Source organism: Varanus komodoensis, unplaced genomic scaffold (assembly GCF_004798865.1).
Source record: "Varanus komodoensis strain SLA01 unplaced genomic scaffold, ASM479886v1 scaffold4, whole genome shotgun sequence".
Lineage (NCBI taxonomy): Eukaryota > Metazoa > Chordata > Lepidosauria > Squamata > Varanidae > Varanus > Varanus komodoensis.
This window is the reverse complement of record NW_025335941.1, coordinates 31301766-31445944: the sequence shown is the minus strand read 5'-3', so window position 1 is coordinate 31445944 and position 144179 is coordinate 31301766. Positions and strand designations below refer to the sequence as shown.

The 144179-nt window shown below is 40.7% G+C and overlaps 5 protein-coding genes and 1 long non-coding RNA gene across 11 annotated transcripts in view; 3 read left to right on the top strand and 3 right to left on the bottom strand.

Annotated features, from left to right (window-relative positions):
- Positions 1-32122, top strand: part of CD200 (CD200 molecule) — a 45036-nt gene extending 12914 nt beyond the window's left edge. For 2 of the 3 annotated variants that reach the window (XM_044441997.1, XM_044441996.1), the window contains exons 2-7: positions 277-339; positions 7060-7141; positions 10670-10996; positions 12992-13258; positions 16147-16254; positions 28973-32122. In XM_044441997.1, coding sequence (XP_044297932.1) covers positions 301-339; positions 7060-7141; positions 10670-10996; positions 12992-13258; positions 16147-16254; positions 28973-28977 — 828 coding nt within the window. In that variant the 5' untranslated portion in view covers positions 277-300 and the 3' untranslated portion in view covers positions 28978-32122. The remainder of the gene's footprint in view (positions 1-276; positions 340-7059; positions 7142-10669; positions 10997-12991; positions 13259-16146; positions 16255-28972) is intronic. The other variant, XM_044441998.1, reaches the window with a different exon arrangement.
- A 17348-nt stretch (positions 32123-49470) lies between these two features.
- BTLA (B and T lymphocyte associated) lies at positions 49471-64508 on the bottom strand. Its single transcript, XM_044442492.1, has 5 exons — positions 64444-64508; positions 56857-57183; positions 54701-54868; positions 54313-54359; positions 49471-50054 (listed from the first exon to the last, which is right to left on the bottom strand). The coding sequence occupies exons 1-5, from the start codon at positions 64493-64495 to the stop codon at positions 49833-49835; spliced, it is 816 nt and encodes a 271-aa protein (XP_044298427.1). The 5' UTR covers positions 64496-64508; the 3' UTR covers positions 49471-49832.
- Positions 64509-79845: 15337 nt separating this feature from the next.
- On the bottom strand, positions 79846-92355 carry CGGBP1 (CGG triplet repeat binding protein 1). 3 transcript variants are annotated; one of them, XM_044442242.1, is made up of 2 exons: positions 92089-92355; positions 79846-84404 (listed from the first exon to the last, which is right to left on the bottom strand). In XM_044442242.1, exon 2 carries the CDS (start codon positions 84396-84398, stop codon positions 83901-83903), a length of 498 nt encoding a protein of 165 aa, XP_044298177.1. In that variant the 5' UTR covers positions 84399-84404; positions 92089-92355; the 3' UTR covers positions 79846-83900. The 3 variants fall into 3 exon arrangements, with proteins under 3 accessions (XP_044298177.1, XP_044298176.1, XP_044298175.1); XM_044442241.1 differs by having other exon boundaries at positions 79846-84407; positions 91966-92354; XM_044442240.1 differs by having other exon boundaries at positions 79846-84407; positions 92089-92353.
- A 446-nt stretch (positions 92356-92801) lies between these two features.
- Positions 92802-126860, top strand: ZNF654 (zinc finger protein 654). Of its 2 annotated transcripts, XR_006415827.1 has the most exons (10): positions 92802-92967; positions 105651-105796; positions 108539-108620; positions 111168-111303; positions 112080-112282; positions 113131-113270; positions 115251-115392; positions 117918-120207; positions 121875-122156; positions 126236-126860. XR_006415827.1 is itself a non-coding variant. In XM_044441494.1 (9 exons), the coding sequence occupies exons 1-9, from the start codon at positions 92836-92838 to the stop codon at positions 121880-121882; spliced, it is 3279 nt and encodes a 1092-aa protein (XP_044297429.1). In that variant the 5' UTR covers positions 92802-92835; the 3' UTR covers positions 121883-126860. The 2 variants fall into 2 exon arrangements, 1 of the variants encoding a protein (XP_044297429.1); XM_044441494.1 differs by having other exon boundaries at positions 121875-126860.
- LOC123029036 lies at positions 126708-130462 on the bottom strand. Its single transcript, XR_006415828.1, has 2 exons — positions 129911-130462; positions 126708-129202 (listed from the first exon to the last, which is right to left on the bottom strand). It is a non-coding gene; the product is annotated as an uncharacterized LOC123029036 (long non-coding RNA).
- A 42-nt stretch (positions 130463-130504) lies between these two features.
- On the top strand, positions 130505-141937 carry CUNH3orf38 (chromosome unknown C3orf38 homolog). Its single transcript, XM_044441496.1, has 3 exons — positions 130505-130767; positions 134096-134316; positions 138811-141937. Exons 1-3 carry the CDS (start codon positions 130629-130631, stop codon positions 139402-139404), a joined length of 954 nt encoding a protein of 317 aa, XP_044297431.1. The 5' UTR covers positions 130505-130628; the 3' UTR covers positions 139405-141937.
- Positions 141938-144179: the final 2242 nt, after the last annotated feature.

Genomic DNA, 144179 nt, shown 5'->3' with positions numbered 1-144179 from the left:
CACAGACGCTGCAAACATGATCATGAGCCTCAATGGATCCCAAATTCCACATACACTTTTGTTAGAGCTCTGTAATCTTTATTTAACCCCAACAGCATGCATATAAAACCCCTAAAGCTCGGCATGCAAAATGTTTTATAGCAGACTTCCCAGAGTTTACAAAAGGGTAGGCTTCCTGCTTCTGTATGGAGCCAAGCACTAATTCCCCTCCAGTGGGAGGGGCTTTCAGAAAGTCAGCTTGTCCAACCTGTGGCTTTTCCCTCTTTCACTGTTTAGCTCAGCCAGCAGCTGAACGCTGATATGTTCTGCTTCCTGCCCCACAGTAGCATGCATCGTAAGGTAAGATCTATGCACTATGTAATGCTATAAAGGCACGGGGTAGCCATCTGGCCTGAAGATATAGAGCAGGAAGAAGGCTTGGAGGGCTCTTGTATTAAAATAGCTTCTGACTCAGAAATAAATCCCACTGTATTCAGTGGCATTCAATCATAATTAAAGATTCACTGGATTACAGCCTGAGAGCATTTCTAAGCCCTTTTGATGCTGATTGGATATGGTCGAACATACTTACTGCAGGACAGAAATAGGAAGAGAGAAAAAACTTTTAATAGAATGTACAAGGTAAAAGACAGTGAACTGGTAATTTATATTGGTGGATCTGCATGACAAGGGTTTATTCCCATACAGCTTCCTGTGCTGAGTAATGTCAATGTGGTTTTAACTTCAAAGAGCTGCAACATGGTTGCTTATGCTTTTAAAAGCTATTGACCCATTGCTCAGGCTACTATAACCAGTAGCCAGAGTCACCAGCAGGAGATGGCAGAAATTCCTCGCCCAGATATGCACTGTATTAATAACTGTGGTCTAGAAATCACTTTCCATTATTTAATAGGTACTGAAAAGGTGGACAATATGAATGAAAGCATAACGTCATCTGAAATAATAACACAGTTATACTGCTTTCAACTGTGGAGCTGTTTAACATATTTGTTTAAGTATTGCTTTGATCAAATTTTTGTGTATTGGAGATTGTTTGCTGCCTTGACTGTCATTTTCATGAAGGAAGACTGGGTAAAAATGAAATGAAATCATTTAATAAAAATAACAAACAACTTCCTGAAAAAATGATTTAATTCTACTTATTATATCTAAAATGACAAAGCTGAGGCTGTCATACTTGGGCACATCATGAGAAGGCAAAACTTCCCGGAGAAGACAGCCACACTGCGGAAAATCAAAGGCAGAATAAGAAATACAGTGGTACCTTAGCTCATGAACTTAATCCGTTCCAGGACTCTGGTCATGACCCAAGTTAAATTTCCCCATAAGGTTCATTGTAAATAAGGTTAATCTGTTCTGTAACTGATTTTTTAAGCAGAAAAATGTGAAGCAAAGTGACAAAGAACAACAAAGATCTCAGCCGTCTCCCCCCCCCCCCAGCACAAGCCCGATTGCGCCCGTCATCCCTGCATGCGCCCGTCATCCTGCTGGGGGGGAGACAGCATGATTGCGGGCGGGCTGGGAGAAGGAGAGACGGGCGTGAATGGGGCGCGCTGCGGGAGGGAGAGACAGGTGTGAACGGGGCACTCTGGGGGGGAGAGAGATGGGCGCGAACATGGGTGCTCTGGGGGGGAGAGACAAGCGTGAATGCGGGCGCACTGGGGGGGAGACAGGTGTGATCATGCTGGGGGGAGAGATGGCCAAGATCATGGTTGCGTTCCTGCAGGAAAGACGGGCGCCATCTTGGCCATCTCCCCCCTGCCCCCAGCATGATCGTGGCCATCTCCCACTCAGGGGGGTGGGGAGACAGCCGCGATCATGGTCACCACCCAATGCGGAGTTCGCGTCCTGAATTAAATTTTTCATAAAGTTTTTGTTCACGACCCAATTTGGTCATGAACTGAAGCATTCATGAGCCAAGATACCACTGTATATCCAATTATGAGATGGACTGACTCCATAAGGGAGGCCACCATCTGGAATTGACAAGAGCTGTTGAAATCAAGGTTTGGAAGCATACAGGCAGCTAGAGCAAGGGACCCAGAAGTAGGGGTATCTGTTTGGACCTTCTTGTCCCAGTTATCAGTTTGGCTGCTGCAGCTTTTGAGCCCCATGGAGAGTGCATCACAGTTATCCTTTTTTGGTCAGCCTCATCAGTACTAAAATGGGTGGTCTAATGGTCTGACTAGGCTGCTACCCAAGTACTTAAGGTCACTGCTATAGGGAGGAAGTTTTAAACTGTCATAGCACTATTGAGTACTATTGTTGGGTGGAGAGAGACAGGGTCCCAGCCCCATGGCTCTGCTGGCAAGTGGCACAGTGAGAAGATTCATCCTCATGTGTCCCACTTCCAGCAGAACCAGGAAGCAGAATGTGCAAGCAAGAGTGCCCTGCTTGTCCAGTGTAGTGGCGGCGCTGGTGAGGGAGCTTGGAGGGCCAGGGCCGCTGCACTCCAGATACGTACCACCTCTACCTTTTCGGAATGAGCAGAAAGAAGCCTGAGCAGAGCTGTTGTGTGCTTCCCACAAATGTGTCCTCCTTCCCTGTGGACAGGGGGGGAATAAAGCACTGTTTGGTTACAGTTTGCTTGATTCCAGGCTTGTCATTAAGCAGAAACCAGGAATCAATGTTTAAAATAAACTCTAGCTTGACTAATAGAGTAGAGTTGATTTTAGCCTATAGTTTAGCCAGGAATTGGATATAAACCTTTAAAAACAGTTCCTGGCCTATTTCTCCTCCTGACTGTGCACAAGGCACAACGGGAGTGTTCCAGTCTGGTGCTTAATAGAAACTCCTTTCTGCTAACTTTTGCTGATCATGTTGGCTGCTCTTAGTATCCTGAGGATACTTCCATTTTTGGCAGATCAAGGAACCTATGAAATTTGCCCAAAATGGGAATCAGTTTGATTAACAGCTGGATCTTACAGTCTCAATAGTAGGTGATCAACTATTGTCTATGTTTTTCTTGAACCTGGCAATCCTAGGAGCAGATACAAGTGAAACCTCAAACATCTAGCATCTGCTAGAGCCCAGTCTGAAGGTCTACAAAGCCTTCTTCCCAGAGGGAACCTTATGATTCTGACCATGGTGCAGATATCATGACTTCACATCAAATCCCCAGCCATTGCCACCCATTCTGCTTTTACTAACATCTTCCCTGGTAAAGAGAGCTGGATATCTCAAAAATGTGCATGTTTTTGTGAACTTCGAGTTATCTTGATAAAGTGATTGCACCAGTATGAATTCTGAAGTTCTCTTTATGTCATTACAAGTTGCCATTGACCTTCAAGGCAGAGTCTGCTCATTTGTCATTTTATTTTTCTTTTGAGTTCTCCCATTGTTCCTTGCCGTTCTCATCACAGATGTTTCCCCTGTTAATGCTTCACCTAAAACCTCTGCCTTCATCTAATTTTCTTCCCAGAAAAAAAAACCCTGTTTCTCAACAATTGTCTCATTTCCCTCTCATAATACACAGTTTGTTCCTTAAACATTCTCAACTGTACAGTTGTCAAGATTATTGCAGTGGGAATGTACTACAAATTAGTAGTACTCTGAACCTGCCAAGCGATTTCAAGTGCTGTGAACCTGCCAAGTGGCCTTAGGAAAGGAACTATTGCCCAGTCTCAGTCCCCCAGCCCCAGAGAGCCACAATGCTTTTCTCTGTGCAGAGAAAGGGGCTTGCCTAGCAGCTCCTCCAATTGCACTGGTCTACCAGGAGAAAGCCTCAGAAATGAAAGTAGCTAAATTTTACCAGAGTCGGGTCACTAATAAAGGAAAATTAAGTCCTGAGTATTAATTGGCTCCAGTTTCCAAGATACAACTTCAGGTCAAAGTTGCATCAAAAATATTCAAAATTAAGAGGGGGACGTGTGATTATTCTCTGTAACTTTTCTGCAAAATGTGATATAGCAATGAGAATGGTGCCACACCAATCATTATAAATTTAACTTTTTATTGGTACCAACAACATAACTTTCCATTCATTCATTGGTTTTTCATGTAACATTTTCATGCTTTCTGCACAAAAAACTGACAAGCTCTAACATCAGATTAAACGACAAGGATCCATCTTTATTTGGTATCTAAACTGTGCTTTTTGGCTTTTCTCTTGTGAACTGCACTAGGATCATCCCTAGAGAGGTTCTAGCAGTAATCAGCAAGCATGGACAGACTCCCATTTCCCTTGGTATCTTTTCTCCATGCCAATCTCTCCCCATGCTCATCACTCACTGCCCCACAGTTCAAAGGGAATGGACTTTTTCTTCTTGTTTAGCCAATGACACAGATAAGTTGTATACGTAATACAACAATAATGAGCGGCCCAACTCTTGTCCTGATGTCCTATTTTGCATCCAAAATATAGGTGGTATGCCTTTTTTAGCACTGCCTTCATACTGCACTTTTGAGATGCAAATATAACTTTGCCATAAATGTAGCAGAAGTTATCTGGGTTGTTTACATAGTTTCAAGGCAGCTTCTAAGGGAAAATATCACACAACTATTCCTTGGAAATGTCAGGCAATGACACTTCCACAAACCACCAGGTGTAACTGTATGATGCGTAAATTGGACCAAGACAAATGTACCTTGCAATAAAAGCCCTTAACAGCTTGGGACCTGGATACTTGAAGGAATGCCTGCTTCCATATTTGCCCTCCCGCCTCTTGAGATCAGCAGCAGAGGCCCTCCTCCGGGAGCCCTCCATGAAAAACATCAGGAGGCAAAGTACCCGGAGGAGGGCTTTCTCTGCGGTGGCGCCCCATCTATGGAATGCGCTCCCCAGAGAGGTCCGCCTGGCGCCGTCGTTATTTATTTTTTGGCGCCAGGCTAAGACCTTTTTATTTAAACAATTTTTTAACAATGTTTAATATTATCTATATATTTTAATTTCCATCCAGAATGAATCGGGGTTTTTAATTGGTGCAATTTATATTTTTTGTATTTGTATTGGGCACTATGTTGTCTATTTATGTTTATTTATGTAAGCCATCCCGAGGCGTTAAGCGATGGGACAGCATATAAAAACTCCAAATAAATAAATCAAACAATAAATTACAGTTAGGTAATAATCTTTAGTCTCAAAGTGAAGATATATTTATACACTTCCATGTGGTACCGTTTTCATTGTTCTACCGTACTTTGTTGAGAGGTTACGAGGCATCATGATCATCAGATACTTCCCTCCCTTGTAGGCAAATATACTCGCTTGTGTATAAATCTTTATTGTGAAATATTTTGAAAATTTTAGCCAACCAGCACCTTTATTACCTGTTTTATAATTCATCTAATCAAATATGTAAGAATTAGCACATTTTATCTCTGAGGTCGATACTTTTCCAAAATGTGTAGACCAGTGTTGGTGGCTGTTACGAATCACCCATACTCTGATGGGCACAGCACATTTGGCTAGCATTTGGAGGAGTAGCTCCTTTAAGCACAGGCCAAGTTATGCATGTTCTATTGCAGTAGTTTTCAACCTTTCCACAGCTGGAGACTAGTGAAAACAGGAAAACCACCTTGGAGACTACTGAGGCAGAAACGAAAAGCACCATACACGTAATAAAATATTCCATGTATTAGTTTATTAGTTTCCAAACACAATACCAAAAAAAAAAAAAAAAAATCCCCAAAACAACTAGAAACTGAGCAGCAAAAAAAATCCAAAAAAAGAACAAAATACTGAAATCAGTGCAGCATTGCTCCCAGCCAGCTCCCACTGAGCTGTCTCTCCCCTCCCTGCAGTTGAAAACGGCTGTTCTATTGGAGTGAGAAGGGGCCATTAAAGCCATAGGGTCCAACTTTCTGCTACTTGGATGGTGGTGTGTATATGAGAAATTTATACAGGCTGAATCTGAGCCAGGGGCTTACCAGGGTTTGTCACTGGAATAGCTTTTGTCATCATTCAGGTTCAGAGTATAACATGAGAAAAAACATAACATGTGCGATGATAAATAAGCAGGCTGCTGTGATGCAGCAGTTAGCTGCAATGGAGGAGGAAATACCAGCAGACGCATAGCTCAAATTATGGGGGACAGGTGGGAGCAACCATCACCAAATCTACAAGCTCCATCCCTTGACTTCCCCCAAAGTTTGCCAAATGATGTTCCTTAAAAATACTCTGGGTGGGGGGATGGCTTTATAAAGCATTATGAGGTATGGACCTCACTAGTCCTGCAATTCATGAATGCGGGACCTGCTGTTTTCTGTACATGCTACATTAAGGGATTGAGCCTGATGCCCATGAGCCAAATGTGGCCATCCTGGGGTCCCAGTCCAGCACTCTGAGGTTTCCTAGATAGTTATGGCCCTTTCCCTGGCCTCAGCTCCTTTCCTCAAACCAGTAATTGTTTAGCAATTTCCTGAATTTTTTGCAGTCTCCTCCTTACTAACCCCTGCAAAAACCCTTCTAAAACTTAATTACTGGAACTAATGTTTTTGCTTTGACTGAAACTGAATTTGACCCTCAGACTGAAAGAGGTTCAGTAGTTCTGTATGACATGTGAAGTTGTACCTACAAATTGTAATAACCATTAATGGCCATTGACTTCTGAAACATAATCCAATTGGCTAATGCCAGGGAGGTTTCCTTTGAATCTGTTTGCTGGATGTTCTCTGGATTATTTCAACCCATTATGCATTTTGTACTCAAGGAATCCTACAAAACCAATGAGAATCACCCATTTAATCATTACATCTGCATGTATATCACTGCACAAAAGTGGGGCGTGGGGCATTGGGAGGCTAAACCAATTGTTACTTTCCAAGTTATAATATGTTAAGTGATATACAAAATAATTCAGATTTCATTTGACAACCCATAGGTATCTTTCAGCTTTCACATCTTGCTGCAGAAAGGTTTCTCCATGTGAAATGCACACAAGATGTGAAAGTGGTAAGTTGGGAAGGTTGAAATGGTTATTTTCTTGCTTTGAAGAACTCCTATGCTGTCATCTTCTTTTCATTATGTACTTGGGCTATATCTAAAACCAAAAGAATGTGTCAGTGTAATAACAAACATCTATTGTAGTTCCATAACACACCTCTTCTTTCTGTTTTTAGGCAAATGGAGGTATCTGTTCACTGTGGACTTCCCACAGCTTGACTCTGTGTATCATATCTATAATGCTGTGTAGGATACAAGGTAAGTCTTTTCAGTGGTGGCATCCAATTCCTTCCCTGGGAAAGCGGACCCTTTTTTGCTGTGTTTTAGGCAACAACTAAAAGCATCTTTGTTCACCCAGGCTTTGTGTGAGTTGTGCTATGTGTATTTTTTTCAGCTTTATGATGGACTATTTAATTATCCATGAATGATTTTTTATTGTTAGGACACCTTGAGAGAAATAATGATCCAAATATAAATATTAATAATTGGTTGTGGAACAACAACTACAGTGTAATTGTACTTTAGGACTATTGAAATCCTTAAGGAAAATCAGCTACTGTGACAGACAAATTGTGGCACTGAACAGTCTCTTTTCTTGCTTGCAAATTCGGTAAAACATGCGTACAGACACATTCACACTTACTGAAAATGCTTCAGTCATAGGCCTCTCTTAAATTTTCCAGTTTTGGCCAGAATTCCATAATGAGAGGGAAGATATAATAAGTAATCTGAGAAAGACGTATCTGGATATTTGGAGATGTGCATGTCCTCTGCCTGAAAGAAACCAAAGTAATGGGTATATGGTATTCCTGCACTAAGCAGGAATCCTGCACTGGGCGGGAGGTTGGACCCCAGGGTTAAATGTTCCCTTCCAACTCTATGTATTTGCACAGTATGGAGTAAGGATCACTCAGGACTTGACAGGCGAGATGAGCAACAGTAAGGATGGCAGTCAAGGGGAGCCAGATGAAGGAACTATCTGTTGATAAAGAATCCAAGCAACATCCAAGGCTAGGCACAGGTTAGCCTCACAAAGCATGGGTAGCTTACGTAGTAGTACTTGATGTGAGTCAGGCAGAAGATGACCATCTACCAGGACCATCTATAAGAACCAATAGCTGTGAGGTCTCACCAGCCCAGTATGTAAACAATCCACACATTCACCAGCAATAAAACTAAAGTCCTTTAATGCTAATTGTCTACAAGATTTACAACTCTATAGATAAGCTCTCTAATAGCGGCCCGTGCTATACAGATGTTAACCCCCTAATGGCTTCTCTTCCCAAGCCCATGTGGGATCATTCTCCCAAGTCACGCCTTTCCTCCCTCCTACATAATAAATCTTGCCATTGTTGATATCTACGTAAAATCCTCCCGTTCTCAGTTTTTGAAAAATCCACAAGGCCTACTGTGTCTTCTGTTTCTGACTTGGGGAGATCAGCATCAGGGGGGGAAGAGGCAGTTTGCTCAGCCTCTTTCTGAATAGAACTTGCAGCTTCCTCTTTCTCATGACTCCCTGGCTCTAATAAAGGACCAGGCGTTTGCTCAACATGCTGGGAGTCAGAGGAAGACGCAGCAGCTGGCTCTGCTGTCCCTACGCTGAGTTGTGGGGTCAATTCTTGGACACTGGTCGTCAAGTGCAAGTCCTCCTCATGAATCACTGCTTCTGTTGGAGCTTCATGCACAACAATAGCAGAGGAAATAACTGGGAAGCCAAACAAATGAGGAGGTCCTGGCAGATGGTCTCAGACCAGAATGGGACCAGACAGAAGGAAGAGGAGGTGAGTGCTTTCAAATTGCATTTTCCCCTGTGCTAAGGTCACAGAGACTGTTGGGACCATATTAGCCATGGACCTGGCTGCAGGGTGTCATGCCCTCACTGGAGGAATCCTCCTCATAGCAGGAGCTAAGGCTCCCAGCGATAACGAGCACTCCAGAACAGCCTATGTCAGAAGACTAGGAGGAACCTGGGGCCCCAGGAGACATGACCACATATCCATCCACACAAAATGGCAGAGGACCCTGCTTCTGAGGTAGGGCAATTGTTTATGGAAATGGTTTTGGTTTGGGCTAGAGCTGATGCTTGCATATAATGCTTAATCAAGATCTAGCATTATGAGGGTAAGCTGTAGCCAATGCCAATATGTTTCCCTATCCTTTCTTCTGCTTTGGTTTATCCATAAGGATGAGACCAGAAGATTCTGCTTAGCTTAACCACAGTTTAGCATTATGTCCAAACTCTAAACTGTGGTTAATCTTAACTATGGGTTGGTACCCTTCTAAGTTGACTGTCTGAGTTAGGAATTAGGGATATTGCACTTCAGTGGTTCTGCTTCTACTTGGAAGGCCATTTCCAGAAGGTGGTGCTTGGGGAATAATGTTCAGCCCCATGGATTCTCCAGCATTGAGTGCCTCAGGGGTCTGTTCTTTTGCCCATGCTGTTTAGTGTTTCTATGAAACCACTCAGTGGGGTCATCTGGAGTTTTGGAGTGTGTTGCCATCAGTATGCTGATGACATGCAACCCTTTTCTTTTCATCTTCAGCAGGTGAGACTGTGGAGGTGCTAAACTGGCACCTAGCTACAACAGTGGAACAGATGAGGGCCAACAAACTGAAGCTAATCCAGACAAGACTGAGATACTGCGTGTGGGTGGTTCCCTTTCCTGTTCTAGATGGGGTTCCACTCCTCCCAAAGGAGCAGGTTCATAGGTTGGGAGTCCTCCTTAAGCTATCTTTGTCACTTGAAGCTCAGATGGCCTCAGTGGCTCAGAGAGCCTTCTAACAGCTTTGGCTGATGGTCTAGCTCTGCCCCTACCTGGACAAAAAAAGCCAGGCTTCTGAAATATATGCTCTGGTAATCTCTAGATTACTGCAATGCACTCTACATGGAACTGCCTTTGAAGATGGTTCAGAAGTTGTAGCTTACAGAATGAAGCAGAAAGCATACAGAGTGCAACAGTCAGATTAATAACTGGGACCTGCAGATCCAGTTCTAGCCAGCTTGCATTCACTGCCTGTATGCTTCCTGGCCAAATTCAATGTTCAAGTTTTAACCTACAAAGCCCTACATTGCTTAGGACTGGAATACCTGTCAGAATGCCTCTCTCAGCCACAATCTGCCAACACCCAGGAGGCTCAGAGGGTGACAACAAGGAGGAGGATCTTTTCTGTAGTGCCCCCTCCATCTTTGAAACAACCTCCCTGTTGTGGCTTGCCTGGTGCCATATTTGCCACTTTTTCAGTAGCAGGTCAGAACTGCACTCTATGTGGAGACCTTTAAAGATCTCCTTGGATATCCAGGGCCCTGAGGGTATTTTCCAGGTGATCTTTGTTTTTTACTGGGTCTTTTTACTGTATTTTTAAATTATTTTTAAATTCATTTCAGCATTGCTGTTTTTATGGTATGTATATTGTATTTTTGTTTTGTTTTATATATTGATGTAACTTTCCAGACAGCTTTGGCAATGGCTGCATAGAAATGAAATAAATCATAAAATAATAACTCTTCCTGTACTGCCATGAGCTCCTGGCTGCACTAGAGGAAGAGGTAGGAATGCGGGAGCACACAGGTTACCTTGACTAGTTCTTATAATCCTGATTATAATTTAGTAGCATTACATACAATGCAGTCCAGAAGCAAAGCAATGCAGTCCCTTATTGTCCTAAGCTTTTCCAGTTCACCAGGTGTTTATCTGTTTCATATTGCCTTGACTCAGGGTCAAGAGTGTTGTGAGCTTTGGAAAGGACTGATGATTCTCAGTTAAGAATGATGTTGTGTTGCTACAGGCTCTGTTAGAACACAAAATGACGAAGTGGAACTTGGTGGCACTGGTACCTTGAGATGTAACCGAACAGAGTATGCAAAAAGCACTTTTCAAGTTACATGGAGGAAAGAAATTAATGGAAACGCTGAAAATATGGCGACTTTCCGCGAAGATGCAGGTCCAAATATTCTTCCCACATACAAAGACAAAATCAAGTTCACAACTTTAGGAAACAAAGAAAATGCCATCACTTTTTTGAACGTTAGCATCAATGATAATGGCTGCTATCAATGCATATTTGCAACAATGACTGGAGAAGTGAGGGGACGACCCTGTCTTCTGGTTTATGGTGAGTCTGTCCATTAAAATAATCCCAGCAGAGTTTCCCTGTATTATAGACATGCGCTGTATGGTGTCTTGTAATGACCTGCTAGACTAGAGTTTAAAAAAAAGAGGTTAAAAGTTAAAAAGAAGAGGTTGCAGCTATAGACCTTCTTTTAAATATTGTGCTAGATATTTGTGTTTCATTTAAAAAAAAAGCTTTGTTGATAGCCTCAGGATGGATGAGGGCATTCAAATTTATACTTCTTATTTGACTCAGTGTAAACTTGGGCTATGGAATTCTGTGTTGGGGAAGCCTAGGTTGATTTCCTCTGCGCTCTCCTTCCACCAGCAGAAAAAAATTATTCAAGCAGGCATGTGACCTAGCTATTGGTTTGAGTGCTGTTTTATTTTGTTCTTGTTCTGTTTTTAATTTTGTTTTAATGCATGCCTTTTATTCTTATTTTAATTTCTGTTTGAATATGATTGTAAGCTACATTGAGCATCATTTTCTTGCAAGAAAAGCAGGGTATGATTTGAATAATCCGTAAGCAAGCTTGAACTGCAGTTCTGAAAATAGATAAGAACAAACAGTTCTAGATAAGAACTGAGGGCTAACTAATTTGTTTAAAAGTAACAACTCTCAACTCATTAGCTACTGGTATTACAGTTGAGAAATATGTTAAGAAGTCTCAGTATCTCCTTTGCCAGTACAGCACACAGCATAAGTCTTCGGTATGGTACACTAGAAAACAAATCACCATGCCAGTTTTGATATTAAAATGTACGTATCCCTTCTTTTAGCCAGATAAAGTCAACATTGCTGTGTTGCACACTGAGTTCTCCTACATCTATGAAGTACTGAATAACATAACAGTATTATATTAGAGATGTCAGAGAATGGGAAACTCAGAGCCAGAAGAATAAATTCAAGCATTCTGGTATCCCTGTGTTCCTCCAAACAGCCCACTCACTTTTTCCAAGCCAAGTATTGTTTGGTGGTTACTGGATTTTGTGCAGTCTATTTCCCATTTGGAAAGACTGAGATGCCTCGCCTAAGGTTTAATTGCTGGCAAGAAGAGTCGATAGTTACAGTTTGCCTGTGTGCGCACGTGCACACGTACATGCATGTGCACATGTGTGCATGCCCATATGGTGTGGGGGGCATCCCTTTTGCCTTTGGTTTTGTACTTTTGCCTTCTGCTCTGCCCAAATCAGCTTCTTTGATTTGAATTTGGTCCTGGGGCTGAAAGAGGTTGTGCATCCTTAGCATAGTCTGTGCTAAAGGGGACTTACCTTTCTCTCCCTGCTCTTCCCAAGTGTTAATCAGGTCCCTGATGAAAACAATAGAAATCCTGTGTCTTAAATCCCATGGTTCTGTCAATCCCACTTGTTATCCAGTGGGTAGCAGGCATCTATTGGTGCAGTAATGCTGTCAGCCCTTATCCTTTGCTTCACTTGTTTTTGTGTGAGTGTAGCTTATATCACAGGAATTACTTAAGTGTCCTGTGATGTCCCTCTAATGAACCTGAACTATGGAACCCCTGAAACTTTTCATTGTGTGGAACTTGGGTGCACACAATGTAAACTGGAAGCTACTCAAATCTTTGCTGATTGCCTAGCTCAGGGCTGTCCAACCTGTAGCCCATGGGCTGTGGATGCAGCCCAACATAAAGTATAAACTTCAAATATTGAGATCTTTTTGCGATTTTTGGGTAACTCAACCATGCAGTTCTTGAGTGTGAACTTTGCTGACAGCAAAGACGCACCATAACGTCTTATAAAATAAATGTACTTATGCACTTGGTACTTGTATACACAGTGGTGGCAGATACCATGAAAATTCTGCACAGACTTTGTTTGGCTCATCGGTGTTCGTTAGTGCATGTGTATTTAACGTGTGGCCCAAGACCATTGGACACCCCTAGTCCAGCTGATTCTTTTATTGATACTGGGCTATTTTCAGTGTTCTATCACCTACCTGTATTCCTCATGGTTGAGGGTGTTTTTGTTTGTGTTGCAGATCACCTCCATGCCTTTCTGTACCACAACATCTATGACGGTCATTTGAATGCCACCTGCTTAGCAACTGGCTTCCCACGTCCAAATATCTCATGGGTTGCACCAGAAAGCAAAATGAATGAATACGAGAGCTTAAATCCCAATGGCACAATTTCTGTCATAAGCAACATCATTATAAGTACCTCAATCCAGAATGTTAAACAAAAGGTGATTTGCAAAGTTTCACACCGAGGAGAAGAGAAGGAGATCAAGCTTCAAGGAAAAAAAGGCAAGTGGTCAGAAAACAGACACATTGTGTGTGTACTAAAGATAATACAATGCAGTAAACTTTTACCCTAGTTTAATTTATTTGATAATATGAATGGCCAATATAATCTATTAGTTTTCTTCTATATTCTGAGAATGACATCTACACTGTGATACTACAGCTGTAGAAAACAGATAAAGCATTATATGTTGAAGAACATTAGAAAAGCCATGCTGAATCAGACCAATGGTTCATTGGTCCATTAAATGGAGTGGTTTGCCACTTTGTTCCGACAGTGACAAACCAGTGATCCACAGGGTCAGACAGGATGCATAGAAAAGGTCCAGGCTCCTCAACTGCTGCATGTTACCTCTGATAATATGTAGCATGTAGCTAACAAGGCTAGTTTTCACTTACTGCTTTCTCTTCCATGAATTGTCCAATTCCCCTTTAAAGCCATCAGTTTGGCCACCATCGCACCTTCTCGTGGCAGTGAATTCTATAGTTTTACTATGCACTGAGTGATGAAATACTTTCTTTTATCTGTTCTGAAACCCCAACCAGTCTGCTTCGTGGGTTGATCCTATGTTCTAGTAGTATGGGAAACAGAGAGAAATATCTCACTTTCCATGTTCTCCACACCATGCATTATTTTAAACACCTCTTCCATGTCCCTCCTTACTAGTCTTTTTCGTAAGCTAAACAATCCCTGTTGCTGTAGCTGTTTCTCATGAGAGAGTTGCTTTCTTCACGTCCATTGCCCTTCTCTGCACTTTTTCGAAGCCATTGGTGGTCTTTTTCAGGTCCAGTGACCAGAACTATACACAATATTTAGAACGTGACTGCACCAAAGATTTCTATAAGGGCATCTTAGTAGTTCCATTTTCAATTTCTTTCCTGATTATGCTCAACATGGAATTTAACGGTAGTGCAGCTGTGCGCTAGATTGACATTTTCACTGGACTGTCCACAACAACCCTTTCTAGTTCAGTCATATCCTGTCAGCTCCCTATACTTCAAGTTGTGATTTTCTGGCCCAGCATGCATTTTTTTTACATTTGCTTGCACTGAACCACATTTGCCATTTCGATTCCCATCCTTCCTGCTTAGAGAGAATTCTTTGGAGTTCCTCACAATCCCATTTGGTTTTGACCATCCTAAATAATTTGGCATCATCAGCAAACTTGGCCGCTTTGCTGCTTACTCCTAATTTATGAATTAGTTGCAAAACACTGCTCCTAATAAAAGAACCCTATGGGACGTTGCAGTTTTATGTCTCTCTATTAAGAGCAATGACCATTTAGTCCTACTCTCTTTTCTTTTTCCTAAGCTGTTACTGATCCATAAAAGGATTCACCTTTCTAGTCCATGACTGCTAAATTTGCTCAGGAGTCTTTGGTGAGGGACTTTGTCAAAAGTCTTTTGGAAGTCCAAGTAAACAACGTCTACTGAATCACCCCTGTCTATGAGGTTACTGACACTTAAAAAACTCTGACAGGGTTAGACTATTAGATAAGACAGGATTTACTTTTGTGGAGGCCACGCCAATTCTTTTGCAGCAGGACTTGGCTGTCTGTGTCCTTAGTAACAATTTCAAGCAACTTACTCAGAATAGATGTCAAACTGCAATGTCCCAGACATCCCCATGTCCATTTTTTAAAATTGCTGCTACAATGGCCATTCTCCACTCTACTGATCTTAAATATTTTTGTAAGAAGGTCAAATTTCATATTTGAGTTTTTTAAGCATTCTAGGATGGACACCACTCAGTGCAGTGATTCACAGTTGAGAATTTCATCTTTTGTCACTATAATCTATCTTAATTAGTCGGACTTACTTCCTGAATACCTAAGTTCAGGTCCACTCATCTGTTCTGTATCCTCTGCTGAGAAGTTAGTTGAAAAGAATTCATTTATTTTCTCTGCAATCTCCTTATCCTCTTTTAGTGCTGCTTTAATTCCTTCATCATCCAATGGTCCAACTGCCTCTCTGATTAGTTTCTGATACGTTTGATATTTAAAGAATTCTTCATTGTTGACCTTGATGTTGTTAGTGATGTGCTCCTCAAAACGTGCCTTTCCTTCTTATTGTCTGCTTGCATCTCCCTTGTGCAAGCTTGTACTTCCTTTTGTTTTCCTGATTTGGACAGGATTCCCATTTCTTGAAGAAAGCCTTCTTCTCTTTAATAGCCTACTTGACTCTATGAGTTAATTATGATGACAACCTCTTGGCCTCCAGTCAACATTTCCTAACTTCTGGCAAGCATACTCTGTGCCTCTATTAGTGATCTCCAAGCATTTTGAAACAATTTAATCCTCTTGACTCCTGCTCCTTCTTCTCCTCTTCCTTCCTACCACTTCACTTGTTTTGAGAAGTTCCTCTTTTGAAATCCAGTACAACTATATGAAACCTCTTTAGCAATCTTGGCCCTAATGATATACCAAATCTGATAGTGCTATGATCACTGTTTCCAATTGGTTCAACAACATTTCCATCCTGTACAGTGTCCTACATCTGATTAAATCCAGGATTGCCTGCTCACTAAAGCAGATTGCTTGAACACTTTTAGGGTACAGTAATTTTGTACATTGAGAAATTTTTTAAAAGGAGGTATATAGTTTTTGAACCTGCAGAAAAAACTTGAAGTGGGTTTGCAAAATCTCATGTGACAGATGAGTAGCCACATGCAATTTCATGTTGCCCATGTAGAATTCAGAGCCCTGCATAGTGCCCTGCCAAAGCAGGCTAACTTGCTCAGATCAACAACAGCAAGTATAATTTTTCATACTAACTGCAGGTTGAAGAGTCCATATCTGTTGGCACAGTACTGAAGTTGTGCTGATGTAGAATTCGAACACACAGTCCTATCCATTTTGCTACCTACTGCCTCATTTCCTTTCTTCCTACAGGACTCAGTCGTCCGTATGCTATTCTGATCGGTGTATTGGCCCTAATTCTTGTTATCCTAGTTATTGTTGCAGCATACTGCTGGAGTCGTCACAGGAAGACACACAGTGGTAAATTACTGAAGTGAAAAAAACATGTACACTTTCATTCCATGCAGAATACTTGATTAATGCTGTTGAGCAGTTCAGAAGTGGAACTCACATACCATAGGCTAAGGCTCAATGGGCTGTATCCACTGTTAGTTTTGCTTAGGCCTCATTCATTTCAGTAGGTTGATTCTGAGTAGAACTACAGTTGAATACAACCTATTGCATGGCATGTTCATTATAGTTCATACAAAGAAATGGAGAAAGATCCCATGAGAATTGTGGAGGGAGAAGGGAAACTTCAAGGCAATCTATTATTGTGATGCAGTCTTGTTTAGGATATTAGCTCAGAGAAAGACTGAGCTCCTCTCTGCATGTGATCTCTTAGAGGAGCAGGGAGTGTTGAGCTTATTGTCATCCTCAAGGCCACCACTGTGCAGCAGAGAAATTTACTCTTCCGTACAACACAATTAATTGCTCAGGGCTAGAATATCCAGGATGCTCCCTGCTTGCTGGGGCTATCTTCAGTGGCAGAGTGAAGCATACAAATGCTATCCATGGGGTTTGGGACAGGAGACACGAGAATTTTTCAAAACCCTGGTATTTTCCCAATGGTACGCAGCTTGGGAGTGCTCCTCAACCCTGACCTGTCCCTGGAGCATCAGGTACTGGCAGTGGCGAGGAGCACTTTCCTTCAACTTTGGCTGATGCATCAGCTCCATTCCTACCTGGATGAGCAGTGCCTGGCAATGGTGACCACTCCCTGAGATTGGAGGCAGAGGCCCTTCTCTGGGAACACTCTTTGAAGCAAATCAGGAGGGTAGTTACTTGGAGAAGGGCCTTTTCAGCAGTGGCACCTCAACTGTGGAATATGTTCCGCAGAGAGGTTTGCCTGGCACCATCACTCTATTCTTTTTGGCGTCAGGCAAAGACCTTTTTATTTTCCCAGTATTTTAACAATTGATTGGTTTTATCCTTGTTTTTAGTACTATTTCAGATGCAGTGTGCTGTGTGCTGTTGTTATGGTTTTGTCTTGGTTTTTTGTTCCTTGTAAGCTGTCCAGAGACTTTCCTCAGTAATGGATGGCACAGGAAATAAATACATACATAATTTTCCTGAAGGGCTTAGAGTGGAGACAGACCTGCATCTTCCCTCATTCAGGCAGACTGTGCATTGCATGAGGGAGGACTCCGTGTACTAACACATCTTCTTTGGTGTCCCCAGATAGTTAGAACTGCAGGTTTAGATTCCTAGGGATGAGAACACTGTGAACACTTTGCTCCATCTATTCATTTACATATATGCAGCTAGTGCATGGATGTGGCAAACATGCATTCCTATTGCATGCAGAAGATCCATAGCAAACAACTCATACTGCATCCTCCCTACAAAAGGGATACAGCACATAGTTTCAGCCAGCTCTAGCTAGGTGAGCTGAGATCATTTCCTCTTTACTCTACTCATATCAAGCTTGATCTGCAGGTAAGTCTGGTCTGGCTCCAGCAGAGGACCCACACGCCAGCAGGGACACACTGCCCCGCTGCATACCCTTGTCCATGTATGAGCACATTTCAGAGATGCATCAAAATAGTTGGAGGTGGTTTGTTTGCCCTAAGCACACAGATAAGCTGCACTTCTGAAAAAAGGCTTCCATGTCTATTCATTCAAGCAGAAAAATGGCAAATTCTTACATCTGCATGTATGTAATTCTGACTAAGTATGAAACCTTAGTCTGAGGCTTCCATCCTAGCAGGGGTTGCTATTATTTTGTTATAATTCCATCCCAACTTTCCTTCAAGCTGCCCAAGGTGGCATACACGATCCTCCTCCTCTCCGTTGTGAGTTAGTCCAGTTTGAGAGTCAGTGATTGGTCCTAAGGTACCCATTGAGTTTCAGGTCTGAGTTTGGATTAGAACTTGGCTCGCCTGAGTTACCAGTCCAAGAATCTAACAAGGCAGTACACTGCACCATCAGAAACTGAGATGACTGCCTGAGGCAAGTTGAGAGTTGTAGTCTAACGTCTTTGGAGATGTGAACACATTCCTTGATTGTACAAAGAATGCTCCTGTATCCCTTCAGGAGAAGGCTGCTTTAGGGACAACCACAGTAATCAGATGGCCAAACTCACACCAGTTTAGGGATACAAGACAAATTATGCTAAGATAACCAGTAGAGGTAGGAGATATCTGAATTATGAAAAGTATCTACTACCAAAATAAGGTCATCTTCAGTTCCATGCAGACAACATGTGCATTTATTGGATGCGAGAGGTCTGCTTTAGAAGAATACAGACATGATGGGAAAAAACCCTTTCCATTTCAATGCTTGTATGCTTTCCTTATAGGGTCCATTTATGTTTAATTTATTTGATTTCTATACTGCCTATGAATGGAGACTGTTCTTCGTTGTGGCCTCTGTGCATCACACATATGGGTGCTGTGCCTGCGCAGTGCCTTTGGACAGAAGATTACAAGCTAACAGTTTTTGGCGGGAAAGCTCCGCTCCCCCTCCCCCATGGCCTATAAAGAGCGGAGTGTCTGCCATTTTGTTCAGTCTTTGTGACCGCTGTTCGCTGTGCCTCGTGCCACTTTCGCTATCGCTCTGACCGTTGCTCGTATAGCCTCTTTTCTTCTCGATTGTTCTCCCAGTTGTTATAGCCCTGGAATTTTCTTCTTGTTCTTGTTCCTGTTAGTTCCTCTACTTCGTATAATTCTTGTAAGTTTCTCTATCGTTCTACCTTTCTTTCGATCTATCTAAAAAAAACAAAAACAAACCAAAAATATATACTTACCCTCTGCACTATCTCTCTCTTTTTCCTTTCCTGCGATGGCACAGCAAGCGGCTTTCCGCAAATGCATGGAGTGCGGGTCAAAAATGTCACCAACCGACCTGCATGACCTATGCCTCCTCTGCTTGGGTGAGGGGTGTAGGACCGATAAGTACTCTCACTGCCTGGCCTTCTCTAAGCAGGCCAGGAAGAACTGTGAGAATCGCCTCCAGAGGCTCCTCTGGGATTGGGCTCTCATGCAGTCCAATCCACTGGTTGCTGCTCCGAAGCCTGGCTCTGCTTCAGTGGCCCCACCTTCACGCCCTTCGGACAAAGGAGCGCCTTCTATGGTGGCTGCCTCTGCTTCGCCCAAGAAGAAGCATGAGAAGCGAAAGCATGCCGAACCTGACAAGTTGGCAGGCCATAAGGCCAGAAAGAAGAAAGTTTCGAAGCCTTCCAAGAAATCGAAGGATTCGGAGCACCCTCAACACCGGGACTCGGATTCGACAGCCCCCTCGGTACCGGCGGCACTTACTGTACCGAATCCACCCGACCTGGTACTTCAGGATGCTATGCGGGTTACTCCTCAAGGGTCCCCGCGCCGTGTGGCTGACCTTTCCACTGGGCCTCTTCCAACTCTTCAAAGAGGCTCGATTTCTGATGGGGAAATTCAGGACTCCCCCCTAGGGCTCGGTCGCCTACACCTATGCCCGTGGCCACTATGGAGGCGGATGTGCAGATGTCCCCGCCTAGGAGCCAGAGGAGCCGCTCCATGGAGCAGCATTCGGAGGAATGGCATCGTCCCTACTATCACGCTTGGGGTGACCCACTCTCCGTCAGATATTATCCTGCTCCTAGAGGTCGATCTTCTCCACCGTCCTGCGACCGACCGCAGTCTTCGGACCCGAGGCGTGCATCTCCAATACCTCCTCGGGATGGAAGTAGCTGCTCCTTCTCCCCTGCAGAGTCCTTGGCTCCCCTGTATTACGGCACCGACTCTGACGATTCGGAGGTCGATTCAACCTCCCCTGACGTCGCTGTGACCTCCTAGGGCCCTGCGTCTCCGGACGAATCTCACATCTCCTTCGTGGAGCTGATGTCCTGTCTTGTTTAGTCCCTCGATATCGACGCCGTCCAGCATCCAGGACCAACTAAGGACAAGTTCTACGATGTTGTCCACGGGGAGCAGTCTACATCGATCGTCCTGCCACTGATAACCACCTTACGGCAAGTGATGACGCAACCCTGGGACTTGCCCTCTCACTCTCAACCCATTTCCTGGAGGTACAAATCCATGTACTGGGTTCGGGAGGAGGACATCCCCTTCCTCCTCTGCCACCCCAAGCCGAACTCGGTCGTGGTGGAGTCCTCCCAGGGTAGAGAAGCGAGAGGTCACACTGCACCATGGGACAAGGAGGGCTGAAAGATCAACTCCCTGGCCAGGTGAGTCTACGCTGCTTCAGGCCTGGGGCTGCATATCTCCAACTACGAGGCGACGTTGGCGAGGTACCAATACTTCGTCATGCAGCACCTCCACAACGTCGCCTCGACCCTCCCAGACCACCAGGGTGACCTGGCCAAGGTCCTCATCAAGGAGGCAATGCAGGTCGCGGTCCAGCAGTTGTCCATAGCCAGACATCATGTGGACACGGACTCGAGGGCCTTGGTCGGTGCCGTTTTGCTCCGGAGACACGCCTGGCTCAGAAATTGTAACTTCCCGGAGGAGACTAAACGTCATATAGAGGAGACGCCCTTTGATGGGTCCGGGCTTTTCCACTCTCACACCAACCATAAATTGAAGAAGCTGCACGAATCCCGCATGACGGCACGCAGGATGGAGATCCAGACCCAGACCAGGCGTAAGTGGTCATGGACTTGTCCTTCTTATAGGCAGTCCTACCAGCCTAGGCAGCAGCCCCAGCACTGGCAACAGCAACGGCAGTGCCGCCATCCACAGCCCCAGCAACGCTATCAACAGGGCCGTCGCCATTTTGATGACAGGAGACAGCGTTGACGGGACTGGCGAACCTCTCCTCTTCCTCCTTCCATACCCACCCCCCTCTCATCTGGGGATTGGCTGCGAAGCCGACTCCCCATTTGGGAGTCCATTACATCTGATTGGTGGGTACTGTCCATCATTCAGCACGGCTATCGGATAGAATTTGACATGGTTCCTCCTTCAAGTCCGATCCGGTTTACATCATGCTCGCCGGTACTGCTCGATGAAATACAACAACTTCTTCATAAAGGAGCGATTCATCAAGTTGCCCTGCCTGAAGGACTTCATGGATTCTATTCCAGATATTTTACGGTCCCGAAGCGGGATGGTGGTTTACGTCCGATTTTGGACTTACGTAATCAGAATCGATTTATTCTGACAAAAAAGTTTCGGATGACCACCCTTCAAAATATTTTGCCGTTGCTGAGGAAAGAGGATTGGTTTGCCTCATTGGACCTGAAGGACGCCTATTTCCACATTTTGATCCACCCGAGTTATAGGTGTTTCCTTCGTTTTGCTGTTGCACCCCTTTTCTACGAGTTTACAGTTTTACCCTTTGGACTGGCCACGGCTCCGAGGGTATTCACCAAATGTGTGGCCACTGTCTGTGCCTTCCTACGCCTCCAAGGCATACAAATTTACCCGTATCTCGATGATTGGCTGCTAGTGACCCAGTCTAGGGAAGGACTCCTTGCATCCATCCGTACAACCTGTGCCTTATTGGATGATCTGGACCTATGCATTAATACCGAGAAATCTTCTCTTCTTCCGACGCAGACGACTACCTTCATTGGAGCCTGCCTGGATTCAACATTAGAGAAAGCCTTCCTTCCTGGGGACAGACAACAGATTCTTGCTTGCCACATCCATCAAATGCGACGAGACGGGACAGTCCTGGCGAAGTCCATTCAGAGGATCCTGAGACATATGGCTTCCGCGGTTGCTGTGGTGCCGCACGCCAGGCTTTGACTCTGTCCGTTACAACTTCTCTTCAACAAGATGTTCCACCCTCAGAGAGACCCACCGTCAAAGTTAATTCGAATCCCATCCTCGGTGCTCCATTCTCTACTTTGGTGGTTGGTACCAGCCAATCTGGCTGTCGGAGTTCCCTTCAGGGCACGATGTCCTTCGATAACCCTCGGTACCGACGCATCTCTTCTAGGATGGGGAGCGATATGCTCCGACCTATATACCCAAGGCACATGGAAGCATCGAAAGTCCACGAATCATATCAACTTCCTGGAGCTGTTGGCAGTATTCAAAGCCCTACGCTCTTTCGAAGACATTCTCCAACACTGGGTCATTCAGATAACTTCGGACAACGTAGCTACCGTCTTATATCTGAACAAACAATCGGGAACAAAGTCACCGACTTTGGCCAGACTTTCAATGAAAAATTGGGACTGGTGCATTCTGAGAGACATTACGCTGATGGCTGTTCATCTAGCTGGTGCGGACAATGTGCAAGCAGACCTCCTCAGCAGGCACATGTTCATCTCTCACGAATGGGAGCTAGATCCTCACACATGCGACCATCTCTTTCATCGCTGGGGTTCCCCCGATGTGGACTTATTCGCAACCCAACAGAACAAGGTGTGCAATGCTTACTGTTCGAGAGCAGGGATCGGAGATGGATCCTGAGGGGATGCTTTCATGATCCCATGGAACAACATGATCTTTTATGCCTTCCCTCCAATCCCTCTTATGATGAGAGTCATAGCGAAGATAGTATATGATCGAGCCTCGGGGGTACTAATTGCCCCTTGGTGGCCACGTCCAGCTTGGTTTGCAACACTACTCGACATCTCTCATGGGGAATACCGTCATCTACCACTGCTTCCGTACCTTATAACCCAACAGGGCAGTACACTTCGCCACCCAGACTTGCTGTCATTGAACCTAACAGCGTGGCGAATCCGATAGCTACCATTGCACCACCGGTATCGATGACAACTTCAACTGAATCGAATCCTGCCATCGAGTCCAATTGATTCAGCGTTCCCTCTTCCCTTCTTCATTCTGCACCATCAGATTCAAGGCTTGACCCATCGAATTCGACAGCCTTGCATCCTGATATCCAACATATCCTCGATTCTGCTTTGAAGCCGTCCACACAGAAATCTTACGCGGCTAAATGGAGACGATTCTCTACCTTTGCCGAGTCTCATTCGTTCTCTCCATTTACATCATCTATACATCAAATCCTTCAGTTCCTATTAGAACTGCACCATTCCGGATTAAAGCCGTCTTCAATTAAAGTGTATACAGCAGCAATAGCCTACCATCGTGGCTTAGTTGACGGATCACCTATCGTCTCTCAACCTATTGTTAAGAGATTTCTTAAGGGACTGCATAATATTAATCCATCAATCAGACCAGTAATGCCTACCTGGAGTCTTTCTGTGGTTCTGCAAGCGCTTAAGAGAGCTCCTTTTGAACCATTGGCAACAGTAGATTTGCGTCTGGTTTCCTGGAAGACAGCGTTTCTTGTGGCGGTCACCTCAGCCTGGAGGGCCAGTGAGCTTTGTGCTCTCCGCATAGACCCGCCTTACCTGAATTTTCATAGAGAAAAGGTCATTTTGTGCCTCGACCCCTCTTTTCTTCCTAAGGTGACTACGCCTTTTCATATGGGACAGGATATTATTTTACCTGCCTTTTTTCCGTCACCGTTGACTCCATTAGAGAGATCCTTGCACTCACTTGACATTCAGCGCTGCTTAGCCTTCTACAGATTGAGGACTGAATCTATTCGACATTCAAATAGACTATTTGTTAAATACTCCACCAGGGATCAGGGCAATCCAGTCACTTCGCAGAGACTTTCCAAGTGGATAGTCCATACTATAACCTTATCCTATCAACTGGCTAAGATTGATTTGCCTATAGCCCCTCGAGGCCATTCAACTAGGGCCGTTGCGACCTCATCCGCCTTTGCATCGGGGGTCCAACTCGATGATGTATGCCGAGCTGCTACTTGGGCAAACCCTTGTACTTTTGCCAGACATTATTGTCTAGATGTTCGAGCTCGGCAGGATTGCTCCTTTGGCAGAGCTGTTCTTTTGTCTATTCTTCACTGAGGACACCTCCCCTCCTCCTTTATGGTAAGCTTGTTAATCTTCCCATATGTGTGATGCACAGAGGCCACGACGAAGAAGAGCAGGTTGTTCTTCGAGTTATACTTAATTTGGTCCAGAGATGATGATAGAATGAATCATAAGCAATTGTGTATCTATCACATATGCTTCAGTTTTCTGTAGAAGGTTTATCCTTGTTCTATTGTCTCAGCTAAATTCCTTAGATGTCAACAATATCCTGGAACAATCACTTCCTCCCTCTGGAGCTGTCTTTTCTCTGGGTGCAAGCAGCCATGCACAAACTAGCCCTCTTCTCACATTACTGAGGAGAACCTAGGAAGCTGACTCAAGCTGAGTTAGACCATTGTTGCATATACTCCAGTATTGCGAAGAGGCAGGAGTCTTCCCTAGCCTTACCTGGAGTTGCTGGGAAGCAAACCAAGGACCTTCTTCATGCAAAGCACATGCTTTCCTATTCAGCAGAGGCCCTGCCCAAAGGGATGCTCACACCATCAACGGGCTGTACCACTTATCCTGCAAATGAGGCTGTATGTGGCATCCATGTGCTTGTCTATTAGGCATGAATATCTGCAGGGGGAAATTCTGTATTTATAGATATCTAGTGTAGACTTCCTGCAGACAAAGAACCCATGCCTAATGTTTGGATAGTGCAGACAGAACCAGGGAAATCCATCATCTCTTATCTGTCGTGAGTGGCACCGCACCTTGACCACATGAGCATCCCTTCAGCTTGAATAATATGTGATGGGGTGAATGACTACTTTGAAAACTCTTTTTTCCCATGAAGAGAAAAAAATGGAGTAAATGTTTTAATTTGGAGACTTTTTAAACTTAACAACATTCAGGCAGCAATAGCGATAAATTATTTTTGTACCCGTGAAGCTGCCTTAGGAATTATGCCCATACGAATTGTTCCTCCCACCTTTTGAGGGATCATCTGTGGGTTCCCCACAGTCTTGGCCAGTGTGAGAACAGAATGCTGGAGAGCAGCTGTAGTTTTGGACTGATGCAGTAGGATTTTTCTTATGATCTCATCACACCTGCAAACCATTCTTCCATGTGGACATACCTACTCACTACAGTGCTAGAAACCCTGCTGAGGTGTGAGAAATGCAGGCATGTCAAAAATGGGATTACCAACTATGTGGTCAGCAGGCATGTGGACACCACCCCGCTCCTGCCTTGCATGATCGCTGAAAATATGGGGGGAAGCTTTAAATCTATATACTGCTACTGAGTGAGAACTTTGGTCCCTCAAGCTGTCAGGCAGCTGCTGCTCAAGGATTCTTCCAGCCCTGCCCTTCCAATCAGATTCCCTTTTAGGTTGGGATGGGCAACTTGTTGCCCTCCAGATATTTTGTCCTACATCTCCGTTATCACTCAGCATCAACAATACTGTCTAGGACCAATGGAAACTAGTCCAACAAGGTCAGGAAAGTCACATTATGTTTTAGGTGGATACAACTGAACCTTCGACATTCTGCATCCAAAGCACTTTCTTCACCTCTGAGCTACAACTCCTTCTCAAGCATCTAAATGCATTACTTTACCAGTAAAGGTTTGACTTGCAGACACCTTGAGAAGCTAAGAAACCCAGCATTCATCAGAAATAGGGAAAACACCTTTTGCAATTAAGATGTTATTTTTATTTTTTAGATTTTGCATGAGAACACTATTAAAAATCAATCTTTTCTCCTGCAAACTCTAACTGGATAGCTACATTTTCAACATCTGCTTTATAAATATAGGGCATTTTTTTCAGCTAACCTTTTCTTAAATTTGGACAACTGGCTTTCTAGTATTCATTTCTTTCTCCCAGCAAAAGTAGTTCTTAAGAGTTAACAGCACAACATTGTCATTATTTCCTGTCTTTTATCTGAATACATATCCTGCCTGAAATTCCAAAAGGTTACATTAAGTCAGATTAGTGCAATCAGGGGAAAAGCAGGGCAGTGTTTTCCTGTACATTCATATCTTGAAGCCAAATGCCCTGAGGAAAGGTAATTCCAGCTTTCTCCTCAGACAAAAGAAAAGGGCAGTTATGACTGTACAGATAAGTTTTGGGAGCAGCCTATAAGATGGTACATGTCTGATTTTTAAGTCAAGTATGAATCAACTCTAAGAGAATGGCCATATTCACCAGCCTCATGGTTTGAAATTGGCTTGTTTTGACTAGTGTTTGTGATGCAAAATGATCCCCAGATCACACACATGCTATCTTTCTGCGTAAGGTGTTTATGGTGCATGTGTGATTCCCCACCATACAGATGAGGAAAGTCTCGTAAATTCCTGAATGTTAGAATGAAACCCTAAAGTATTTGTGAAATTCTGTTAGCCACCCCTCAGTGGTTCTGTAATGTGACTTATAGAGAGGCAGAGAAAGAACATTCCTAAAGGGAAAAAGCACTGCTGCTGCCAGTTCTTTCCCCTTTCTTTCTTACAACTGAAGAGTCATGAGCCCCTTGTTGTTCTGTGACATGGCCACTGAATGCTGATTAACAATCAGCAAGCAGGAGCAGCCAGGAGGAACAAAGAACATGCCTAAGGACAGCGTTAAAGTGGGGATCAATGTTTTGATCAGGAGACTGTCATAATAAAGAGGGGGAGAGAAGCACATTGAGGCCACAGTCCTATGCGTATGTACTTAGAGGTAAGTGTATTGAATGGGAAAAGCTTTCATGTTCATATGGATAGGATTGCAGCCTCTAATGGAAAGCAAATGGAAAGTCAGGAAGCACCTTAATATTCAAACTGATTGACAAGAAGCAGCCTTGGAGAGTTGCAAAGGTATGCTGCTGCTTTAAGAAATGGATGCTTTTGGGGGAACTATATTTTTCTATTGTTTCTTTCAAGAGGCAGCATAACTATCTAGTGCCTTCCTCTTGCGAAGGAAACGCCTTTCAAAGTCTACCCTGAACGCACTGAAGGAAATGGAGGGCACAATGCCATAGTTCTAATGTGGAGCCGTCAGAGCTGCCCTCTCCACTCTCAGAACCACTGCTTCCTATAGACAGTGGAAATTGGATCCTTCCCAAACAGTAGCAGCATTTTTCTTCCATGCAGGATGTACTCCTACCATGAGGAGCCTGACCTTGCCCTTCATTTTCCGTGATGTTTGTCTTTGGTTTAGGAAGCAGTTTTGGTGACTTAAAAAAAGGGACACTTCTTTGCAATGGATTATAATAGTCATGCAGTGAGAATGGAGGCTGTTTTGAGAAAAAGCATTTCTCACAAAAAGAAGCATCCAAAAAGCTACGTTAGAATGCAGGGCAGAGAGCAACAGAATGAAATTCAATAGGGGTAACTGCTTAGGGTCATCTGAAAGGCAAAGTTTTGATCCCACTTGCGGCTGATTTTGTGGTATGGGAGGAGAGGGGCTTCACCTTTTCTGTGGTTCCAATATGAACCCCCATGATATCTCCTACTCCCATTTCTTATACACTCAAGCTAGGAGCTAAGGAAATTTGTTTGGTTGCTTCTGAGCTTTCAGTTGCTTTTTCTCACCAATCTCTGAGAAGAGAAGGGAATAATGAGTGAATTGTTAGCTTTGGAAGAAATCCAAGTGTTTCTGTAGTTGGAATCCCTGGTACTGTAGTCCAATCTCTTTCTGGAGTTACTAGGCAAATTATGATTATGATTATTAAAAATCAGTTCAGAGAGGAAAACACAGTTCTAACCACTACTGGGGAAAATGCAAGCTGATCTGATTAATATCCATTTCTGTGCAGTGCCACCTTCTCATACCATCCTACCTTGCTCTCCTCAAGTGTTCCTGGACTGCATTTTGTTCCTTTCTCTGTGGGAAGAAAAATCAGACTCTACCGTCTTGGAAGGACTTGTCCAGTTCCATTTCAAGATAAAAAAGAATGGTTGCCATCAGCAGGTAGCACCTGGACAGCAGGCTGCACTAGTAGCACACCGGCTACCTGCTCACCATTTCCCACAGTTCAGTGACATATATTCTATATGCATTGCAATAATTATTTCAGAAATTGTATCTACAATATAAATGAGCATATGCAGATTTTTCTCTTTTTGATGATACATTTCTTCCTGCCTGCATTGTAATTCTCAGAAATGCCTGACAATAACTCTTTCATTGCAATGCTACAACATCCACTGTTAAAGTTATAGATGGACCCCCTGCTGATAATGCCTAAGACTTGGTCATTATGGTGGGGTTGCTCCAAGTTCCTGCTTGACGAAGTCTCATCAGACACTGCTAATGGCTCTCTGGTTGTGGAGCAGGTGGTGGAAGTGCTGAGGTGGGAAAGCAAACATGGTAACCACTGAACCCCATCAATTATTATTCTTTACTGTTATGTATTTCCTTTCTCTGCCACCCAATAGCCAAAGCTTTCTGGTCATTTACAGCATGTTAGAAAAACATGGGAATTGAGTAGGGAGATCATGCCACAGTGGGAGGATAAAGATTAGTGGTTTGTCCAAGACTCCTTACAACATAGGAAGACAAGGTAGACAGCCTGGTGACATCCAGATGTTTCCATAAGCCCCAGTCAGTGTGGACAATCTTCGCTGAACGTGAGCATTGTAGTCTGAAACATATTTAACATATGCACTTGATCTTAGCCAAAAGGTTGAAGAAGTGATTGACTGGTATTTAAATTATGTTTTAAAACACTTAAAATAGTAGGATAAAATGGGCTCTAGAATGGAATAATAGCAATGAAGATATAAAGACATGGGATAAGACTGATTATCCAAGGGAGAAATTGGCCAAAGTTCTAGGCCCATCCTCTGAAAAGGATGGAGGGAAGATAATGCATGTTCAGGTGGAAGAGTGAGAAGGGTTCTCATTCACCTCACACAAGAATAAAACACTGGGTTACAGCCTTATACAATATCTCTTTTCTCTTCTAGGATGATACACAATTCAGTGAACTCCATTGGGAGATTGTTTCACAGAAGCAAAAAGTAATTCCTCAGTAATACTTGCCAGTCTACACTGAACAGACTGCTGCTGCTACCAAATTTTCAGACAAGAAGAATCCACCAAACAAATCAGAAAGAAAAAAAGTGGGAGGACAGGACAGGAATGAAATTATTTGGCACTGATGTTCTCTTGACTTCACATAAAAGCTGTGTGAATGTAATTTGCCAATTTCAAGCTAAATGGCTCAAATGAGCACAATCTCAGTAAAATTTCCTGTTATATGGGCACTAGTCCAGGATTGGGAGGAATCTGAGTGCAATTTCACCCACAATTTTCTTGTCCAGTGCACCTGCTATTGCCAGGAGAACAGGAACACTCATGAGCAACCCAGCATTTGCATGGGTTGTTGGCTGCCCAAAGTTTGTATTAGATACTTTTTGGCAGCTGCCATTTCTGCTCCCATCAATGCTCTAGCTACATCCCCCACCCCAAATATCTGCAGGAGGACCAAGTGTGGCGAAGTTATGTACCCTGCTGTGCCAGATCATCTGTCAGGCACAGGGAAGCCCCTTCAGAATTTAAATCATTGTGCATGGTTAAAATTCCCAAGGGGTTTAGGGTGTAATGCGAACCCACCCACCCAATATCTGTCTTGGTCCTATGGTGGGGCCCTAGACTTCTGCCCCAACATTCTGACCTGATGACACCACTACCCTCATTATAAGCTCCTTGCTGGCTACCTCGATTAAAAATAAAAACAGCACCAACTGTCACACTGAATATATGGAACTGTTTCCTATATTTTATGAAAAGGAAATAAAAGGGAAAAAACCATTGCACTGAATACATGAAAATATTTGCTGTATTTCACTTAACAGAAACCAAATAAAGAAATTTTCATAAAAAACGGATAGGATGCTTTTTATGGGGCCCTTTCGGCTTTTCTGTCAAAATAATATGTTGCCAAAGAATCTAAAATTCTGATGGGAAATTGCTGCAGGTGGCTACACTTTGATGTTCTTTTAATAAAAATAATGAATGCATGAACAGATTAATGAAATTTGGATAGCATTTTAAGCTTTTGCAGCAATGCAGTGATTTAACTTAATTTAGGTGTACTTTTCAAAATAAACTTTTTGGAAATGGTAGTCTCTGGATTCCCCCTCACGGATGCACACTTTAACACAGTGAGAGTTTTTGAGAGTGTCAGAGAAGCTATAAGCAATCCCACCAAGTGGCCAAATTGTCTTCTCAGCATGGTCTCCTAGCTGGGTCACCCAAGGCAGAACCATCAAGCAGAGACACCAGCCTAAGATGCAGCCACCCTCTTCAGAAGTAACAGTCAATCAGCAAAAGAGAATGGATCTTTCTAATGCTGGGAGAACACAAAATCCGACTGTCTTATATCAGTCAGAATCTGTGGAAAATGTATTAACAATAACCATCATTCACATTTATGCTCCAACAACAGATGCTGAAGAAGGAGAAATTGAAATGTTTGTGTAGATGTTCAGGAGAAAATGGGCAACACACCAAAACAAGACATGGTAGGAATCCTAGTTGACTGGAATGCAAAAGTAGGAAACAAAGCAGAATCAAAAGTTGTAGGAAAATTTGGCCTAGAGGTAAGAAATAAAGCAAGAGAATGACTCAGAATTCTGTATAGCTAACAATCTGCTTATCACAAATACATATTTGAAGCAGCCACTCAGATTACTATATATATAGATATCATCAGATGACAAAGCAAAAATCAAATGGACTAATTAATTGGAAGCAGGAGAAAGAGAAGTCATATTCTCACTGCCCTCAACACTTGGTCATCCCAATGCATAAACTGTATTGTAGATGAGAAGCTGCTGTAAAGACAGAATATGGAGGCCTAGGATGCTTTCCTATGGCAAAGGCATTGGACGGGGGTGTATTTTATCTCCCTATCTGTTCAGTCTATACACAGAACATATCATAATAGCTGGATCAGAATCCAAGGAAGGAGTCAAAATCCATGGAAGGCATGCCGGTGATACCATTTTATTGGCAGAAAGCAACGATTATTAGAAACTACTCCTGATAACAGTGAAGGAAGAAAGCACACAAGCAGAACTGCAGCTGAATATTAAGGAAATAAAAATCATGACTATAGAAGAATTACAGAACTTTGCTGTTTAACAATGAAGAAATTAAAATTGTACCTTGGCTCGGTCATCAATTCAAGAGGAGTCTGAAGTCAAGAAATCAGAAGAAGATTGAGACTTGGAAGGGCAGCAATGAAGGAGCAAGAAAAGATCATCAAGTGTAAGGATGTTTCATTGCACACCATGGCTAAGATCACTCACACTCTTGCATTCCCAGTTACCACATTCCAGCACTAGACTGCTCATCTAGTCTGAAAAAGGAATAAAGAGGGGAGACATAAGCACAACAGCAACACCATCTGCCTGCACATGATGTACAGATTGGTGCCAATGTAGTAAGTGGGTAGTCTGTTTCCTTTCCTTTTCTTAAGCAGAACTGATATGATAAAGACAGAGAGTGGGGAGGCTTACTGAAATTAACGTTCTACTTTCTCATCCAGATCGGAAGGCAATCATTTTTCAAAGTCAGCTTTTTCCTATACAGGAAAGTGCAAAGTTTATTAAGACAGATATTTTGCATATATATGTGCACACTTGCAGTTTCAGAGGCCTACTGTACAGAAGTGGCTTTCATGCTTTATGCCTTTAGAGAACTTCTGTGGAGGATTCTGTGAAGCATTGTTTTTTCTGGCCTGTTAACTCCTATGCATTTATGCACAAACAGAACAGCAGAATATCAGTGTCCATGTCTGTCAGGGAAGGTTGTCTTAGTATTATTGATTTTTTCCATATACTCTCATTGAAGGAAGTTATGGAGCAACAAAACAGTTTGGAATGCCCTCCCTACAGGTTTATGTCCAGAGGTGTGTTCAACTTATTTATGTGCCCATTTTAATGTTGCTGTTTTGATTAGGTTGCTTTGGTTGTTTTTAGCCACTGCTGCATTGCTTTATGAAGACTGCTTTAATTTTATGCTGTTGTACTGCTGTTATGATTTGTCTTATTGTGTACTCCTCCAGGTTATGCGAGGATGACAGACAGACTAAAATATTCTTAAACAAAGCCTTCTTGTTGGAGAATCCTTTTGAGCATCCTACAATTACTTGGGAATTCCTAGAATAGACTGAATAGCAAGTCCATAGGTGAAGAAACAACCTGAATTTACAGCAGCAAATTTATCTTCAGGGAACTGATCCCACCTTTCCATGCGTGTTTCTACATGTGGCCTTTGTTATTCTTTTGTCATGATCCACGTAATTTTTCTAGCAGTCCAGACCACGGGTGTGTGAGGAATGTGTTTGGTGGGTGGGAATCCTTTGGATTCCTTGGGCTTGGCTCCTCGAATCCCAGTCTGCTTTGCTGCAACCCTGAGCCCAGGCTTCTGGTGAGTGCCCCCAGTGCTCATGGGGCGCTTGCTAGGAACGGAATGCTATCCATCTTCTGCTCCACATGCAGCAGGCCCTTGTGCAGCACTTGCCAGGAATGGACTCCCCTGTGTATGCTGCACACACGGTATCCATCTTTCGTGGCACGTGTTGCTTTGTGTTGCTGCTGCATGTGACACTGAAGAAAGCAGTCAGTTGCACATCCTTTCTTCTATGACACTTTGTGAGATCCCTCAAGGGTCAGCTCAGCTTTCTTTCTAATGGTACAGATTATGTAGCAGGCTACAGAATTGCCTGCATGCCATGAGAAAAGACAATACTGGAAGCTTTTTCAAGACCAAAGTACAGCACATTGCTTTCCAGAGCTACTGCTAAACACATGCTGGGTTAAGAAGGTCATCCTTCTTGATATTGTTGTGCATTTTTTCTGAGGTCATCCATGGTTGCACAAAGTGCAAGGAGGCAGAAAACCAAACACGCAGTCCTAAATGAAACCCTTTTCACCCTACTGGCAGCATGCGTGTACCTCATATTGACTTCAGGCAGTTTTCTTCCAAATTTCCCCAGCATTTTCCACTGACCTGAGCTGTGAGAGTTCATGGGAGATTTGCAGTTATTTTGGCTCTTTTTCAGAAGCTTCTACCCAGCCCAATCCAATCCATATTTATCTAGAAGGAAGTGAATCTAATAAGACTTACTTCAAGTATGTAATTCTTCATAAGGCTTTTTTTCTAAGTCACAAATTAAATATGAAGAAATAACCACTGAATTATTATTGAGACTTTTTTTTTTAAATGGGAAAAATCTGTAATACAGGGTTAATTTAAAACCCCAAGTTTTGTGTTTCCAGTCTTTTGCAATTTTTTTCTGAACACTGCAGCTTCCATTTTTAGCAGGCTAACAAGTCATGAGAAAAATCCTCCCACTAATAACAAAGAATGAATATATCAGATTTCAGAAGGATGTTCTTTAGTTCAATCACAGCAACTCGATGTGGCAGTCATGGTAATTTTTTTTAAAAAAATCCCTCTGACAAACTTTACAGTGCAATCTGCCATATGGCTACACAAAAGTTTGTTCCACTGAATTCAGCAAAAGTCACCTCCAAGACAGAATATGCAAGACTGCAAAACAGTTGCACTATACATTTCATGCCACACAGAATTAGCAGTTCAGGACTGAATTTCTTTAAGGAAATGTCTAATTTTAAACATGTTTGCCTGGAAGCAAAACTCTGACCTTTCAAAATCCCTCTCAGATATTAAAACATCTCTTCGTTCTCACTCCTGAAATGAAGCTGTAAAGCTTTATATCCATGCATATTAGGGTAATACATTTATTAAGCCAACCAAAAGACCACTAAAAAGTGTACATTTTTGAATTCTACAGATGTCTTCATGGGCCAAGTTGCTACAAGAAGTGGGGTGTGTGTGGTGGGGAGAGGAAGCAAACCCCTGACTTGTTCAATCATGGCATAGGACACAAGGGGTCTGGTCTTGGAGCACTAGCCCAATCAAGCACAACAAAGATGAGAGGGAAAAATATTGATTTTGAGACTGGGCAAGCCCCTACATGTCCAACAATGGTTTTTCCATAATTACAATAATATTTATTATCCTTTATGCATTAATTTCTATATCACTCAATAGCCAAAGCTCTCTCTTCACCACTAAAGGAATTCACATGGACATTCACTGTAGTTAAACAATTTTTTAAAGGAGAAGTAATGCAAAGTATTATGGGGTTGTAAATCACTAGCAAATGAGACTGCCTTTCCACCATGGAGGAGGAGGAGGAGGAGGAGGAGGAGGAGGAGGAGGAGGAGAATATAGGGGTTCTATAATTATAGCATCAACTATTTCTTATTATATTGTGTATTGTATTTATGTTCAGAGATAAAACAATAACGAGGAAAGTGATCTTATGGCCCTAGACACTGTCGGAGGGAACCATAAAATATAGTCTGGATTCCAATGTCTGAAGCTAGGGACAGATCTCTAGCCCTGGAGCTGAGAATCTGCACACCAACCTTGCACATCTGCCACCTGTCAGCCAGCATGGAAGAAAATGTGTTGACTGGCTCTCTGAGATTGGCAATAATACCTCAGGGTTAAGCAGGAGGAGCAGGAGACTACAGAGTAAGAATGTCTACCTTCGACAGGGCTGTAGCACGAAGGGCAACACAGGATGACCCTTCAGCGCACATGTCAGACAGGCAGCAGAATGGAACCTCTAAAGAGAAACAAAGATGGTCTCTGTTCCCCAACCTTTACACCCCCTCAGCTGACCAGCTGTCCCATGGGGAAACGCCCCACCTCTCCATCCTTTGAGGCCACCCATTTGCTCCAGTAATTCACAAAGGAAGTGAATTACTCCCGGGGCCTTGGGCTTCAGATTCCTGCTGGGTTGGCACCAGAAATTACAACATTCACTAGTTATAGCCTTATCCCTTACTTGACCTAGGGGAATCAGGATACATGTTTCATGTTATACTGCCTAGCTGCTGTATTTTGCACCAATTGGAGCTCCTGGATGGTTTTCAAAGGGAGCCCCATATCAAATACATTGCAATCATGTACATGTGATATAACCAAGGTGTGGATAACTGTTGTTTATACAAGTTCATGACACAATGAAAGTGTCAGAACTCTTCCAGATGTTGGCAATGCTAGGTCCTGGCCCTCCTGGCCCTTCCCCTGGCCCTCCTAATGTATAGAAAGACTGCAGGGCTATCATAGCAGATGAAGAAAAAATTCCAAGAGGAAAATCAGAAGTAATCAATAGTTTGTGTGTGCATATGTGTGTGTGTGTGGGAGGGGGATTAGATGGACTGCAAACCCAAATTCACTACTGCCATTCATGTAATGGAAGAAATTCACTACTCCCGTGGTGCAATTATGTATGGATTCTGAAAGGGAAAAAAAAAGAAAGAACCAGAATTGTTGAAAGGGTCAATAAGAAGAGATTTTGCAGATGCCAGATACAGAAAGGCACCTTCTATCCTCTTGCATCACATTACATGCTTGCTTATGAAACCAGCAAGCTCTCCACTCCATGCTGCTCCTGTTGCAATGGCTCAGAAATTAACGATGGTATTGGATAGACTGGAAATAACTCACGGAAGAATCCTATGCATGTTCAGACAAGAAGAAAGTCCATGCTGACTGGAAAACACTGTGGGTTGCAGAATGTTTTTTATCCCCCAAGAAGATAAGAGGATTCTCTTTTGGTTTCAGGCAGATTGCATGATTTGGTGTTATCAGCAAACTTGGTCAACAGGCAAGTTTCAATGTTCACTTCTGAGTTCAGTTCATTCATGAACAAATTGAAAGGCATTGTGATCCCTCTCTTTGCGAACATCCAATGATAAAACTTTTCATATATTCCTACTCTGCTTTCTCTTCTTTAAGAAACTGATCCATAGTTACTGACCCATAAAAAGATCTCTCCTCTTATTCCATGATGGCTTAGTTTGTTCAGGAGCCTTTGGTGAGGGACTTTGTCAAAAGCCTCTTGGAAGCTCAGGTATACAATAGCCATAAGTTTGCCCATGTGTTTATTGACACTCTCAGAGGACTCTAAAATGTTAATGAGACAGAACCTATCTTTGCAGAAGCCACACTGGTCCTTTTTCTTTTCTCTATGTGCTTACTAATGCCTTTAACAGGACAGATGTTAAGCTAACGAGCCTGTAATTTCCTAGATTCCCACTCCCCCCCCCCCACAACCATTTTTAAAGATGGCTGTTCTACAGTCCTCCACTAGAATTGGGTCAAGTTGCTTTCTTTCATAAGAAGGTCAACAATTTCACAGTTTTTTCCTGACAACTCTTTAAGAACTCTGGTGTTGTGTGAAGGCACCAGGTCAAGGTCTCATAAAAGCAGTCCATAGCTTTGATGGGAATTCAAGCTCAGACAGTGAAGATAACATTATTGTGAAGTCTCAGCAAGCTCCAGTATCAGATCAAGGTCAGGGAATGCCTGGAGAGCAAGGAGAGGAGTTGTTAGTCCAGGCTGATGGGGATGATGGCTAACTGGCCCATGGGAATGGAAGATAGCACAACAGGAAATGAAGTTGGCAGCTGGGGCTGATGAGAGCCTGGTCTACCAATAACAGGACCAGAGGAAGAATCTGGGGCTGAGCAGGTCTCACATCAGGAATTGAGCAGTCTGTCTTGACATAGAGGTTCCTCCCCTTGACAAAGTGATGCCAGTTGCTAGGAGACAGCAAAGGCAGGAAATTCAGTTAACTGAGAAACAAAAAGAAGACTGGGGGACTAGGTTCCACAATACTCCACTTGCTGGGATGTGCTGGTGAAAGGGGTATGAAGAAGTGGGGGACTGAGGGGTGTTAGAGAGGGCTCAACACTACACTCTGGGTGAACTCAGAGATATGTAACAATAAAACCTTGTGCAAATAAACTTGGAAGTAACATTCATATTCGGGAGGAGAACTGTGCCTCACGATAACTTGGATGAATACAATCTGGGATGGGTGATTTATTAACTTTTAGTTTCAGTTTATTAACATGTTAATAAGGGTGAGAATTCCATCTTTTCCAAGTACTATCTGCTTAACTTTCTCATATTCCATTCCTGAACATTTTAGTTTAGAAACTGTATCCTCTGCAGATGAAAAAAATTGTTTAACTCCTCTGCTGTCTCCTCATCTTGCTTTGGTACTCCTTGAACTACATTAATATCCACTGGTCCAATTGCCTCTATAAGTGGTTTCCTGCTTCTGATACACTTAAACATTTCTTTATGGTTGACCTTGATGTTGTTCCTCAAATAACCTTTTTGTGTGTCTTATCTTTTGCTAGTATCTCCCTTGCGTAAATTTGTGCTTCCTTTTGTTTTCCTCATATAGGAAAGGAAGGAAGCCTTCTTTTCTTTAACAGCTTTGTTCACAAGACTTGTTAACCCCACTTGTGATCTCTTGGATTTCATTCTGCCTTACCTAACTTGCGATATACATACCCTCTGAGCTTCTAGTTTTCAGCAATTTCCAAATAGTTTTCAGTAATCTCCAAACATTTTGAAAGGATTTAGCCTCTTGACTCCTTTCAGCTTCTTTTTCACCAATTTTCTCGTTTTTGAGAAGTCAGTTGTGTCTGTGTTGGATCTTTTCAGCAATCCTCCTTCTTAAATATATATTAAAATCTGATAGCACTGTAGTCACTGTTTCCAGTTGGTTCATCAAGATTTACAGTACTAGGTCCTGGATTAAATCCAGGATTGTCTTTTCTGGCCCAGGACCAACTCTTCCATGGGACAGTCAATTAGTCATTGAAAAATCTAACTCCATCATAACTGGAACATACATATATCCAGTCCATGTGTGTGTAGCTGAAGCCATCATTATTACCTTGTTTGTAAACCACCAACATGTATAAAATTGCACCCTTATTTCCTGACCTGGTATGATGGTGGGGAAATAAGTCCAGCATGAATAAAACCAGGAACTTCAGAAAGAACTCCTTTAGCACCAGACTAAATTTTTCAGTAATCAACTAATCCTGAAGGGTTTACTTTCCAAATTTAGAAAATACATTCAGGTAAAGGCTAGGTACATGTGTTCCCAAGTCAAGTGGAAATTTGTACAGAGGCATCATGATGCCATACATTTAATTTTTTTTCCTAAATAAAACCTAGCAGAGATTTTCCTTTTCCATAGCTGCTGCACACTGAATCAAGTCTTTAACCTATTCCAACTCCAGGGTCTTTTTCCTGATTAGTCACTGCCAGTTCAGATCCCATCAGTGTATATATGAAGTTAGACTTGTTTTGATCTGACGAACCTCATTTTCCTTTATTTAGAATGAATGGTATTTCATTGAATTTGGTATTTGAATGGTATTTGGCATTTTAATGCACATTCCCCTAGTTAGGAGAGATCCTTTTGGAATGATTAGCATTTTATTTAGTTTTTACGCAGGTAGCTGTACAAAGATGAATACATCTTTTTTTGTATATTCTCCTAACAGTATCTTATTTTATTTATTTAAAAAAATCCCTTTCCCCACACTTAAAATATGGAGACTAAGTCAAAATGAGAAACCAACATGCTATTCTTAATTCACAGTTATCAACATTTTAAAGATATGCTATAAATAAAGGCAGATTTTCAAAGGTTTTAATACATTTTATAGTTTGCTGCTCTGCATACATCAGTGTTTCAAAATGTGGAAAATATTTTATCACTTGCAATGACATATCTAATGACTCATTGTGAGACTAAGAAGAATACAGCCTTATAAAGTCATAAAGTCTGGGGATATTGCCTGGTATCTTTAGCATGTTATTCCCCACCCCCACCCCCCAATTTGGTTAAACTGTTTTCAGTTAGAAGTTATGGAAATCTCAAGGGTGTCTTTGATTATTCTGGCACAGAATATGAGAAATGTAGCAGCAATGATACCATAATGTTTTTTAAAAATGTTCTCTAAAGTACACTTTGTTCTTTGCAGTGTGGTATTTTGCCATGTTCTAGCAATACCATTTCCTCCTGCCAGGGCTGGGGCACTCACCCTAACAGTGTCTCTTGCAAATCTTTTATCACTCCCAGAAAAGAGCCTGGCACCACCGGACATTTGCAGTGAGGATAAATTGTGCCCCAATCCATGCCACCGGTGATCTGGCCTCTTCCCATGGTCGGGAGAACAGCAGCACAACATAGTTGCCCTCTCATTCCCTCAGTCAGTAAGCACATTTTGTGGCATGTTACACAGTGAATTACAACTCAGATGCTGCGCTGGCAACATCCTGACAGCTCCATTTCTGTAGGGTGACCACTTACATGTCACCTAAATAAGAGAAAACATATCACCAAACAAAAGTAGAAAAGAAGGCACTGATTTGCTAATGTAAATGTACATGAATATGTGAAAATTTAGAAGTAATTTCTATAATTTAAATAAACATACAGTACATCTCCCCAAGGTGGGGATATCTCTGATAAATTTACCTTTTTATGGATGCTTCAACTTGAGCTCTGCATTGAGCAGAATGTTGGACCCAATGGCCTTAATGGCCTCTTCCAGCTCTATGATTCCATGATTCTATGATCCGTGCACCTGCTGAGTTCGCTAATGGTTGATGGGCAACTTCAGCACCCCTGTTCTGCCTTTATGAATCTTTTAATCTCACTGAGGCCAGAACTGAACTGCACAACTTGTCAGATACACAATTCCTTTCAATGGGGAATTACCCTCTCTATAGCACATCTGTGTTTCACTCTATAATGTACAATCATCAGGTAAAGTCACAATGGCACAGCTATAATTAAACAGGCACAGGGTATGGGGAAGAAGGGAATCCTTGTCTTAATGTTGGCTTAGGTTGCACAAGCATGCTGAAAAGGGTGGATGAGCAAGATACTGGGTGGGAAAGGGGGAAGAGAATGAGGCCAGCATATGTTGGAAATTCAATCTTTGACCAATATTACCACCTGCTATTGTTTCATAGTAAGTGGCAAAAAGAAAGGCTACCACCTACTAAGTCAACACAGCCATTTCCTTAACCATGCAAGGATTTCTTGAAAAATTACACATCCAGTAAAGAATGCATAGCTGGTGAAATGTGAAGTAGGGGATTTATACCCAGTGCTACCTTCAGAAGAATTTTTTGAAGACCACAGCAGGAGAAGAAATTTTAAATCTCATCTTCACTCCTGCTCTGGCCTCTTTAATCTTTAGCCTCCTTCCCAACTACTGCCTTTTGCATCGAAAAAAGGAGCATTAGATACAAAGATACATTTCATTCGCTATAGTTTGTCCCTGGCTATCTACAGAGATGAAGAGGCAAAGCACTCCGAGTCTGGGCCTTAAAGTAGATTTCAGCTCTAGCACCTCCTCTATGAGAAATTAAGATGATTTCCATGGGTTTAAAACATAAAATTATTTCAGATCTATGGGTCTAGTCTAATCTTTTTGGTGATCCCATGTGGAAGACTCCTAATGAAGTCTTAGTAGGAGTTTCATTAGTTGCATCCTAATGATGCTACTAGGGGACTACAGGTGGCGCACTGTGCTGCTGGGCTGGTTGATTGAAAGGTTGCTGTTCGAATCTGTACAATGGGGTGAGTTCCCACTGCTCCATCCCAGTTCCTGCCAACCTTGCAGTTCGAAAGCATGCAAATTCAAGTAGATAAAAAGGTACCACTCCGGTGGGAAGGTAACAGCGTTCCGTGCACCTCGGTGTTTAGTCATGCCGGCCACATGACCATGGAGACTTGTCTGTGGACAAATGCTGGCTCCCTCGGCTAGGAAACGGAGATGAGCACCACCCTCTAGAGTCAGGCATGACTGGACGTAACGTCAAGGGGAAACCTTTACCTTTTAATGATGCTACTAATGAAAAGTCAGTGTGCAGTTATTCTGGTTTTTGTTCCATAACTGATTTTTCAAGGGAAAAAAAAGGTGGGAGATGTGCTGGGGAAACATGGGAAAGATTCAAGCTGAAAGTATCATCTGGACCACTGCAACAACCCACATGGAATTCTCTGAATGAAGGCAGCTGCATGGCAGATGACTCAACTAGGAGTACCCTTAGTCATCTAAACCAGTGTTCCTATGACATCATTTAAATTGGTGGTTTCCAGTGGGAAACTCATCCCTGTGTAATATATTGTTTATCTAAAATGAAAATGCCATGTTGATTTCTATTGTTACTTTGAGCCAGGCCTATAGTAGCATACCAGATCCAAATCTGCTAGTATTCGAGAAAAAGCTGCCTGCAGTTGAATAAAATTCAAGGCTTCTCTAAAATAATGTTGAATTACGTGCTTAAACTAGTTTCTGTTCCTGCTCCTACTGCTGAGCACCACTTTAAAAAAATGTTAGAAAATGCTGCTTGGTTCAAGATTTGGCTGTAGAAATTTTTTTCATGTGAATTTTTCCATGAAGTTTATGTAGTTAAAAAGAAGGTGAATTGCTGCTTGACAGGGTAGACATGATCTGATAATTTAGATGAGGAATGAGCAATGTCTGCATTGAGTCATGCTAGCTTATGTAGATGTTGGCAAGACTGCATCTTATTTCTAAGATTTATTAGTTGTCCTATAAATGAAAATACTCATTTTTATAAAGGAGGAGGAGGATCAATCTCATGTTGTTGTAAATTCAGTGTTTCAAGCTACTGCTTTAACTCAATGCATTTTATTGTTTAAAAACTATACTTTGTAAACTACCATGAACTAGTTTGAAAGATAGTATATAAATGTTTTAAACCATTAATTAATAGTAGTAGATGCAAAAATAGGCATTAGAATAGCTTCTAAAAATATCAAAGATAAAACTGCCTAAAGTTCAGCATAGTAGTAAAGGAATAAAAGGAATAAAAAATGAAATAAAATAATAAAATCATTAGGTCCAGGATCTTAAATTATTTAACTGTGCCACTATACATTGAAAAACCAGCTGAAATCCAGTACAAACTCACCTGGGAGTAAAATCAGACCTAACATCTGAGTAGACCAGCACAGAATTGTGCTATAAGGTTATGATTCTGTGTATTCTTTCTTAGAAATCTGAGAAAATATGTGCAGGAGTATTCAAGACATCGCATGTCACAAGACTGCTTCTTTTTGTGAAAGGTGCCATCAATCCAATTTACTGTTATGGTTATATTGGTGTATACACACATCCATGTTACCTATTTAAAAAAAAAATGGTGGCCATCTTTCAGGACAAACGCCCTCCCAAGACAATGTTCAAGATTAAGGCACAAAATAAATGATTAATTCTTAACTGAAAACAGCTAAAAAGCATAACTGTCTTAAAGCCACAACCCTCCCCAAGCTCAGCTGCAGTCTCCAAAGCTGACCAAATAAAATGATCTTTGGTAAGCCTATAAAAGATGTTTGGTTTAGACTTGAATGTAATTCATCCAAGTATTAGCACATCAAGGGCTGGGATCCTGTGCCCCGTAGCTCCATCCAGCATAGCCAATGGCTAGGGAGGATAGGAGTTAAACTAACAAGAGCTGAGTTCCCTGGGTTCCTTATCCTTCTTAGAACATATTTTATACTCCCCTGGGATGCATCCTGAATTGGCCATGAGCAACTGAAAAGAACAAGGCAGATTTTACCACCCTGTCTCCATAATGCCCCTACAGCTGCCTGAAACCGGGAAGCAACACCTCTGCTGAATGGGCTATGAGGTGGGGGTGCAGAGGGATCCTGGTAAATCAGGGGGAGATGTCTTCCATGAGCCACTTTGTTTCTTTAAAAAGTCACTGAATCCAACCGAGCAATAACAGACTGCAGAAGAAAATATATTTTATATTGTTATTTATTTTATATTGTTAATTTTATATTGTTATTTTTGTATTTTATTGTATTTTATTGTGTTGTAAGCCGCCCCGAGGCTTCAGCAAGGGGCGGCATAGAAATGTTTTAATTAATAAATAAATAAATAAAAATGTTTTATCGGAGATGTATTGGTTGAATGCCACTTTGGTATACCGATGAAGTTTCCGAAGCTTCCAGAACTCAAAGTAGGAGACAAAAACCTACCGAGTGCTTAACTATGACATGATCTGAAACCAAACTATGTCCTTGAAATAATCTCTACAAACCTGTCTGCACAACACACCAAATCACTTACAGTTGTGCAGTTTGTAGGTTCATTCCATGACACAAATTACAGTAATTAGATGTTGTGGGACTTTTGAAGCAGGGCATTTTTTCTTATGAGGATGGTGATTATTTTTTGTCATCTCTGTGATGGTGTTCTTCTTTCCTTGTTAAAAGTTAATAGCATTGCTTAGTAGCAATGGCCATGAAATAATTTAGAAGAGCTTCTGTGGATTTTTGAAAATAGTATGCTTTCATCTCTTAGACCAATTTGTAACCAAACAATAGTACTGCCACAGCGCTCATCACATGTCAGATATAGAATCTCCAAATAGGTAAGGTCAGGTGACATAATTTCCCCCTGCTACATCAGGTGGGAAACTTAGGTTCTATTTTAAAATATGTTGTTAAAAACAGAAGCAAAACTTTCTGCATGAAATGCTGAGTATGACACCTGGAGTGACAGGAAAAAAAATATCTTTTTTCTTTTCTGTCTTCATTCATCAATTTCACATTTTAATTCTTTAAAATCACTGAATGTGACTTGTAAGCAACAAGTTAGCGATCAAATTTAAACCTCAATTTAATTCAGTCTGATTTGCTTATTTCTTTAGGCAGCAGTACCCCTTCAGAAAGAAGATAGCCTATGATTCATAAAATCAGCTGAAGTAGTGATTCTTTGGACAGAAAGGAAAAATTACAACTCCCAGCATTCTCCAGCCAGCTATTCTGAGGGTTCCTTCCTAAGGGCCAGGCATTGCAAGGGCTGGGGGAAAACACTCATTGGAAGGAACAGGGGTGGGCAGGTGGAAACTTTGGGTGGAGAACTTTGTCCAAGACCATTGTGAGAATAATGGGACTGGGGGAAGGACAAGAGATACCGTATTCTGAACTTTCTGAAGGAAGGTAGTGAAGTGTGAACCGAAATCAAATAAATAAGCACAACTCTTGAACCTCACCTGGCAGGAACAGTTTATTGTTGGTAGTTAATAGAGGGCATAGGGAATGTTAGATCTGATTCTTTGTATCTGACCTCCTAACCTATCCCAACTAGCTGTGTTTGTTTGGCCAATAATCTGGAAAATTATCTTTGTTATGTTAAATGCAGAACTCCATCCAGCTATTATTTTTAATGTACCACACACTTTCTACATTGTATTGATAAGCCATGATAATTTACTAAGGGACTCACCTATGCTTATTTTGCCTTTGTACGATCTCTTACTGCCAACCCACCTGGTTGTCTCGAAGCTACTTGGCATTTGTTAGTCTTTGCAGTGACGCTGGCAGACATGTATTGCCATCTGGTGGGACCAACAAGATCACTGAACATGAATGGCCTAGAAGTATTTCTTTTCCAGGAGAAAATGAGTGCCATCCTCACATTGCCCTAGCATTTATAATTATTTCCATTCAAAACTTTATCTGATCTCAACTGCACACATCCTTTCGTTAACTGCACAACCCACTCTCATTTGCAGATAGCATTCTTCCCTCTGCAGTTAGATGGTTTTGTGGTAAGTTTGTGCCGTGCTTCCGGTTTTCTTACATAATGAGCTTGTCATAGCAAAGGTAAAGGATGAGTCTTTAAACCAATGTGCTACTTCTTTATGGTTTTCTACTTCCTTAGAGAAAATATGTACTGAAAGTAGTCTGAAGTTATTATAAACATTTTCATTTCATCTTATTACCAGAAACTCTTGGGTAGTCTGTCAATGAACTTCCTTTATTTTGATGATCTGATGCCCCTGACTTCAGAGTTGAGGTGCACGGCGACTGGGGATAAAGAGCCCTTCCCAGGCAGGTGCCCTTGCATCTGTGCAGCTTATTTTCAGGTGCCAGCAAGCAACCCTTTTCTTACAGCAAATTACTTTTGGTATTTAGATATTATTATTATTATTAGGCATTATTATTTAGGTATTCTATCATGCACCTAATGCTTCAAACCGGTTGTGAATTTTTCACAATTGCACTATACTGCAGTGCCATCTTGCAATTGTTTCATAACACATATAGGAAGGCAAAGAAATTAAACCCTGGGGGGGGGGGGAACCGTATGTGAACAGCACTGACTTCCTCCCACAATGAAAATGGAGGAAGCTTCAATAAAGCTGCAGGACAAATGCTGTGTGTAGAGAAGTCCTTAAAGTGGTGCCTGTTTGGGCCTTTCCTTGTTCGTGTTATTGTTTATGTTTGACTTTTGGGATTTTCTATTGTGATCTGCTTGGACAACAGATTGGAAAGACAAGATATCAATGTAATAAATGAATAAATGGAAATAAGAAGAGCTCTTCTAGCTAGCTTGGTAATACTCACTGGCATATGACCTCTGAAGCTGGGACTACTATCACCCCTGTGGCAGATGCTCCAAAACCAACAAATTCAGAGGCTGACAAGTATTCAGTGTAAGGCACAAGGAACAGTGATCTCTGCCATCACCATGCCTTACTCATTGCATTTTATGTAGATCAATGTTTTTCAGCCATCTTGACCTTGCACTGATGAGGGGGAGGGAAGGAGCCTGGGGCACCAATTGGAATTGGTGCAATATCAGCGCTCCAGCTTCTTCCCTCCACTGCCATGCCCGTGTTGCCCCTCTGAGGCCCAGTTGCAGTCTTGGTGGCTGGGTTGCGCCAGCTGTGCGGAGGTAAGCCATTGGCTGATTTTCTAAAAAATCCTGTGACTTCTCAGACAATATTGGGAGGTCATAGGATTGCACTCCAAGTTATCGATATTAATCAGAATTGATTGAACACATGATAGAGATCTAGTCAGTTAGATGCTAGTGCCTCAATATGTTTGCTGGCTCACCAGTGACTATTAACAGCAGCTTGCACTACCCTGTTATGTATTATCAGAGGACTGCTTGCATGATTCATAGTCCATCATACTCCTCCTTTGCTTGTTCTGAAACAAACTATTAGGCATATCCACAATGTTCCATGGCACAGCATCCATCCATAGAGTCACCATAAATTGGAGATGACTTGATGACACATAACCACAATGCACTGTTCCGTGGATCCCACTGCAAATACTTTATTTATACAGCTCTTTTTCTGAAGCTCATTCAATGGGTTTCAATGGCATAAGCAATAAGAGCATGAAAGAGAACGATCTTCTCCAGTGTCCCAGGGACAAGGGGAGATGTATGCTAAATCAGCTTTACACTATGTCATATTGGTGTAAGCTAGCATTGGGCTGAAATCTACACTTTCACAAACACTTTCATTTCCCTAAAAAAAGGGGAGGTCATGCACTGCCTACTTCACAGGAAAATAGAGAAGCTTAGAAAAATATCTCAGGGCTTGCAAACTGATGAGTTATTGCTGTTCTTGTTGTTAAACACCAAACCAAAGCAGAAATGTCTGTCTCAGGTTTCAGTCAACAGGCTGGAGAACCACAAGAGCCTCTTCAGGACTGTTCACAAACCATCAGCAGCACGAGAGAATCAAAAGCACAGATTGAATGAAGGTTGTAAAATGAAGAACACCCCAGTCCCCACTTCTCCATACAGTGGGGTGAGCACCAGAGGCCTGCACATTAAAGAGTTCTCTGAAATTCTCATCTCTACCCACAATTTTAGCTCAATTTCTTTTTGTTTGTGTTCGCAAGAGCTGAGATAGAAAAAAATCAGCACAGTGCTAGCATTATGATTTTATGAATGTGTGAACAGAAACTTCCAAGGCCTCTCTTAAGAGGCAAAGTAGGTAGGATGCTGTTTGCAATAAAAACAACTGAGCTGCTGTTTTTCAGAAATTGCAGGCATGGGGCTCTAATCCAGATCAGCACCTTAAACAAGGAGTAGGAAAATGTAATTTTACACTTCTCCACACATGATGCAGACCTGATCCAAACTGGAGCCCTGTGATCTGAAGAACTTCTGCCCATACAAATGGAAATGCAAACAGTAGATGTAGGGCTGCTGATCCAGACCAGGACTACAGTGGGAAGCAAACGGTTCGGCCCCATTAACTTTATCACCATAACTCAGGTCCAAAGCTCCCACAACTGTTTACTTAAAATATTCATGGAATTGCTAATGGTGTAAACAGTCTTCCACCTCCTCTTTCCTAATACTATTCTCAGATGATGACATTAGGTCACATAGGGTAGCCGTGTGTCCTTATTTGAAGAGGACAGTACTTTATTTGAAGGTGTCCTCTCTTTGAGGGCTGGTGCAGTCTAGCTCTCCTTTAAGGAGGAGTGTCAGAAGTGATTGTTCCTTCCTCATCTTCTTGTAAAATGTTTTTACTCCAGGCGGGCCTCAGAGTCCATCCTGAGGGAGTGTACTGAGTCACATCCTGGCTTCTCTCCCTTCCTCTCCCCACCCAACCAGAATGCCCTCTTTTCTTTCCCTCTGAGGCTGCTTTTGCAACCTGGAGACCCAGCTGGAACAGTTCTTTCTTCAGTGGCAATGAGGAGATGAAGTTCAGAGCCCCCCTCTGTTCATTTGTTGCAGTGCCTACAGCCTTAATGGGGGAACTTCCTATAGCCCATAAGGCACTTTCTCAGGGATTGTAGGATTGCTCTCTAAAGTAAAATAATAATGTCTCAGTTAGCATCTAAAAATGTATAAATTAGCATATACAAACTCTATGCTTTTATTCTTGATTTGGTGATGAATTTCATCTTTTTGGCCAGGCTATTCCAAGGTCCACCTCAGTTGTTGACACACAGTTTGTGGTTCCTAGTTCAAGGCTTTCCCTCCAGTGAAACCCTGGAACTCCTGTGCATTTGGGTACAAAGGTCGCAGCAATAGTACCTGGACTTAGCTGAACTGGAACCAAGGTTTCATATGAGAAGAATGCATTGTAAAGGCTTCTAAATGTGTCTCCCTATTGCAAGATGCAATTTTCTCTGTTCAAAGTCAATCAGAGTATGCTACTCCCAAACACTTTAATTTTTGGATCTGGCAGAGTTATTTTCCCAGGAATGAGAGACAAAATTGGACTGCAAAGCTCCTTCTGAGAAGGGAAGTATAAATATGGTCTCCAGCCAATTTCCAGGGTCAGGAGCAATGGTATTTTTAGAGTAGCAGCAAAATCTAACATGCTGAGAAAAATATAAGGAGAGTTACTGGAAAACCAGAATTTCACTAGCCATCTCCATGTTATCTTATACATGAATTATGCTGAGAGTCATTTTACCACCTGTAATTACAATGAGTGCTGTAACACCCATTTGTCTGTCCATTCAAAGCTCATTGTATACATCTTTTCCCAGTTGAATCCTAGTTATAGTTCATTACTATATTATGTACAAAAGCCCAGGGGTAGTCAGCTGTTTTGGGCTATAGGCACACCTGTCAATTTGAAAAACTGTTCTGGGCAGCACCACAAAATGGCTGCCATGGGAAGTGAGGCAAAGGACAAGTATCCTGTGTAAGAGGTGTGGCCTGAGATACACTGAATTACTACAGTTTCCAAAATGAGAAGAAACTTATTTCACAGCAATCGCAGCTGCATGTGAGAAATATGTTAAAGCAGGGGTCCTCAAACTTTTTCAACAGGGGGCCAGTTGAAAGGAGGCAGCAGGCATGATCGTGACCATCTCCCCCCACCCCAGCCTGATCATGGCCATCTTCCCCCCCTCCAAGCATGACTGCGATCATGCCCGTCTTCCTTGCATGAGCACGACCACAATTGCGTCCATCTCTCCACTGAGTACGTCTGCGCCAGCTCAGAGTTTTTGGACTCACTCAGAGATCATTTTCTCCAAGTAAGTCCAAAAGCTCTGAGGCAGACTGGATAAATCAGCATGGCGGGCCAGATCTGGTCTGCGGGCCGTAGTTTGCAGACCATGTGTTAAAGGAAAAAAAATGGGAGAAGTAGGGCAACTTGGTGAGTGCCCCAAAAGGTGTCTCAGGAACATTTGTGCCTTCAGATGCCACATTGCTTACCCTTGAAGGGACAAATCCCAAGCCACAAAGTCCTTCTGTCCATTATTTTGTCTTGGTCCCTGGTTCCTGGGTTTGCATTGCCTAGGCCGTACCATTCAGCAGTATCCCTCACTGTAGATAGGGGTGTCATCCATGAGATGAAAAAATAAAGTTCTGTGTATTTGCTTTTCAGAAAATAGTTACATTCTACATTCATTCTGTCCACTGAAGCTCTCCCACAGCATTGTAGTGAACAGCAAATGCAAACAAAATGACGGAAGCTGCAGTTTCTCATAATGATACTTTCTTGATTCATTGTTGTTGTGATTCTTGCTGAGCATTGTAGACTTCAAAGAATGCTTCAGCTACCCTCCAGTGCTGCAGTATGATTAGATCAAGGTTTGTGGAAACCACAATCTGCATGGAAATGTATGAAAAAGAGATGATACAATCCAGTCAATCAGAACGATTTCAGCTGAAATCCAGTCTGTCAACCCTATGAAGGACTGTCCAATTTTGTTTTAAATATGAAGATCCAGAAGAAAGGGGGAGGCCTTGAAGTTGCCTATCCACAGAAAGCATTTGGATGGCAGACACACAGGTCACCATCTTCCTGCCTGCTATGGTGAAATGTGTTCTGTTCTATAATTCCTCCAAAACTTATGTCTATACATATAAACTAACATATGCAAATAGTGCTTTCTTCCAGCTTTTTGGTGATTCACTTGCTCTTTTTTTGGTGATGCACAAATTCCCTCCCTATAGGAGATTCATTTGTTATGTTTATGATAATACCAGAAAAATAAGCATCACCAAAAGAATGTTGCTGGCAGAAATAGACTGTGTGATATACATGAACCTACTAATGTTCACAGCAGTGCTTCCTGGGCCACAGTGAAAGATGTAACATGATGCTAAACAGTTGTGTACATTATTGCTCCATCCCAATGGTTGCATATTCTGAGAATACTGTTTCTAGCAAAGGTTCACTTTTCTGCAAAGGTTCCCCATGGCTGAGTGTTGCATAGACAAGGGTATCCTGGTTTTCAGATTTGAGTTGGTGTGCACTGGTAACCGATTCATTGCATGTTGGATTTGGTGTGGCTTTCCTGCAAATGTCTTGATTGCCATAGACAGCATCACCATCCAGAACCTGTAGCAAGCAAGACACAGTTGTTTCATCAGAGATATGAAGAATGCTGTCATTGCAACTCTGGACATCTCTATAGATGCTTAACTGTACAGAGAAGCAGAAACAGGGCATGCAAAATAATTTTACCGACTAGATGGGAACAAAGAGAAGCAACAGCAGATCAAATACAATGGACAGCTCCGGTATCAGGTAAAATAGTATTCAAAATAGCATAAAAATGAGATATGGGAAAACTTTTATTGGAACCCCTTAGAGAATACCTTTGAATAAGAAGAACTGTGTTTACATTAAGATGGAGCTATACTGCGACTGAGGTCACACATCATCACAAAACACACTTAATAAACCATAGCTTACTGAGAACACAAATGGGAGAAAGTATGCTCCCACCCACTCCTATTATCACAAACAACCCAGGGATGCTTCATCCTTGACCTGTTTATTGCGATGTTGAGACAAAAAACTCCAGCTTGTTGAGGACAAACAACCTCTGGGTTCAAACTCCTGATTGTTCATTTCCCAACAACCCAGAGTTCTGAGTTTGGCTGTCACACTAATATCCAGGGATGTGTTTTTGCTACACTCCCTTTGATTAGGTGAGTGGGGGAAACCACACTCTCGTTTGCTCCCACTGCATTTTTATCAAGTCCTGTCAATCAGGTCTCAGTGGTGCAAGTGTGGGACCTTGTGGCTGGTATCCAGGGTCATGCAGACCAGGAAGGTCCCAATGACACCTGGAGAATGGTCATGGGTAGTGGGCAGTGGTACATAGACCTGGTAGCAACACGTGGGCTGGCAAGGAGGTGGTGGAGCCATTGGGACTGATGCTGCTTGCCACTGCAGCCTTTCTTAATTAAAAAAACATACACACAATAATTTATAGTTGGGAGCAGTCAGCTGGGTATGTACATAGATGCAGATGTCAATGTTATTAATGTGAGTTTAAATTAAAGGATGGGAGTGCTTCTTTAATGTACACACAGGGGAGGGTCTAACATTACAAGTCTGAAAATTCTGCCTCTTAAAAATGATACCTGTTTAAGGAATATGGTGGAACTTGGCTCCACAATCCACCTGTTTGTTCTGCACTTGTGCAAAACCTCATATTGATCTAATACAAATTGCCACAAGAACAGCAAGTTTGAAAGTGCTAAAAATTTTAGAGTACACTTTTCACTCCACGTGGTGGCTCAGCATGTATTTCCCTCACATTTAAGTGTAAACTGTGAATGCAGGAGGAGGAGGAGGAGGAGGAGGGAACATGTAAACAATCAATGGTGAGTCCAGTTGTCCATCAAGCACACTGTGGGTTACTCACATAACAACCAACCCACCATGGATCATTTCCAGGGTGGGCTGTAACATCATGCAAACTTGCCTCATAAATCTCCATGCACATAAATGAATGCAGGGTCAATGGTACAGAGTATAACCTGCATCAACTATGAACAAGCTTTATATACGCATAACAACAGTTCCCCACATTTTCCTCTATCTACCCTTGTCTGTGCTGCCTTTGCTATGTTGCTTCCATTCCCTGCATGACACAACAAGCTATGTGAGGTTTTTTATCATCATTTGTCAGTCATGTTGTCTCAACTCAGTTATGGTATTTCAGCATGGTGATTGTTGCCCTCAGAATCCAAGATAATAATCAATGGTTTGGTCTATGGTTTCTGCTTATCATGATAGGTTCTTGAGTTGTCCAAACCTGGGGTTGTGGTTTTGTCAGTCTTAGCATACAAACACCACCGAGTCCCATAGGAAGAGTGGCAACACTAGGAGGCTCTAGTCATCCAAACTCTACTACCCATGCCTGCATAGTAGCAAACTTGTTGCTACTTGCTTTGCTCCTACAGGCTGCCCTGTGCTCCTATTCACCGACATCTGTTTTTGTGCAGATTGCCACAGATCACCACAGTTTTCTAGCTACAGAGAATCATGCAGCACTATCCCAAAGAGTTATCTTGGAGGCAGCCTTTCTCTATATGGCTCTCTGTTCACTTCAGTCTGCCCAATGCCAGTCTGAGTTGTCATCCCTTGTATTTTCATCTCAAAGTATTTGGATATGTGGATACACAACAGCATGAGAAAAATCCTATAGTGTGTGTGTGTGGGTGGGGTAGATTAGGGGCCCAACTTTTGGGTAGAACAGATTTCTTGAGGTTTTTTTATGAAGACATTTTGCAAAAGAAAATAAGAATCTTTCTTATGCTGCTGAAATAAAAATATGTTTTCATATAGATGAATCTTTCTTGTTGAGCAAGTTTGTTTTGGGGTTGAGATTTCTCCATCTTAGAATAAGGACTGCGGGGCTTTTCAGTGGGGATTATGGGGACTGGAAGAAGATTGTACAAGGCTCGAGGATGTTTGTATTTGGGAAGACATGATGTATTTTCTGGCAAGGGAAGGGAAAGGAGTACTGGGTGTCATCCCCATGCAAAGGAATGGGAGGACAAACGAGCAGAAGAGTAAGAGGAACTAGAATGGAGGCTGAAGGATGAGGAAAATGAGGTTGGTGGAGAAGAACAGGACAGGCATTGCCACGGAGGAGCAGGGAGAAGGTTCCCACATTGTCAAGAAAGGAATGAAGGAGGGGTCATGGGCAGCCAGAGTATCTTTGGTCACCAAAACCAAGCCAAAAGAGGGAAAGGGCTGGGAGAGAACACCATCTCCGAGAACAGGTAGCTGGGGCAAGAATATGGGAAAGGGAAAGAGAGGGGGCCAGGAGAGGGGGAGAATCTGTGGGTTGAACGAAGACAAAGGGTATTGTAGAAAAAAGGGTGTCAGATCGGCTGACAAAAAGACAAGCCGCCAAGCCTGATAGTTAAGGTGCATATGGTGGTGTGTGGTGGGGGAGATGCTTCATCAGGTGGTGTTGCAGGAAACAGGAAAACACTGCCTACAGATGAGGTTGGGGAGATGGAGGGCCAAGCATATTTCACACATGCTGTCTGGGGGAATAAAGACTAGTGGGGAAAGTGAGTGAGGTCTTTGCAGTTTCTGCACAAAGTCAAGTCCTGGTCAATCTTTGGCAAGGGAAAGGGGGATGGGAGGGAGTGGGAATGGGTAAAGAAGCTTTGACACAGAGAAGGATTGCAGGAAAAGGAGATTTCTATGGGAAGAGACACACATTAAAAGACAGATTTGGATGAAGGTTATGGGGAAGAATGGAAGGGTACAGAGAAGTTGCCCTGGGAACTGTGCAGAACAATCATGAGGAGGCATGCCACACAGGCAGGGAGAGATGCATCTTGGGATTGAATTTCTGGCACAGTGGCCAACAGCAGGCACACCAATGATAGGAGGTTAGAGTTTGGAGAATGGAAACCATTTGATGATTGGTCAGGTAGATCATGGTAAAAAACCACAAAGCATGGTATGCAGTTCTGCAGAATCTGTCCCTCTTCATTTCATGGACTTCCTCTCATGCTTGGCCCTGTCTTAGAAAGTGAGTTGAACTGACAGTTCTGCAAAGACTCGTGGGACCCCAGGAGCACAACTAGAAACCTTCTTCTGTGTAATGTGCAGTGGAAACAAAGTCACATGAGCAGAAGAGGGTTCTGCTTGAAGGGTGATTGTGTGGGGCTTGATTCCTGGCAAGCACCAGGCAAATGCTCTGTGTACTAGTCAGGAACTTGCAAGAAGATGCTCTGGAGTCTGGGGAGCCAAGGCCAAGGAATCCAATGGACATGTGACTGCTTGTTGTAAGGTGCAAATCTGCCTCTGTTTAAAACTGGAAGCCAATTTGGAAACAGGGAATTTTCTATATAATTCCAGAAGGTAAATGCATCATGATGGCAGATAGAAATAATAAATGCTGATCAAGAGGCCTCATTATTTGAAGGCCGAGCTGTCTTCTTTTCTACATGAATTGAAAAATCTTTCCTTTATTATTGCAAGTTTCTTGAGGTGAAGGCTTTTACGCATACCACTTTTGAAAAAATAGGTATGACAATAACTGGAATCTGCAACAAAATGTCACAGTATGTAGTGTTCCTATTCAGTGTCCTCTAGTAACCTCCACTTAGTTTTCTTGTTGATGCAATCTGATAATGGCCATTTTGCGCCACTGAGCATGCTCAGTCCTCTTGGGGCTGTTTGCATGCTTCTTGTTGTTGCCTCCATGTTTTTGTCCTGTTTAGCTAGATAAACATTCATTTGGCTATATAAGCAATGACATTTACACCTAAACATCTTGAACACAGGGGAAGATGAAGAAGAAAAATTAAATAGACACATCAAAAAGCTAACCTACCACATTCATTTCATGTTCTGAGCTTGATGAATTCATCTTGTTTTTCACTAGAAAGGAAAAGAAAATCACACTGTGTTGATGGAATAAATTTTGGAAACTTCTTCATCTCAGTTGTACAAAACATGACTATGTCTCTGAGAGAGCTATGTCTCATAAAACTGGGATCAAAGGAGAGCTCAGCAAATTTTGTTGCTAGGCCTGTTTTTATGAAAAATGACAGTCAGCAAACATTTGAACTGGATTACTATTACCAAGGCTATGAATTTCATAAGCATTAAATAAACAAGTTTTTAAATAGTCATGAGAAAGTAGTATGAGAAATTAAAAGATATGAGTATGTCAGAGAGAACCCACTAAGGAGATGACTGAAGAATATGAGAGAGTTCACCTTGACGCTTCCTTATGAAACAGTGAAGGCCAGAGAAGCAAAAAGCGAGGAGGCACAGCACTCCCAGGGATGGAAGGACAAACAGAAGAATCGCCTTTGTCTTTTCAGTGGCTCCATGACCTTCTATCGTATTGTTAGCATTTTCCAATTTCGTGAGGTTATTGGGATCTATGCAGAGAGTACATTAAAAAGTCCATTAAAATGTAGTGCAACAATAGCATGCAATTTGTTGAGTCAACGATGTTCCCTGAGGAACCCTAAATACATCACGGTCTCAATGTTTACAAAGCAAAGTATAAACCAAAGGCGTTATAATGAAGGTCAAACTATGGGCTATGTGGGCAGTCGGTGAAGGGATCTTCCAGTTGTGTTAAAAGCTGCCTCAGAGGGTGACACTGAAGAGGAGTCTTCAATACTTTTGCTGTCACTGATTTCCTGATCCAAATGGCTACCCCAAACTGCTGTTAGATCCCATAGCGCCCTGAAACAGAAAGAAGCACTTCCACAAAATGCAGGCAGAACATTGAGTACAGGATTGGAGCAGCTGTGAAGTCACATCATCTGGAAGGCCTGTGCTTATGATCCCTTTCCTCCTCAAACAAGAGCACGCTAATGGCAGCCAGGAGTAGATGGTCTGGATTCAGAACGCTACAGGGTGGTTGACTTTCCCTGCAGGCCATTTTCCTGTTAGTCAACTCTGAGAAGCTTCTATTTGCAACAGGTACCAACTTGAGGGAAAAGTAGCTACTTTGGAGGGAGATGATTTTTGACAAGAGGCATGTGTAGGCACATTAAATGTCCCTTTCCCAATTGGGCTTAAGGTGGGAGGGAAATGGTCCTTCTTATTTTTAAAAAAGAAGAATCCAAGTTATAGGGTTCAAAGATGTAGCTATTGCCACTCTTCTGGTCTGACCCGTTAGAACAACGAAATGAAGATGTTTTTTGGATTGGTTATAGTAGACGTTGCAAAGCATTAACTCGGCTGTTCAGTATCCTGTGGCATCATTTGGAAAGTTTTCAGAAACACTGATTATATGAGCTATTTCTTAAGTTCAGCTCTTTCTGCTCAATGTACAGACATGGCCAGTACCAATTTCAGTTCTTCATCTGTCATATACTGTCTCACAATATTGCGATTATTTGCTGTTCATATTCACTCTTCCCCCAACGTTGCAACAATGTTTTATTGTTGATTTCTTAAAAAATGCCTTTCTCCAAGGCTTAATCTACATGAGATGTTTATTTTGCTGCTTTGCTGAGGCTTCTTTTGTTTTCTTTGTGGGAGGAAAAATGTGTCCTTTAAATACGTTTTTTTCGGGGAAGTTTTGTATTTCTCCATCATCTGTCTGTATTTTATTATCCAACCACAAGATGGTGCTGTGGTACAACTACTGTAGTGGATATGTGCCTTCTCTTTGACCAGTCTGGATGTGGCTTAAAATTGAATACCAGATTTCCCATGCCTTAAAAAAATAAATCTAAACCCAAAACTAAAACTGGCTAAAAATTTTGGAAATTATGGGAGAGGCCATGAAGGATGGTAACGTCATGAAAAATTCCTGCAATCTGTGAAAGATCATGAGAGCACAATAAGGAGAAGCTCTGCATAAGTGTCACTTTTATGTTAGCTGGCCCAATATTTATATTAGGCTATGTGTTAGTAATCAGCTAGGATCAAAGGAGATATAAGCGGCATATGATACTGGCTATATAAGCTATCCTTCCTTGTGTTGTGTTCATGCAACATAGCCAGACACTTCAATATGGAAACCTATGACTCTGCTGTCTGCTCAGGCCCACTGTGACATCAGACTAGCTTGGCCAATGGCAGTTCGGCCAATCAAGAGAGGCCGAGTGAGCAGAAAGCTCAAGAAGAGAAAATAGGAGAAATTCAGGCTAAAGATCGAGTGACGCAACTGTCGCACTGACGTGGTTTGTTTTATATATGAGGAGATCTCTTGAACATGGCAGTAGGAACCCCATTGTGCTTGAACACTGATAAAGGAAAGGACCAAGGTGCAATATGCCAAAGATATGTAGTCAAATTCCAGATGAAATGTTGATTTATCCAATGGGACTTGTGCACAGAGAAGGTGCACTGGATTGTATTATAATTGCTATTACTATGGTTCAGTTAAGGAACTTGTGATGCTTACCTTGAACACTCACTTGTATTACATGGCTCTTCCATTTCTGCTTCTTCATGGTAGCTTCACAATGATAGCTTCCACTGTCGTTCTTATAAAAAGATGCAAAATTCAAAACAAAAGTGCTTTCATTTATCCATGAGACTGAGTGCCTTTGTTCCTGCTGCAAAATTAAGAACATCTGACTGACTTCATTGTACCTATACCAGCTCATTGCAGGCTGCTCTGTGCAATACAGCACTGGACATTGTAGCATGATGGAAGTGCCAGGCATTATGTTGAACTGGGTGCCTCTCGGAACAGTAACAGAGATGCTGCAGTTCTGAGTCTCACTGCCTGAAAGGGAAAGGTGGGGCAGAAATTAGGCTTTGCATAACTCATATACTTCATAGAAACATAGAAACAGAGCAAGTCAGACAGGGCCTCCCGGGCCATCTAGTTTGACCCCAGGCTCCAGCCAGCTCTGTTCACGACATGCCCACCATGTGCATGTCCAGCCTATCTTTGAACCCCCTCACCGATGGGGCCTCAACGACCTCCTGTGGAAGCCCATTCCATACTCTCGGGGTCCTAACTGTCAGAACTGCTTCCTGGCATCTAAATGGAACCTTGGTTCCCTGAGCTTTGCTCCGTTGGAGCACATTCTGCCTTCCTCTGCAGGGGAGAACAGGTCTCTACCCGTCTCCATGTGACATCCCCTCACATACCTGTATGTCACCAACATATCCCCTCTGAGTCTCCTCTTCTCCAGGCTGAAGAGACCCAGTTCCCTCAGTCTCGCCTCATATGGCATCCCCTGCAAACCGGCCACCAACCTTGTGGCCCTACACTGCACTGACTCTAACCTGGCTATATCCTTCCTGTAATGAGGGGCCCAAAACTGAACACGATACTCCAGTTGTGGGCACACCAGAGTCATATAGAGTGGTAGTGATACTTCTCTCCAGCGCTTTTTTTGTAAGAAAAAAGGTGCCGGAACTCATGAACTTATTTACATTTTGAATGTAGTCTATCACTGTACACACCCACACACATCAGTTGTGTAACAAAACATAACGGTTGCCACCCACAGTAAGTACTCAGTGCACAACCACATGACCAATCACAAACTGAGCAGCGCCATCACAACCAGCATGGACAAAGTACGCATGCATCAGATTTGACACACAAGCAGCCCGCATGCACCGTTTTAATGATTTTGCCGCCGACCTGCTTTGCTCGACAGGGCAATCCAAATCCACATGGACCAAACATCAAATTTTCAAAAGTTACTTTTAGAACTTGGAAAATCTGTCAAAAAGTGTTGCCAGAACTCTGTTCTGATGTGTTCTATGACAAAAAAAGCACCACCTCTCTCTATCTAGAAGCCACACTTCTGGCTATGCAACCAAGGGCACTTTTAGCAGTGATGACGTAACATTGGTCTTAGTTCTGTTGCTGTTTCATTGTTTTTTCCATCCGTGCATGCATTTCTCTACTAATCTTATTGAAATGGGTGAAGTGGATTGGGAAATAAATGTGAAAGCAGAGAAATGATTGTAAGCCGTCCTGGATGGCATACAAAAGTTTTAAATAAATAAATAAATAAATAAAATACAGATTTTACTCATTTGTTCCTGTTTTTATCAGATCAGGCGATTTATAGCAAAAGTCTGTGGGTGCTTCCAGACCAACATCTTGCAAGTTCTACTGATCAAAAGACACTGTGCAGCTATTTTTCTTCTCTGTGGAGTATTTTATGGGAAGCATAAAAAACAGAAGTGATGGGAAAGCAAGGAGGTATTGCAAATGAAAGACAGTAAGATCTGCCCCCAGCCCCCAGTTACATGAATGATCTGGATCTGGCCTTATCTGGATACACCCCGAGTAACTAGCACTTATCTTTCCATCCTTGTTTATTTATCTAATTTATATATAACCTGAGGATAATTTACAGGAGTAACAAATAACACAATAGCAACCAGAGCAATGCATGTGAGAATAAAATATTAAAACATTACCATATTAAAGAGCCAGCAGTAAAGTGTGTAATCAGAGCAAATGATGAAAGATCAAATGCCTGTTGGAAGGGGAAGGTCTTTTCCTGGCAGTTCATATAAAGTGAAGATGCCAGGTGGATTTCCCAGAGATGAAGGTCTCCTAAATTGGAGGGCCAGGAACAACACAGAGAAGGGTTTTTCCTTGGACCCACTCATCATATTTCACAAACATGTACCTTTCACAAATGCATGGAAAGCTTTGGGGCCGATGAAGTTGACACTAACATCTCCTTCCTTTCTCAGCCTCCCAAAGGACGTCTGGCTCTTGAAAAGCTCATGACCAAGTGGCTGCAGCTCTCTTAAGATCAGCTCTGTTCACTGAATGACAAGCCTTTTCCAGTGCCTACTGCAGATGGTAGTGCTTTGAACTGGTGAAGACTGCTGTGGATTAAACTCCAAGGCAGCAGCAGCTACTGAAGGCAGAACTAGAATCAGGAGCATGACTGACATTTCCTAATAAGGGCCTGTGTGTGGCTCACAAATGTTTGTGGTGCTAAGGAGAAAGCAGGGACAGCTGGTGTGTCATGAAAGCTGTTGGGTGGAGGGTGTCTTCTGGTTGGGTTTTAGTATCTTAATGGTCGGATGCTGTGGGGCTGTTCTATTCTATTTATTTATTGTAAGTCATCGTAAGACATGCTGTAGGGGACGGGATAGAAAAGCTTTTAATACATACATACATACATACATACATACATAAGCCCTGAACCTGCGTGGAGGCTGGGAGCTCCCTGAAGTATTAGTGGTGCTCTTTCTCTTCTGGTGGTCCAAACTCCTCTGCTGCTGATGGTAGCAGCCCCACCCAAATATGAAGGGCATTTACAATTAAAAGGGCAATTCTGTTTTAAACATTTGGAACACTGTCCTATGGAGATGAGTGTATCCCAGACTTGGAGGTTTCTATCGTCCAGTGCAAAGTGGGAGGAGCGGTGGAGCTGATCTTCAGCTCACTGCTCCCTCTGATTGCATTTTTACCAGATGGTTGCGCTCAACTGCCTAGCAATAGAGTTTCAAAGCAGGAAAGAAGGAGGCTGGAGCGGCAACTGGACACCCTGTTTCTTGTGCCTTGCCACCCACTTTCTCCCTCTCAGAGGTCACTTTCCCAGCCTCAGAGAAATACCAGCATGGCTGTTTCCCTGCTGCCTGCAAGGGGGTGGGGTCTGAGACCCAAGCACTGATTCTGAGATTGGAGCTGGGAAGACAAAAAGTCCTTTGGCCTTCCAAAGCAGTCTATTGGATCTGACCAGCAGTTGATGGGAGCCGCTAAGTAGTGATGGAAACAGATTAGGTAGGCTAGTGTGATCACATTTGGCAGGCATGTGAGAGCATTATATTATCTGGTATGGATCCAGTTTGGTGAGCACCTTGAGGCACCTCTGTGGTGACTGAGGATTCCTGAAAGTTGTAGGAACCATGGACAGGGTACAGATGGCTTTTGGAGCTAAGCTATCTCATCCGCTTGAAGTTGTTGAGCCCTGGGAGAAATTTCAAGGTTGCATGGTTGAAAGTCTCCACAGTTGCATGGTTATGACCAGGGCTTTTTTTGTCATAGAACAGCACCTTTTTTTCAATGGATTTTACAAGTGATTTTACAAGAGTAGCAGATCAGCAGCAAACATCATTAACATAGTGCCTGCAGGCTGCTATTGTGTCTGCTATCTGCTATCTGATAGTGAGAGATAGCTGCTTGGCTGGGGACCCCCGCCTGGAATTGGTGTGTGTGCTTACTGCCAGGGCGGACATGAGTTCCAGCACCTTTTTTTTTTTTTTTTACAAAAAAAAGTACTGGTTATGACCTAAGAGAAGGGGTGGAAGAAATACATTCTAGGCCAGGGCAGGAGTGCCTTAATAGCTCACAGGTAAGTTGCCTAAAGTTAGAACCCTAAAGAGCTAGGGTTTTTTGCAGATCCTGTTGTAAAGTTTAATAAATCCATTATCTTATATCTTCGCCTCTAGTTCCTGATCTATTTGCAAGCAGGATTAGTTCTATCAACCTGTTTTCATGGTATGTGTTCTCCATCCATTTTGCAAATATTTTACCTGCCTCATTAGCTGAATAACAGCATGTACGACCACTGCTACTATGTAAATAATTGCCCTGAAGGGCTTCAACAGGTGTAGTACGTGGGCAGTCACATTAGTCTGTTGCAGCAGAAACAATAACAAGTCTTGCTGTACTTCAAAGACTAACAGAATTATTATGCCACAAACTACCATGGACTAGAATCCATCTCAGATATGTGAGGTGTTATTCTCAGGTGGCATATAGATACATGGGTATAGAGAAATAGTACAGTCAAAGGGCAATGAAATGAAAAATATGGTGCCTGCTAGAATTCCGTGAAAGCTTAATATATAGAATATAATAGAAGCATAGAAACAGAGTGAGTCAGAAGGACCCTCCTGGGCCATCTAGTCTGACCCTCAGCTCCAGCTGACTTGGCTCATGACATGCCTTCCATGCGCATGTCCAGCCTATCTTTGAACACTCTCACCGATGGGGCTTCAACCACGTCCTGCAGAAGCCCATTCCATACCCTTGGCGTCCTAACTGTCAAGAAGTACTTCCTGGCATCCACCTTGAATCTTGATGACCTGAGCTTTGCTCCATTGGAATGCATCCTGCCCTCTTCTGCAGGGGAAAACAGGTCTCTACCCACCACCACATGGCACCCCCTCACATACCTATAGGTCACCAACATATCCCCTCAGAGTCTCCTCTTCCCCACACTGAAAAGACCCAGTTCCCTCAGTCTTGCCTCATACGGTTTTCTGTACTATCCAGCCACCAACTTGTGGCCCTACGCTGCACTGATTCTGGCCTAAATCCTTCCTGTAATATGGAGCCCAGAACTGAACATAATACTCCAGTTGCAGGCACCCCAGAGTCATATAGAGTGGCAGTAATACCTCTCTCAATCTAGAAGCCACACTTCTTGCTATGTAACCAAGGATAGTGTTCGCCTTCTTGACCGCCACGTCACACTGCTGACTCATGTTTAGCCTGCAATTGACCAGTATCCTGAGATCCCTTTCACAAGTGCTGCTTTCCTGCCATTTGTCCCCAACCTGTACTTATGACACCCATTCCTATGCCCCAAGTGCAAGACCTTGCACTTATCTGCATTGAATGCCATCCAGTTATCCCCCACCCACTTCCATAGTCTGTCCAGATCTTTCTGGATCTGGAGTAACTGCTTCTCAGTTGCAGCCATTGCCCCCATTTTAGTATCATCTGCGAATTTGATCAGCAGACTGGTCACCCCCTCTTTCAGGTCACTGATGAAAAGATTGAACAGGATTAGTCCCAGACAGAGCACTTGGGGACCCCGCTCATCACCAAACACCATTCCAATGATTTCCCAGTTACCCTCTGCTTTTGGTCTGTCAACCATGCCCTAATCCATCGGACAGTGCATCAGTCTATTCCAAAACTCCTCAAGTTCTCAACCAGGATATCATACAGCACTTTGTCAAAGGCCTTGCCAAAATCCAGGTAAACCACATCCACCGCGCCCCCTCCATCTAGCCACCTTGAAACCTTATCATAGAATTCCACAAGGTTTGTCTGGCAGGACCTGTTTTTGCAGAAGCCATGCTGTGTGGCTGCCAACCTCCCTTCCTTATCTAGGGTTACTAGATCTCTTGCTATTATGAGCCTTTCCATTGTGTTTCCTAGAATGGACATAAGCCTGACTGTCTGTAATTCATGTCCCCTCTACTGCCCTTTTTGAAAAGTGGGACCACTGATGCCACCTCCAGTCCTCTGGAACCTCACCCGTTCTCCACGAGGCCGAGGTTTCGGCAAAGGGCGGCATAGAAATGTTATAATAATAATAATAATAATAATAATAATAATAATAATAATAATAATAATAAAAATGGAGGCCATAGCCAGTTGTTCACAACAGCACTCATTGATGGTAACACAGTCACCCCAGCTTTGCTGTGTTTATTGATTCCTGTGGTGGGGCAGGAAACCATAATTTCAGCTCAAGCTTAAGACCCTCTTGAAGCAGTTCTACTTCAGTAATTTCATGCTGGAGTCTCCCTTTGCTAAAGAATATTTTATCACTGTAACTCATGCTTGGGACACAGTTTCACACTAGAACTGTATTTGTGCTGCCGCAAACTCGTATTGTCAAGGGGTTTCAATCCATCTTTAAAGGAGGTTTCTGGTTAAGTGTGGATTTTGTGGAAGCCCTACAGGCGTTCAGACCTCTTGGAGTATCATCTGTAAAACACTGTATTAGCAGTGGTGCCAACAGCCGAACAATGTCATGATAGAAATACTGTAGTGCTGCTGTTTTATGTGTTTATTATGTAATCGTTGAGTTTAGACTTGCATTTGTGTAACTGCACTGTATATAGGGGTGACTTCATTGGAGTAATTTCATGCCCTCAACTTAGTGTTCTCATGAAGTGTTGAACTACAATTCCCATCACAACAACTATCTACCAATCTGGCTACGTATGGTGGGAATTGAAGTCCAACAGATCTGGAGATCACTAGTTTGAGGAAGATTAGTGAGATCAACATTTTGAATCTCATCCCATGTTACAGGCACAGTGGACTTAGACTAAAGAGTGAATTATGACCTCTTCTTTGTTGCAAATGGTTATACCTCCAAAGAGGACAAGAGTTGAGTTTCATTTTATTACACATTCCATGACTGTCCAACCAACAACAACAAACTCATATACCAGTTGTATATCCAGTTTATAAATTTTATATGTTTTAGTTTTTAATTTTAAAAATTAAAATATATAACCATTTTATGCTATGTAAATAACTGCCCAGCATTTATAATCCTATTAAATTTATAAACTGAACACAAGACTGTTAGTCATTTGTGAATTTTTTTACTTACGGTATCATGTACATTGCATCAGCTGCATACTGTTCTTTACTCAAATTCAAAGAAGTCCAAAGTGACTTGCAATATTGTTACTCAGACAAAATATGAAAACCAATAGCACTGTCTAGACATCTCAAAGCACTAAATGCACTGGTTGACAGTAAATTTCAAAAATGTATGCTGCATCTTTAGGGAGTAAATATGCGAGCTTATCAAGGACTAACTCCCAACGAACTCATTAGGGCTTACTTCTGAGCAGACACAAATAAGATTGTTCTTTTAAACTAACTATAAACCAGATCCTGCTTTTTGTGTCATTGTGAAAGTTAATACCTAAGTTATACCAGGAGAAGGGGAGTCAAACCTATCTACAACATGTGTTCCCTTCTCAGCAGTAGTCATGACAGCAGTTCCGAGATTAATCCTCCCCATATTATAGCTTGAAGAAAAGGCACAGCACATATGCTCAGAAAATATATTTGTCTTTCCCATTACCTGTCTTGCAGCACTGCACCCTGATGTTACATACTCCAGCCTGAGACCTGGTTTAAATTAACCTTTAACTCTTCCTGCACTATTGTATCTACCTGGAGCCGCATCCTTGCTTTGTAGCCATGTCTTGGCTCTGCATAGTATCTAGTAGAAAAGTGTTTCCACGCACCTTACGTTATGCTGATAAATAAGATGATAAACCATCTTACCAGATGCCCATGAACTATTGAACATCAGCATCATAAAGAGCAAGGGCAGCATGAAACCAACTGCGTACATGGCCTGGAGATGTCTTCACTTCATGGTCACTGTGCAAGCAGAAGGGATTCTGTCATGATGAGTTGGCTCTCTGTTGAAGTTCATGAAGCTTTTTAGATCTACTCATGATGGTTCATAATGAAAAGCTTCTTTTATCTCAAGGGGGGTAAAAAAGGAAGAAAATGAGGAGGAGGGGGGTGAGAAAGAGCACTGTCACCTTCACGACAAATCAGATTTGTTCCAACAGACATCTTCCTGCACAGATGTTATGAAGTGCCTTCAGATCCTCATCAAAACCAAAACTGAACTTTTATTTTTCACTTTTTTATTTTTCCACCCTACCACAGGAACTGCTGAGTGGAACACATGCACACACACAAGAGATGCAGCAGCAAAGTGTTAATATCTTTTAAAAGGTAATTGAAAATACAAAACTAAAAGAATCATTTTATGTAGTAAAATATTACATGTTAGCTCTTTAAAAGTATTCTTGCAATGTGTCTTATTTCTTTTGGACACTCCTAACAACAAACTCATGATGAGCGGCAGCAAGAATGTAGCACTCAGGGTGACTGAGAAACAAGAAGGAAATCGCTTGTCTTTTGTTCATGGGAACTCTAAAGTTTGTAGAAGTAAAATGTAGAACAAAACAAAGCAAAACAAAAAACCCTGAGGCATTTATGAGCATGCCAGTGGGTTGAGTAATGCTGGTACAAACCCCATGTCTAGATCCCTATTGGAGTCCTGTGGGGCTGGCTCAGTCTGCTGTTCTGTGCTCGCTATTGATGGGCAGCTTCAGGACTCCTAATATTGTCTGTTCATATGGTTCCTTTTATCTTTAAAATGGATTTGGATTGCCCAGCCCCTCAAATAAAGGACTAGCCCTTCAAACAGAGGTTTGGCCTCAGTAAAGAAGGCCACCTGGCCACTGTGATTAACAGTTACATTAGCTATGCTAACTTTAGCTGTCCTTAAGACCTCTGGGGAAAAGTTATTTGGAGCAGCACACAAAAAGGTGGAGGGCCTCAAGAACAGATGTGTTTGTACAGCCTGTGGCTAATCTGTTCACAATTATTTGGAAGTCTTCACTACAGCAGCCAAAAGGAAGCCTTTAATTGGGTTGAGACATTTGTGGTATCATCTTCACTCATGGTTGTGGTTTTATCTTCTCATGTGAGTGAACTGTGCCAGGATGTAGACAGAAAAACCAACGTACAAACATGTCTTCTGGCTTGTTTCTATCCCCATTGTCATTTGCTCCTTAGACCAAATTACTAGCTTCAGTAAAAGGTACAATTTTCAAATGTGTTAAAAGTCACTGATATTAAGAATAAAATAACTTGGTATGCCAATGGCACTAACAATATCAAAAACAGTTTTATAGTGAATTTTGCAAGAAATAAAGCATATTGGAACTATCCCTGCATATATGAATAAATCCAGAGGGATAATCTGGAGCAGCTAAATGCAAAGTTTCATTTCTTTTCAGTATAAAGATTAACATTTACAAAAAGTGGAAGTACATATGCATTCTTCTGGGAGAGCTTTCTAACCCTCTGTCCAAGGCACTTATTTAATAATATTATAACAAGAAAGCATGCATTATAGAGCTTGGTGCCTCCATGAATAATAGAAATTTTATGGATAGATCAGAGGTGCCACTGCAGTGCAAACTGCCCCATAACTCAAGCCTGCCTTTGTAGAACAGCTCTGGATCTTTGACTGAAAAGAGACCTTGTTATTTAGCATGAGGAAATAGAAATGATATACAGATAGAAGGAACTGGAGTATGTCAGAAAATTAAAATTAATTTATTTGCGGATGATACACTGCTAAAATTTCAAGATCCAATGAATACTATAGAGAGAATATATTCACATTTAAAGGAATTTTGGACGTACAGTGGGTTGCAAGCTGATTGGAAAAAAATCAGAAATGATGTTATATAATCACAATAATGAAGAATTGGACATATTAAAAGAAAAATATAAATTAAAAAGAGTAGACAGTATTAGATATTTAGGAATCGATATTCCAAAAATAGCCAAGAATTAAAAATGAAAAATTAAGAGAAGTTGAAGAAGGTTATAAAAGATAAAATAGGAAGATATGAAAAGGTAAAATTATCATGGTTAGGAAGAAAAGTAGCAATAAAAATGAAAATTTTGCCAAAGATTAATTTTTTTTGTTCTGGATGATTCTAATTAAAAGTTTTATGATCAAGAATTAAAGGAAATACAGAAGTTATTGGATGTATATTGTAATGGAGAGAAGAGAGCAAGAATAAGTAAAGTACTATAGTATGAATCACAAAAAAAGGGGGGGGGCTGGGTATTCCAGATGTTAAAAAGTATTGGGTTGCAAATCAATTAAAGATAATTCCAGATATTATAGCCCAAAGCAAAGAACTAATTTGGAGTGATATTGAATTAGAGACATACTGGTTCAAAAAGGATATAAAAAGATTATTAAGAGAATTCAAAATCCCATTTTAAGAAATACAATGGAAGTATGGGAAAAATGGAGACAGCAATTAATGCCAGGAATTTATCTGTTAACACCAGTGGTTGAAATGGAGAAATTCCCAAAAATAATCAAATCTATAAATGGGAACACTGGAAAAATAAGATTAAAAATATAACACAATTAAGGAGCGTACTGGTAGAAGCCAAATTAAGTTGGTTAAATGTAATACAATTAGAAAAATGGATAAAGATGAAGGGAAAATATGAAGAGGAAGAAAGACAATTAAGAAAATTTGATATGATTGTGAAAGAATGTGAGATTAAGGAAGAATATACAGGTAAAGAAAGAATTGCCAAAATTTATAAAATATTAATAGAATTAGGAGAACAGAAAAAAAGCTTCAAATCAATTTGGTGAAATCAAAGATTAGCATTGGAAGAAAATTTGGAATAGAAGAGTATATAAGACTATGTTGGTTAGAATTAAAGAACATGGATATACAGTGATATGGAGATGGTATTTAACACCAGTCAAGTTAAACCAAATTGATGCTAAATATTCTAATATTTGTTGGAGATGTGGAAAAGAGATTAGAACTTACAAACATATGTGGAGGGATTGTGATAATATACAAAAGACATGGATTATGGTGTTAAATGATATTAGAGAAATTCTAGATATAAATCTAGAAATGTCTCCAAGAATTGCATTATTGCTGCTGATTGAAAAACAAGATATAAATGAAGTTAAGAAAGAATTGATCCTAAATCTGATAATGGCAGCCAGCTTAGTAATGGAAACATTGGAAACACAATTGGGTTATACAAAGGAATGAATGGTATACTGAAATATGGAGTATGATGGTTAATGATAAATTGACAACAGAAATAAAAATTAAAAATGAGATGATAAAAGTAAATAAATATAATGAAATATGGGAACATTTTGTAAAAGCAGTACTGATGGAAGGGAAAGGCTGTAAGCCTAATCAAGAATATATGAATTTTTGGAGGGGGTATGGGTATAACTAAAGTATACTATATATTGTTAATTGTTATATTATATAAAGTGAAATGGGGATATAAACTGGTCTCCTGGGGAGCAGGCGCATAAGGTTTTTTTGTGTTGGTTTTTTTTAGTTATCAGTTGGGTTGTAGTTGCTAATATTACTGATACATTTCGATATGTATTGTATCTCAACTGTTTGTATTTATGTTCTGTTAAAAACGGGGGTGGGGGGGGGATAGCATGAGAAAATAAAAGATCCAGAATTGGACTGGCTATATCACAGTGTCCTACTGACAAAGGCGGTACTTCCCAGGTTTATGTTGCATTTCCAGACAGCATATTCTCAGTGAGAGAAGAGTAACTGTTTGTTTGTTTATAGCAAAGTCCTATAGCTGTTGCTTAAGCCAAGCAACACAGGAGAATGCTATTGACTTCAAGTCCTATTGGTAAGCTTTCCCAAACAAATCCAGCTGCCCACTGGATTAAATGGGCTGTGGTCTGATTCATGTGGTTCACCTTATACACAGTTCAAGTATTTTTTAACCATGTGGTGCCTTTATTGGGCTAGTGAGTGGCCTTTAAAGTGAGAAGAGTGCTGTTGTTATGTAACATTGAAACTTGAGTTGTGATTACCTTAGAAGCCAGACAAGTTGCAATCCTACTTCTTCACATTGCTTGCTGCCCTGTCTCTTGCACACAGTCCTCCAGAAGATGGCTTGAGGGCCAACTAGATGGACAAAAAAATGTGTCCCTGGAGGTGCCACAGTTGGACTTTTTATTATTAATAGCAATTGTGAAGAAAGGCACATGGGAAACATGGCAAACCAATGTTGGTTATGCTTCCCCCTGTGCAGTCCCTGTCAAAATAGCTCCTCCCAGCCAACTATTAGTCCCAGAAGGAAAATTCCTATAGATGCCTCTAACAGTATTAACATGTGTCCTCATCTACATGTATCTGTTCCTACACATGTACAGAATGAGCATATGTTTGGGTCTGTAAACCAGGATTCATGGTGCACCACTAGGAAAACACAGTTCTCTTTCAGTATAGAGAATTTGCAACAGGATAGGAAGCCCATATTTAGTTAGCAAATATATAGAAATAGAAATGGTTTATTCCAGAACTATTATGTACATGGGTTACCTTCAAATTAGACCAATATATTTTTGGTTTGATCTAAGGGAGAGATAGACAATGGAAAAGCTGGGAGTGACAGACTAGGGACTAGAGGAAGGATACAGAAGGGAAGAGGGGGCAGATTTTAAATAAAGAGAGTGGGGAGTAATAGACTCCAGGTAGATACACGAAGAACTACACGATTAAATGGAGAGGTCAGGATGTAAAGAACATGTTGCTAGAAGATCAAGGAGGCAACTTGCTTGTGAGTTTGGACATGCAAGCAAAGAAACCAGAGTACACACTGCCTGCCCCAAAACAGTTGGGACAACAGCTTTTTTTGTGGGGGTAGCTCTGGGGTAGAACCTCCTCGAGGTTCTCCAAGTTCTACTTTAAAGTTCACTTTGCTTTATTCCCATTCCTGATTGTGGGCTACTTCCATACAAATTTGAATGGGAAAGGCATCCATTTGCATCTTTTAAAAGCGTACCCATCCCCCAAAACTGTGCAATTTCTCTTGAGTAATGAAAATATTTGAAAGCTCATTTTCCCAATATGGGCGTTTTTCCAAAGGATACATGTTGCAGCTGACCTTCACTAGCTCAGCAATGCAGAAGCTTTGTACACCAAATAGGTTCCACATTTATGTTTGGGCAATAGGAACAGGCAAGTTCTGGATTTAAACAAAGAGAAATGAAATTATTATACTACCTCTTTTCAGAGCCCTACCTGAAACCAAGAATGAAAAAAATAAATTAAGTGGAAGAGAACTAGAGAAGGGGGGGGGGGCAGGAAGGCAGACTTGACCATTCCAAAGCCAGACCAAAACCAAGAAGTTTCTAAACCAAATTTGGTGAGAAGTACAGAGAAAACTTTCTGATTCAAAAGGGCAAATGTCCAAGACATTTTCTTGCTTGAAGCAAAAAATAAGAGGTCCCCTTTCACATTCCATGTACTTTGTTCAAGAGTGAAGATCTTTCTTCACCACCGATGATGGGACAAGCATTCTCTGCCATACCTAAGGGCAGCAGGTAAACTTGGGGGGGGAGGTCATAGGGAAGGCCACCTGGCACACTTCTCTCCCTACAACTCCTTGCTGTCTCCCCCCAGCTTTTGCTGCATGAAGCAACTGTCTCACTTTGCCCAATGATAAAGCCAACCCTGGGCCGGGGTGGTATAGTAAATCACCATTTAAAATCTTAGTTTTCTCACCACAGCTGATTGCTGCCTGTGTGTTCACCAGGAGCTGGGATAAGGCTTCAGGCATGAAGCTTTCCTAAGCCAGGGCTTAAAACCTAGTTGAGCTGGGAGTAAGCTCCACTGAATTCAGTGGGGCTTTCTTTTCAGAAGATGTGCATAAGATTGCATTATAAGGCAGGTTGTCTGGGGTGGCTTGATCATTCTGGGAATCTTCCCTGATTTGAGGTTTGGTTTAAGTCTAGAATGAACTCTCTTTTGTTTGATGTGCAATATCATTAATCAGATGCAGGGGAGATAGACAAGTTCATAATTATGATGGAAAATCAGAGAAATGATGCAAAGCCAGTCCTTTATATTGCCCGCCACTTAGGACAAGGGTAGGAAATGCGTTGCTCCCAGATGTTTTTGCTTACAGTTCTTATAAGCCCTCACCATTGGTTATGCTACCAGTATCAGCCCCCCAAAAGTTCCCGATAGAAGTTAGCCTAAGGAAGGGCACATAGTAAATGTACCACAGCCATATCACAGTTCCTGTCCAGGAGGGAGTGGGCAGGAAAAATGATGAATCCTGTGTGAACTCTTGTGATAAGTCAGCATCATCTCAAAAGGAAGCAAATGGGGTGGGGAGTGGGGAATCATTGTGCCTGAAACCGGTTTGAGTCTCAATAGAAGTAGCAAGATGCATTGTGAATTATAGTAGGTGCAGAAACATAAGGTGAATCTGGAGGGTTGAGAGAGTATTAGCAGACATCTGGGAAAGGAAGTCCTTGGAAGAAAAAAAGATTCTTTCTGTAAACTAACAAAAGGAAGAAGAAGCAGTATGTGAATGTATCTACCATGTATCCGGATATCATGCTTGTGGCGTGTAGAGTATATAATGTATGTTTTCTGTACTTTCAAGATTCTGACTTGGGAAGACTTAATTCCACTCTGTCTCTGTTTATTCTAAAGTGCACTAGAATAAAACTGTTTCCAGCTCCAAGTCTCATCTAAGGCTCCTTTGGCTTTTGTCTGGGGTCCACCCAGGCCTGCTCTTACTGTTGCCTGGCTGAGTGCAGTAACAGTTACGTTGGCTTGAGTTGATCTGAGTTGTAGGAACAAGCATCCCTCCCCCATTTTAGGATTAAACGACAAGTACATTAAATACTTGATGTGGAGCTGATCCTTCCTTTCTTTTTTACCTGCAAGTGAGTATTTGGGGCCCTAATTTGGATCAAAATTGTCACACACAGCAGGAGAAGGTTAAAACCTCCTAAATCTGTACCCCTCCAGAAAGGCTGAAGGAAAGGGGAGGTGGGGGACTCAGCACCAATGGCCAAAGAGCTTTTCTAGGCTTAACCTTCTCATGTTTTCTCACTGATTCATCTGTCTTTTTTTCTTATTGCAGAAAAGCCTTCAAAGGGGAAAAAGGATAGAACTGATGCCAATGCTTTCTAACTGGTAAGGAGGTTACTTTAATGCGCAGTCACGACTAAGGATGGAAGCATTTTTTGCAAAAGGTTGCCATCTATGGGCGGCTCACGGTATAATTCACTCTCGCAGTCTTGTAACTTGCAAGAGAGGATGGACAGCAGGTGTGCAGGATCGATTTTGTTTTCAGTAGAATGGAGAAGGACAAATTCAAAATAACAGTTGCCCATCTGCCTGCCATGCTCCCTCTGGAGGCATCCTCTCTGGAGGATGACCTCCCCCAGCTGAACGTTGTGGAGAAGCACCAGGCTGGTCCAAGGGTGCCTGATCCCTTGGGAAAGATTAACATGACCCTTCTCAGGACAAGTTCAGGCTCAGCCCACTGCCAGACACAGAAGGACTAAGGAATATGGAATCCTCCTGGGTAAGGGGTTACTCAAGAACAAGGTGCCCCGAGGCTTTTTGCAAAAGGGGCGGCATAAAAATGTTCTAAATAAATAAACAAGAGCCTCTTACGTGGTGTGGTGGCCAAGTGTGCTGGACTGGGGACCCAGGAGATCTGAGTTCTAGTCCCAGCTCAGCCAGGAAGCTCACTGGGTGACGTAGGCCAGTCATTCACTCTCGGTCTAACCTACCTCACAGTGTGGTTGATGTGAGGCTAAATAAAGCAGAGGAAGACTATGCAGGCCAGCCTGGGTTCTTTGCAAAAGGAAAATACAGCAGGATGTAGGTGCAATGCAACAATAATAGTTCCCCAGATGATGTCAGTGAGCTGCAGCTGTGCTCTGAAGGCTCAGGCTTAGCAGGTTTTAGTGCTAGGCACAGCATGCTGAAGCACTATATGAGCACGAGATGTATTTACCCCTTGGATTGGCTGGTTCTTAGCTAGACACGCCTCTGTGTCTGGCAGTTTGGGCTGCCATTCAGCATATGAATTACTACAGATCAGGGATTCCACCCATTAGCTGTCTAATTTAGCCCTAAGCAGGAGTACTGTGAGAGGGTGAGACCTGTTTGCACTGCAAAGTACCTGCAGAGCTTTCAGAAGATCCTGCAATCACTCTCCGCTCACCCTGAACCATGGATAGTTAGGGATGTATGAAACAGGACCCTTTTTATTTCCACCCAGTGTCTTAGTTATCTTTGTGTCTTGGAGCTGTGGGCAACCATGGGGTGCTTGTGCAGCTGTTCTTTATGCTCTGAGAGCTTTCCAGGGTGTTGTGCATCCATCCATTGATCAAGCTGATTCACGGAACTATTCCTGAGTTAGAATCCTACTGCAGTTTAGAGCTAGTCTGGACATGATGGCAGCAGAGCCAGTTGTTTAAACCCCGATTTGATTTGGTCCTGTCAAAAGAGGCATCAGGGTGTACACCCAGTTTAAATAGAAAAAGCACAGGGCATGTGTCAGCTGTCAACACTGCTGAATACTAGTGGCTGGTTAGCTGGCCTCCTGAGCTCTTGGCCCAGCTGTTGCTGCTGCATGATTGCTCTGGCCTAGTGGAGAGCTTGAGTGAGAGATCAGGGCATGAAGGTAAAGCAACAACTGCTACCGCCCTTTCCTGCTAGTCTGCAGTGGAGCAGGAACCCTGAGACAGGGGTAGATGGTGGTGAAGGGGAGGCATAAGCTAATTCTAAGGTCAGCTGGCCAAAGGACTTCCCAAAACTGGGACTCATGGTACATGGTGGTAAATCCTTTGCCCTCTCAAAAGTAACCATGTGGTACCCGGTAAAGAGAGAACCATACATTAGGGGAGAGGAGAAGACAGTTTGCTTTACCCCCTCTCCCTGGCCCGCAAATGTCCCAGTCTGGATGGTGGGGTTTGCATCTGCAAGGTGCACTGTCACAGAAGGATGATTTCTGTCAGTGCTACTAGCAACATTTTTAAGCAATGTCTAGTTTGAACCACATTTGCTAGATGAATGACTACTTGGTAAAATCTGGTCATGTAGTATCAAAGAAATCATCAAGAGTTTCAGAGGAAATTTCCTTGACAGTAGGGGGCAACATCAACAAGATTTCTTGCAGATGTTTCTATTGGTTACTGTTGGTTTTATGAGTTATGTTGATTTATAGTAGTGTCTTTTCTCATTGTTGCATCCTCCAGATGCTCTGGACCATCATACCAGTCAGCGCTGACCTTGGTCCTGATGGTCAGGGATATGACCTTCATTTGGCAAGGAGAGAGCATTGAAGAGCACGTGTGGCTGGACCTACAGAGGAATTTAGTTATTTGAAATGCACCTGCAGGATCACACATTACATTCTCAGGTAGAGAAGAATTTCAAGGGGAAATAATTCTCAGTGCATACTATAGCTGAGCATTGTGGATCAATTTCTAATTGGATGGCATCCCACATTTGGAAACTTCAAGCACTCACCAGTTGAGCCATAGATGGGCTGTACCTTTTGCCCAGCAGCTGGGCTACTCAAGAAATAACTAGAGAGGTATTAGGTGCATGCGCTTTTCATGCTGTTGATTCTCTTTTCTTCAAATTCAGGTTAGAATCAGGAGAGGCCAAAAAGATAATAAAGTGGATCTCCGACCTGAAAAATTATGAACTGGGACATGGAGAAGGAAAGTTCATATTCCCTGAACTTGGCTTTCCATACTCTAGTCTGCTTTCCCATAGTCATGAGTCCGGATGTCCAGTGTCCTTGACAGGCTCTTAAATAACCTGAAATGGGATGTTGTTTGTGATGTCTGATGTCTGATGAAGTTGACTGTGGTTCACCAAAGCTTATGACATAATGTATTTGCTACCATTTAAGATTCCACAAGACATGTTGGTTTTGATGCAACAGACTAAGGCAGCTACCACTGCTTGAAACTGAAAGTTTTCTGTTATAACAAGATCATGGGTGTATTTGCCAGGCATGTTAAGCCACCCTGCAAAGGAGCCACAGTATGTGGTTATTCACTGAACAACTAATGGTATTCCCAACACATGATGGGCCTGCTGTGCATTGTTTTCCTCTCTTTTCCTCGTGGTTCCCCAGCTAGTTTTAGCCCATATGCCAATGTCCTTTGTGGCAGAGCCCATTCTGCCTATCCCTCCCTGCTCTGATCATGAACTCTTTCTACGAGTATTTGCCACCATCTTCCCCTAGTTCCTCAAGAAAGTGCACTGAGGTTGAATTTCTTTTTTAAGTTTATTTTTCTTGTTGCTGTTGTCAATTTTCTACAAGTGAACACTTACTGCTGTCTGATATGTGTAGCTCGGCTTGTCAACTTCCTTGTCAGTTTCAGCTGTCAAAAGGCACCATGAAGTAGAATTGGATTGATAAGGCTTATTTGTGTGCAATTCCTAGGTTCCAATTTCCAAGCTGTCAATTGAAAAGTGTTAATGAACAGCAAGAAAAGCAGCAAATGACAGCATACTTGCATGCAGGAAGCGGGGGCGGGGCAGGGTGGGTTATCTTTCCTCTATCAATCTAATTTTCTCACCTTTAACTGCTAAACTGAAAAACTTCAGTGCTCTCCACCATTTTTACACTTCCCCAGGCTGTCACCTACTTCAGAAAGGGGAGGTATTAACTAACCCCCACTTTTCAGACCACTAACTGCTACATTTCACTGATAGTTAAATCAGGTTGCATTGTCTGCAAATATAATCTCTGGAAATGAATGGGGGAGAAAGTGCCCCAATTTAATGCTGGGCAATAATTGTTGGGAACTATAGGCCAGTCAGTCTAATGTCAATCACTGGGAAATTACTGGAGCAAATAATTAAAAAATCAATCTGTATGCACCTTGAAGAAAATAACAGAAGCCAACACAGATTTCTTAAGAATAAGTCGTGCCAAACTAATCTAATGTTCGACTGGGTTGCCACCCAAAAGGACAGAGGAAAGGTAGTGGACATAATTTATCTAGACATTAGCAAAGGCTTCAACAAAGTGCCCCATATCATCCTAATAATTAGCAAAATATGGGCTTGACAGAACTACAATTGGGTGGATCCACAACTGGCTTCAAAACAGGTCACAGAGAGTGATCATCAGTGGTAGCTTCATAATCTGGAGAGAGGTAATGAATGATGAACCACAGGGCTCAGTCCTGGGGCCAGTGCTATTCAGCATCTTGATTTTTAACATTTTTATTAATTTTTCATCTAAAATACAAAAATACAACTAAAATAGAAACATATAAAATTAAACATACAGTTAAAATACTTCTTTAAAATACTGTGCCCCCCCCCCACCAGAACCATAGGTTATGAGTTCCAGATATAAAAACTCATTCAAACATTCTTTCAGGACATTTCCCCCTTCCAAAAGAGCAATGATTCCTTTGATGGTTCAAATTCTTTCCTTTTTTAAACACATAATAAATGCACTCTAAATCTCATTAAACTTATTTTTCTTTGTATTCTCCTTTCTCACTTTTATATTGTAGGTTAATTTATCATTAATAGCTGTATTCCAAAATTAATGATCTTAATGAGGAAATCCAAGGAATGATAACTAAATTTGTGAACAATACTAAACTGGTGGGAATAGCTAACACCCTGGAAGACAAAAAGAAGAGCCAGGGAGACCTAGACAACCATGAATGCTGAACAGCATTCAGTTTTGAGCACTCAGGTTTTAAAAGGATGCTTCTAATCTGTAGAGGGTTCAGAGGAAGGCAACAAAGATCACACAAAGCCTGGAAAATAAGTATTGTGATGAGAGGTTAGAAGAACTGGGTCTGTTCAGCCTTGAGAAAAGACTAGGAGGTGACTACGATTACTCTACAGGTACCTCAAAGCCTGTCACAAAGAAGAAAGAAAAGACAGAAAATCAGGTGCAAGCCAGACACAAGAAAGCATTTCCTAACTGTAAGGGCAGTAGGACAGTGGAAGCATTGCCAAGAGAGGTTGTGTGCTCTTCCACACTGGAGACTTTCAAGACAAAACTGGACAGTCATCTGAGTGGGATGCTGTAACTGGCATCCTGCACCACCAGAGGTTGGGACTCGATGGTCTTCTTGGCCCCTTCTGACTCTACTAGGCTATGATTCTATGAAGTAAGTGGAAGAGAAATTGTGTCCTTGCAGTAGCAGAGCAGTTAAGATATTTTCCATATCTTTCCCAGTCCTTGAATTTGCATACATTTTGCATTTAAAAAAACTGTCAAGAAATTCCAGTAACCACAGGATTAACACCTCTAAAAAGGATGTGTGAAAGTGGTGGTGGGGATTATCACCCCTTTCTAGACAGCCAGGGAAGTTTTGAAAAAGTGGACCATGGGAAGGATCAGTTCAACACTGAAGATGGACAGGATTGCATTGCCAAGGGGAAGATGGTGTATTCTCCCTCCCTTTTGGTGTGTTGACTTCTCCCACCTCCCCCAATCCATTTTTGTACTTCTGATTTCCATTATCAGGTCAATCTTTTCTTTTACAGTTATTGACCCCTGCTCTCTTGCAAATTAACCATTGGCAATCTTGTCTTGTCAATAACCTTTGTTCTGAGAAATCTTTGAATGTCTGAGTAACTCTAAACCAAGCATATAACTTGCACCCAACTGTGTAATCTGGCCTCCCCACAATTAATTTCACCCCAGCATTCCCCGGAGACCACTTTTTCCTTGCCACAACTAGCAGAGATGACAGAACAATTTCTGTCAGGATCACTCTGAGGGTGTGTTTGTTTGATACATACATGGAACCCCCAAACACTGCGGCAGCATCACACGCAGCCCTTGGCCCAAAAGAGCTTGAACCCTCACTGCTCTGAGCCAGTAGAAACTAGTATTTTAAAATTAAATTTCCTGGAAAGAATCTGTTTTGTTCAAACCTAACAACATTCTTGTTAAAAAGACATTAGGTCAGCCAAAGAGAAAGGTTATCTTGGCAAGTTCTGTATCTTGACTTTCAATTTTCACTCAAAGTGTGGCAATCAAAATGCAAATGACCCCAAATTATTATGTATTTATGGCATCATCAAGGTATATGGTGCTCAAATTAACTTCTTACTCTAGATGCTTGTCTACCCATTTGGAATGGATTTGAGTCTGACAAAAAGTTCTGCGATTTTCTGTTTGAAGCATACCTGCATTTTCATCGCATAATTTTGCGCTGTTTAACAGTCAACTGTAAATTAAAAATTCATTCCTCTCAAAATACAAGCATAAATTTAAATGCATTTTTTTTCTCAAAATACACATTAAAATGTATATTTTATACACTTAAATTACCCAGAACTGCATTAGTGTTCAGAGAGGCATGACAACTGATGGATAGTTAATTAGACACATTAGTCAGACAGAAGTAGATCAGGTAACCTAGTAGGGAATTTGCAGAGATTTAATTCTTCAAGTATCCCAAATTTTAATTGTCTTTTTACATACAATGGCCCAGAATTCCACTAGCTACATTCCTGTGTAAAGTTACAAGGGTTCTTTCTGGTATGTTGATCTCAGTGGGCAGGCTGCTTTTCCATGACACAGCCATTTCCCCCTCCACCACTTTAGGAGCTGCATATTCATAATGTTGCCCATGCTGTGCCATAGTTCATTATCATGGATTATGATAAAGAGCTAGCATCTTATTGAGCAACATGGTGTATCAGATGCTAGGACTTCTGGCTGACCACTATTGGAGCCACCAATGACTTTCTCAAACAGGTTTCATCTTACATACAGAATTTCTTAAGCAAGTGATCTGATGGCCCTTATAAAGCAACTGAGGGAACAGCTCTAAAACCAGAGACCTGTGCTTAGGAGGTGGAAAACAGAGCTCCACCACTCTCCGCATAGCTGTCATGGGAAGAGCTGCACAGATGGGTTAAAGGCAGGGGCACTGGAGAGACCAGGATACAAAGTATTCTGCAGCCACTCCAGCCTCCTTCCCTCCCCTTCTAAGATGTTCCAGCTAGACAGGTAAAGAGCCATCTAGCAAAAATACAGAGTAGAAGGCTGGGCAGGCAAAGATACTCTCTGCGGCAATGCTGGGTATTCCTAACAAATTAAAGTTTGCTCTGTAAACTAGGTTCTGAATTAAAGAGTAGCTTCTTTCCTCATCACTCTGGAGCTCAAAAACAAGGCAGGTGGTCATGCTTTCTCTTCCAAATTGCTTGCCACATCTCACATACACTTATCCTCCAGAGATGACCTTAACTGAAGTCACCAACACTCCGCATTGTTTAAGAAGGAAGTCTGTGATGTCTGAGTGAAAGTAAAGTCAAGTTTTGACAGGTTTTCTATTGTGGAAGAGTAGTTGCTATCCAGAACATAGTTCTGCAAACCTCCTAGTGGCTTGCATCATGTCATGAATGAACCATGATATGAAACACCTGCATAAGAGTTAATTAATACCTAATAGCATAAGGTCAAAAAACTGATACAACCGTCATACTTTGTACTCCAGAGTTTTATTTCCTGTCAGATTACTTTGCTTCAGCAAAATCCATAGACTCCCCTGATTTTTTGTTTGTTGCCAAGATTTGGCACATGCCATCCCAAGAATGGTGAAATGGTTAAGGGAATAGAACTAGGGAAAACTGGGTTTAGATCCTTACTAAAGCCCATATAATGACCCTGGTGGTCCAGTCACCATCACTCAGCTGCAACCTAACCAACCTCATTGCAATGCTGTAAGAATACAATTATAGAAGGAAGAATGACCATGTATGCTCTCCTGAACTCAGGAAGAACAGGATAGAAGTGCAGCCAAATGCATTTTTCCTTCTAAATTTTGCCACATGCCTTATATCTCAATTACTTAGGAGACTTTCTCCTGACATTCAGAAGCATAACTTTAGTTCACAGAATCATTATAATGCTAAGAACAGATGCAACAAGAGGATCTGTAGATCAGTGGTAGAGCATATGCTCTGCATGCAAAAATCTCAGCTTTAATCCCTGCCACATCCAGGTAGGGCTAGCAATCCTATTGAAACCCCCAAGAGCTGCTGCCAATCAACACTGACAACACTAGGCTAGATGGACCAATGAAATGGCTCAGCATAAGCAGCTTCTTTTGCTCCAATAGAATACACTGATACAAAACATTATTCTGTACAAACTAGTGGAAAGAATAAATAGACCATGATTATCACTGCCATTTTTCTTAGTGTTATGTGCTATGGAAATCTTGTCCTAGTCTAGGAATGCAGTGCAAGCTGAGCAGTTGTTTTGCAGTTCTAATATGACATTTTTCAAGTAGTACTCATTTTAAAAACTTTATTTTGTAAAGTTAACACAGAACTTTAAAAACACAATTAATACGTAACATGCATAAGCCAACAAAAAAGTATCCTAGCAGCAAATTTAAAGATGAAATAGTATAAAGGGATAGCAAGGTTATTCATACAAAGTGTAACTCTATAAATAAATGGTAATCATTAGCACATTATAGTTGTGTTCCTTTTTTCACTCAAGAAAAAAGTTATCATGGAGATACAAAAATCAGTTTAAGTGCAACAGACAAAATTTTAAAAAATCCTTTGGGTGTTAGGAATTTTTGAGTAGCTTAAGAACATTCCCTGGCTGGAACAAAATAGTTTTGCTTTCTGTTGTAAACTGGGCTAGTTGGGTCAAACATTGTTTCAATCCCTATAACAATAAAGGTGAAAATTTGGAAGTTAGAAGTTCATAAAAAGGACATGTTAACACCTATCTTTCCAATGATTAATGTTGCTGCAGTAAATGTATGCTCTCAGTATCAAATGTGATGTTCATCTGTCTCACAGTCAAACGTTAACACTAATAAGGCTTAGAAAGATTCTGTAGAGAAGTCTTGTGCTCAATAGAATGGTGAAAAAATAATGAATTTCAAGATTCTGATCTTTGCCAATGGACTGTATCCCTGAAGACCAATCCTATGTATTTTTCTTGGGAAGCAAGTCTCAGATAATTGAACATGTCTTACTTTCAGGTTATTGAAAACCAAATCATGTTTAAACAAGACCAATCTGTAAAATATGAAATACTACTACTTTAGCTAAGTAGCATCTACTTATGCATCTACTTATTTATTTCAGTGCTAACATTACATGCACGAATGAAATAATAAAGCAAGTTAAATTAAATGATCCACTGTATACTTTAGAAAGTCTGGCTTTCAACAACTATTCAATTCTGTACAGTCCAAACAATGATTTTTTAAAAAAAATATCAACTATTGTTCACAGACATTGCTTCTTTTCATGATTTATACCAATACCTAGTTCAATGGTATCACTTTGCAGCTTCCTTTCTCCTAGGCAGCTCAGTTATGCATGCTTTTAGTCTTTTCACACTTACAATGTGCTAAGCAGTAACACGCTATGCTTTTGTGGTACGATGTGCAATCTTCAGGCACAGAGGTCACCACAAGAATCACTACTCTGCACATTAACGGAAAATATGAAAAGAAAATGTTCAGTCACACACATGCCTTCTGTTAGTGTGTCCTTGTTACCATGTGAAGCTGCCCTTTGAATGCAAGTAGCAAAGGCATACACGGAAATAACCCCATGAAATACATCACATGCATTTCCCATTGCCTTACACAGAGGGCACCCACTCTATTACTAGACATCATATAGAACAAGCTTATGAATGGGGAAGACAGGTAGTACATATGTATTGATGGCACTGCATTATGGTCTCCTATTTAAACTAACACACAAGAGTTAGCAGATAAACAAAAATAACTATAAAGATTAAATCTCAGGTTTTTAGGGAACTAACCACTTGCTCTACCCATTTCTATCAACAAAGGCAGATAGTTGAATAAGGTTTTTTTTAAAAAAAAGGGTGTCTGCAGAAAAAAACAGTACTTTTTAGATGCTAGCTCTTTAGAAAGAATGTCATATTTGTCTAATAGTAAGTTATTATACGCTTTCTTGAAAGTTAAGATAGAGGCACTCGCGTAAGCTTAAAACTTTACATTGGCATGTTTGCCAATGAAACAGATGTGCCACTCATAGCTGCAAACCCAATATAGCAACCCACAATAGTTTAAAAATAATATTGCACAGGAGTGGTGCATTTCAGTGTTTGAAAACTAATGTGTGGCAAGTCCTGAATATGCTTGCTGTGTGCTAATAGCTATATTTTGCTCAAAAAGTAATTACTAAGTGATCCTTTGTCCAGCTACAAGTAATTAAGCTCAGAACTAACAATGTTCAGGCAAAGAAGAAAAAAACAAGCTCAAAGCTATAGATGAATAGCTATGCGAAATTCAGCATAGACTCATAAGAACTGCAAGGACAAAAGGAAAGAAAGGGGGAAAGACACATTCAGGGAAGGGAGAGGACCCAAATGTTCCTTCCCTAATCTCTGGAAACAATGGGTTAGCTCCAGACTTAGAGGAGACCTGTTGAAACTAGCGGGAAATGGTCATGACACAAATGGGTCAAAAGTAAATATTACTAAATCATGAACCAAACCCTACAAAAATGTTGCTTACATATTTCCATACAAAGTGAGAGCTAAAGATGTTTTAAAGGTGAAAAATACAGTTTTTAGTAAGCCAAGCCAACTCCAGGTTCAGGATGGTGTTCACCAATGCCAAACCTTACTATAAGCCTATTCAAAAACTATGGCATCCTAACATAAAGAAAAAATAGTCATTTTCCTTAAATTGCCTACTCTGCAGTTTTACTCAGAAGAAAGAAATGTGTATTGGAAAAGCAATAAATCCATGATCTAATCCATGAGGTCTTACTTCTGTAGAAGTTCCCCATTCTTTTCTCTCCACTTGATTGGGCTGTGTATTATCAGAATTATTGGCCAGAAGTGGAATGCTATCCAACTTCCCTTCCACTTCTATTAAAAATGTAAAACATCAGGGACATGTTCTAGCCTATTTCAACAAGGACAACTTATAGTAATGCTTAATTCTAGCATTCAAATCAATGAGACCCAACTGGGCTTAACTTTGAAAGGATCATGCATTGCTGATAGTGAATGGGTTAAGGGCACAATCCCATAATGTTTAGCCAGATTGTTTTTTTTTTTTTTTTTTTTACAACTCTCAACATTCCCAGAATGTAGGGAAATGTGGGGCTTTTAAAAAAAGAGGAAAAAAGCCAAGCATTTTTAGGATGATGACCCAATAATATATTAATCAGGGAATTAATTGGGAATTAAATATTCCCAAGAAACTTGTTCTCCTGGGAAAGATTTTCAAACAAGAAAAGGGAATATATATTGAACCAAAAGGTACCAGTAATTCTGTTTCACTCTAGGAAATCATATTACATAGGCTCAAACTGAGCAGAATTCAAGAACATTAGCTATTCAAATAGATTAAAAAATCCAGTTACCTGAGACAGCTTTGAAGTTGAACTTAAGAAGAAATAGAAATGCCATGTTCAACAAAACCCCTCTCAAATGAAGCATTATTTGCAAAGCAACGCCATCTATAGACAAATAAGTGTATAATTTTGCTCTTGGGAGTCCTGCAAATTTTCTCTGAAGAACTATAGTATTGTTAGGGATATGTATATGCTTTTTCTTTATATCCATGAAGTATCTCAAATATTCTTGTTTTCAGGAATTAGTGGTATTCATGGAAGGCTGACTGGAATGAGCATCCAAATGCAGATGCTACACTTTGCTTTCACTGGGAAATACATCTGCATTCTTGACCTACCCACGTGCCCAACTAGCTGGGTAAGGTTTGTGCATCCAGCCAGTAATTAAAAGAAAATTGCCTAAAAGAAAATAAATTACATAGAATCAGGTAGAAAGTGGGTTCAGGATAATTGTCTGCACCAGCAGAACTATGACATCTTCACTGGAAATTAAACTTGTAGGATTACATTAGCATACATAAGTACACTGGAAATAAATTTATACCAAGGATTCAGGCCTAATAAATAGGATATATATGCATACATATTTAAGATTAAAGCCAGAAATTAGACCCTTGGGTCTGACCATACTTGTTTGTTCATTTACCTGATACCAGGTATCAGGTAATGTGGGATGAAAAGGATTCAGAGAAAGTATTCTAGAGTATTCTTTTAGCACTGGGCAATATTTAGCAATTCAGCAATGTGGCACCTTCCTGCCATCTCCCCACCCCCAGGAGTTCAACAACTTTTAGATACAAACTCCTCTAATACTTGAATCAGCCACTGTTTGTTGTACATGGTTGCATTCTGCAATAGATTGTCATTGTACAATACAAAAACCATTACATAACATTGCATGTGCATGAATAGAAAAATAAACCACATCACTGCTATGCAACTGTAATACTCCACACTTAGAACCAAGTAGCCTTCTCAGTGGTCTTCTGACTTGATAAGCTGATGGGTAAACCCATCAGGCAAGTAAGCTTTCCTTAGCTGATCTGCCTTAGGTATGGAGTTCCCATTCTTCACATGGCGAGAGAGGAAAGCACGTACAGCTGGATGGTCAGCCTTTTCAAGGGGAATGCTAGCTTCCAGAAACATTTTTACAAAGTCCTGAATGACACCAGGCTTCTCTGTCTGGGCTGTACTGTTGCACTGCAGAGAGGCAGTCAGAGTCCGTGGCTTCTTCCTGACACTTTGCTCTTCAAACTCCCCCTTGCGTTTAGTGTGAGTTTTGGATTTGAGATGATCATTGATTGCAGATTTGCGGACATGATTCAAGACTACATTGCAGAAAGTGCAATACAGTTTCCCCCCATCTTCATACAGTTCGCTGCCAAACTCTGTTACACGATCCTGAGGAGTCACATACAAAGCCGTCTTAGAACGACTCCGGGAGGGAGGTGGCTTCACATCAAATCGCTCCATTGCCGTCTTCTTTTAAAAGAAAGTGAGAGATGTGTTAAACTTACATTCACATTCACTCTGTAGTCTCAAATATATAGTTAAGTAACCACAAAATAAATTATGTTCCTACACCAAATGTCCTGATAATATACATACCAACTAATTACGTAACACAGAACACAACAAAATATGCTACATAGTTCTGCAGGCAAAACAAATTGTTTATCACAAGACTTGTATACCACACCACAGCATTTGAAAGGAGCAAAATCAAGCAAAGCATCTTACTGGAAGAGGCCAGAGTAGCAGTTTTTACAGTGTCCCTATGCCTATGCTATTCTAGAAAACCTCCAGAGCAGATTTCTAGGAATGTAGGTGGCTACCAGGGGTGGCTGGGTGGGGAGATTATCAAAAATTATCTCCTCTCCTCCATCTACATAATCAGTCAGTTCACAGAGCTCCACTTCACACAACAGTGACTCCATCCCATTCTTTGATTAGAAAGAGTCATGTGTGAGCAATACATGGCACACTAGACACACATGGCTCATGGGCTCTTGTTGAAACCTAGTTTTTCTGAGTTAAAAACCAAACAAACTTAAGCCTCACAGACAGCAGTTTAACTGTATTGGGTTGCAACCTTTGTTTCTATCCTATACAAACAAATTTGGGTGATACCACATGAAAAATACAGAATGATGGGAAGGATAAAAAAGAAAGGAAATATTAAAAACACACACATTCATTTTGATTGCTACCTTTCATTACCTAATCCAAAGATCAAGATCTTCCCAAACTAATACATATTTCTAATAAATATTCCATAGTGTACAGTGATATGCAGTTATCTTGATTAAGAATATGACACATGTTAATTATTTGTAGCTGCAGTTATAAATTCTAACTGCGGTCCTTTGAGCAAGTGCTTGTCATTGCTCTGTTTGGAGTCCTACGTCTAGATATTTGACCCAGGTTTGCTATAGCAAGGCTTTCAGAGAATTAGAACTCAGAAACTTAGTTCTTGTTCCCATTTGCAGTTGAGAAAGGACATTTCACTGCACTTTTGAACATTTGAACTGTTTAAGTATTTTCTGCCAACAGTTGACACTTCCTGTGAGTTTAGAACACACAGGACTTTACTAGACATGACAGCAGACATCTATTTTTAAACCAGTTCATGTATAAAGCAGAATTTATTAATTTATCAACTACACATCTGTACCACCCAATAACCAAAGCTCTCTAGGTGGTTTACAAAGGCTAGGGCTAAAACAAATCTGTCCTCAGGAGTAAAAGTCTGAACTAATGCTTGTCCTCTGCTTATTTTCCTGGAATCCACTACCCCAGGCACTTTCCTCTGTTCTCTGGATGTGGAGCCTAGTTGGGGGAGAAGCAAAAACAACAGACTACAGAGAAATAAATCATCAGATGGGGTGGGCAGGATTCAGTAATTCCCTCCCCATTTTCTATATGATTAGAATAAATACATCTTAAAAACATAGATAACCTGCGGCTATCTTATCTGCTTTTACCCTAAAACTGAGTAAACTGTAGGATTGTTTCACAATGATAACTCTTCTGAGGAAAAGCATAGCTATTGCTGACAAAGACAAAGCATTAGTTCTTCTACTGCACTGTTACATTCAGTTAAGTGTTAAGATAGGTATCTTTGCTGCAGCTGGACCAAAATTCAGCCTTAAGTCAACATATATAAGACAGCATTTAGATGTGCTTCAGACAGAGCCAAATACCCAACCAACTTTCTGTTAGTTTTGAAAAACCAGTAGTGCTCTTAAGCAGATGCACACTTCTTCAGTATTAGTCATGTGAAAAATATTGCAAGATACAAATTATGACTGATCATGCAAGTGTATGCCTGCATTTCTGTTATCACAGCCATTACTGATTTAACAAATACAAAATTCTATACAAGCTTACTCAGAAGCAAGTACTTCTTAAACAGCTATGATTACATGCACATTACTTTAGAGTAAGCACCAATACATGCAATTTGCTTCTGAGTAACCAAAAATTACTCAGTAATCTTCATAGCACACCTCAAAATGATCTAGCATAAGTGCATTATTGTAAGAATGACTGACCAAAGAAACCCCAGAAACAAAAACAAAAAAAAGACCTACAACTTGCAAGGTTCCTCAGCCAGCCATGTTGGCTGGAGAATGCTGGGAGTTGTAGGACATTTCCCCCCCAAGGATGCATAGGGTTCTCCTTTAAGTTATTTCTGGGTTGTTCCTAATTTTGACTTGATGACGATGATGATGATTTTCAAAGCTCCTGGAAATAACATTGTAGCATCAAAAGCATTGCTAAACATTTTACTGAATTGATTTTATTGGGCTAATGAAACAATACATACTGTACTGGGAGAATGAATAAAATGATACTGCTTTTTGTAAAGTTTGATAAAAAAAAATACAAACCCAACTAAAGGGGACCAATATAGTACAAGACCCCCATATCCACTGGTTCAACTACCATGTTTCCAATTAACCACTGCTGACCTAAGCCTGAAAGAGAATTTGTAAAGTGCCAGAGAGAAGTTGTAAAGTGCTTCCTATAAGCGAAAATTCTTGATTTAATAAGGAAAAGAAAAAAATTGCATGCTGAGGTAAGAGCAAAAGAAATTGTGAAAAAATAAATGTATATATAGTATAGCAGTGGTGGTGAACCTATGGCATGCATGCCACAGCGGGCACGCAGAGCCCTCTGTCAGCTTGCGAGCCAAGTTGCCCCTGCATCACCCCAGCAGCCGAGCATCGGATAACAGCGCACCTAGGGGCCATGCGCATGCTCAGAAAGTAGTGGTGCCAGGCAATGATGTCACGAGCCACAACTCATTAGCCACGAATCATCAGAGCTTCTGCATGGTCACTGTGCTGCCAAGGGTATATACATATATTTTCTTGGACTGGCTGTGAGTTGTTTTTTCTAAACTAAAACCACAGTATTCAGGTTTTATTGCAGTGTTGGCACTTTGTGATAAATAAGTGGGTTTTGGGTTGCAGTTTGGGCACTCAGTCTCTAAAAGGTTCGCCATCACTGTAGTATAGTATAGTGCTTGTTATTATCCACAGTTTCAGGCATATGCTAGGGGGCTTGCAACCAATTTGTGCGGATATGGGGGTCCTGCTGCATATGGTTTTTGAGCAATGAAGTATGACCCCTACTGTCGTATTCTGACTCCAACATTAGCAGATGTACAAATCTTACTTGCTACACATGAGTAGAAAGGGAAATTTCCAAATGTTTCTCAGGCAGTTATATTAAAAGGAAAAGGAAGCAAGTGGGGAAATGATACCTGTTTTGACCTGGTTTGCCAAGAGTACTACTGGAGAATTTGCTTGAGTATTCTGCTTAATATTAGTGTTCTGCTTAACATCTCTCCAAAATTTATGTAGATTTACCTATTTAAAATTCTTTCAAAACCCTATTCTTTCAAAAACAGTACATAGTAACTTAAATGTAAAATAAAACCAATACCAATAACATAACCATACAATATACTTTTACAATTAAAATACACAACAGTAAAACCCCAACCTACGAGCACCCAAACCAACATGTTAGGAGGCAAATGTTTGTGTAATTAAAAGAATCTTCAATCTACCATTAAAAACTGGCACACTTGAGGGTTAATTGTGCTTTAAAGACCATACTTAAAGTGCATTATGGTGTGATCCTAAGCCCAGGAATCATGTCTTGCTGAGGAAAGCTGGGAGTTGGAGGGCTTTTTTCTGTCCAGCCATGCTTACGATTGCACTTTAAAGCACTTCTATGTCTACTGTGCTGTGCTGCAGGTAGCAGAGGGATAAATTTTCCTTATCTCAGGTTCACAAGCCTGGGTAATTTAACTTGTGTACAAAAGGCACAATAGTGATTCAAGAAATACTTCACCCCACGTATTCTATCCATAAACTTCTAGTGTTTTTGGATCTTCGTGTGGTTCAAACCATTCAAACATTTTGATAGATGTCTCATACTCATAATTCCACTGTTGTATTAGCCAGCTGTTCTTGATCACCATCCTTTTTAGGTGTGATCCACCTTGCCATATTTGTGAATCATACAGGAATAATGGCATCTATTTGAACATCATCTACCTATCACTTGATCCAACAACTTGCACATTGAAAACACTCCATGGGTTAATTCCTGGTATATTTAACACGTTAGCATCCATAAAAGTAGGACTTGTTTAACAGCACTACTTTCATCCCTGTATATGTCTATCTGGAGATGTCAGCAACATGCCTTCTTTGGCAAACCCTGAGTTATTAGTCTTCTAAGACACATTGCCCCAAGGACTTAGTTGGCATTGCCTCTGTGAGTCCCACTACATACATTACCTCCTGGAACTTCATATATAAAGAACACCCAAATTACCAGTCATCTGTTTGGAGCATTTGCTCAATATGTAAAGTCATCAATACAGAGTAAGGGGAAAGGTGAAATACCTGAAGAGGAGCAACACTGCTCTAACAGCAGATGAAGAATTTCCCACCAAAAAAATTTACACACATTTTACAAAAATTGACAGAGAGTAAAGGATCATGCTGTGGATCAGAGAGAGAATACTCTTGCTGTATGCGAACTCTTTCAACCTCTCTCTCCCTTCCATATAAGCACAGCAGCAGCAGACAGAGATCACCACGTTACCAGTGCATGTTCTTAGTACGGCTACTCAGAATCATGTGTCCCTCAATGCACTTAAATTATGCTTTGATAATAACAGCGGCTGCAAAGAATTATTTCAAGTCTTTTAATTAATTTATTTATCTCCATTTTGCCCAACAGCCAAAGTTCTCTGGGCAGTTTACCACAGCACATTAAAAATACAATAAAATACACCATGTTAAAACATAATAATGTATGCTTGTGGGCAAAATGGGAACTTGAATCTGTGTTAGTACCAAACTGGGTAATTATTCTGAATGAACTAATCCAGAGGGTATGATTGTGTACCTGATATGTTTAACCTAACTGGCCAGATGGCCTTGGATAGATGTGATGCCCCCACTTCCCAAAAGCAAGAAGTAGACAGAGGCACAATCGTATGCTTTCTTGATAGAATCCTACAATTCCCAGCATTCCCCAGCTGGCCATGCTAGACTTTTTTCTATCTAAATATGCACAGGATTGTGCCTTAAGTTAACTAGCAAGGAACCTGTCTAATCATTTTTATCCTGCATTTCTACAACATGGCATGGCACCTGTTCCTGGATCTGAAGCAGAATCATAGAATATCCTTATCCACACTCTTCTTCACCAAGGCACTTCTCTCCTGATTTGGTCTATTAATATCCCATCATATCTCCTGAAAACCGTATTTTTGGATTTGGAAGCTCTGTCGAGTTCCCAGATAACACTACGGTTATCCAACAGTGAGGGCAGACCAGTCTGTCTGTAGTCTAAAGCTCATTTTTATATTCTGTGGCTGAACCTTGCATCCCAGCTGAAAAATTTTTTACTCAAGTCTTTTTTATGTTGTAGTCTGTAGGTACAGATACGAATTGTGACTAGACAGTAGATTTAGGTTGTCTGCCTATTAAAACTAGGAGGTCATCTGATGATGCATGCAATGGCTTTATATTTTTTGTGCTATGGGGTTGCTACAAGATGCTGGATTTTTGCTTTCCACATGGCAGTTTATGGGGAAAAATATGAGCTACAATGAGGCACTGCACTGTTGTAGTTATTAGATAAAACCACAAGGAATTGTGTAGATTCAACTTTTTTCTTTCACACCAACCTTTGCTTTACCACCTAAGAGAGTGAAATTTCAAATGAAAGGAATTATTTTTAGTTTGAAGAAGTACAAAAGAATTCACACATTTTCCTATTTTCTCTATAATTATGAGAACTATAAGCTTTTTGGAAAGTGCAGAATTTGTGTTTAATGATGGCTTACTAAGTGGAAAGCCTGATCCATGGTAATATTTAGGCTTCTGTGTTATGAAATCATTTATTACATTTCTATACAATTCAACAGCTTTCCGGCAGGGTCACAAAACAAACTTAAAACCAAATAATACAATATAGTACTATTGCATGTTTAACACAGAATGAAGTAATACTGTGTGGGGGAATCATTTAATAAAGGACAGCCTTGAACAAATCACTTGTATTCTTGACTATCCTACCTCAGACAGATGCTGTAAGAATAAAATATTATCACAAACTATTGCAAGAATGGGACAGTTCTAGTGCAACTGTCTGCATTTTTACTCAGAAATGAGTCCCGTATTGCAACTTATACTGTGGTATGTGCATAACAAGTTGCTGCCTAGGTCTAACTTATGTTTTCTCGAAAGTTAGTTCCACTGTGTTTAACTGAGTCTACAATCCTGTGCATCCTTACCTAGGAATATGCTGCACCAAAAATGCCCCTAAGACTGCACTGTTGAACTATCAATTGCATCCTTGGTGAATGGATGCCCCCAAATCAAGATGTGTCCAAACATTCAGTGCAGGACAGGAAGAACGGCAGGCACAATATCATCTACTCACTGTGCACATTTTTTGCCTGTTTGGTGAGTGTGTTTCAGAGGGGAAGGGAAAAGGCCCTGAAGAGGCTCAGAATAACTTCTGCAACTTGTCAGGTCTTCTCTCCCTCTGCACCCACTGGGACATCCACTTTTTCTCCTCTCAGAGGTTAAGTTTCCAAAATCAGAGAGGCAGCTGCCTGCAAGGGGAGCTGAGGCTGGATCTCTTCCCCCTTCTAAGATCAAAGCATTGTCCCTGATCTTAGAAGGGTTTAATGACACTTTCACAGGGACCACAAGATTGCTTTCCAAACTGTGATGTAGGTTAGCACATAATCTGAACATTCTCAGATTCATAGATTCTTCACACCACCCACTTCAAGGAAACATGCACATTTCTGTAAGCGTGTGCCAAACTCACTTTCCCTTCCCAGCATCAACAGTTTCTTGGTCAACCCTTAAAAGAAATTTATATTTCTCCAACTGGGTAACCTCATAATTTTCAGGGAAAGGTTTCTTCACCAGATAATCCATTTACACTTTATGCACCTCTATATAGGTTGCTCTGAGGCAAAGAAAAGGGACCATTATAACCAACCCTGCTGAAAACTACCCCCATGAAGGCTCCTACTCCCGCAACTGTCATCACCAGCAGCCATTCCAGCAAGCTGTGCTGAGGAAGATGGGGGGGGGGGGGAGATAGGGCCAATCCACCAGCCCTACGAGACGAATCAACCCCCACCCCAAAATTCCTTTTTCCATGTGGGTTGAGTCTTCTCAGGTGGTAAGCCTGTGGGCAGGGACTGTACTGTTTACTGATTACACGTAAGCCCCTTCAGGAGCTTTCTCTGATTCAGAAGAGCGGGATGCAAGATTTCAAATAAACAAACACACAGGCACGCACGAAGAGTGAGCGGCAATGCGTGTCCTCAAGTCGCCTCCCTGCCAGGCCCTCCTTCAGTTCTGCCTCCCGCGCCTCAGACGCTCTTTTCCCACCACCCCGCGAATGCTCTCAATGTCCCCGTCCCTGCCATTTCTCGAACGCCCCCCATCTTAGCCACTCTCTGCCCAGCCGCTTTGCTCACAGCCTAATGTTGTGCTTCCGCCCTTCTTCTTTTCCTCCCCGCTCATGGGTGGCGAGGAAGAGGAGGGCAGTGCTACTGTCGCTCCCGACGAGACCTCTCCCTTCTCCCCAGACTCATCCTTACAGCTCCGGACAGCACAGCGCTCTGCCCCCGCAACAGCCAGGACACAGCTTCGGCCTGCTCCGCGCTTCACCCGCCAGGCTCCGCGACGGCGCGGAGCAGACTCGGCGGAGCCGCCTGCCAGACAGACGGACCGAGGGGGCGGGGGGGAAGGATGGCTGAACGGAGTTGTTTCCTCCCTCCGGCTCGTCAAGGAAGGCGGGACGTCGGCTGTAGCAACACCATCGCCAATCAAGGCGTTGGTAAGAGCGAGAGGACTCGTGAGAGGGGACGAAAAGCGAGCGCCATTCTCTGTGGCTGATAGTGAGGAGAGTGACAAAGGCTTTCACCAGTCGCTGAGGAGAAAGGACGGAAGTCGTCTGGAAGCGGCGACCCTCTCACAAGGAGAAGGCGGAGATGTTTACTTTGAAGGATGAAATGTGAGTCCAATCGGCAAAACAGGGGCGTGGCTTACTGATTTTGATCGATCCGATTTCTTACCAATCAAAAAGTGACTCTGAAAGTTTAGCGACGAATGGGGAACGGCATTTTCCAATCGGATACGAGAGAGCAGAAGCACTGTTGAAATGAAGATGTTGGGAGGGCTGGAGGGTGAGGGCTCAGCAGTTGATTGGCATGCGAACTCACCAATACGAGCGTGTGATGGGGTGGTGCCGGAACTGAGGAACGCGAGTGGAGGGGTGGGCTATCCGGGCGATCGGGGCGGGGGAGAGAGCTGGAGCTCGGTACGCGCAGGGCGGCCGGAGCAGCATGGCGGAAGACGAGAGCGATCAGGAGTCGGAGAGGCTCGGCGAGGAACTCGAGGCCATAGCGGCGCCGCGACTTCCCGCCGGCTTGTCTCCTGCTCTGAGCAGCCAGTATTATTGTTACCGCTTCTGCCAGGTGAGCAACTGGCCCTGCCCCCTTTAAGCTGACAACTGGGGGGTTGGGGGAGAGTGAGGAGAAAGACGGTCGAGAAGAGATCTGCGAGTGCGTCTGCCGGGGACGGCTTCCCTTCCCCCACTCGGGATGGACCCGCCGCTGAGGGGCGACCTGAGGGACGAGCCTAGAGGAGTGGGGGGGTGTCTTGCCTTACCCGCCCGTCCTTTAATGCTCTCCCACCCCCGCCGCCCAGGAGGAGTGGGCGAGAGCTGAAGGAGAACTCGCCCGTTCTCCCTTGCGGAGGGGGTGAGTTGCTCGCGCTGACCAGGGTTTTCACTTCACGCATCTCTCCTGTCGTCGTCATCTTATTTTTGTTATAAATCTCGCTGCCGAGTCGGAGCGTGACCTTAATTTTCCTCTCAGGTGGTTTTGCCTCACGTCGTTGCCGGGTGGGGGGCGTGGGGAGGGGGCTGGGGAAAGGGGCTCGTTCCCTCCGTCTCTACCTTCTTCCTCCCTCGAGCTCTCTCTGATCGCGCAACCGTTTTCGTGGAGGAGGTGGGCGAGAGTCTCTGTGTGAGGGTATGGTTTGGTATTCCTGTCAGACTAGGAGCCGGGAACTATGTGCGAATACCGAGGCAACAGGGAAGACTGCCCTGATCTTTTTCGGTAAAGCTTTGTTTTTACACTCGTAGCTTTGTCCTTTTTGCTTGTCGGAAAAATGGGTTCCAGAGACGCCCATGTCCGTGAATTCGTGTTGTAGAACTTGTGGCGAACAGCTCGGGAAGGCCTAGTTTTAAGTGGGTGGGAGGGGGAGACCTTGCTTTTGCTGGTTTGGACTTTGTCTATTAACAAGGGAATGGCTGCTTGGGTCTAACTATTAAATGTGCTAACTTGGCTGTTGTTTGTGTCTTATGACACTTCAGAACAATCTGATGCATGTTTGGAAACAAGTCCTGTTACATTCAGGGGAAATTATTTCTAGGGAAGCAGCTCTGTGTATTTCAGAAAAGTGAAATATGTCTTTACAAACAGTTGGCTTAAGCAAAGAATAAAGGGCTTGGCATTGTGTAATATTATGCTGGTTTCTTCACATTTCTATTTCTGAGCATTGTTCAATGAGGTATTTGCTAAAATTTGATAATTTCCTGTCCTAACGTTTGTCAAGCTCATAACTTTAATGATATACTTTAAATTGTCTGTGGAATTCTCACTTAATGCTTAATCATTATGGAGTACATAGAAGTGTTGGCCTACTTCTAATAATGTTTGTAGTAGATTATTGAGATAATGTATATGAAGATGCATGGCTGGCTGGCTGTCTGTCTGGTGAATGCTGGGAGTTGCAGGAGGTTTTTCTGTGTAAACATGCATAAGATTGTATTCTGAAATGATTTGAATATGCTGCATGGGACTAAGTGTTGCTACGTAGTTTGCATTTTGTGCCATGTTTCAGAATTTATTATATGATAATGCAAAGTCAATATTTTGTTTAAAGCTTGGGCTCTACGCTTTTTTTTAAAGTTGCTGTGATACTTGGTTTGCAGTTTGCCACCCTTGTGCATCCTTAAAATTATTTAGACAGCAATCCTGTGCCTAGTTATCTGGAAACAAAATGCAATATACTCAGTTGGACTTCTTAGTAGACATGCTTGGTATTGTGTTATGCTGCATCGTCATTCATACAAAGTTAATGGAAGTTCACACTGACAATCCAGGTCATTTTGTTAGTATATTGCATGTCTGACTTGTAGAATGTAATCTTGTAATTTATCAGGTGTTCTGATAGTTGTATAGTGTGATGCTTGGGTAGAAACCACCATAAAGGCCATATTTGGGTGCTTCTCACAGTTTCTCCCAATAATGTACAGATAAAAAATTTGCAAAAGCCTATGCTTGGAGGAAGACTTTTGATAGAAGCTTACTTGCAAACATCTCATTTATATTAAATCTCAAGTGTTACTATGTGTAATATCAAGTCAGACTTAATAGGACTGAGAGGGATTCCTACAGAGGCACAATCTTTGTTTCACTGTTCTTCCTTGCCCTTTCAACTCCCTGAATTCTACACAGTGAAATGTCAAATCTCACCTATTCCACTGATGCTACATTCCTGTGCACACTTCTCTGGAAGTAACTTCTATTAAACTCAGTGAGCCCTCACTTCTGATTACAAATGTATAGGAGTACATTTCATGAGGCTGCATTAGATAGGAAAAAATGGAATCTGAATGCTAAAAGTTGAAATTGTAAGTAAGCATCACTGATAACTTTTAGATGTTCTTCCAAAACCATGTGTTTGAAGGTTGAATAGAAATCAGTTAAACCTAACTTTCTTTACCTAATCTTTTTTTTTAAGTCTTAGGTTCCCCCTTTCTCTTTAGTCTAGCAATGGTGATTCCCCTTGTACTCAGGATGACCTTCAGTTTTTTCCCTTATCTAGTACCTGTTTTCTAGATCTGTTTTTAGAAAATTTGCAAATTATTGTTTTTCCTTTTTGTTGGTCTTCTATGAGGAGGCATGGACTGTTTAACTGTTTTGATTAACGGAAAGTTTATTGCAAGTTTATTTTTGTATCTTCATTGTTTGTTATCCCATTGACTTGTTCGTAGCTGACTTTGAATTTAAAAATTATTTGATCTGAAGTTTAAAATAATTAAGGTTATGGATTGAAAAATGTGTCACTATATTTTTATTCAGGATAAAGTGATAGTCTAAACAGTCTGAACACTTTACATGTTTTAATACTGTATATGTGGGTGTATGCTTATTACAGAAATGGGTGTGGTAAAGGATGTTTTTTGAGTGAAGTTTTTCATAATACACATTTTGACAAGCAATCCAGTTTAAAAACATCCTGGACATATAGATACCTTGAACTTGAAGGGGGAGATAGGGCCAGTAGGAGAAAAGCAAATACTGAAATAGAACCAAAAGTCATGTGCTGTGCAAGGTTATAATTCCTTTTCCCCCTGTGACTTCTGAGTTTAATTGTTGTATATTATGCAACTCACATTTCCAGTTTTGATGCTGATTTTGCAATTGGATGTTGTGTGACAAACCAGTTTTAAGTTAGCAATGCCTGTAGGTGGCAATGTCTGTAGGTAAAGGATATTCATATTCATTGATCAATCTCTGCAAAATTAAGATTAGAAACTGGTGTTGTAGCCTTGTGACACTTCAGTTTATATCATCATATATCTGATCATATATGAAAACCAATTTCCTATTTTATCATATATAGTGTAATTGGATGATATTTTCTACTAGCACCAAAATACAGGAGGGTAACTTTCAGTTGATACATTTGCAAAGAGTGTATGCTGGGAACCTGAGACCCAACTTCTTCAGTATCCTAGGTTAAATTGTCACAGTACAGGCTTTAGTTCTTTGTGGTCTGTTAAACACTTGCTCTGTAAGGACTGTTTCAAGGCATGGTGCTGGAGAAACCAAAATATGTAATTTTGTAAGGCTGCCTGAACTAGCTGATGGGGCAGCGGGGGGCAGGGGTGAAGTTGTCCTTAGATGATGATATATACTAAAAGAAATGCCAAGTTGTTCAGAGTTGCATATATCTGAGGTCAGCTAATTCATACCTGATATTTTAATATCTGCCATCTCAAAACTGCTTCTTTTCCATCTCTCCTCCCGAGGCTGATACTGTTGGGGTAGGAGTTGTGTAATTCAGCTGTTTTCTCTTGGTCACAACTCCTGTGGGCAGTATGGTGGTGTCAAAAATGGCAATAGATTACTGAAAAATTGATGTTTCTGGGGGGGAAATGCCTATCTACTATATATAGGTTTTTTTCCTAATTAGTCTCAACAGAGCTATCCAGGGGGGAAATTCTTCTGATGCAAATGGAATCCGGATATAACTTATTCTCTGTGCTCTTATGTGATGCTCAAGCCACAGCATTAATTTTATGGAAATTAATAGTGCTCAAAAAGCCAAAAATAACTGGATTTGGGCTTCTTTGCTATTATTATACTAGCACTGGCCCTGCTCAGTGGTAATTGTCATGTTTTCTCTAGGCAATAGGCTCATAAATCCACAGGTTTCTCTTCATCTGATTCTTGACCAACAGATGACAACACTTTAGCCCCTGCAGCAGGTACTACTTTTACAAGGCAGTCCTATTTTTAATTAAACAATATGAGTATGCACTAGCACAGAAATTAGGTGCATGTAAAAAGTTTTATTTTTTTAGAGGAGTACATGGGATGCACATTCAGGCAGCTGAAATCTAATATATTGGATGTACTTGTTTATCTATAGTAGTTTCCAGTGGAGAGGCTCTTCCAGAACATTAGAAGATGTCTTATACTTAGAACTGGTCATTCTAACGCAGTATTACTTACATTGACATTCTCTGGGGTTTCAGGCAGGCATCTTTCTCAAGCCTTACTTGGAAATGCCAAGGATTGAACTTGGGATCTTTTGTATGTAAAGCAGATGTTCTGTTGCTATGATCTGACCCTTCCTCAATTGTCACCTGACTACAAGGTTAGCAAGGCTGGTAAGTGAAGTCCTAGGGCCCTATACAATTTGCTTTGGCAAAACTCTGAATGACAGTTCATTGCCTGGGCAAGGCAAATACACAGAATCATCTAAGGGGGACAAACTGAACTGTTCATCCCCCAGTGTACACCTATTTGCAGATCCAAAATATTATCTGAGGGTCAGTGGAAAGGTACTGAGTTCAGGTGGGGGGAAGAGAGAGGGAGGATAGGGGTTAGGTAAGGGATCAGAAAGAGGAGATAATATGTTAGTCATATTATCAAGTATCTCCTAGATTCATTCGCTTTGTTAATAACCAGGGTAAAGGATGCTATTAGAAAAGAAGACTTCCTTCAGAAAATGGAGGTCTTTCTCGTATGGGGAAAATAAAATGAAGCTCAAAATTCAGAGAGGTCCGCCTGGCGCCGTCGTTATTTGTTTTTCGGCGCCAGGCGAAGACCTTTTTATTCAAGAGGCATTTTAACTGTTAACATGATTGGTTTTATCTGGCCAGGGCGGCTTATTTTATACTGTATTGTGGTATTTTAATTTAATATTTATATTTTTAATTTATATTATAATTATTGTGAGCCGCCCCGAGGCTTCGGCGAATGGGGCGGCATAAAGGTGTTTTAATAAATAATAAATAAATAAATAAATAAATAAAATTGCACAAAGAAATGCATATGAGTTCCAAACAACACCATTTTGAGGAGCATATCGCTAACAACATGAAGGCCAACAACAAATAATTTCTTAAATATTTCTTAAATATATTAGAAGCAGGCAACCAACTAGCAAAGTTATTGGGCAGTTGGGTGACAGTGATGTTAAAAGTGTACTGATGAAGGTTAAAGTAAGTGCGTTTTTAGTTGTCTGGAGATGAAGGGGGTGCCCAGGGGTGCAGCTATAAGGGTGATTAAGAGTAGGGGGAGATGTGGTAGGGGAGGAACATGTCTGTGTAGGACAAGAGTAGACAGGTATCTTATACTTGTCCTCTCTTCGGGTCCCCCCGCCAGCCAAATGGTTTCTGGTAACCATATTAGTCAGCCTTCTGGCCTGTTGGTGCTGCGTTAAATGCCAGGTTGGTCTAAAATAAAACCTCCCTCATCTATGAAATGATTGTTGATGAGAGGGCTGACCTGGTATGTATCATCAAGATGTGGTTTGGAGGGATTACCCTTTTCCAGCTGTGCCTGCTTGGGTACCTGCTTCAGTACCAGCATTGCCTGGAGGGCCAGGGAGGAGGTGGCCATAGTCTATAAAAATATGCTTTCCGTCACCAAACTTCCAGTCCAGTCAGGAGCCAGGTTTGAGTGTTTAGACCTGACATTTAAGACAGATTATGGATTCTGCAGCTGTACCACCCACCTTGATTTCCAGCTGTCCTGCTTGAGCTGACAGAGGTTGTCTTGGACCTGGTATTGAGGGACCCCCAAGATGTTGCTTTGCCTAGAGTAGCTCAGGATGTTATGGGAACCATGATAATCATGGGACTGTCTCAACATGTCATCAGCCCAACACACAAAATGGGGCACACTTTGTATCTGTCAGATCTTGGACGTTTGGACCTTCTTGTCAGATCCAGAAGATGATAGTTCAGATGTGGAGGAATTATCATTAACCCCATTGTCATGGTCTGACTACTTTCTGGTGAGGTTTAAACTGTTGACAGCATTTCCCCTCTGCAAGAGAGGGGAACATATTAAGATGGTCTGCCCCCAGAGACTGAAGATCCAGAGGATTTACAGAGGTCTCTGGAGGAATATCTGGCTTACAGGATTGGCGCGCCTGTAGAAGCCCAAGAATGTGGAATGTGAAGATGATTTGGGTGGTTGACATGATCACTCATAAGCATCCTCTCCATTCTTGCAGAACCCAATCATCTCCACAGTATACAATGAGTTCAGGGCAGTGAAGTGAGTTGGGAGATGACTAGAGCATAGGTGAAGGAGATTTTGAGATAAATCTGACCAAACACAGTTTAGGCTCTATAATGAGCTCTATTCCATGGCAATAAAAGTGGCAAAATGTTAATTTTCCTGCCACTTCTATTGTGATTTGACAGCATTGTCTGTCAGAACATTGCCAAGTGGTTTTCCTACATACTGGAACATCAGGTGAGACTGTAGAGCCCTCTGTGGGTTGCTGTGATGAATTTGCTTATTACTTTGAAGACAAAGTCGCTTGGATACGTCACAATTTAGACTTGACGGTTGAGCTAGTCTCATTGAGAGAGGTGTCCAGAGTACCACCTTATCCAACTTTGATGGATGAGTGTCAATTATTGCAACCTGATGATGATGTGGTATTTGGTTCTTGTCACCACTTGTTTACTCTTGTCTATCCTGGCTCATCAAGAAATCTAGTGAAGTGGTTCACACCTGGGTTCAGGAGGCTGACAACACCTCATTGAGAGAGGAAGTGCTACCAGCATCTTTGAAAGAGGCTGTGATAGGACACTCCTAAAAACCCCAGACCTGGACTTTGGGCCATTGCCAACTACAGACCCGTTGCATTTTTGGGCAAGGTACGTGAGTGGGTGGTGGCTGAGCAGCTCTAGTTACTCTTGGATGAAACATATTATCTAGATCCATTTCAGTCAGGCTTTAGACTGGGGTTTGAGATGAACATTGCATTGGTTGGGATGATGTTTGCCAGGAGAGGGACAGGAGGAGACTTTCAGAGGTGGGTGCTGAGGTGTCATCATTTTCATCCAACCTAGGTGAGGTGATTTCTGTCCTGAATCATTGTCTAAGTTTGGTAATGGACTGGATGAGGGCTAATAAATTGAGGCTCAATACAGAGAAGATGGAGATGCTGCTGGTAGATGGTCTGTCTTCCCAGAGAGTGGCCCTTCAAGCTGTCCTGGATGGGGTCACACTTCCCCTGAAGGACAGGGTTTGTAGCTTGGGGGTACTGTACCCAAAACTAGCACTTGAGCTCAGGTTGACTCGTGATCAGGAGCACGTTCTTTCAGCTATGATTAATTTACCAACTGCAGCTCTACCTAGAAAGGCACAGCCTAGCCACAGTCACACATGCTCTGGTAACCTCTAGATTGGACTGTGTAATGTGCTTTACATGGAACTGCTATTGAAGATGACCCAGAAACTTCAGTTGGTACAGAATAGAGCAGCATGATTGCAGGTGAGAGCAAGTCCATGTGCCCATATCACTCTGATATTGTATCATCTTCACTGTTTACTAGTTGAGCTCCGGGCCCACTATAAGGTGCTTGTTTTAACATATAAAGCCCTAAACAGCTTGGGACCAGGATATCCAAAGGACTGCCTGCTCCCATATATGCTTACCAGGCCACTAGGATCAGGTGAGGAGGTGCTTCTGAAAGAGCCATTCTCCAAGGAGGTAAGGAGGATGGCAAGTAGAAGAGGGGCCTTCTAAGTGGTTTCACCCCATCTAGGGAATGGCCTCCTGAAAACAGTTTGCCTGGTGCCTTCACTCTACTCGTTTTGCATCAGGCAAAAACAACTTTATTCTTCAGGCATTTTAATAATTGATTTTATACAGTTTGATTTAATAGTACATGGTTTTATTCTGTTTCATAGTTTTAACATAATTTTTAAAGTATTCACACCTAACCTTCAGTTGTAGATCAGGAATTTTATTGTGTATTGTTATTGCATGCTATGCATTTTTACCTTGTGTTTTGTTGTTGCTACTTAAAGTTGCTATTCTATTTTTTGTCTAGTTTTGCTGTAATCTGCTTAGTCCTTTGGACTACTAATGTGGAATATAAGATAAATAAAGTAGCATATGGAGATTTCAGAGAAGCTGAATGAATTCTTTACATGCATCTGCATTGTAGAAGATATACAACAGATACCAGTATTTAGGTTTTCATGAAGGGAATCTGGAGAACTGAGAAAAATGGTAAAAAAAAAAAAAAAGATGAAGCTCTTAACCTATTGATGAATTGAAAGTCAAATAGTGATTGACAAATCACTCAACCCAGATAGTATCCATCCTAGAGTTCTTAAAGAACTCAAATATGAAATTACTGACCTTCTTAACCAAATATTTAATATATCCCTAAGATCAGCGTCTTTACCAGAGGATTGGGGAGCAGCCAAATGTTAAAAAGGGATCCAGATCTGGGAAATAAGACAGGTAACTTAGTATCTTTTCTGGGTAAATTGGTAAATTTCTGGGTAAATTAAAAATAAAATTATTAAGCTTATAAAAGGAGAGACTTGGCCAAAAACCCAAAAGAATTAGCTTAGCTTTCACAAAGGTAAGTCATGACTCTCTAAACTTTTGGAGTTCTTTGAGATCGTGGATAACTTGCAGACAGGGGTAATCTGTTAGTTGTTGCAAACTGGGAATTCCCAAATGCCTTTTACAAAAGACATCATTAAAGATTACTGAGTAAACTCAGCAGCCATGAAATATGAGAAATGGTCCTTTTATGGATCAGTATCTTGTTAGATAATGGAAAGCACAAGGTGTTGTTGTTGTTGTAAGTCGTGTCCGACCCATCACGACCCCATGGACAACATTCCTCCAGGCCTTCCTGTCCTCCACCATCCCCCAGAGTCCACTTAAGCTCATGCCGACTGCTTCAGTGACTCCATCTAGCCACCTCATTCTCTGCCATCCCCTTCTTCTTTTGCCATGTATTGTTCCCAGCATTAGGCTCTTCTCCTGTGAGTCCTTCCTTCTCATTAGGTGGCCAAAGTACTTGAGTTTCATCTTCAGTACCTGGCCTTCTAAGGAGCAGTCAGGGTTGATCTCCTCTAGGACTGACTGGTTTGATCGCCTTGCAGTCCAGTGGACTCACAGGAGTCTTCTCCAGCACCAAGTTCAAAGGCTGCAATTCTTTGGCACTCAGCCTTCCTTATGGTCCAACTTTCAGAGCCATACATTGCAACTGGGAAAACCATAGCCTGGACTATACGCACTTTTGTTGGCAGGGTGATGTCTCTGCTTTTTAGTATGCTGTCTAGATTTACCACAGCTCTCCTCTCCAGGAGCAAGCGTCTTTTAATTTCTTGGCTGCAGTCCCCATCTGATCTGGGAGTCCAGGAAAATAAAATCTGTCACTACCTCTATTTTTCCCCATCTATTTGCCAGGATGCCAATAGGACCAGATGCCATGATCTTGGTTTTCTTAATGTTTAGTTTCAAACCAACTTTTGTGCTCTCCTTCTTCACCCACAGCAATAGGCTCTTTAGTTCCTCTTCACTTTCTGCCATTAGAATGGTATCATCTGCCTATCTGAGGTTGTTGATATTTCTCCCAGCAATCTTAATTCCAACTGGTGATTCATCTGCCCCGCCTTTCTCATGATGTGCTCTGCATATAAGTTAAATAGGCTGGGTGACAGTATACAGCCTTGCCGAACTCCTTTCTCAATTTTGAACCAATTGGTGGTTCTGTGTCCAGTTCTCTTGCTTCTTGACCAGTATATAGGTTTCTCAAGAGACAAATAAGATGGTCTGGTATTCCCATCTCTTTAAGAACTTGCCACAATTTGTTGTGTTCCTCACAATCAAAAGCTTTAGCATAGTCAGTGAAGCAGAAGTAGATGTTTTTCTGCCTTCTCCATTATCCAGCGTATGTTGGCAATTTGATCTCTAGTTCCTCTGCCTCTTCGAAATCCTGACTGTACTTCTGGTAGTTCTCGGTCCACATACTGCTGGAGCCTAGCTTGTAGGATTTTGAGCATAACCTTAGTAGCATGTGGAATGAGTGCAGTGGTGGAGTAGTTTGAACATTCTTTGGCTTTCCCCTTCTTTGGGATTGGAATGTAAACTGACCTTTTCCAATCCTGTGGCCACTGTTGAGTTTTCTAAATTTGCTGGCATATTGAATGTAGCACCTTTACTGCATCGTCTTTTAAGATTTTGAATAGCTCAACTGGAATACTGTCATCTCCGCTAGCTTTGTTGTTGCTCAGACTTCCTAAGGCCCATTTGACTTCACATTCCAGGATGTCTGGCTCGAGGTCAGTGACTACCCCATCGTGGTTATCAGGGACGTTAACTCTTTCTTGTATAGTTCTTCTGTGTAATCTTGCCACCTCTTCTTAATCTCATCTGCCTCTGTTAGGTCCCTGTCATTTTGGTCCTTTATTATGCCCATCTTTGCATCAAATGTTCCCTTCCTTTCTCCAATTTTCTTGAAGAGAGCTCTGGTCACAAGGTAGAAATGGTAAATTCTCCCAATGGAGGAATGTATACAGTGGTATTCTACAAGAATTCATATTGAAACTATTGCTTTTCGACTTATTTATAAATGCACTGGAATTAGGAACGATCGGTGATGTGGCCAAGTTTGCTGACAATACCAAACTATTTAGGGGATTTCAAAGAGCTACAAAGACGTCTGGGCATCAAAATGGCAAATGTGCTTCATTGTAAGCAAGCATAAAGTACTTTACACTGGGGCAAGAAAAATCCCAATTTTAAGTATAAGCTTGTGGGATCTGAGCTAGGAGTGACTAGCCAAAAAGGGAACTTGCAGTGAATATCTCAATGAAAATGTTGACTTTGTGCGTAGATGCTGTGAAAAAGGGAACTCCCATGATAGACATAATTAGGATAAGAATTGAAAAATAAAACTACCAAGATCATACTCACTTCATTCAAATCTGTGGTTTAGTATCACTTGGGATGACCACCAAACTTAAAAAAAGACATTGTAGATTTTGGAAAATAGCAGAAAAGTGCAATTAAAATGATCAAGGGACTGTATCAACTCTCCTATGAATAAAGCTTACAACAGCTGAGGCTGTTTAGATAAAATCTATGTAAAGGGAGACAGTGTACAGAATTATGTGTGGTTTGGAAAAGGTGGATAGGGAGAGATTTTTCTTGCTTATAATACTAAAATGTGGAATTGTTCTGTGAAACTCATTGGTGGGGGATTCAGGACAGATAAAAGGAAGTGCTTCAGACATTGCTTAGTTACACGGTGGAATTCTCTTTTACAACATGTAGTAATGACCACTAATTTGGATGGTTTTAAAAGGAGATGTGGCTATTTCATGGAGAATAAAGCTATCAATGACTATTAGTCCTGATGACTATAGGCAAACAGGTGCATTGAAGTTTTGTTTATTTAAATTCACAGTTAAGAAGGGTTTTGTTAATAATAGTTCTGATCAGCATAGACATCCATAGACAGATTTTAAACACACGTACTGCAGCTCATGTACTTGCATTAATTATTATTTCTTCTGTATTTTTTCCTGCTTTTTAGACAACTGTTTCCAAATACTATTTGTATCAGTCGAAAAGCAGCAGGATTACAAGCTGAAAATATAAGACACACAAGGAAAGGGAAGTAGAGAGAAAAAGAAGAGTGGGGAGGTCTGTTTTGTATAGCCAGTACAAGGTGGTGAGCTTTAATATGGCACTTCAGGCAAGGTTGATTTTCTATTGGTGATGAAGTTGCTTGAATTGATGGTAATTTGGCTGAATGAATGGGGCAGAAGGTTATTTTCACTTACTCAAGCAGCCCTGGGGCAAGAAGCAGTTTAAAGCAGAGTGTTCTGATATGCATGGAAAAGTACACTCCCTGGAACAGTTTCTTCACTGAGAGATGGCTGGGCCAGGTTGATGTCCCCACTCATTCTCTCCTCTTACTTTTGCTCTATACCCCTTCTTCATTATTTGGCTGCCTTTTATTTCTTCTTACTTTCTATATATTACATGTTAGCTCTTGAAGAAAGTTGTGAGTAAGATGAGATGAAGTGCTGTCTATTGTACACATCTAAGGAAAAAGAAAAACAGAAATGGAACTATGCAAGCTGCCCTGGGATCCTAGCAAGAGGAAAAGGCAGGATGTAAATGCAATATAGTAATAACAATACCATTTTAATATTAATTGCAGTTTACCACAGCTTGCCATTGAAATTTCATAAAAGACCGGAAAGGCAAGCCACCAGAATTTGCTTGCTGCAGAGCACCAGTAGAATTAATAAGGTGACTGTGTAATATTGGTGGTCATCAAACCATGGACTAGTCTACATCTAATTCTCATTGCCATTGTGCCTATTTTGGCTAGGATGGTGGCAAGCTGTCATGGTGATTTTATTGTCCATGGCAGCAGACTGCTCATCTGAGCATCATTAATACACAGATGGTTATCATGGCTGTACAATTTGTGGGGATATCTCTGTTCCTGCTTGTATATTACTTCTCACCAAATTTAATTTGAATGCTTTTTCCCCTGTCCCCATAGGTTGTTGAAGACTATGCTGGAAGATGGCAGGTTCCTCTGCCACAGCTTCAAGTACTTCAGACAGCACTCTGTTGTTTCACATCTGCATGTGTATCATTCCCAGCTGAATGTGAGCATGTACAGTATGTGCTGAGTAGCCTAGCCTTGTAAGTATATCTTTGCTTTTCTCTTTGCTAAGATATCTATGTCAGCTTGCTGGATGACTTACAATCACTTCAGAATTTGATCTTCAAGGGCAATTTTACACTTTTCTGAATTTTGTAAATTAATAAGGACTTTATACCATCAAGCATGTAAAAGTTTATTTGATACAGCAAACAGTCCATATACTTGTTCATATAACATTTGGATGTCCATAGATAGATGAAATATCTTGTGTTCTATCTGTTTTTGATGGATGCAGACAAGTCTGGAAACAGGGCTGAACATTTCCTAGAAAAGCTAATTCTAGATGGCATATGGATAAATATTTTTCATGGGGTACATTAAATTAATATTTTAAATTAGAAAACATGCTTAGGTACTTGAACAAACCTAGGACACTGTCATTAAGACAACAGAAGTATCTTCATATTTAAATATTCGTTATTTTGAATACCTAATCCATCCCAACCCTTTTTCCTTTACAGACTATAGTAGTGTTCAGTTTGATTTGTGAGCTACAAGTTTTAGTACTGACATGGTTTTGAAATATGAGAAGCTCAATTTTGTGTGCCTTGGATACATATTGGTTTCCTTGGTTAGTGTAGAATATGTACTTAGAATTAGAGAGAGACTGGTGGCATTCTCTTTTTTGACACTGAAATGAGGGGCTAGTTTGTTTAGTTGGTGACTGGGATTATGAGGGTCTTCCTTAAGCAGGGCAAACTGAAAGCTTCTTATCTGCAGTTGGTCAAATGTTGATGTAGCGTGAGGGTGGCACCATTCTGACAAGCCAGCTTTCCTCAGCACTTAGAAATTACAGAGGTGAGGAAGGATTATTTTGGTGGTTGTGCAATGATCCCTATCACTCCACTGTTCCCACACTGGGGGCAGGGGGAATCTTAGAATTGTTGGGCAGCTACATAGCCAAGAAGTCTAAAGAGCTTCAGTTGTACAGGACCAAAGTGCCAGTCCTCAGCCTTCCTTTCTGAGGAGCAGAGGAAATGGATACCCTAGCTGGAAAGCACCCTATAGATCAGGGGTCTCAAACTCAACTTACCTGGGGGCCGCTGGAAGTAGAGTCTGGGTGGTGGTGGGCCGCTCATCCCACGGCTGGCCTGGGCGCCGCCAGCGCTTTGAAGGCCACAGGGCCCCTCCCCCATGCCCTGCCCATCCCGGCAATTGGCCCGCGGGCTGCGAGTTTGAGACCCCTGCTATAGATCTTCAACAAGTATCAGCATCAGAAAAGGCTATAGATGGAGAACTTGCTCAGAAAGGGGGAGGGGGCTCTAGAGGCTGTTAGCTTTTGTTTGTTTGTTTGTTTGTTTGTTTGGAGTTTTTATATGCCGTCCCATCACTTAACGCCTCGGGATGGCTTCAAGTTTTTGGCTTATCTAAAACTAATAATTGTAGACTCCTGGAGATAATAGTAGGCTTAAATTTTCAAGCACACCGTTTTGCGGCTTTCTTCGTATCCAAGTCTGAAGACCCTACGATTGTTTTATGGCTTTTGCTGACTAATTTTGCCTTAAATTAATGAACAGTAAAATAACATGTAGTTTAGCTTGAGGTGCTCTTGGTGGCCTGATGTGGTCTGTGAACCTCAAGATGTTACTTGCATTTCTGACATGAAAACCACAAAGAACAGTCATACATTTTATCTCTATGGAAACCTGTTCTATGAGGGTTCCTTCCATCCCATTCTCTCTCACCCATCATAGTTTTAAATTATGGATGTAGAACATCAGGCTTGGGGGCTAAATCCAGTCTGAAACTCCACATTCCCCATATGGCTATACTTCCTTCCCCAGCCCTACTCACTTTCTTCCTACCACCAATCATCCGGAGTTTTCTTGACATTTTACCATTTTCAGCAAATCCTAAATGGTTCAAATACCTCTGCTAAGGCTTATTTACTGACAGTAAGTGCTATGTTAAAATATGCTGGCATTTTGGCTGTGCCCTTCTTGCCTTCAGTCTACCCACCACTGCAATATGATACCTGAAAGCTTTTCTAAATGAAATTTGGCTCTTGGGGCAAAAGAAATTCTACATCACTGGACTAGATTATCCTGGGATTTGGAGTTGGGTGAAACTGGACATTCTCTCCCTCCCCATCTTCTCCCTCTTCCGCTTACTCTCTCTCATATCTGAACCAAATTGTGCAATCATGTGGTTTGTTCATTTAGTGTTTATGATGTTGATGTGTTTGAATTAATGCTGATGACGGCCCCTGTGCTTGGCAAGGGGTGAGGGTCTTGCCAACATAAGGGTCTTGTGTTCTTAGACAAGAACACTAACAATTTACTATTTAGCAGCTTTGCAATTATTAATGTAGTCTGACCTTGTCACTTAAGTTTTAGGTTTAGGAATTAATCACTTCACTTAACACTGTATGTTACAGTGTGGGCCAGGAATGCATTTCAATAACTCCATCTAGTGGGACCTTTATATTTTGTGTACATAAGGTTAGATACCACTGTGAAGGTATATTTGAAGTCAAGAAACTTCAGCTGGTGCAGAATGCAGCAGCCCACCTTTTTACTGCTTTAGTAAGGAGTCTGTGCTTTAGTATCTGCACCGACTTCTTGTGATCTGATAAAATTAAACTTACTTGTTTGATAGAAAGCCCACAGGAACCTAAGCCACATTACTGCTTCACTTACAATACTTAAAATTTGTGACTCAATATGCTTTAATGATTTGCTTGATTTTTTTTATTCCTGCCTGCTTTGTTGTTTTTTTAGGAGTTTTTTTGAATTACTGTTGTTCTTTGGAAAGGATGAATTCTATGAAGATCCTTTAAAAGATATTCTGGGTTCAATCCAGGTAATTTGTTATACATATATTTGGGAAGTAGCAATTATTACACTGCTATTCTTGGATGTGGCACTTGTGTCATAAGCAATAGTTAGACCAGGGGTCCTCAAACTACGGCCTGTGGGCCAGATACAGCCCACGAATGTCATTTACCCGGCCCGCCTCAGAGCTTTCAGATGCATTCAGAGAAAATGATCTCCGAATGAGTCTGAAAGCTCTGAACCGGTGCAGGTGTACTCTGAAACTTTTTCAGTTTTGAAGACTAGCAGAGAGCCGGTGCACGCGCCAAATTGAGACAGCTCCCTTCAACTGCACATGCGCCGGCTCTCTCCGCTAGCTCTGGGTAGCTCCTGCTGCTGTGCTGGTCTTGCCAGCATGATTTGCGTACACGCCAGCTCTTTCCCCTGCTGCACGCATGCGTTAGTTCTGAATACAGAAGAGAGGAGCGAATATGGAACCGGTCATTGCCCATCTCATTAGCCAAAAGCAGGCCTATACTTCCCATTGAAATACCAGTAAGTTTATGTTGATTAAAATTGTTCTTCATTTTAAATATTGCATTGTTTTTCCTGGGGTTTTTTTGGCACTACCAATAAGATATGTGCAGTGTGCATAGGAATTCGTTCATATTTTTTTCTAACTATAGTCCAGCCCCTCAACAGTCCGAGGGACAGTGAACTGGCACCCTGTTTAAAAAGTTTGAGGACCCCCTGAGTTAGACTGTTGTTTATTGAAAGTTTAAACTATCTGTAGTATTTGTAAAACCTGTATTCTAGGATTTATATAAACAGTATGATTAGCTTTTAATACTAAACTTCTTTAAGACAGGGACAGCCTTCTCCCCCGCCCCCCGCTTTGTTGCTGTGATGATGATGATGTTTGTGAATTTGTCCCATTCTTTCTTAATCCTGCTTCCATCACTTTTTCCCACATTCCCATTTCACAATTTTCCAGGCCTAAATGAGAAGATACTGGTAGTATTGATTGGTTAGAAAAAGAGCCTGAGAGTCTCACAACTTTTTGAATTTCCTGGATTTCCTTTCTTCACTGCTGAGAATTTCCTAGTGCTTTATTTTTGTGTAGAAAATTTTCTGTTCCATAAGTTTATTAGTAGCGATTGCATGTCAATTGCAAATACAATATTAGGCAAGCTTGACAGTTTCAAAATTGTAAATAATGTTTTTCAGGTGATTATCCCTAGCAAGTATGTGAAAGAATTCATATATGTCATTGAAGTGCATGGGTGTGAAATGGAACTAATAAGTAGTGGCAGTGAAACTGAAGGTGTCCCATTGATCTTAGTGGAAGAGAGGTGAACTCTACTGAAATAGATGATTGGTTGCCACCATATTGTGCAGTTCTTTGGCTTGCTAAAATTAATTAGTGTGTCAATGGTTTTCAGTACCTTTGCTTTTTCTTAAATTTAAATAGTGTTAAATTTAATATATCATTGACTTGGAACTTCAACAAGAATTTCATTAAAATTTCTACATACTGTAACATTTGAATCACTTTACCAACACAATCCTGTGGCTTGCTGTCAACATTTGGACAGTTATAGGATTTTTCCAATACTCAGCAAGGTCAGAAAATTGCTGCATCTTTTTAGCTGGGTCTCCTGAGCTTGAGCACCCTCCTCCTGCTTGCAGATAATGCAGAAGGAACGATGCCGGCTGCTTCTACCATGACTGTAAATCTGACCTAAGAAAGTGAAAACTAACTTAGTATGAAATTAAGGCAGAGTGGGACAGCTTGTGGTTCTTCAGATGTTTTGACCTAAGGCTTTCATCAACTTTTGTCACCAGTGACTATGCTGGCTAATGAGTTGTAGGCCAAAACATCTGAAGGGCCACAAGTTGTCTAGGACATCAGAGCATTTTTCCAATGCAAATTAAAAACATTTCCTGTGTAAATTAATCTAATTTGCTGCGGTATTTTTCTTAATTCCATTTTTTTTTCGTGGAAATGCACAATCCTGGTACAAACGCTGCTGCCCTTGGGCTTGCCTCCTAGCATGCCACTTCTAGCATGCCACCACTGTGAGAGGATGTTGGATTGTTCTCTGTGGTTTCATAATGTGCTGCTGTGAGGGGGTTCTTGAACAAAGCAGTAAAGAAATATTGAAAAGGCAAGCCTGAAAGCAGAGCTAGATTTCCTGTCTGGCCAGCATCTTTTTGGTTGCTGTATGATGGGTCTTCAGCTGATCATTAGCTGAGTGCCACTGTTTGGCAGAAGGACAGGATAGAAATAAAATATTAATTGGTAGAGTGTTGTTTTTTTTTTCTTTTTTTTTTCTTTTTTAGTGTGCTTCTGACCTGCATTTTCTTCACAGAAGCATTGTGTTTCATGCATACTCATTCACTTTTTGATTTATTAAAATGCTAAATGATGAGAATATTATTGAACTTAGGACATAAAATAGATAAGAACAAATTGTGTAAACGTATTATTTAATGTATAAAAAGTATAATTAGAAAAATACACAATTTTTGTTTATGAAAATGTCCATGTGTATGTGTCTGCTTTAAGTGGTTTAATACTTATTTTCTTTTTTAGGACTGTCAGAACCTCTTGAGCAGATACAGAAATGTTAACTTGGAATTGGTGACTCGAATTATCAGAGATGGAGGACCTTGGGAGGATCATGTATTACAAGCTGTTCTTAAAGCAAAGCCAGTTTCTCAGGAGTTAGGTATTTCTTTTTTTCCATCGATAACTACAAATAATATCTCAGTGAATTTTCCTGTATTGTGATACCTATTGAAGATTTTCTGCAGCTTGCAGGTTCTTTGCTATTGGCTTTAGATTGGGGAAAGCAATATGGAATTGATATTTACCATTTTATGTAGGGGAGTTTTACCCGACTCCTCAGTATTGTTACTGCCAGGCACCAGTTCAACCAAAACTATAAAAAGCTCAGTGGAAATCAAAGTTGAAGGTATTGTGTGACTTCTGATGTAAATATAATGGTCATGATCTAGTGTTTTTTTAATGTTTGCATCTATTGCTTCTGAAGTGAGCAAAAGTTTCAAAGCTTCACATGCATTGCCCCATTACATTTACAGATCTTTTCCCATGCAAAGCCTTTGCTTTTTGTGGGGTTTGGAATGCAGACACAACTGAAGACTATTCAGTAACTTTCCATCTAAAGAAATGACTTTTCAAGGTATCTAACTGAGGTTAAGGTTCTGTAAGATAGTCTTGTGGCAATGGAAGTGAATGTTACTTTCTGTTCCTGTAGCAATTTATATACTGTCTTCTGAAGCAGTTGTTTTTATAAAATCCTTTTTCTCTAGACTGACCCTATTTATTATCTGAGGAAAAATATGCTTGCTGTATTCCTAGTTTAATTTCTTTTAACTTTAACAGAAACGCTTCATGTGCTATTTTATGAAACTGAACTTTTATTTAATCTACTTTGTAATTTTATTTTTTGTAATCTAATGATCTGTCTTTTTGTTTTACCAGTTAACAAATATTTAAGCTCTGAAAATCCACTGTTCTTTGAATTGCGTGCCAGATATCTTATTGCTTGTGAACGCATCCCAGAGGCAATGGCTCTTATCAAATCTTGCATGAATCATCCTGATATTAGCGAAGACCTTTACTTCCATCAAGCATTTTTCATGTGTCTTTATATGTCACCACTGGAAGATCAGCTGTTCCAAGAGGTATTGCTACAAAGGACTGGTAGAGTATATTTTTTCCTTAGCAGATTCATAGCATGTGCTGATACAGGAAAGGCTTTTTATTCACATTATAGCCAAATATTATTTATTTATTTATTTATTTAGCGAACTTCTATGCCGCCCCATTCGCCGAAGCCTCGGGGTGGCTCACAACAATAAATAAATAGACAAATGGTCACATTTACATTTCCTTTAAAACACTTTTTTGGACTAAATATTGTAGCTGTATACACAATAATTTCTGAAGACCAAATGGATCTCCCTAATTGGTTGCATAGCATTTGCTCTATGCCATTATTAGTCCTTAAGAGGTCATAGGGTGCTTATAGAAAGTGGAAAGATGAAATTGCCAAGAGGAAATTTTAAGCAGCTTTTAGTCAAGATGATTTTCTTCTGTTAAGGGAAACTGCAAAAGCAGAGGTGAGGAGGATTTATTGAATTTATTAGACACTTTTCTGTAACACAGACAGCATTTAATAGCAAAGTTAAAACTACAAAAAGTTAATTTAAAACAACTAAATAATTAAATTATATGTATTTGTTATAAATGGTAAGTGTATTAAGGGTGCATTTTGCTGAGATCTAGTTTCAAGCTATCAATCAAGTTGCATGCTCAGATATACATTGTGTACAAAATTATAATTATCCTTTTAATTATTTCTTGTATATATTTCAGTATTCTTTCCCACCCCTCCCCAGTCCTTCCCTCTCCCACAAATAAATTTGGCCTTTACATTTAACAGTGATAGCCCAAATAACAGTAGCTGAAAATTCCAGTTAGTTTTTCTGTTTCTAGACTTGCTTAAATTGATCTTATTTTGATTGTATAGCACTTGCTGAGGACTGATTGCAAGAATGGCATTGAAATCATCTGCAACATTGCAAAGGAAGGGAAGATTGCCTTAGCTTTATACCTTTGTGAATCGTTTCTCATTCCACAACTCAAAAAAGGAGAGATGTTTTGCATCTGGTAAATGCTTTCTTGATTACTTAGTAGTAATGATTTTGAATTGCAGATTCATATTGCTACAATGAACTGGTAGAAGTATTATTTTCTGTAGTCATAAACAGACAGTCTTTCTATCTTCTTGTCAATAACTGATGCATTTCACTTTTCTTTTCTGGATCACTTGTCTGTTGAAGAAGGGCCTGCGATATACGTCTATACTGAAGTTTCAGGGACTTCAAAATACATAACTTTTTCTTTTGGAAATAGTTGCTTCAGGTTGGCAGCAACAATCAACATTCTTCTGGAAGCAGGAACTGAAGCTTTTTAATAAGGAAATACAGCTTTTAAAACTTTTCTAGGGTGGAAAAGTATATTTCTGGGATACTATATTTAATTATATTAAAACTTCTGCAATAATACATGTATATTCCAGGAAAGCTGTACAGCATATAAAGCAAGCTTCTCCAGCCTGGTGCCCTCCAGATTTTTGGACTCAACTCTCATTAGTCCAAGCCATTATGGACAGTGTTAAAGTATTTAGAGGGCACCAGGATGGGGAAAGTTGATTTAGAGTTTGGTTATAAAAGAGAACCAATGTTATAGTGGCTCTTAAACTTTTAAAAAAGAGAGGCAGCTTATATTTTTCCTGGAATTCCTTTATTAATTTATGAATTTATTTATTTTTGTATAATACAGATAAGTAAATTTTTAAGCAAAAGATTTTAGGGACTTGCAGTAATGTTAAGGCTTATCAGATTAACAATTTTGGTATAATAAAACAACTTTTACTGAATAATTTAAGTAAACCAACTGAAATTTTCCATTTCATGTATACTCAAGTGGCAGTCTCCAGCTTTTTCATTCTCAATATAATGTCTGTTATATAAGCATAATTGCTATAAACATGCCACTTCCAGAAAATTGTTGGAAGAATGGGAAGTTAATACTTCCAACAAATTGAAGCTGCCTTAAAATTAATCTTGATCATAGCCAGCCATTTTTCATCTTGAAACCAGAAGGGAATTGGAAAGGAAGCTGGGGCTAGGATGATACGCCTGTTTGACCCAGTAATAATGATAGACTACACAACTATTTGAAACATTTTTTTCTGCCTGTTTGAAGTACTGAAACTATGACTGGTACTCTGGTGACTGGAAATTGTCCTTGCTTGTAGTAATATCTGAAAGAAATAGTAATGGAATACTTTCCTTCTTAGTCTGGAAGAACAAGTAATGAATATGGAAAATACATAGACATTATTAAGACTCATTTTTAGAGTATCTGCCTCAAGAATCTCACCATCAAGCAGTGAATACTTTCAGATGGCTAAGATTAATTCCTTTCAGACCTACCTCTAGCTTTTTTACATAATATTCTTTTTGGTAACATACTTTAGAAATTACATTGTATTCTGTTAATGTCACCTAATCAAATAAGTATGGTCTATAAAATGATTGTGTACTTACCTTTTATAAAAAAATGATTACTTCTTCCCAGACATTATTGGTTGAAGCTATAAGGATAAAAATAAGTTTTAGAGCAAATCATTATTCAAATTTAGTAGACTTTGTTTTCAAGAGATTATGGACAACTGAAACACTTCTCGCTCACATAGTGAACTACAGGGACAATTCCAAGGAGGCGTGCTTAAGATTGCTGTCCCAGTCATGTCAAAACCCTTGGAAGCAAAAGGTTATTTCTAACCATTGAAAGCTGTTTTCACTTACCTCATAAAAGTGAAATCGATCATTTATTTATTTTTGGGTACCCAAATTCTGCTGACAGTTGTATGGAATTCTTTGACCAAGGAATGCTGTTTTATTTGTTCCAAAACTTTTTATAGAACAGTACAGTATGAATTGATTACAATGCTGAGGTTTTTCTGGTTGGTTTTATAACACTGCCTTATGCATTGTAGAAGCATTAGTCTTTCTATCATGTATACTTGCGAAGGTACTCTGTTTAAATCGTATACTAATAAGCCATTTGATGTCTTTACAGGGAGCTGATCTTTATTTGGAGTAAATTGCAGCTTAAGTGTAATCCATCAAAGCAAGTATTTGTAGATCAGTGCTATCACCTTCTAAGGATAGCTACAAACATAAGGGTTATTTTCCCTTTCATGAAAGTTATTAGAGATGAAGTAAGTAATGGTATCTTATTTCTTTACATATGTTTTAAACTATTTCTTATTCCTGGAATTGATAATTTATTGTTTAAAGAATATAGATGCGTTATTGAACATAATTTGAAGAAACAATATAGAGACATTGTTTATCCAAATAACCTTTAATTATGAAAATTTGATATTGGACTAGTGCAGATATAATTCTTAATCATGGTTAATGCTAACCACTGTTTGTTGATTTAATTCTTACGTCCAGAACATACTGTAAGATCATACTTTAGCTTAAAGTCCTTTCCAGTTTGCATGTGGAGAAGCTGGGAGACTGCTTTGAGCATGGTTAAATATTAGGGTTGTTTGCACAACATTGACAGTACATCATGAGTTAACCCACAGTGAGGCTGTGGTATATGTGGGGCATGTGCAGCCACCACTTGGAATGTGCAAGCCGCACTCAGGGGTTGTGGTATTGTGAAAATTGGGCAAGCGATAAACATCCCTTGCATAATGTCACTTTGTAGGATCATACAGCATGACATTAACTGTGCAGCTCTTGGAGACATTGTAGGTCACGGTAGGTTAAATAACCCATGACAAGTTATACTTTGTCATGGGTTATTAAACCAACTTCCCAGGGAGGTGTGCCTGGCACTGACACTCTACATCTTTCCATACCAGGCCAAATTCTTTTAATTTTCTCAGTGTTTTAATTGTTGAAAATTTAGGTTTTACTGTGACACCATAGATTATTTATTTATTTATTTATTTATTGTTATTGGTTTTATATTCTGTTCTTTACCGTTATTTTATACTTCATTTTTATTGACTACGGTTGTGAAATTGTTCTTGCTTTTATCTTACTGTGACACTGGATTTTGTAACATTTTAAATGTTTATAAATCATCCAGAAAGACAACTGGCTGTAGGCATAATATAGAAATGTTTTAAACAAACAAATAAGGCATATTGTCTGAACTTGGCCATTATGTTTATACTGAATGAGACATGGGCTGTGCAAAGTGGTTTATAAATCTACTTCAAATTGATCAGTTTCCCATTGATTAGATTTGCACAATGCAATATCTCAGGGTGAACTGTCAGCCATGTTTGTCAAGTGGCTTGTCAAGTTTTCTGAAGTCAGCCAGAGTGGCTTGGGCATAGTTAACAAGTTAGGCTGCTGGGTTTGGACAGCGTGACAACTCATGGCTTGTAAACCACTTTGGTTTTTGTTGTGTTAGCCTTGTCACCCTTTTTAGTGGTCAGTTTTTCAGGTACTCATATTTTTTCCTTATTCTTAATTAACCCTTATACATAGTTTGTAATATTTCTGTACAGGGTTGTAAGAACAACATGTATTTCAGAAACATCTTTGAAGCTTGCTTTTACTGTATCCAGGGAGTAGGAGCCAAATGTTAGATTCTGCAATTGAGAGAGCTGCTGCCCATTGAAAGTTTTTATCCAGTAAAGCAGTGATGGACAGTTTATAGGCATTAGCATCTGGAAACATCAGTCAACCCTAGCCAGTATTGTCTGTGATGATGGATAACGGGTGCTGTAGGCCAAAACACCTGGAGAAGCACAACTTGCAAAGTAACGATCTGTAGAAAAAAGATTGTGTTGATTGTAGAAAGGAAGATGACGTGCTGATTTCTGTATTCTCATCTCTCCCTACTTGCTCATCCTAATTTGCTACTGTGTAAATATGCAGGGAAAAAGTGACTTGCCACAAACATACAGAATCACTCTTTAGGTGGAACAAATTTGAAATTACAGAAACAACTAAACTGGCACTTTCAGACTCCTCTTTATAGTTGTTTCTATATACAGTGGTACCTCGGCTCACGAATGCCTCAGTTCATGACCAAATCGGGTTGCGAACAGAAATTTAAGAAACGTTTTTACTCAGGTCACAAACTCTGCATCAGGTGACGATCGCGCCTGTCTCCCCCCCAAGCACGCCTGCAAGTGTGCCTGTCTCCCCCCTGCCCCATGTGCCTGTGAGTGCGCCCATCTATGGCTGTGAACGCAATCCTGCAGGGAAGACAGGCCCGATCATGGTCATGCTGTGGTGGTGGGGGCAGGGGGGAGATGGCCGTGATCTTTGTTGTTCTTTGTCACTTTGCTTCAAATTTTTGTGATAAAAAATAGTTGCAGACCTGATTAATCTTATTTACACTGAACCTTATGGGGACATTTGACTTGGCTCACGATCAATTTGGGACATGACCAGAGTCATGGAACGGATTAAATTCATGAGCCAAGGTACCACTGTATTGGAAGTCAAATCGTTGATCTATTGAGCTCAGTATTATCTATATTGCCTAGCAGCCATCTGTTCAGTATTTAAGACCCAGGTTTTTCCAAGCTCTACCTGAAAATGCCAGGGATTGAACCTGGGCTCTTTTAAATACAAAACACATTTGCCACTGAGCTATAGCCCTTTTCTAGCTGTCTAGTGACTGATAGTAAACTGGATTGCCTTTATATTTTGGGTTTAAAATGTGTTGGTGGGATATACTGTGTAACTGCTTTCTTTTCCATAGATTGGCAAAGAAGGTCTGCAGATTTGTGTTGAGATATGTGGAAGTGCTCTCCAGCTGGATCTCCGTGATGATCCAAAAATGAAATGTCTGATATACAAAACCATTGCTCATTTTTTGCCAAATGACTTGGAGATTGTCAGAACATGTGCTCTTTCTATCTTCTTTCTTGAGCGCACCTTGGAGTCCTATCACACTGTTGAACATTTATATAAATGTGCAGATGAAGAATACAATGAACAAACTAGTTCTGTTCAGAATCGTGTTCGTTTTGAGTTGCTTCCAATTTTGAAAAAGGGATTATTCTTTGATCCTGAGTTCTGGAATTTCTTGATGATCAAGCAGAACTGTTTAGCTTTGCTAAGAGACAAAGCATCAGTTGACTTGAGTGACAGTACACTGGAGCATTCTTCTGCAAATACTCTGAAGACACGTCGAGTGTTGCGTGATCAAGCATGTGCATCTGATGTAAACAATGGAGAACTAGACCATGAAGATACTTCTGGAACTCATTTGAAATGTCATGGTAGTTCCAGAAAGAACCATGTAGTTCTTGGTTCATCTAAAGTTGATCACAATGTACCAAGGCATCGTTGTGTATTGTGTAACAGGGAATTTCTTGGTGGTCACATTGTGAGGCATGCACAGGCTCATCAGAAAAAGGGTAGTTTTTCATGTGTAATGTGTCGCAGAAAATTCAGGCAAAAAGGAATAATGCTTAAGCACTTAAAAAATCACATCAAGAAGATGACAAGGCATCATCTTGCTGCTACCTGTCAAGATCAGGAAACCCCTGATGTAAATAAAATAAATTGTTCTGATGCAGACATCTCTCTTGAAAATGGGAACTTGGAGAGCTCAAAAGATAACAAAGTAGAAGCTGTCATTCCAAGTATTGATGAAAAGATGCAGAATTCTAAATTCACATTGGATGTGACTGAAAATCATGTAACTTACCAGGATAACATTATTGAAAATGGAAGTTGCGATAACTGTTCAAAGACACCTAAAACAGAAGTTACAGGAGGATTGCCAGACAGTGATAGCAGCATGAATAAAGAGTTCCCTATTCTTCATAAAGTAAATGGTGCATTAAGCCCTCAAAATGACTTGGACATTATGGACCAAGCAGGTAATTTTAAGTGTCCCGCTAATGGCTGTATTCGAATTTTTAAAAAGATACGGTTTCTGAACAAACATGCAAGGAAAGCTCATCCCACTGATCTTAAGGTGCAAGAGCACATCATGAAATGGAATAAAGGAAAATGTCGGTTTTGTCAGAGAAAATTTTTAGATTCTCAACATTTTATTGATCATTTAAAGCAACATGTTTATCCAAATGTATATTTTTGTTTACATTTTAACTGTAACCAGAGATTTAAGCTGTCCACTGAGCTTGCAGAGCATATAAAAAGTCACAGTGAATTTAAAGCTCAGTGTAACTTTTCAGAGTGCTGCAAGCTTTTTGGTGATCTTTCATTGCTGTATGAGCATGAGGCTCAACATTATTCAAACAAAAAGGATCCTTCTGAAGAAGGCAGTGAAAATAATTCTTCAGATATTGTTTTGGAATCCCAGTGTAGCATCCAAGAAAAAGGAAGCAGTAGCAGTGAAAAGGAGAGTGTAATAGACTTGCCAATTCCAACTTGGAAAGCAAGGAAGGATTCCACAGAACCAAAGACTTACATCCAGAGTGAGAAAAAAACAAGTAGTCTAATTCAGAATGGTAATGAAAATGCATGTGATAATGCTGCTACAATTGTGAACTTGATAGACCAAAAGATACCTGCAGTACAGCCAAATCTGGAGAACTGTAAAGTTGGTGACCAATTGGTTAATGGGCATGGTGAACTAGAACAGACTACATCAACTTCACTGGATGCTGATTTGGAAAGAGTGACTGACAGTACAAGGACAGAAAATGGATGCATTCTACCTATTTTACAGAATTGTACTGATACGCCACCAAACAGTCTTGCTGTAATCTCTCAGTCATCTTCCAAATCAAATCAGATAGCAGAAAATACTTCATATGGCTTAATTTTAACAAAGCCTTATGTTAGACCATTGCCTCCAAGTTACCTTGATGAACGATACATTAGTATGCCAAAACGAAGAAAAACGTTGACTGACAAAGTAGATGTCCATTCAGAGCAAGATAAAACTTGTAGCAAATCTGAGAGATTAAGATGCAGCAAATGCCTGACCACCTACTGTAATTCAGAAGCACTTCAGCTTCACCTTGCACAAAAGAAGTGTCGGCCACTCTTTGGATTTGATTCAGATGATGAAAGTAAGTATTGTAACATTACTTTGCTCTTGTATGTAAATTAAGATGAGATCATCCAAACCATCTACAGTTAGACAAAGGTTAAAAACAAATGCTACAAATGCATTTAAGGACAAAAAAAAAATCCAAATTTGGACAAATGTGATAAAATTCTAATATATTAAATGGCAATGACCTGTTCTATGCTAGTTTGCTTTAGGAACTACATTTGAGCTTGATCGAAACAAAAAAACCCCCAAAAATCAGCATCATTGTATTGAATTTATATCCTACCTTTTTTCCCCTTGTTAGGAACCCAAGGTGGCTTACACAATTCCATTTTATCCTACTATCCTGTGAGGTAGGTTAGTTTGAGAGTGACTGGCCCAAAGTCACCTAGTGAGCTTAATGGTTAAGTGAGGTCTATATTCCAGGTCTCTAGTCCAACACCCTAACCACCATTCTACACTGATTTTAGTAAGCTTTGAACTATCTTTGACACTGTTTACTGTATTTGTTACCCAAGTTATTGCTGGATCAGGCAGATTTAGGAGCTAGTCTTCAATGGCTCAATGGAAGTGTCAGGGAAATGTGGATAATCGACCATCTTCCGTTTAAGTTATTCCATACAGCAGGGATGGGCAACTTGTGGTCTTCCAGATGTTTTGATACACCTCTCTCAGCCCTAGCCCATGTAGCTAGTGGTGAAGGTTGATGAGAGTTGTAGACTAAACTGCCTGGAGGGCTACAAGCTGCCCATCCTTGCTGTACAAGGTGATTTGCAGAGTCCTTTGTTTTTATTCTTTGCACATCACTTTAGATTCTGTCTGTAAGTGACTGAAACTCTGATATGACTGAAGTGGTAGCTGACTGGTTGGCTAGCCATATGACCTAAAAAGATGACATTCATTTGGTGTGCTGAGTTCTGCCAAACCAGGTTTGCAACCTAGCAAGTTGGTTTGCAGTTCTGTACTGCACCTGAATAATCAAGCAATTGTGGAAGTTTCATCTAAGGTTAGAATTACATTTAAGGTTAGAATACTTCAGATTTAGCTCTAATAAATATCATTCATACTCTCAGTTGTGTATCTTCCATATCATGCACAGGGATACTGCTGTACCCATCTGAAGATAATAGCTGTTATATAATGTGGTGCCCCTTCTCCTGGCAGTTTTATGACTGCAAGTATATCATGCCAGGAATTCAGCAATTTTAGGACTTGAGGTTGTTTCAGTTAGTGATGGTTTTATCTACAGAAAATTCTGCAGCTTGGGTCTGCATACCCTTTTTTTTTGTGTCTCATCAGTTCTTACAGTTAACCAAAAATAGCTTGGGAAGAATGCCCTTCATGCATTAAGCTTGAAGGAAAGATTGCCTATCTATTAAAAAACACACAGATGACATGTATGAGACTGGTTCCACATTTACTTTATTATGTACTATACATATTAAATAAGAGCAGATTCATACATATTTTGCTATGTTCTCTGAGCTGTTGTTCATCTCAGTCCACTTTAATTTTGTTCAGAAAAGAAGCAAGTATTTGAACGTAGGTTTATGATTTGGTCTGTGATATAGCATAGCAATTTAGTTGGCATGCCCTTTTAAGACTGTGCTTCAGATTTATCAAATAACAACTGCAGTATAGAAAAGAAATCTAGAGTACTAACTAACACTACTCTTTTTACAGGTGCCTGATCAAATGTTGTAAGAAGACTTCTCAGTTTGAGGAGTAGCGTGATGGAACACTACACTATTCTGCATCAGTTTGCTTTTCCCTTGTTGGCCTTAATTATAAAGAAGTCTAAAATTACTAAAGAAAATCTGACCTTGCTTAGAGTCAAAGCACACTTTGGTCAGAGCTAAGTGGTAGTAGGAACTGTGCAGAATTTGAATCCAGAAAAGAACTGTGTTGAAGCCCCCAAAGTACCAGTTATCCAAGAAGCTACACGTTCCCACATGAAGTCCCTGTGTGAGTAAGTTCAAAGTGCAGCAACATACTAAATGGCTCTCAAGCCAATTGGTACCTATTGCCCTAGAGAGAAATGAAGTGGTACAAACCTCTTTTTGGTTGTCCATGCCCAAAGGAAGCCTGTCCACATTATAAAAACTAGTTTGAGTCATTATATTAAATGTCACTGTGCATAACAATTTGCTCAGTTAAAAGATGATGTGTTTGTAGAGGTTGATTATTCTTAGCATTGGTATATCTTGTACTTTGGAAAAAGAACAAATGAATGTAACAAAATCAGAAATGGGCAGTGTGTCTTGGTAAAAAAATTAAGGCATGCAGTAAGGTTGGAAGCATGTCAGGCTGATATTTCTGAACACAAGTAATTAAGCTACATTCAAATGCACCAATGTTAATTTTTTCAGTATTTGACTCATGGAGGACATCCAGAAAGAATGCAGGCACAATGAAAACTAACAAATTAATACAGCCTGAATATCTTGTATTCAGCATGCAATTTGAGGCTCTCCAGTAAATGTACATGATGTAAAGGCAGCTGCACTTGGAGTATAAAACTTCATTTTAATTATAATTCTTTGGCAGTTTCATACTTTTTAAAGGCTGGTTTCCTTTATGAAATGAAGGGAAGAAGGTCCCACAAGATGCAAAGTTGATCATGAGATACTAAGAATAAAATACCTGGCTAAAAAAAAGAAAAGAAAAATAGAAAAATTATACCCATATTGTATCAATATAGGAAAATATCACTGGATTTTCACTGATGCTTTTTATTCTGAAATATTCTCATAAAATCTATTGCTTCACAAAATTCAGTGATAAAAATAAATTCTAGTACACTAATTTCTGTAGCCAACTGAATGCCTGTAAGAATGACTCGTACTGTGCCTTGAGAGGTGAAGCTTTAACCCCCTCACTCCTAATGTATGTATAAAGACAGCATTCAAATTCCTAAAGGTCCAAGTGACTCTTCTCTTAGTATCATATTAAGAACCATTTTTTCCAAACTGGATTTGAGTACATTCATTAGGCTGGAATTACATATTTTAAAAATGGAACAGTTGTATTATGTGAGCTGTGAACACAATTTTTGACACAGCACAATCTTATACATGTTTACTCAGAAGTTCAATGTGGCTTACTCCCAGGTAAGTGGATATAGGGTTGCAGGCATAAATTGATTCCTTATTCTTTCTTATTTTCAAGTCAGGTAGTTACTTTTCCTTCTCATTCATAGGGTACAAGGTAGTATGAGTGTTCTTTATTTAAAAAACAACAACAAACAAACCACCAACTTTACCTGTAGAAATAACTATAGAATTATGATCATAAATATGCTTGCAACACATTAAAACGATACTTAACCACTTTTAAATCTTGATGTCTTGGACACCAAAGGACACTTCTAATACTCCTGCACATTTGAGTGCATATTTAAAATATCAGAATTCAGCACCAGAATAGCCCAGATTGTTAGAAGAAAAGCAGATTTCTGTGACTTGTAGTCATCATGCAAACTTAAATATTTTATTTAAATTTACCTTTGCATGGAGAGAATCTCAAACAGAATTGCACAAACATGGTACTTGGTTTCTCTTTTTACCACTGAGGTCATTGCAGATCCAAAATAATATTTTTTTGTATATTTGTGGCCCTGTAATTTAAGCAGAATTTCTTAATAAAAGTTCATATTTTGTTTTAAATGGGAGTCATTGCAAGATCTTAATCTTTAACTGTGGTTGAGTTGGTACTTTCTTGGTACCATAAACAGCTTTAAAGTATCTGTTCATTGCATCAAATTGGGTTTCTGTCTAAATTAAACAGTATTCTCAATTTTCAATCATATTCATATTCAGATTTCCCTTAATATTCTGTATATTTTGGCCATGTTTAAGTTTCATTGCTTGTTCTGCATCTAAGTAGAAGAATATTAATCCTGTGTCTGAAAACCTGGAAGTCTGCTTCAGTGGAATCACATACATTTATGAGTATTTGTGAGATAAAAAGAAAACAATATTAGTGGGTGGTATCAAACTAGCATGCTCCCTGACAGAACCATATATGTCAGTGGAATAGATTCCCACTGCAGTGTCCCATTAGCCTCCAAATTTTCTTCAGAGGGTGGACATATTCTTCAAAGCAGGTTTGAGGTGGGATTGGGGGCACAGGATGCTACAGAGGGGAGGAGAGGAAAATAAAATTCCATTGTACAAATAGAAGTCCTTGTGCATTTTTGGACATGCTTTTCTGTATTCTGCAGTGCATTTTATTCTGGCTTTTGTGACTCCTGTAGCTCTGATCATAATTTTAATCTGCTCTGGGCTGGATTTTCTGGGTGTGAACCTTTTCAGGTTGAAATTATTTGAATGCACTTGACTTCTGTGCATCACCATCTGTTAGGGCCTCCAAAAACTGGGGTGTAGTTATAAGCCTTTCCTCAGGAATAAGTTGCTTCCAATAAATAAATTTATTTTCTAAAATGAGTAAAGTCAATCATAAAATAGCAGTAGGTGACATTTAACAGAAATGCAAAAAAATTATATAAAAAAATAAAAAATGCTTATCCTGCTACAAAATGATGATTCGGTCTCATTTGGTTTCCTAGGCCTGTGTATGAAACAGTTTTAGGAGAAACCCTTTAAATGAATATCACTTGAGGTTATATTACTGATATAATGTGCTATGCCATCACACAAGTGCTTATGATAGGTTATAGAAATGGTTTCACTGTTAGGACAACACAGTATTGCTTGCATTAAAAAAAGAATCACATTACAGAAAGGAACGCTAGCACACAAGTATGAATGTTACGGTTTTCAGACATTTTATACTGGGTTAATTTCAAAATATTTCCAATTAATTTTAAGTATTAAAGCTGATGCTACAGTGCCCAGAACTGAGTAGATTAGCAAGCCATTCACTAAAGCCATTGGGCCACTCCTAATTTTGCAACACTTGCTGGTTCTTTGCCTGGTTATAAGCATCTTGAGATTTTGTTGGTTATTAAGATAGATTGTTTCTGTTTCAACTGGGACTGGAGGAAAGTCATGTGGATGACTTCCTGTGAACTGCCTGTTTGCCCATATTAAATTAGGAGATGTTCCAGGAAAAAAACTGGAGTCATCCATTCGGTTATCATGGAGCTGTATTTTAAATTGTGAAGGATGAAGCCATCAGAAGCTTAGGGAAAAATTTCTTCCCTCCACCATTTTGGTGGTCCAGTTTGAACTTCTTGGAATTTTTATTTTTGGTCCAAGGATTGCTTAATAGCTGTTTGGTCATTCACATGCTAGGTGTTAAGATAAGACTGTCACAACCAAGTATTTGTTCACAATTTTGAAGCATGTATGCCTAAAGTTATGTGCATGTATTCAGCCTAAATTTTTCAGAGCTGCTGAGTTAGGGTAATGGAACATTTTAGCATTTGATTGAGTTCTTATGCTGGTGGTAGAGAATGTGTGATCACCCCAGATGATGTTGGGCTAGCCCTAGCTTGTATAGCTAATGATAAGGAATGATGGGGTTTCTGGTGAAAAACAGCTGGAGGGCCACACATTCCTGCCCCTGCTTTATGGGGTTATTTCCTGCCTTCTGCAGTGCTGTGTTTCATAAGCAGCTTGTTCCCTCCTTCTTTGCCAAGACAGCATACAAGACTCTAGCTGTCATTATGTTTAGTTTTAACAATTGGAAATATGCATCGGTCACAGATACCGGTCTTTTTTCTCTCTTCCTTCTTAATGTCAGAAAAGAACAAGAGTGCCAAGGCCACAGTAGTGCTGCCACTGAACTCATGGCTCTTCTAGTCTTAAGTAAAGCCTAAAAAAGACAGCACAGTTCCCATATTGTTGTAGCATGTTTTGCTAGCTGGAAAACTAGTGGCAACATGGGCTATTTTCACTCATCCCAGGTGGTTAGACAAGTAGCACATTGCATCACTGATGTAATCTTTTCTAATGGAATGTCTAATGTCTACATGTGACTAGACATGGAAAAACAGCACTATTTCGGAGATCTCCATTCAGTCTTACCCCAGCTACATGCTAGTTCTCAAAGGTTTTTCTTTCTTTTCTGTTTCCTTTTAGGATAACCCTTAGTGCCTAAAATGGATCCTGCACTACCCCCACCTGTTAGTATTTTGAGTCATAGCCTTGGTAGCATTTGAAAGACTTCTTAAAAGGGCATTCCCAGGTTTATGTTACATATTTGGTTCACAGTGGAAGTTACAAAAAAATCAAGGATTGCTCTGTGAGTAAACTGCCTCTACAATTTATTTGTTTGGCGATGTGTGGGAAAGGTCACTGGTACTTTGGTTTAGCCATATTCACAAAACATCTAGAAATTGTATAGTTCGGATCATGTTTAACAAGAAGGATTCACCCAAACCTCCTTGTTTAATACCAAGGTGTAGGATGAAATTCTTAAAGGGGTGTTTTTTAATTTATTTTGTACTGTACAACACCTTGATTAAATGCAGTGTGTGCATTTTGGGACTCTTAAGTTTAATTTGTAAAAGCTATTACAGGTTCAGCAAGTAAGGAAATTTGTGCTTCCTTCTTGAATGTTAAATTATTTTATTTTGCATTTTATATGAGTACAAATTAAAACTGAGCCATCAAACTGCAATAAATCAACAGTGGTATTTCATTTGAAACTTTTTGTATTGTAAATAGAATTGTTCAATAAAATATTGTCTGTTATTAAATACAATTTCATGGTCTCTGGAATTACCTAGGAAATACTGGACTAGATTAGTTACATCATTGCTAGACAACAGTAGCACCTATCACATTGTTCTATATAACATCCACACAAAACTATGCATCTTAAAGCCCAGGGCATTGCTTAAAAAGTATGGTATGGAAATTCTGACCAGATAACGATAAAAACAGGTAATAGATGAAGCGCTGCAGTGGAATTCTGGCTTCTCTGTTTTTCTTTCCCATTCTTTTCTATATTCTGAGATTCTTCTCAAGTGCTTGACCTATTGCCATAACTTTGGGATGTTAGTTCTGTTGTTGCCAAAATCTTTGTGCTTTATTGCAGTTCAGTGCCTTCATATACCTTGATCATCAGCTTGAAAAAGGATGTGTTCCTTACTTCATTCCTTTTGCTTAGGAGTGGTGCCAAGTATGGAAGAGACTTGCATAAATGTACATGTACTTTTTATAGTTTGCAAAATGTTCTGTGGACTAAATAATATGTTAATTTGTACATGTACATGCTTAAGAATAAGTATGATGTAAATTTTACAGAAGACAAACTAATTAATTTCTTGCCTGCTTTCAGGACAGAACTGTGCAATGTCCCAAATTGTGCTTGCTTCACACTTACTCTCTATGTCCCCACACTTTTTCCTAGTCTTTCAGGCTCAAATCCAGATTAAGGATAGAGCCTAGGACTAGCAAAGCACTGTATGGAACATTAATCATTTCCCAATTAATTGCAAACTGAACATTGGCACACTGGCAAGGGAGATTGTGGCAATGTACTGTAGACAACAAGAACCTTATGCTCTTAAGTTGCAAACTTACACATTTATTAGGAGTAACCCTCATTAAGTATAGTGGAATTTCTGAGAAAATCTCCCATTTGCTCTGTCTCCCACACAACAGCACTTGCAGAGACCTCAGGACTGGAGAAGGCTGTTTTGCAACTTCTGGTCTCTGGACTGGGTAAGAAGGTAGAAAGGGGGCTGCCAAAAATGGTGCCTTATGGTAATACCTGTAATTCTCACTTTCTTACAGTTTTTGAGTTCTAATTTCTGGAAGTCCTAAGATCAGTAACAAATGCTATGTTACTAGCAACCTCATCATATCAGAATGCATAGCTGGACAATAAAAATTCCTGAAATAAAGTATGGCCAAACTATGGATTTGGGGTTTTTATTTCTCTATGGAACCCAAGGTGGTTTACAAAATTTCTATTTTCACACTGAGGGAGGGAGGTTGAGAATCGAGAACTGGCCCAAAAATCACCCTGTAAGCTTCATGGCTGAATGGGGGCCAGAATCTGGATATCCCAAGTCATAGTACAACACTTGACTGCACACTGGCTTTAACTGTTGACATTTCAAAATTACCAGAATGTGTGATCCCTGGGTTTCTCTTTAGATCTAAATCTTGGAACTATATTCAAATTACAGGTCTGAACATATGAAGTGAGATTCTAGACCTACACTTGGAGTAAATCCAACTGAACTTGGTATGGCTTATCAAACTTATGCTTATTTAGAGGTAGGCAATAAGTTTGATATGATCCTGATCATGTTTTCATAGGTATTCCTTTACCCCACATAATTTCTTACAACATCTCAGCTTCTTTTCCCCATCCCACAAGTCTTTCTAGGGATGTCCTGGGCTGGACACAAAAATATTTTGCTGCCTTAGGAAGGGCAACAAATGGCACCTCACAACTTCTAAGTGCACAGTACTCAAAATCAGTAAAGCTATTTTTCCCCCGAAACAGAAAATCCTACTAGTACCTCTTTCTCTGACAGCGAAAATACAACTACGAGTTGTATTTTCCATTCAAAAGATGTCAGGTCAGATATGTTGGCTTTTATGTTATTTCTATGCTGGTATCAGCAAGAATAAAGGGAAGGCTGCATATTTTAATAAGACAAAAGTCCACTGCCTGGAAAATTGTCATTTTTCTTCCTTGAGCATCTCAAGACTGGCTTCAGAACCAAATTAGTGGTCTATATATTGTGGCATAACAATGTTGAGTCAGAACTGGCAACAAGTTGTGCTACTTTGAAAATTACAGAACCAACACAGTATTCTTTTAAATTTTTTCTACCCCATTTCTTTACCTGAATATGTTAAATTTCCTTTCCCGAAAAGAGTTCCCTCCAGGCTTATGATAGGTCAAAAGGAACAAGTGCCATAAGATACCATTTGCCGAGATATACTCATGTCTATGGAATGTCTACCAACCAGAAATCTAGTTGGGCATGGTGTTTACAGGCTTCTAGCCTAGGCAGTTCATCAGTATGATTCCGCTTGGTTTGCCTCCTCTTGATCCTGCTGAGCAGTAACCAAGTCCATCACCTGCAAGAAGAACATCTATGATGGTACCAGCTTTTGGGCAGGCAGAGTACAATTCAACAGATCTGCAAAGCATTACATACACAAAAGCCGCTGCCTTGAGAGGTTATGTATAGAGAAGGAAGCATGTAATGTCAAAGTGTAGTCACACTAGCATTACATGATGTTACTCTGGAGTTTTCAGAGTCTTATTCTGTAAGAAATCGATTCAGCTGATGCCACAAGACTTGGTATTGCAACAGACTAATAGTTGTGCTTCTGGACTTTTTTTTCTCACTGAAGTATACAGTGCCAGGGTGTCCGTGGAGACGAAGTGAGAAGCAAGAATCCTGTGCACCAGCAGTTCTGAAACTGTTTTCGCCTTCTCCCAAATGTCAGAACATTGTTGGGGGCAATTTGTTGTTCTGCAAACCAAAGCACATAACTTTTCTTTATAGTAGGCTTCTATTATTATTATTATTTTAACGGAATGGCTATGTCTGTTTCTGTGCGCAAAATCTTACGAAAAATATTAACGACTATCAGCTTTTAAAAGTTTCTTATCAGTTTCACCGTTTACCCTGCTTCTGGTTGTGAAAGTACGGTGGTTATCAGACTTTCGCGGACCGCAAGAAGTGAAAAAAGGAACCAATTTGAGATCTGTTGCTATTTAGCGAGCCCATTTTCTGAGTGCCAAATCGCATGAAGCCCAGAACAGAATCATCTACTCACCAGAAGGACGTTCAGGTAATCTGGAGGAAACGCAGCGTTTGCATAAGCACAACTAATGTTGGAAACAGTCCAGTAAGTTCTGCTGTGAAATATGATAGAGCACAGAATGGAGCTATCTTCGGAAAAAGCTTGGCTGGCTCTTTCTCTCTCAAAAAACAAACAAAAAACCACTTCCTTCTGAAGCTTTCTTTTGCAAATTCCATTTGTGGAAATGTAATTTACCGGGGCAACAAAGGAACCTTGCCTCAATCCGTTCTGCCAATATTGTGAACGATTTAAAAAACCTGCCTTGAAACTAACAAAACCTGCTTAACGTTTCCTGAGCAATTTTCTCTCTAGCGTCATTCTCTGCCCGTAAGAGCAGTTCCACGCACTGAAGCAGTTATGGAGAACGATTGGACTAAATCAACCCAGAGCAGCATTCCCAAAAACCAACGGAACGCTATCCGACGGCCCTGTTCGAAGCCGGAACAGTGAGGCTTGCACCCTCACCGTGGCGAATTAGCGAATCGGATAAGCCAGGCCGGGCTGGGGCAGCGGGCGGCTCTTTAAAAGAACACACAAGAGGCGGAAGTGGCGCTGTCTCGTCCAGCGCCGCTCGGTTGCCAAGGTTTCCGGGTCTGTCGTGCGTGGGCACGGAGCAGGAGGGTCGGTGCGCGCGTGTGTCCCCGCCGGTCTCGCGCTCGCAGCGGCAGCGCCCCCGAGCTCCACCATCGTAATGGCTTCGGCTGGGGCGGGAATGACCGAGCGCGAGCGGGACGGCTGCCGGGAGCTGCTGGAGCTGCTCCAGACCAACGACCTGCTGGCGCTCACGGACACCGTGACCAACCGCCTCGTGCAGCCTGACAACCGCCGAGGTAAGATACGGAAGGGTCAGGGCCCACGGACTCTTGGATCAGCGGGAAGAGGAGGCTCTTTTCGCCGATCACGAAGGCGACGGCTAGGCCCTGCAGAGCGGCTACCTTAGCCACCCCGCCCCCCCCTTACGGCGGGATCCAGTATCCAAAGGTTATAGGAGCCCCGCCACCCGGAAGAAGGCGGGGACGTGCTGGTGAGTCAGTAAGGCTTTGGGCGGAGCCAGCGTTGCCTGTCTCCTCGTGTGGAAGGTAGTTGTTTGCTTAGAAGAACGCTGATTGATTGATTGATGTAATATCTTGACTGTTTCGACAGATAAACCCTTCAACTCCCACCATGCCTGGCTGGGACTTGGAGGACTTTTCTCCTATCGAAACTTGCATAGAATTGCATCCTAAAAGATTTTAAAGTTTCCTTTGATGGCATGCTATCTGTGCTTGAAGTATTACAAAATCATGCATGTACAATTACAATTAAACACTTGCATTCAGTAGTAGCTAATGATTCTTAAGCACCACATGCTGACAAATATGTGTCTTTAAGATTTTTTTAAAGCCAGCTCTGATGAAATCATGCATATATTATAAGCAAGTGTATTCTAAAGGTGTGGGGACACCACTAACAAAATCCTAACTGTGGCAACTGCCAGCTAATGATGCATGCTGATGCGCTCTGCTGTGATTGTGTATTGAGCTTCTGTTATGCTACTTTTTCCCCTGTTGAGTTACTAGAAGGGGTATATAGAACCCCTTCTAGTAACTCTCATCATTTGAACATAACCCTGATTTCAACTCGCAGAGCTGTACAAAACCCAGTGTCATCCTTTTTTCTTACTCTCTCCCCTTGTAGATCTTTATGTTGTATAACAGAGTCCTTCTGAAGTGCATTGTCCCTTGAAAAGCATTCTCCATTGCAGAACTTAGCAGCCGCTGTTTGTGACAAAGCAGTCTAAAGCTGACTTGAAATGGGATATCTTTGGATGGTGACTCATAACTTTTACCACAGGATGATTGAGGAAAGATTGTTGCAACTTACTACTCTTTGTTAAAAAGATGCTGGATAGTTTTCAGCACTGCAGTGTCAGTAGCATAAATGACATTGCAGTAGCATGCACTCTTTTTAGCACAATGCCAAAAGTGCTTGCTGGTGCAACAGGATTTCTTGGAATTCTCATTGCAGCGCTGAGCATTATTGGCATTGTGCTAGAAAAATTTTATGCTAGCACAGCATCACTGATTTTGTTGGTGGTAGTACACTGTTGGATACTGTTATATTTGTCCAATATTGAGATTTGTGCAGTCAGAGAATAAGGGCAGCTATTTTGTTTATTCTTTTGATATCTTAAAAATGGCTGTATATTCCATTCTGTTTCTTTGAACGTTTTTTAAACAGTTGCATGAAAAAGGTGCAAGAATCTGTGTGCAATTTAGGTACAGCAGGTATTTCTTTTGTAAACAACAACAACACAAGTTATTATTCAACTTAAAAAGGGGCTAGTCCATGGGTCCTCAATCTATGGCCCAGGGACCGGATCTGGCCCGCCATGCCCATTTGGACCCGCTGCGCGCATGCAGCAGTTTTCAGGGAGGCAGCGGTTTGCTCGCTGGTGTGCCTGCCTCAGGACGTGCGCCTGCCTGCACCTCACCTCCCTTCACTGCGTGCACCTGCACGTGCCACCCCCGCACCGACCCACGCACACTGCCGGCACCACCTTTCCAGACTGTGCCCAGCACCAGTAGGTTTCAACTGCCTCCCGGTGGAAAGTTTGAGAACTCCTGGGCTAGTCTGTTGCATTCATAGAAATATTGTGGCTAAATTATGCTTGCCCCTTCTTTGAACCCAGCATTTCTGTCATTGTTAGAAATTATTTGGAGAAGGTGCATTTGAAGAAGTACCTTAAGGAAGAGTTCTGTTTGTCACAAATTATGTGCTAATGAAAATTTGGTTCTGATTTGTTGCCGTTTGCTTTATTTAGCATAGTTTTGAAACATTTTTAACTCAGTGAGTTCTTGAGCTAATTTACTAATAACTAATCTAAATTTCTTTTGTCAGAGAGGGATGCTGGTAATCATTTGAAAGATGTATTTATCTAAAGCTATTTGCCAATTAAATATGATATAGACATGTTACATTTGTTCTTCTTTTGAGTAGGAATCCTGAATAAAGCAATGCCTTATTTTGCCAACAAATGTTTTCCTATATATTTTAGTTTTGGCCTCTTTAAGTTTATCTTAAATAGGTCTAAGTAATAAAGTAGCTATTATGACAAAACCTTGCTGTATTGTATCTTATTGTTACTTGACTGATTATTTCATCCAGCTATGTTGGTAATAGTGTCACTTAAGTATGTGATAATGTAACGTTTGTGACAAGCTTAGTGGAGGAAAGTAGAAATTGAGGTGTTTGGGCATATGTAAAGTGAATGGTGTTCATGACATCTGTGCAGCTTCACATATGGAACATCACAGAAAACTTCCTGCACCTCTAGTTAAGGCCTTTCTGCCTCCTACCTTTAAGAATGGGCCATTAACTCTTTGTGCACGCCTCAAGGTGCACTTGCCTTTCCACTCAGTTTTCTTCTGATTGCTAGTACTACAACAGCTTTGACCCTCTAGTCTTTGATTGCAAGCAAAAGGAAGTCTAAGTATGTTCCACTGATCTGCTGTTATTCAATCATGTTATTTTGCTTCTCCTGGCCTAATGAAGGCTTCTCTTTTACAAATGGCAATAAAGGGCACATTACAGGAACATGCAACTGCAGTTGTATGTACATACATAATTTACAGTGTTACTATGTTCTTTACCTGGTTAAAATGGATTTGCTTATAGTGTTCAGACTGTTTCAGAATGCCTCTTAGGGTTTTTTTCCCTACAAAAACAGCACTCTTTTGACAGAAAAAATATTGGTCAGTGGAAATCATATTTAAAACAAATTTTAAATGTTTAAATCTTTTTTTCCAAATTGAGTTGAGAAAATACAGTATTATAACAATATTTAAAGTAAAGACTGAGTCTGTAGACTCAGAATATGATTACTTGAGCTCATGATTCCCAGTGGAAACACCATATGTCAAAAGCAAACACATCACTGTGGAGCTTCTCCTGTATTGAGAGAGCCTTCCGCTACCTGCCACTCCTTTCCTAAGGCAAAGTTTCCCTGGCTTGGGAGAAAACAGGCAAGGGGCAACATTTTCACAATGCATAATGATTATTCCAAAATGATCTTTGTGATTTTTCAGGTGATTGATATTTATGCTTTAAATATTTTTTTGGCAGTGTTGTTGCTGAATTCAAGCAATAGCTCTACTTCTGTTTTTATTTCATTTCCAGAAGCCATAAGTGCTATCTTACTGTACAGCCAAAGTGCTGAAGAGTTGTTGAAGAGAAAGAAGGTGTTTCGAGAGATAATCTTCAAGTACTTGGCAACAAAAGGTGTTGTAGTGCCACCTTCTTCTGAAAAGCACCAGCTTATTGATCGTGCAAAACAGTACTGGTGTGATCAGCTAAACAATTTTGCTTCAGAGCAAATATATACCAAGCCTAACATACAGGTGGGTTTATTGTTTTACATGTCTTTGAAATTTTGGGGGCAATTAGTTGTTTGTTTGTATTATAATATATTCAAATTATTTGTGACGCAACTTTGGCATAATGGGGGACATCTTCAAGTAGAAGGATGTAATATAACAGCCTTTTTATGTAGCAGACCCATAGTACAGAGGTGTTGGTTTCTAAATGAGAAGGGGTTTGTCAACAGTTCTTGTCAAAAGCTGATGAGCTTGGAGTTCCACTTTCAGGTCCAGTCCTATGCATATTTAGACAGAAAAAAATCCTACAACATGGAGTATTTATTAGCTGACATAGCTGGCTGGGGAATGCAAAGAGTTGTAGGATTTTTCCTATTTAAACAAGCACAGAATTGTTCCCTTAACAATCCCTTAAGATTGTTCCCTTAAGCTTTCATAAGAATTATTACTGAAGAATAATGTAAATATTCTTTCAGTTAGTGATATCATTTAGATTCTCTTTGCTTGCTCACAGCGAAAGCGCAATATCTTAGAGAATGTATCTTGCCATTCCAGTTACTTTTGCCAGTAAAAATATGTACTGATCAATCATATGAGCTACAGTTACCTGGAAGGTACTGCACATTATCTTGCTATCATAGAACAGGGTGGTTATGAGATGAAAACTGAGAAATTGTTAGTTAATATAGTATGGCAAAGTTTTTAGTATTTTAGTAATTTTAGATCACCCTTTGTTATAAGCCTTTGAACATGTAAGGAAAGTCAATTAGTTTTTTACTTTAACAAGCAGTTTACTCCTGTTTCTGCAGGGGTAAGATCCAGTAGCATTTTTACACCGTTTTCCTTTCTTTTTAATATATTTATCTTGGTTTTTGTATGTACCCTGGGTTCCTTTTAGTTGTTGCCTTAGAACAAGAGGTTGCAGGTTCCATCTGTTACAGGATTCTGCAGGATTCTGAAACAAACCCAGTTTTTTAAAGCACCTGGGCAGTCCTTTTTATTTGTTTATATTTTAGTCATGCCATCACTAGACTTCCTTACATTTTTCAAATATACTATTACTGTCTTTAAACAGGTCTCATATGATTTGTTTTGGATAGACTTGTCAAATAGCTTACATGAGAATGTCAAAAGAGTTGTGTTAGATCAAACTAAAGACCTGTCTTTTCCATCATTCTCATCTTACAATGGCCAACCAAATGCCATAAATACAATACAATACTGTCAAGCTTTTTAAAATCTCCCATTTCAAAGATATGTGCATTTGTTCTAAAAATGAATGATGAACTAAATGAACCAGATCTAGTTTGTTTTCATCCTCTTAATTTACTTTGCCATGAAGGCATTGCTTTGCATTGTATCCGTAGCCTTGAACACATGGCACAGTTCGCAGAAAATTTATAGGAGAGGAAAGAGAAGGTGCAGTGAGACTGGATAGCTCTGCCAAGTTTATATGGCAAATAATATGCTTATGAAACTTAAAATTCTGCTAAATGAGGAATCCATTGTTCTATTTATCTGTCATTTAGCAGATCTTATTCTTTTCCCTGAAAACCTCATGGCAATAGGGCATAAAGCACAGCTGTGCAAGAGAATGGCAGATCTCCTCTGAAAACAGTGCAGAGGAAAATCTTAAGCTTTGCCCTTCTTAATGGTTTATAAAATAAGGACCCTTTGTCAAGTCTGTCTGGACTCTGACACATCTGATGTCATGGGGGTGCAGTAGAATATTTGAAAATTTTCTGTCTCAGATGAAGAAAACCAGTGCTATATTTAGCAGTGCTATATCTTGTTTTCATATTGAAATCACTTGGGAAATGAATGAAAGGCTAGCACAAATAAACTCATAATGAAAGAAAATGGAAGAAACCCAGTTCAATTCAGATAAATGAAAAATGAAATGAGTACCTTTTCTAGTAAATGTCTCTCTATTAGCGACTGATAAAGATTGAATAGGCAGTGCTGAAAGAGTTACAGTTTTGGTCTTCAGCAGTTATGAGTTTACTTTCATAAGACATAGAAAAATGTCTTATTTTTATTTATGTTTTTGTCTGGAGTTTTGCAATTATCTTTGCAATCCTACATATGATCCCAGGTTTCCTTCTCAGTTTGGAGACAGTACTCTGATCTTGGAGCTAGACATCTCCCTTTGTGCCATCTTGCAGCGAGAATGGTAGAAAAACAATCCTGAGGAGGAGAAGGCAGAGACCAGTATGTGAATTATCTTGAGCTTTCTCCAGCTACCTCTCCCCCAACTCTGAGGTGCCCTTGCTAGATATCTATTGAAAACTACTGAAATTTGCGGAGGCAAACATTATCTTTGCCTCTCCTCCTGTTCTGCATTGGATGATCAGATACTTCTGAGTTTAGAGGCTTCCAATCATTGACAGTGCAATTAATACCATTAATATCTTGTGTAATATTTTAGTGATATAAAGGGGGAAGGCGATGTTACTCTGTTTCCTCAGGGCAAGATGCATCACTGAGTCTGGTTGTGCAGAGCATCACCTGCATTGTTTACTTGGATTTCCAAAAGGTTTTTGACAAAGTTCTTCACCAAAGGCTCCTAAGAAAACTAAGCGGTCATGGAATCATGAGGCATACTCTTGTTGATCACTAATTGGCTAAAGAACAGAAGACAGGGTGAGAATAAATGGCAGTTTCTCTCAATGGAGAGGTATAACCAGTGGAGTTCCACAAGGTTCTGTATTGGGACCATACTTTTCAGCCTATTCACAGATGATCTGGAATTAGGAGTAAATAGTGAAGTGTCTGATGACACTAAGCCTTTTAGGTTGATAAAACCAAAAGGGATTATGAGGAGCTCCAAAGGGATCTCTCCAAGCTGGGAGAATGGGCATCAAAATTGCAAATGCAGTTCAGTATAAGCAAGTGTAAAGTGATACATTTTGGGGCAAAAAAAAATCCCAAGTTAAGGTGGGATCTGAGCTATCAGTGAATGAGCAAGAAAGGGAGTTTTGGGTAGCAGTGGACAGCTCAATGACAATGTAGGCCCAGAGCACAGCTGCTGTTTAAAAGGCAAACTCCATGCTAGGTATAATTAGGAATGGAATAGAAAATAGAACTGCTAAAATCTTACTTCCCTTAAATAAAAAATTGATGTGACTGCACTTGGAATCTTCAATTTTCATCTCCTTACCTGAAAAAGGACATTGAGTTGGAAAAAGTACAGAGAAGAGCAGCAGAAATTATCAGGGATCTGGAGCAGCTCCCCTATGAGAAGCAGCTGCATCAACTGAACTGTTTAGCTCAGAAAAAAGGCAAGTAAGGGGAGGCATGATAGAGGTGTTCAAACTAATACATGATGTGGAAGAACTGAAAAGGGAGAAAAACGTTGAACCCAGAGAAAAGCAATGCTTGAACCCAGGGTCATCCCATGAAGTTGATTGGTGGAAGGTTTAGGAAAGACTAAAGGAAATACTTTTTCATACAATGTATGGGTGAACTATGGGATTTGCTGCCACATGAAGTGGTGATGGCCACAATTTGAATGGCTTTAAAAGGGGATAGGACAGATTAATGAAGACTGTCAGTAGCTATTAGCCTTGCTGGCTAAGTACTACCTCCTTTACCAGAGGTGGCATGCCTGCATACACCAGTTGCTGAGGAGCTTGGGTAGGAGGAGGTCTTGCATCCATTCTGCTTGAATGATCCCATGTACAGCTGGTTTGCCACTATGTGTACAGAATGCTGAACTAGATGGACCTTTGGTCTGATCTAGCATGGCTTTTCTTGTGTTTTTATGTCACTTTTCTTCTTGCTACCAATGCTCTCCATTCTGGAAAAGTTGAGCTGATTTAATTCATCCACTTAGAGCCTGGAAAGCGTCCATTATAATAGTCAGATAAAAGCTTTTTAGAAGAAGGTGCTATTTTTAGTAATTTAATACTGTTTTGATTTTGCAGGAGTGATCCAGTTTTCTTAGATAATACAGTCCATGCACTATAAACTTGTGCCAAATTTAAAGAGGTGACAGTGGTAGCTTCTTGGTGGCTGGATACCAAAAACTGTTCTTTTTTAACTATCCCCATTCTTAGTTTTTAACTTGATCTTGTTTAAATAGACCCCCAAATCCATTAATTTTTCTCCTACTTTCTGATGTGGTACTTTGCAGTAAGAGTATGGAGAAGTGGTTCAAGTGGTTTGTCTTGCAAAAAAAAAAAAAAAGTTAGATAGCATATTGCAAACCATAGTTAGAGCTTAACTGGTGTCTGGACTGGGTTATGACAGGTAAGGTTAACAAATAAAGCTTGTTTGCAAAAAATATGCAGAACTTTGATCTGCCTATTTAAGTTAATCTGAGGAACAATAAGATCCTGACAGAGCCCATTCATTTGTTATGTTCAGTTGTAAACATTTTTTCAGAGCTTTCTGTTATATTCCATAAATCTTTTTAGGATTTCTTTTAAATTTGTGCTGAATGTACATTTCACTGTGGAGAACATCCTACACATCTTGTAACTGACTAAAATTAAAAGTTTCTGCTTTATCTTGCAGAAACCTGAAGAAGGAGGAAAACAGGGAGGAGACAAACAAGATGATGACGATCAGTGCCATAATCTGGGAGAGGAATTTTGTCAGTGGTTCTTCAGAATTTTGAATTCTCAGAACCCATTGACTGGACAGCCACAAGAAGAATGGGGGCCTCAACACTTTTGGGATGATGCAATACTAAAGTTTTGTTACAACACTTCAGAACAAAACATAGAAGAGTACTTTGGTGCAGAATTGGTGAGCCTTCGCTTACTGTCATTGGTGAAAGAAGAATACCTCTTCCTGAACCCCAACTTGAATGCTGGTGGCCTGAGGTGTACAGTTTCACGTCATGGGTTAGTTGTGGTGGCAGTAGCTGGTACAGTTCATAGAAATACTTCTTGTTTGGGTATCTTTGAACAAATCTTCGGACTGATCCGCTGCCCTTTTAGGGAGAATACATGGAGAATCAAGTTCATGAAACTAAAAATTCTTGGTCAGAATGCCCTGGAGCCTGGAACCCATATAGAAAGACCTTGCATAAAATATGAGCCAGAAGAACTCCAGGAATTCTATGTGTCCAAGGAGCTTACCTTGATTGAACCTCAAAAATTCTGAGCATTCTGTTTGAAAAGAAGGAGGAAAGTGTGTGGGCCTTGAAGAATACAGCACATGAGCATTCTTGAGCATTCAATTATGTTGTTTAGATCTTATTTTTGAGTCAGGCATTATGATTTGATAACAAGCCAAAATGTTAGACTAGAGATTTGCAGCTACTGGTGGTTGGGCTTGCTTATCTGGAAGTAAGGGTAGGCAGAAAAGGTGAGAAGATGTTCAGGTTCTCTGTCTTGTCACTCCGTCTGCTTTCCCCAAATGTGAGTTATTGGGGGTGCATGTGGAAAGGAGTAAGCACAAATGAGAAGAATCCAAAGCTTATCAAAAATGCATAATCATTTTGCTTGCTTGTGACATCATCATCTCTTCCATCAGGTGGTAAGAAGATGAGTGAAAATATATGTATGGAATGCAAAACCATCTTTTGCCAAAGACTACATATTGGTAGCATATTAGTTTTCAAATGATCTTTTCTTCTACAGTAGCTTTTCCACTACAAATAGGTGCTAGCAGTGGCAAAGCTAGCACTGATGCATTGTGATTTGTTAGGAATTATGTTTCTGTTGATGGTTCTTATTTGCACTTGTCAATATTTATTTTTAAGGACACAAAGGTAAAATTAAAACTGCTCTTGATTGCAATTCAGTTAATATTTACTCAGTATATTTAAAGAGTTAATTTTAAATTATCAGCATTCCACAATTCCTAAAGCTCAGGGTTATACAAAATTCATTTTCATTTTTTAATTTGTGGATCGTATCTGCTGATATGTTAGTGATTTTATTAAATGGAACTCAACTTCTGAAAGGAGCTTTATGCTACATTAACCCTCTAAAACTGTAACTGCATCTGTAGTCTTAAGTGGACTGTTCATTCATATGCTCATTATTTAGCCATAGTGAGTGCTGCCACCATTTTGAATTTGCAGCCTCCAGTAGGGCTGATATGTGTTCTTGTTTGTTGTCCACACTGAGACAGTATGTTAATTGGCTTTTAATTGTGGTTTTAAAAGTCCAGTTAACCTAACAAGTAATTATAGATGGCAGCATGCACTGCTACAAATCAGGGTTAATAAACTCACAACTTGCCACTTTACATGTGAACCAGGTTAGTATCTCGCTTTTCTACTGTGAACAATTCTGTGCAACTGTCCTGTTTCATAATATGTTATATATGCTCACTTCTTTTTGTGGCTATTTACACAGCGACAGTATACCTTTATAAAAAGATAGAATGCAGCTGTGATTTTTGGGACAGGTATTATATCAAACTTCCTTTGCTTTTATTCGTTTTTGGTTTTTGTTTAATGCAAGCACCAATCCTCAAAATAGTTAATTTGCAGCGATTTCCTTACTATTTGGGATTACTATGGAAGAACCAAGTGTTGAAATACATTTGGACTTTCAATTTGACAATAAAACTTTAACAGAGCAATCCTGTAGGCTTTAGTCAGTATTTAAATGGCCATAGGATTGTTTGGAATCCTAGTTGCTCTGATCTTGGAGCTGGAGGTTGTGCTCAGATCCCCCTCCATTTGCTTTCAGCTGGTGTGGAAAAATCTACATCAGCTGCTTCTCTGAAGCTGTAAAAGTGACTTTCTCCTAAACACCATGGTTAGACAGCTGAAATCAGCTGTCTAGCTGTCCTGCAGAGCAAGAGAACTGGGGAGATAACCTATGCCTCCACACTTGTCCCAATCTGCATAGAATGATCATAATCATAGCATGACAGTAATCTCTGGGTTCAGGGGGTTATAGGCATCTCCATAGAATATTGCCTTAAGGGTGGGAAATGCTGAGTGTTGTAAGACTTCCTATGTGAACATGCATAGGATTGCTGCCTACAACATGGATTTTCCTTAATTCTTTTAAATGAACAAGTTGAAAATCCTAAAGTTCTTGAAATTATCTGGGGTGTTCTGCTCTTTAAACAAAATCCAGACAAAAGCAAAAAACAGCAATGATTCTTAACTACACATGTAAAGCAGATGTATAGCTGGAGAAATTATAATAAAATACTTGCTAAGCAAGATGGACTTATTTCATGAAAGCATTTGTTGAAGTCAATAAATTGGTAGCCCAGGTTTTCTGTTTTTACAATTCATTAATGTTTGTATTAATAGTTGACTATAAGTTTACTTCTACCAGCACTAAGCTATATATTCCCTAAGTGTGTTTAAGAATTCTGATTAAACCAATATGTAAGGTTTCAGCCTTCTTTCTAACTATATAACCTAACAGCTTTTAATATAATAACATAATTCAACACAAAGCATCTTATCTGTGCAATATCAAAACTCATGGTCACTCAAAATTGTGTGACTGTACTCTTAGTTATTCTCCTCTACTGTCTAATAGGTGATAATTACAGTTTGTATTTCAGCACTGTATTTCATTTATACATTGGCAAGGGAAAGTAATCATTTCTAGACCTTGGTATGAGTTGGCTTGAAGTACTTCTCAGCATCAGTATGTCTTGTATCTTAATAACACCTTGCATTTATATCAGACTTTAAAACAGTTATATATTGACTATAGTTCTTTGATGCTTCTTGTATATTACCTTCTTGTAATCTTTACAGAAACATTGTATGGTAAGTATTATCTCCATGGAAAGATAATAGGATTGGGGCTGAGGTTGACAGAAGGTGACTTTAAGGAAGCTGTTTAATAAATTCATAGTAGGATTAAATTGAAAATACTCAATTGCCTCAGAGCTCAAGTTTCTTACATTAACTTCAATTTTGCAGCAAAGCCTATACTTCAGCTGTTTACTTCTATATCATTTATGCAAAAGGTATAGCTAAAAAACTGTTTTGGTATTTGGTAGGCAAGTTAAACATGAAGCATGTGAAGAACAGCATCTATAATGATTCGATAGAAGGACTCACACAACTATATCATATGGTTTGATGAGCAAGCAAACCTTGAGCTTTTGCCTGCAAACTTTTCTCAACTTACTCTGTTGGAGTTTCTGTAAATGGTTGCACTTTTAGTTTCACCAGTGAAGCATCTAAAGTGGCTTCCAGCTGATTGAATCAGTTGATAATCTCAAGAGAAAATGAAATTGAGTGCATAGTTTATAAGTAAAAGCCTTGATTTGGTTCATTTTTTGCTCTGAGAGATCAAGACTTCTGGTATGGGTATGTATGGATGTTGTAAAATCTGTTCTGTTTTTTTTGCAGATTGCCCAGAGTCTTTCATTGTATCACCTGCTTACAAATAGAATAAGATTTTTTAAAACCATAATGTTGTTCTGTGTGCTCTGATTGGCACCAGAACATTAATTAATGCCCACTAGTGTTGATTCACATTCATTAATGTGCATTAATACTAAGATGCTTTTCTTAATGTGAATTTGTGCAAATTGTCTGAAAAATAGCATCTCATAGAAACATAGAAACAGAGCAAGTCAGAAGGGGCCCCCAGCTCCAGCCGGCTCTGCTCACAACATGCCCACCCCCATGCACAAGTCCGCATTTTCACAGTTAAGACTATGAGGAAAATGCACCTTTTTGGTTGGTGGTTTCTTTTTTTAATTCTTGGGGATATTTTTGTATAACTAATTTTGCATTCAGTTCAAGGAATTAAGGAAAAAACGTGGGCAGGCAGAAACCACATGATTCAATCTGTGGGTCAAATTCATTGAAAACCAAATAAGTTGAATCTGTTGTATATTTCTTTGACATCCTGAAGTTGGTACTATCTATAGGTAAGAGCGTCACAGTTTTGAACCATATTTGGTAGTATATAAGCTACTACAAATACATAAGCATTTGATTTTAATTTATTCAGTTTTGACCATCTCTTGCAATCCTATACAGGCATCTGGGAGTAAATTACATTTTACTTGTGGAGTTACTTCTGAGTAAACAAAAGTGCACTGTTAAATAAGTGGAAGGGAGGATTGATTGAGGCTTTATTTCATTTTTATACTACCCAATAGCCAAGACTCTCTTGGATAATGCAGACTTTAGGCAAATCAGGGGCAGGTAGGCCATTTGCCACACACAGGCTACTGCTGGATTAAGCAGAAACTAAGCATTGTACCAGAGATATTTCCTTACTCCACCTCCCCGTTCCTTACTGGATTTTTATCTTTCACAGTTAATCATTCCCTAAGTGTCTGCTGTCACCATAAATAGGTTAATTTTATCTTTAAAAAATGACTTGTGCACCACATCTTAGAAGCTTGTACATGATTTTTACTACAGTGATTACATATTGGTAGTCTTTGTTGTAACCATATCTGATAGTCAAGGAAGGCTCTTGTAGTTACCTAAATGTGTCACTGTCATACCTCACCTTGCAATAGCCCTAAGAGTTACTCATTTGGCATGTCTTGTGGAAGACAATTATTGCATCTTACATTCTAGTGGGCATATACTCAATTGTTTTTACAATTAAGATCTTGAAACAGAAAAGAAACGTAATCATTTTCCTTCAGGCACTAGGAAGTCAGCCAAACAGTTTTGAATCAGTTTCCATATGGATGCTGATGGTAAAAGAAATTTTCTTACTCTTTTCTTGCACAGCAATGTCTGGGGCAAGCCATTGCATGGTGGTAAAAGCACATGCTTTGTATGCAGAGAGTTCCAGTTTCAGTCCCTAGCATCACCAGGTAAAAATAGAAAAGCATCTTACCTGAAACCCTGCAAAGCCTTTGCCAATCAGTGTCAACAGTATTAGGTGAGATGGATCAATGGCCCAGCTAAGTGTAAAGCAGCTTTCTACATCCCTAATGCCGGATGGGGATCTGCTACCTTTGCAAGCTAACAG

Excerpts from the sequence above, each read along its gene's own strand:
- ZNF654 (XM_044441494.1), top strand. The coding sequence starts at position 92,836 with ATGGCGGAAGACGAGAGCGATCAGGAGTCGGAGAGGCTCGGCGAGGAA. Across the intron at positions 105,797-108,538 it reads GTGCTGAGTAGCCTAGCCTT|GAGTTTTTTTGAATTACTGT; the intron begins GTAAGTATATCT and ends TTGTTTTTTTAG. Across the intron at positions 108,621-111,167 it reads ATATTCTGGGTTCAATCCAG|GACTGTCAGAACCTCTTGAG; the intron begins GTAATTTGTTAT and ends TTTCTTTTTTAG.
- CUNH3orf38 (XM_044441496.1), top strand. The coding sequence starts at position 130,629 with ATGGCTTCGGCTGGGGCGGGAATGACCGAGCGCGAGCGGGACGGCTGC. Across the intron at positions 130,768-134,095 it reads GCAGCCTGACAACCGCCGAG|AAGCCATAAGTGCTATCTTA; the intron begins GTAAGATACGGA and ends TTTCATTTCCAG. Across the intron at positions 134,317-138,810 it reads ATACCAAGCCTAACATACAG|AAACCTGAAGAAGGAGGAAA; the intron begins GTGGGTTTATTG and ends TTTATCTTGCAG.
- CGGBP1 (XM_044442242.1), bottom strand. The coding sequence starts at position 84,398 with ATGGAGCGATTTGATGTGAAGCCACCTCCCTCCCGGAGTCGTTCTAAG.
- BTLA (XM_044442492.1), bottom strand. The coding sequence starts at position 64,495 with ATGCTGCCCTTGCTCTTTATGATGCTGATGTTCAATAGTTCATGGGCA. Across the intron at positions 54,360-54,700 it reads TTTCATAAGGAAGCGTCAAG|TGAAAAACAAGATGAATTCA; the intron begins GTGAACTCTCTC and ends TTTCCTTTCTAG. Across the intron at positions 50,055-54,312 it reads CAGAACATGAAATGAATGTG|GTTCTGGATGGTGATGCTGT; the intron begins GTAGGTTAGCTT and ends TGCTTGCTACAG.